At 38.5% G+C, this 138,376-nt stretch overlaps 4 protein-coding genes and 2 long non-coding RNA genes across 10 annotated transcripts; 4 read left to right on the forward strand and 2 right to left on the reverse strand.

Moving 5' to 3' along the window:
- Positions 1-19,127: 19,127 nt before the first annotated feature.
- LOC107767310 (putative CCR4-associated factor 1 homolog 7) lies at positions 19,128-20,531 on the forward strand. Its single transcript, XM_016586275.2, has 2 exons — positions 19,128-19,353; positions 19,471-20,531. Exon 2 carries the CDS (start codon positions 19,547-19,549, stop codon positions 20,372-20,374), a length of 828 nt encoding a protein of 275 aa, XP_016441761.1. The 5' UTR covers positions 19,128-19,353; positions 19,471-19,546; the 3' UTR covers positions 20,375-20,531.
- Positions 20,532-23,404: 2,873 nt separating this feature from the next.
- LOC107767309 (large ribosomal subunit protein uL30y-like) lies at positions 23,405-27,341 on the reverse strand. Its single transcript, XM_016586274.2, has 6 exons — positions 27,201-27,341; positions 26,220-26,425; positions 25,009-25,109; positions 24,785-24,922; positions 23,895-23,997; positions 23,405-23,775 (listed from the first exon to the last, which is right to left on the reverse strand). The coding sequence occupies exons 2-6, from the start codon at positions 26,400-26,402 to the stop codon at positions 23,560-23,562; spliced, it is 741 nt and encodes a 246-aa protein (XP_016441760.1). The 5' UTR covers positions 26,403-26,425; positions 27,201-27,341; the 3' UTR covers positions 23,405-23,559.
- Positions 27,342-28,574: 1,233 nt separating this feature from the next.
- LOC107767313 (uncharacterized) lies at positions 28,575-29,680 on the forward strand. 2 transcript variants are annotated; one of them, XR_001643886.2, is made up of 4 exons: positions 28,575-28,783; positions 28,901-29,022; positions 29,110-29,182; positions 29,271-29,680. It is a non-coding gene; the product is annotated as an uncharacterized LOC107767313 (long non-coding RNA). The 2 variants fall into 2 exon arrangements; XR_001643887.2 differs by having other exon boundaries at positions 29,274-29,680.
- A 15,689-nt stretch (positions 29,681-45,369) lies between these two features.
- Positions 45,370-48,473, forward strand: LOC107827822 (deSI-like protein At4g17486). Of its 2 annotated transcripts, none has more exons than XM_075244131.1 (3): positions 45,370-45,847; positions 46,356-46,647; positions 48,025-48,473. In XM_075244131.1, the coding sequence occupies exons 1-3, from the start codon at positions 45,797-45,799 to the stop codon at positions 48,366-48,368; spliced, it is 687 nt and encodes a 228-aa protein (XP_075100232.1). In that variant the 5' UTR covers positions 45,370-45,796; the 3' UTR covers positions 48,369-48,473. The 2 variants fall into 2 exon arrangements, with proteins under 2 accessions (XP_075100232.1, XP_016510516.2); XM_016655030.2 differs by having other exon boundaries at positions 45,372-45,847; positions 46,360-46,647.
- On the reverse strand, positions 47,396-57,641 carry LOC107827823 (uncharacterized). 3 transcript variants are annotated; one of them, XR_012705032.1, is made up of 6 exons: positions 57,403-57,638; positions 50,436-50,466; positions 50,268-50,343; positions 49,947-50,061; positions 49,616-49,743; positions 47,396-48,537 (listed from the first exon to the last, which is right to left on the reverse strand). It is a non-coding gene; the product is annotated as an uncharacterized LOC107827823 (long non-coding RNA). The 3 variants fall into 3 exon arrangements; XR_012705030.1 differs by adding an exon at positions 51,506-51,899 and having other exon boundaries at positions 49,616-50,343; positions 57,403-57,641; XR_012705031.1 differs by having other exon boundaries at positions 49,947-50,343; positions 57,403-57,637.
- A 76,390-nt stretch (positions 57,642-134,031) lies between these two features.
- LOC107800993 (ethylene-responsive transcription factor ERF003) lies at positions 134,032-135,014 on the forward strand. Its single transcript, XM_016624257.2, has 2 exons — positions 134,032-134,285; positions 134,401-135,014. Exons 1-2 carry the CDS (start codon positions 134,203-134,205, stop codon positions 134,855-134,857), a joined length of 540 nt encoding a protein of 179 aa, XP_016479743.1. The 5' UTR covers positions 134,032-134,202; the 3' UTR covers positions 134,858-135,014.
- Positions 135,015-138,376: the final 3,362 nt, after the last annotated feature.

Here is a 138,376-nt window from a genome sequence, read left to right on the forward strand (position 1 = left end):
CCTAGCTAAGGTATTCTTTCGTTGTAGGTTGCTCGTTTCGGCTCCAAATCACCAAATCTTCAACTTTCCAAAAATCTTAAATCGAGGTATTCCAACTTAGTTTTTGTTAAAACTCGTATAAAAAAAGCATATTAGTTATTTTTAATGTGTTCTATGTTGTTTTGTGATTGTTTTGCGATTTAACTAATTTGTTATTTTTATTCGGATAATGATATTAGTGTGCTAAAAAATAGTAAAAATAGAGAAATTATTATTAGTTGTTAAAAAAATATTAATTAGTTACTTTTTACTGTGGTATATGTATTTTCGTGTATGTTTTGTGATTAAATTTATTTATTATTTTTATCCGATTTTGATTATTTATTTGCTTAAAGACTAGTAAAATAGATAAATTGTTATTTTAGTTCCCTCTAGTGGTATCTTGTGGCCTAATGTAGTACATGTATTTGTAATATAGTGCCCTTTAGCGTAGTAAAATGTAGTGACCTTTAGCGTAGTATCCTTGTAGTTATTGAAATTAATCATTTAAGTATCTATTATACCCAAAAATACGTCAAAATAGCTGATAGTTCAAACACAAACTCTGTCCAATTCTAGTCAACGATCGTAAGAAAATAACATGAGAAAACAACAATATTTTCCGGATAACTTGGTGCTACTAGGCCTCAAATATCGAGCCCGGAACCCATATGTAAATATTTAATAATTAAATCTTGTATAATTATGAAAATTAATTATTTAATTTTATTATAGTCAAAAATAAGTGAGTCATAAACAAAAATATAGAATAATAAAACTAACATATAAATTAATAAAACTAACATATAAATAATAAACTAACATTTAAAATAACAGACATATTGAGTGATAAATCGAGAAAAAAATTTCATCATGAACACAAGAATTCAGGATACCTTGGTGCTACTGGGCCTCAAATATAGAGCCCGAAATCCATATGTGAATATTTAATAGTTAAATCTTGTATAATTATGAAAATTAATTATTTAATTTTATTATAGTCAAAAATAAGTGAGTCATAACAAAAATATATAATAATAAAACTAACATATAAATTAATAAAACTAACATATACAATATTAAACTAACATATAAATTAATAAAACTAACATATACAATATTAAACTAACATATAAATAATAAACTAATATTTAAAATAACAGACATGTTGAGTGATAAATCAAAAAACTTTTCTCATCATGAACACAAGAATTTAGGATATCTTGGTGCTACTGGGCCTCAAATATCGAGCCCGGAACCTATATGTGAATATTTAATAATTAAATCTTGTATAATTATGAAAATTAATTATTTAATTTACAAACAAACATATAAAATAATAAAACTAACATGTAAAATAATAAACTAACATATTAAAGTAAAATAATGTAATTAATCTTGTTTAATTTACAGTAGACGACATGGAGGTTCCGCCTTTGCATCCCGGACCTGCCAGCCTGGAGCTACTGTTGTTACAGGGCGATCATAGGTCGTCCCACATATGGGAGGGAGAGTTACTGGCCCAGACTTTTCGCGTTAGGAGAGTAGACGATATGTGGGGCTTTCTCAAGGACCGCGCTCTCCATCCCCATATAGTCAGACGCCTCTAGGATACAGGTTTTTTTTATAGGATTGTGGAGATCGGCCGGCTGCAGCTCAATTGGTCGTTGATCACGGCCCTGATAGAGCGGTGGCGACTGAAGACGCACACATTCCATTTGCCCATTGGCGAGGCCACCATCTCGCTGCAGGATGTGGAGGTCATATATGGGTTGCCCGTTGATGGACACCATGTTGCTCTGCCGCATGCCATGAGAGAGCAGACAAGTTTGCAGTACCTGGACATACTGCAGCGGCTCACCGATTTACAGCCACTGGAGGAGACTGCACTGGTTAGGGATAGTCGTCTGCAATTGACGACTGTCCGACAACATTTCGGAGGCGTTGCACCCTGACATCACAGACGATACACCGGAGCTTCATATTCACCGGTACACGAGGTTGCTGCTACTCCTTATGTTTGGAGGGGTTTTGTTCCCGAACACTTCGGGGAACCTAGTCAATTTAAGATTTCTTCATCATCTTGAGCGGCTAGATGATTTACCCCAGTACAGCTGGGGTGTTGGTGTTCTCGGCTATTTGTACAGGCAGATGTGCCGGGCGAGCATGAGCACCCAGCGTGACGTTGCTGGATTTTTGCCGCTGCTATAGGTGAAAACATATTCGAATACTCTATTCATTATAACATACCCAGTAAAAATATACCTTAAATTTTACGTTCACTTTGTATGTTAGGTTTGGGACTGGGAGCTGTTCCTGCAGTTGCAGCCACCTCTACCACCATTAGCTCCGAGTGCACCACCTCCGTTTATCCCTCTAGCTAGGAGGTGGGTTGATAGGCGGGGATATGGACGAGAGTACAAGGCTCGACACAATCTCCCCTTGTGCAGGGATTTCTTGGATTTGCTGGAGGGCGCACAGGTAAATGTATACCTAAGTTTACTTGGCCTGGCTTCATATGTGTTGCGTATACTCACGTTTTCTGTTGTTACTTAATAGTTCATTTGGAGGCCATAGAGCGACGAGCTAATAGCCGGTTTGCCCGATTATTGCTCGGCTGACCGAATTATGTTGAGCTCTTCCGTCCCGTTGATGTGCCTTGATATTGTGGAGCATCATGCCACCGAGCGAGTACTTCGCTAGTTTGGCCGCCCGCAGCTTGTACCGCTACCGCCCGCCTGGCATATTACACATTACTAGTAGGATGATCGTTCCAGGGTGGACCGGACATATATGGCATGGCTAGAGGCACAGATCGATACTTGGGACCAGCGACATAACCTGATTCCCCCTCCCCCCCCTCCTCCACCTGACCAGGCGGAGAATGAGCATGATTATATGGGCTGGTACCGCAGCGTTACCCGACTTTTCGTCGGGAATCCCATTTATCGCGCTGGCGGTCGGTACGTTCCATGCTCCGGGAGGCACGAGGCACTGGTATGTTATTTGGTATACTTACTTATAACGTTAACCTAGCGTTCCATAATTTATATTTTACATGTTGTGCAGGCTATTGGCATGCATCTATTCCACCAGTTGGGACTGCAGATGAGCAGCATACCGGTGAGGGAGCAGTTGTTTTGCACGAGTATGGCCGGCAGGTTACCGATCTGGATTCCCGGACATTGAGGCGAGCCCGAGATGATGAGCGATTAGGATACGAGGCTGAGTATGTGGCACCAGAGCAGTACCATCATGGGCCACCAGTGGGGCCGGAACGTAGTCGATGTGGCAGGCATGTCCCACGAGGTAGGGTATCCCACGAGGTCGTGGGAGTGGGCGTGGAGGTGGTCCCCAGTAAGGGGGCGTTGAGGCACCTATTGAGGATGTTGGAGTTGATCAGCCGGGTGACCTCCATGAGCCAGACCACTCTCACAGTAGCATACCGTTATTCAGCCTTCAGCTTCAGCTCACTCCAAGGACTTCACAGGTGACCCCGTCAGCTCCATTGTTGATCACGGGCATTACGCGAGAGGATTGGGATCAGTATTTTTGTTGATCTTCCAGGCCCATCGACCATTGCTGATGATCGGCCGACACGAGATATGGATAGTGGGCGCAGGTTGAGTTATGACTCATCATCGAGGGATGTTGGGGATCTTTCACAGGCGCAGGTATGTTTGTATTACTATTACATTTAAATTTATTTTTATCTCATTGATCAGCCATAAATATCTTTATGTTTTTTTTTTATTAAGGATTCATCCTCGCCCGTCACGGAGGCCACTTTGTGCGATACTGAGCTGGCTGCGCCGGATGATTATATTCAGGAGCCCGACGAGACCATGGTAAGACAATTTAAATTTTTGTGACTTAACACGTACATTACAAATATATATTTTCATATACTGAAATATCTTATTATTATGTAGGTTACTGCTGGACAGACAACCCCTTCTACCAAGCCTGACAGCCCTACTGACGATCATGCAACGCATCCTCCGATAAAGAGGCGACGTCATGAGGATGATCCTGATAGCGTAGCCGGGCGGGATGGGATGTGCCTCAGGCCAACAACTGCATTAAAGCATACAATGTGGGACACATTGATTTTTTATATTTTATGTACATATGACATTCAGTAAATAATTGCAACAATTTTTATTGTTTACATTATATGCGCATTATGTTTTTATTTCTCCGATTCTTCGTTATTTTAATACTACAATACAAACACAAATATATTAACTTAACATAATTTAAATTCAGTATAACTAATAAAAATACATGACACGGAAAATATAAAGATAAAATACTATACTCAACACATACATGTGTTTGTTTAGTCACTACCACCTATTATTCTCTGCTCCAACCACTTAAATTTATCTTTCATTTTATTTTTTTCTTCTTCCGCCTCTTTTAGTTTCTCCTGTAATGCCGCATTTCTCGTTGCATTTTAGAGATCTGGTGTTAGTATTCGCTGTTCATATTTCAAACATACTGCAAATATGATTTATAGTATTCCTGGTTAATGGGTTCATCATACCATTCCTCAAACATACAATAATTTCCGTCATTGCGTTAAAACCTGTATAGATACATCTAGTATCTGCGCCCAACATTACTATCGGACCAACATGCCTTCATAATTGCACGTTTGCCACAATAGCACCTTGGTTGGTCATTGCGTCCAGACATTTGTTAATGCAAGAAATATGAAAAATGTACGAAAAGTTTTGCTATTTGTTTTGGTTAAGCGCAGATAATAACTAAAATGCGCTAGTTATTTATAGGCAAGACAACCCACATAACGTAGTATTTCACCGCGCTATACTTCGCGTGTTAAAGATTCTTTCGGGTACAATACAGCTTTTCTAGAAGATAGCTTTTGCAGGCAAGCAACTTTTCAGGTCGACAAGACAACACACATAACGTAGTATTTAACCGTGCTATGTTTTGCGTGTTAAAGATTCTTTCAGGTACAATATAGCTTTTCCAGAAGATAATTTTGTAGGCGAGCAACTTTTCAGATCGACAAGACAACATACATAACGTAGTATTTAACCGCGATATGCTTCGCGTGTTAAAGATTCTTTCGGGTACAATACAACTTTTCCAGAAGATAGCTTTTGCAGGCGAGCAACTTTTTCATGTCGACAAGACAATTATTTTATTAAAAAAATGGGTTTATGTTAGATTGTTGTACTGAAGTATTAATGTTAAATATCAATAAGATTTAACAGCAATAGAAACATAAGTTTATTTCGTGCACTCTGCAAGATAAACAAGTACATACACTTATTACAATCACATTACGGAAACAAAATACTATGTGTATCCTTGATAGTTGGGAACATTAGATGAACTTCCACCAGGAGCTGGATTACCACCGCCACTCAAACCAGCTGAAGGACATTTACAATGGTCGTATCCTGTTTGCGAGCATATGTCACGTTTGCGTGCATAAACGGTATCACCAACATCCATTTGGTTCAGTATACACGTTCTTTTTTGCACTTTTCGCTGACGCAAAAACTCCTTGTTACACACCATTTTAAATAGTTCTGGCGGCCAATAATACTCAGAACCCACTGCTGCATCTGCCCACTATAGGTGTTTAAGTATGCAGCAACACTATATTTTTTTATCAACGTAGTTGGTTGGCCCTAAACCTATATGTTGAAAGCACTTGATGGAATGTGAGCACGGCATGTGGTATATGGACCATTTTCCACAGAGCATAACCTTCTGGATTCATTTACGGTATGTGTAATATTCCCCCGGTTGTGATGGATAGCGGTGCGAACTTCAAAAATATTTCGCTCGTTACGGTACTGCAAAAATGAATGCCAATGTACTTGCTTCCTGTATTTCTCAAATTGTTTCATTGGTATTGGCATAAATTCAACACCCATTTCCATCAATGACGATGCACATGTAGCCCTTTCAACAAACCTCTCCGCCATCAGCTAGAATGACATCCGCACCATGGCAGTGACATGCAATCCTCGTGCAGACTTCAATAACCCGTTAAAAGACTCTGACACATTTGTAGTCAGAATTTCCCATCTTCTACCACCATCCGCATGCAAAGTCAACTTGTCAAGCTCATGTCGCATCAACCAACGATAGGCTCCCTCATATTCCTGCCCGATAGATTTCATGCGCCTCCTGAATTTACACTCTTGGTGATTTGTTACAGCCATCCAAATTAAATCATGCAAATCCTTGTTGGGATATGCCTTCTGAAAATTGGCCTTCAGGTGCCTCACACAGTAACGGTAGTAGGCATACGGTTCCTGCCATGCACGTAAATCCTTGTTTTCGCAATCTCATTATTGCGAACGTCTTCAGCCTTGACGTACATTTCCAACATTTTTATCAAAACAATTCCCAGTATTCATCTAGAGTCCTCAAAAAATCACTTAGAGTTTCATCATCCTCGATGTTAAACTCAGTATAACAAGCAACCCCATGCGGAGTGACAAAATACGGACATCTTCCGGTTACTTTAAGGTTCACCGAACGTTTGCTCACACTCATTTTTTTACATAACAATGATACCAAACTATCATACTCCATTGTAAGTGGCAACTTAACATGACATTGTGGAGATAAATTATAGCTTACTGAGTTATTCGCCACCACACCCCCTCCCAATATAATGAAACCTTAATTCTTCGCTCATCAGACATTATGACAAAATACAAAACAACTTAACGAAGAAAAATTTAACAAGACTTGAGAATTTTTCTGAATGAATTTTTACAAAAATCCTTAACGTCTTTAAACAAGGCAATGCCCAATCCGGGGGGTCGAATTTTTTGAGGTATAGCGCCTTAAATAAGGGCGCTACATCCATTTGAATTATTGTTATGTCAGTTAAGCGCATAATAATTATTGGTGGACCCACAAAATATGTATAGCACCTTAATAAACGACGCTATAACTGGTCGTCTTTTCATATTCAAATATAGCACCATTTAAAAGGGCGCTATATGTATTTTGGTCACTAACTTTTTTTTCACCTATTTTTATGTCTTGAGTCTAAAAATGCATTATTTTGGTTCCGGACTCGTGTTATCATGGTTGTGGGAGTAGGTCTAATATTGGAAAAGTAACCACTATCTGGTCAATGTACTGGCGCGCCTGATAAAACCTCTTCAAAATTTCTCCTTTGGGCTTTTAGGCCCGTTTGGCCTTAGATTTTGCCAAAATATATTTGGGTTTTTCCGGCAAATACATGTTTGTTCTTTTTTTGTTCTTATACACTATTTGAAATCTTATTACGAAAAATGTCTAAATTTTTGTATTTACCCGACCTAAACACGTTTTAGCTACAAAATATATACAATTCACCTTAAAAGGCTCCCAATCCATTATTAGTGCATTCAATCAATGGATTTAGTTATACCCTTTTCCTTTTTTCTCTCCTCTCTCCTCTCTGGATCGAACTTATATTTAGGGATTTAGAGAGGAGAAGTATTCAGCAAGCTAATCTAATCCATCAGATCTCGAGTACCCTCACCCTCTCTTTCTCCCCATATGTCATCTTCTATCTCTCTTCTCTTTCTCTTACCTCCATTTTTACACGGGTCCTTTTACCATGTGAATGCACTCGAGACATGTCCGAACTGGAAATTTACGCCGACCTGCTATTTTTTCCGTTGACATAGGACTAGCTAAAAAATTTAATGGAATTTATAGGTTATTGAGAGCTTGTTGAGAAGAGATCTAGGATGCGGTTGAGAAAAGATGTGAAGAAAGAGTGACAAAGTTAAAGAAGTTACATTTTGCCTTTTTTTTTTGGACTATAGGTGCCACTGCCAGTTATCGGCTAAATGAATATTAATTGCTCCTTAGAGTTGCATATTGTTGTCATTCTCCGTTAAAATATAATGACTAAAATCAAGGAGTGATATAAATATAATTTCCACTAAAGAGATACCTATTACTACAATTTTATAAAGCAATTGTGAGACAAGTAAATTTCTTTTGTATATTTTTTATTTGATTTATACATAGTAATTATATGTTTATAACTTATCTACGACTTTCATACATTATTTCTACCCAGTTAAATACAACTACAATATCATACAACTTAAATGTAATTTTTATACAAATTTTATACAATATGTCTTTTGTATATTTTGTATCTAATTTATACATAGTAAAAATAAATTTCATACAACTAATTATATATTATACAACTTATTTACAACTTATCTACAACTTTCATACATTATTTCTACCCAGCTATATACAACTACAATATCATACAACTTGAATATAATTTTTATACAAAGTTTATACAATATGTCTTTGTATATATTTTGTATCTGATTTGTATATATTTTGTTTGTGGTGTGTGCTTCTTCCTCTCAAAAATTCCAATCAAAACTTACTCTCTTAATATAATTTCGATACATATCAATAACTTTATGTAAAAAGGTTATATTGATAACTTAAATACAAATTTTATACAACGATTCATACATTATACAACTATTGTTCAACTTTCATACAACATTCAAATAAAATAAATATATAACTACAACAAAATACAATTACATATAATTATACTACAACTTTACTATAATTTCGTAAGTATATTGTATGTCAAGTCTAATCTTCATCAAACACCCTCAAAATTGAGGTATAAACTCCAAGCAATATTTCCAATTATTTGCAACAACACCCAATCCAAACAAATAATAATTTTTGAAAACCCAAATTCGAATTCAAAGCTTCAAAACTTTTTAATGGCTGTCAATGGTGGAGAGTCAAACACCTTCAAAACACCATTTGAGTACTCTTTATTCTTTGTCCAATTTCTGACTTCTTACCAACTCGCAAACAATTGTGAGGTTGAATGAAGAATGAATTTATATATCTGTGCACAGAAATTGCTGGCCGATGGACATAATATAAACTTTTTTTTTCTTTCAAGAATGAAGAACATGAGATCAAAACTTATATTATTCAAACGGTGCTTTGCAACAGAGCCAGGGAGATTGACACGTTCCAAAACAAGGAACAAGCCAACAACAGTAATTATGAGAGTTTTCAGAACAGGCACTAATGCCACGACGAACAAGCAACTACTATTTTCATAGGATTTAGAGCGAGAATTCAGAAAAATTAAGAGAGATTATAAAAGATTTTTGAAGAAAAGTGGAAGAGGGCGTTAATGGAGGGAGAAAATAAATTTGAGATTTATTTGACAAATATATATTTGGTCATAGATTTTGTCTATATTTTAGCAAAATTCCAAATCTCAAGTCCCAAAACCAAGTCAATAGTTGGTTTTGGGCTAAAATATCACTATTATATTTTTTAAAAATTACCCCAAACTTTTGTATTTTATAAAAGAGTCCATCATTTATTATTTTGTAACAATGTTGTTTCGTCTTCTCGGTCATCTGATAGTGTATCATATAGTTCATTATAAAAATGATAATTTTGTATCAAATTTATTTATGTTCAGGACTATGATTTGCGATAATATAATGAATGTTTGGTATAAGACATGTTTCATGTTTTTTCAAAAAAAAAAAAAAGTAAAATATGTTTTGAAAACTTATGTCCAAACACATTTTCATCTTCAAACCAAACTTCACCCAAATCAGATTTTTCAAAATAAATTTGGGAATCTATGGTCAAACGCTAGCTAAGTAATTTCTTTTCCTGAAATAGAAAAAGTATATTTTTTCTAACAAAAGTAAGTACTTTCTTTTCTTGATGTAGAAAAAATTATATATTTTTTCGGCTACCGAATATAAATAGTTTTTGGCGCGAGCTAAAAGCGAAAAAAGCCTATAAAAGTTTAACAACAGCGTAGATTTTGGCTTTATAGCCTGTTTGGCCAAGTTTCTCCAAAGGCAAAAGTATTTTTTTCAAAAAAAAAAGTATTTATTTTTCAAAGTTGAAGTGTTTAGCCAAGCTTTTAGAAGAAGAAAAATGTATTTTTAAGTAGGAGCACAAGTAGTTTTGGAGAAGCAGAAAAAAGTAGTTTCTCTCCTAAAACACTTTTTTGAAAAATATTTTTTAGAAAAATACACTTAGAAGCAGTTTTTAAAAGCTTGGCCAAACATTAATTGCTGCTCAGAAGTGCTTTTCAAATTAATTAGTCAAACATAAATTGCTTCTCACCAAAAGTACTTTTGAGAAAATCACTTTACAAAATAAGCTGGTTTTTGCAGCTTAGCCAAATAGACTATTAATTAAAAATAATATAGTAACGTTACTTTTATAAATCAGAAGCTATTGCGAAAATCTTCTGACAATTAAATAGATTTCTTTCCTTGAGCCGAAAATCTATCGGAAACAGCTTTTCGACCTTAAATGTAGGGGTAAGGCTGTATACACACTACCTTTCTCAAACTTCACTTGTGAGATTACATTGAATTTGTTGTTGTTATTATTGTTGTAAATTGATATGTATAAATCACGGGAACACCTAACACTCCACTCGATTTAACCCTCCTCTTGTAAATGTGTTAGAACTCATTAATATTAATGACCACATATATTATAGGTAGATATAACAATAACCACACTTTATCAAATAAATTGAGATAAGCGATATGAATCTGGACTAATAGTGTTTCTTTATTTTAGTACATTGATAGGTATTTAAAATTGACGCATTGTGCTGGGTGAGTTGGAGCACTCCGAGAGTCGGCGAGATTTTGGGTACTGTAGGCGGATTACGGTAGAGGAGGTGGAAAGGGCGATGCGTAAGATGTGCAGGGGCAGAGCGACAGGGCCAGACGAAATTCCGGTGGAATTCTGGAAGAGCGCGGGGCGAGCAGGTTTGGAGTGGCTCACCGGGCTGTTTAATGTTATTTTTAAGACGAAGAAGATGCCCGAAGAATGAAGGTGGAGTACGATGGTTCCGCTTTACACGAACAAGGGTGATATCCAAAATTGCAATAATTATATGGGTATCAAGTTGTTGAGTCACACTATAAAGGTTTAGGAGAGGGTGGTGGAGGCTACGGTGAGGAGGTGCATGTCTATTTCCGAGAATCAGTTTGGATTCATGCCGGGGTATTCGACTACGGAAGCGATTCATCTAGTAAGGAGATTAGTGGAGCAGTACAGGGAGGGGAAGAAGGATTTGCATATGGTGTTTATTGACCTTGAGAAAGCGTACGATAAAGTCCCAAGGGAGGTCCTGTGGAGATGTTTGGAGGTTAGCGACGTTCCAGTAGCATACATTAGGGTGATTAAGGATATGTATGATGATGCTAAGACTCGGGTGAGGACTGTGGGTGGTGACTCGGAGCATTTCCCTGTGGTGATGGGGTTGCACCAGGTATCGGCTCTTAGCCTATTTTTATTTGCCTTGGTGATGGATGTACTGTCGTGACACATCCAAGGGGAGGTGCCTTGGTGCATGCTATTTGCCGATGATATAGTGTTGATTTACGAGACGCGTAGCGGAGTTAACGCGAGGTTGGAGTTTTGGAGACAAACCTTGGAGTCTAAAGGTTTCAAATTGAGTAGAACCAAGACAGAATACTTGGAGTGCAAATTCAGTGACAGGTCTATTATCCAGGGTAACAGAGAGATTGACGAAGATGTGGCACATCGCATCGGAGCGGGATGGATGAAGTGGAGGCTCGCTTCCGGTGTTTTATGTGATAAGAATGTGCCGCCAAGACTTAAGGATAAGTTTTATCGAGTGGTGGTTCGACCGGCTATGCTGTATGGGGCTGAGTGTTAGCCAGTCAAGAACTCTCAGGTGCAGAAGATGAAAGTAACGGAGATGAGGATGTTGAGATAGATGTGTGGGTGTACCAGGAGTGATAGGATTAAGAATAAAGTTATCCGGGACAAAGTGAGAGTAGCCTCCGTGGAGGACAGGATGCGAGAGTCGAGGCTAAGATGGTTCGGACATGTTAAGAGAAGGAGCATTGATGCTCCTGTCAGGAGGTGTGAGAGGTTGGCCATGGAGAGTTTGATAAGAGGTCGAGGTAGGCCTAAGAAGTACTAGGGAGAGGTGATTAGACAGGACATGGCACTGCTTCAGCTCACTGAGGACATGACCCTTGATAGGAGGGTGTGGAGGTCGAGGATTAAGGTAGAAGGTTAGTGGGTAGTTTTTAGTTGTTCACCGATAGTCTTAGTAGGATGCATGTCCCTTCATATTCTTAGATTTTTATTACGTTATGTGGTTTTGTCGCCCCAGGTATTGTATTCCCTGTTGCTATTATTTGGTACTAGTTATCCTTTATCTATCCCTTTTTCATTTCTCTTCCTTCTTTCTTCCTTCCTTGCTTTCCTCTTCTTCTTCTTCTTACCCTTCCTGAGTCGAGGGTCTATTGGAAACAACTTTTCTACCTGCATTAGGTAGGGGTAAGGTCTGCGTACAGACTACCCTCCCCAGACCTCATCTGTTGGGATCATACTGGGTTTGTTGTTGTTGTTGTTGTTAATAGGTATTTAAAATCATAAAATTAATAATATTCAAAAAAATCTGACTCTTTTCATGTTTATATCTTACCTATTCAATATTTTTAGCCATCTAAACTTGTTCTTTACAAACATGGTAATGTTATGAAAATAATTATATTGTGGATGTCCATTTATTACTCTGCTATAGATAATATTCCTAAAAAAGATTATCCGTTTAGTACTCTGTTGAAGTTTATCTACAAGCAGCTGATGCAGGCAGGTTGCAAGCAGCTCAATGAAATAACTTGCAGCAGCTTCTTATTAAACAGGCAGGTTGCAAGCAGCTCATGCAGATAGCTTACAAGCAGCTAAAGAAAAGCCTTGCAGCCTGAAAAGCCGCATCTGCTTCCTTTCTTCTATAAATAGAGGAGTTTTTAGTTCATTATGTACATAAATTTGAAGTTTGAATAATATATCAATCTCTCTCTATACTTGTCTTCAGTTTATTTATTTTTTATTTTTTATTTTATAACACGTTATCAGCACGAGACTCTGCCATCTCGAGTAAATACTTTGAAAGTATCACAGGTACGAACTTTCTTTTTCTAAATAATGTCAAATCTCTCTAAACTTGAATTTGTAGCCCTGGATATATCGGGTAAAAGCTACATGTCTTGGGTGCTTGATGTCGAAATTCATCTTGATGCGATGGGTCTGGCAGACACCATCAAGGACAAAAATCAGGTATCAAACCAAGACCGTGCCAAAGCAATAATATTCCTACGCCATCACCTTGATGAGGGCCTGAAAATAGAATATCTTACTGTTAAAGATCCAGTCATACTGTGAAATAATTTGAAAGATAGATATGACCACCTGAAGATGGTCGTTCTTCCACAGGCACGTTATGATTGGACTCATTTAAGGCTACAAGATTTTAAATCTATCAGTGAGTATAATTCTGCTACATTCAGAATTATTTTCCAATTGAAATTATGTGGTAATAATATTACTGATCATGATATGTTGGAGAAAACTTTCACTACTTTTCATGCCTCGAACATGCTTTTGCAGCTGCAATATCGAGAGATGGGATTCAAAAAGTATTCTAAACTTATCTCACATCTTCTTGTAGCCGAGCAATATAATGGGCTATTAATGAAAAATCATGAAAGCTGACCTACTGGTTCTTGTCCATTCCCTGAAGTGAATGAGACGAACTTCCACCAAGCTAAGCATAGAAGGTGACGTGGCCCCAGTCGTGGTCATGGCCGTGGTCGGGGAAGAAACACTAATTATAGTAATAATAATGTACCAAAGAACCCTCCTCACCACAAGCAGTGGAAAATAAAGGAACAAAAGCATGAAGCGGTGCAACCAGCAAACGCATGTTATAGATATGGAGGAAAAGGGCACTGGTCACATACATGTCGTATGCCAAAGCACATGGTTGAGCTGTATCAAGCCTCCCTGAAGAAGACTGAGAAAAATGCTGAAGCAAATTTTATTTCTGAAGATAATTTAGACTTCATGCATTTGGATGTAGCTGATTACTTTGCACTTCCATAAGGAGAAACAAGTCATGTGATCGGTAGTGAATCTGTAGAAATGTAAATATTTTAATTTTGGTTGTTTGTAGTAGATAGTATGATTATGTAATTGGTGTACACAAATAAAAGTTATGCTTTGATAATGATGTTTACTACAATATATTTTATTTATGCATTTTGAAGAATATGGATAATCCTCAAATTATGTTTGGATCAAAGACCAACCATGAAGATATTTGTGTAATTGATAGTGGAACAACTCATGCCATATTCAAGGATCATAAATACTTTTCTTATTTGCATAAGGAAAAAGCAAATGTTTCAACAATTTCTGGTAATATAAGTTTGATTGAAGGCTCCAGAAGAGCCATTATATTTCTGTCTAAGGGAACAAAACTTATTATCGATAATGCATTATTCTCCTCTAAGTCCCGAAGAAACTTGTTGAGTTTTATAGATATCCGCCGAAATGGGTATCATGTTGAGACAATAGATGAAATGAACGTGGAATATCTTTGTATTACAAAGAATATTTCTGGCCAGAAATGCATTGTAGAAAAGTTACCAACTTTATCTTCTGGCTTATACTATTTAAAAATTAGTACAATTGAAGCACACTCTATCATAAATCAGAAGTTTGCGAATTCAAATACTTTTGTGCTTTGGCATGGCCATTTGGGCCATTCTGGATCAATAATGATGAGACGAATTACTGAAAATTCGAGTGGGCATCCATTAAAGAACCTGAAGATTGTTACAAATGATGAATTTTCTTGTGATGCTTGTTATCAAGGCAAAATGATTACTAGACCATCACCAATGAATGTTGGCATTGAGTCCCCTGCCTTTTTAGAGCGTATACATGGGGATATATGTGGACCTATTTACCCATCAAGTGAGTTGTTCAGATATTTTATGGTCCTAATAGATGCATCTTCAAGATGGTCTCATGTGTGCCTACTATCATCTCGCAACCTGGCGTTTGCAAAGTTATTAGCCCAAATAATTCGATTAAGGGCACAATTCCTAGATTATCCTATAAAGGCTATTCGCCTTGATAATGCTGGAGAATTCTCATCTCAAGCTTTTGATGATTATTGTCTATCAGTTGGGATAAAAGTTGAACATTCTGTAGCTTATGTTCATACTCAAAATGGCCTTGCGAAGTCATTTATTAAACACCTGTAATTGATAGCAAGACCACTACTTATGAAAATAAAATTACCCATTACTGTTTGGGGCCATGCTATCTTGCACACAACATCACTTATCCGTCTCAGACCGACACATTATAATAAATATTTTTCGTCACAATTAGTTTTTGGTCATGAACCAAATATTGCCCATCTATGAATTTTTGGATGTGTTGTATATGTGCCAGTAGCACCACCACAACGCAGTAAGATGGGCCCGCAGAGAAGGTTAGGAATATATGTTGGGTTTGAATCACCCTCTATTATTCGCTATCTTGAACCATTAATGGGAGATTTATTTACTGCTCGATTTGCAGATTGTCGATTTGATGAAATAAATTTTCCACAATTAGGGGGAGAGAAAAAGGAAATCAAAAGAGAAATTATGTAAAAAGTTTTATCATTATCTCACTTTGATCCACGTACCCCTATATGTAATCAGGAGGTCCAGAAGATCATCCATTTATAGAACATAGCAAATCAAATTCCAGACGTATTTACTGATTTAAAAAGGATAACTAAGTCACATATCCTTGCAGAGAATGTGCCTATCCGAATTGATGTCCCAGCAGGACCGTCTACTAGCATGCGAACTAGTGAACCTAAAGCACGCCTGAAGCGTGGTAGGCCTTTGGGTTCTAAGAATCGAAATCCTAGAAAAAGAAAATCAACAAATGATCAAAATGATATTATGAAGGGATCTCCTAAAGAGACCCAAGATCTGATTAGTTCTGAGATTCTTGAAGAAATCAATGAACCCGAGACTCAAGTGAGTGAGGAACTTTTAATAAGTTCTACTAGTGATGGGATTAATTTAAATCGATCTGAAATAGTGGTGGATAATATTTTTGCATATAATGTTGCACTTAACATTATGTAAGATAGTAAGAATCTTGAACCCTGATCTGTCAAAGAATGTCGACAAAGATCTGATTGGCCAAAATGGCAAGAGTCAATTCAATCAGAATTGAAGTCACTTGCTAAAAGAGAGGTCTTTGGACCAGTAGTCCAAACACCTGCTGGTATAAAGCCAGTTAGTCATAAATGGGTTTCTGTGCGAAAAAGGAATGATAAAAATAAAGTTGAAAGATACAAGGCTCGCCTTGTTGCACAAGGATTCTCACAACGACCTGAAGTCGATTATGAAGAAATATATTCACCCGTTATGGATGCCATAATATTTCGATATCTCATCAGTTTAGCATTACGTGACAGGCTTGAAATACATCTAATGGATGTGGTTACAACTTATCTATACGGGTTACTTGATAATGAAATTTACATGAAAATCCCTGAAGGATTTAAAATGCTTGAAGCATTTTCAAAATGTCGGGAAATGTACTCAATCAGATTACAAAGATCTTTGTACGGTTTAAAGCAATCTGGGCATATGTGGTATAATCGCCTCAGTGAATATTTGCTGAAAGAGGATTACATAAATGATGTTATTTGTCCATGTATTTTTATAAAGAAAATGGCTTCAAAATTTGTTATACTTGTTGTTTATGTTGATTAAATAAATCTTTTTGGAACTCCAGAAGAGCTCCAAAAGATAATTGAATATCTTAAGAAAGAATTTGAGATGAAAGATCTTGGAAAGACAAAACTTTGTCTTGGTCTGCAAATTGAACATTTAACAGACGTGATCTTTATCCATTAATCTGCCTATACAGAAAGGGTCTTAAAACGCTTTTACATGGACAAAGCGCACCCATTGAGTACACCAATGGTTGTTCGATCACTTGAAATGAATAAGGATTTGTTCCGACCTCCAAAAGAGGATAAGGAACTCCTTGATCCCGAAGTACCCTATCTTAGTGCAATTGGTGCACTAATGTATCTTGCTAATGCTACAAGGTCTGACATAGCATTTTCTGTTAATTTACTAGCAAGATATAATTATTCTCCTACACGGAGACATTGGAACGGGACTAAGCATATATTACGATATTTAAAGGGAACTCTTGATATGGGTTTGTTTTATGCTAACAAAAATAGTGCTGATCTTGTTGGTTATGCAGATGCATGTTATTTATCTGATCCCCATAAAGCTATATCTCAAACCGGGTACGTATTTACATGTGGAGGTACTATCATATCATGGCGCTCCACAAAGCAATCTATTGTTGTTACTTCTTCAAATCATGCTGAAATAACAGCTATTCATGAAGCAAGTAGGGAATGCGTATGGTTGAAATCAATAATTTATTTTATTCGAGAAAAATGTGGTTTGGAATGTGAGAAAAGACCCACAATTTTATACGAAGACAATGCTGCATGCATAGCCCAATTGAAGGAAAGATTTATAAAAGGAGATAGAATGAAGCACATTTTACCAAAATTATTCTACACACATGATCTTTAGAAAAATGGTGACATTGATGTGCAACAAATCCGTTCAAGTGATAATCCGGCAGATTTATTCACTAAATCTTTGCCAACTTCAACTTTTGAGAAGATGGTATACAAGATTGGAATGCGGAGACTCAAATATTTGAAACAAGGTTTTCATCAGGGGAGTAAAATACGCGATGCACTCTTTTTTCCTTACTAAGATTTTTTCCATGGGATTTTCCTTATAAGGTTTTTAATGAGGCAGCTAGAAATGCGTATTACTAAATATGTGTACTCTTTTTCCTTCACTAGAATTTTTTCCACTGGGGTTTTCCTAGTAAGGTTTTAACGAGGCACAATACCTTTTAATGAACATCCAAGGGGGAGTGTTATGAAAATAATTATATTGTGGATGTCCATTTATTACTCCGCTATAGATAATCTTCCTGAAGAAGATTATCCATTTAGTAATCTGTTGAAATTTATCTACAAGCAGCTGATGCAGGCAGGTTGCAAGCAGCTAAATGAAATGATTTGCAGCAGCTTCTTATTAAACAGGCAGGTTGCAAGCAGCTCATGCAGACAACTTACAAGCAGCTAAAAAAAACCTTGCAGCTGCTTCCTGAAAAGCCTCGCACCTGCTTTCTTTCTTCTATAAATAGAGGAGTTTTCAGTTCATTATGTACATAAGTTTGAAATTTGAATAATATATCAATCTCTCTCTATACTTGTCTTCAGTTTATTTACTTTACAGTTTTATTTTATAACAGACAAAAGTTTTTTTGGTCAATGATTTATGAGATTTTAAGATCGACGATTATATGTCGCTAAAGATGTATTATATTCAATAATAAATACTCCTGCCGTTCTCTTTATTTGTCTATATTGATTTTGCACACCTCTTAAGAAATAATAAATAAAGTGTATAATTTTTCATGATATTCATATTAATTAGTGTATAGTAATTAATGTTAAGGATAAAATATAAAAAATAAATTATTTTTCTCTAAATATTGATAAATAAAAATAAAAATTTATTTTTTAGAATACTTGACAATTAAAAGAGAACGGAGCGAGATCGATGATTATAGCTTAAGACTAAATAGCTGTAAAAGCTCTCACAGACTCGCACTATATTTAAAGGTCTGTCTATTTTGCGGTTATTAGGATGTGCCTTTATTTTTAGTAAAACCCACATTTCAATCATTTTGCCCACTTTCTCCTATATAAACCATTTTTTCACATTCATCAACAAAAACAAAACAAAAAAAATAGAAAAAGTAACCAAAAAAGAAAAACAAAACTACTCCAGCCCGAAAAGAAACGAAAGAAGAAAAAGAAAAATCTCTCATTTGAGAAAACCCCACTTTTTCATTAAACACCACCCAACAAAAAAGGTGGTCCCCCATTATTATTATTATACTAACCAGTCCTCAATTTCTAATTTTTGTATTAATCAATAACCACTCCAAAATCCAAATATTTGAGAAAAACCAGATATTTGCAATTTAAAAGGGATTTACTTCGTCGTCTTCTGCATCAGCTTTTGTTTTTGCAGGAAAAAAAATGGAAAAGAAAACAAAACCAATGAACATTATAAAAAGCTCTAATTTTATAATAATCAGAGATTTGGAGCTGTGAAGGAGGTGGACAGCCAGCCCTACCCCACTCCACCCCCACCCCCACCTCACGTACCCCATCTTCTCTCTTTCTCCCTCTAGAAGAACCTTATTCCTCCCAAAAAAAGAATATTAAAAAATCTCGGATTCTTATCCCTATTCAGTATTCACCGCCACACATCATTTCCCTTCATATATTGTTACAAAGTTCAAATCTTTATGTATTACAAGGTAAGATTCGACATCAATTGTTTTAGTTTCTGTTTTATTTTTTGTGGAAATTTTATTTTCACTTAGATTTAGAGCTTTTGGTTGGTAAAGTTTGTAACTTTTCCAATTTTTTTGCAGATCTGATTTTGTATTTGAGGATTTCGAAGAGACCCTTTTTGGTTTTTTGTTATTTGGGAACTTAATTTTCTGGGAAATGTCGCTTTTACCCAAAAGCGATTCGATTCACATTCGAGAAGTATGGAGTGACAATCTGGAACAAGAGTTCGATTTAATCCGAGAAATCGTCGATGAGTATCCGTACATTGCAATGGATACGGAGTTTCCAGGAGTTGTTCTCCGACCTGTCGGGAATTTCAAGAACAGCAACGATTATCATTACCAAACCCTAAAGGATAACGTGGATTTGTTGAAGTTAATTCAGTTGGGGTTAACATTCTCTGATGAAAATGGGAATTTACCAAAGTGTGGTACTGATAAATACTACATTTGGCAGTTTAATTTCTGTGATTTTAATCCAAATGAGGATGTTTATGCTAATGACTCAATTGAGTTGTTGAGGCAGAGTGGCATTGATTTCAAGAAGAATATCGAAAAGGGTATCGATGCGAAGCGATTTGGTGAGCTTTTAATGTCTTCAGGGATTGTGCTAAATGATACTGTATATTGGGTTACATTTCATAGTGGTTATGATTTTGGCTACTTGTTGAAAATCTTGACTTGTCAGGATTTGCCTGATACTCAAGCAGGCTTCTTTAACTTAATCAACATGTATTTTCCTGTGGTTTTCGATATTAAGCATTTGATGAAGTTCTGTAATAGTCTTCATGGTGGATTGAACAAGCTTGCTGAGCTTTTGGAGGTTGAGAGAGTTGGTGTTTGCCATCAGGCCGGTTCGGATAGCTTGCTTACAGCTTGTACTTTTAGGAAGTTGAAAGAAAACTTCTTTAGTGGATCAATGGAGAAGTATGCCGGTGTCTTGTATGGTCTAGGTGTTGTTGAGAATGGACAGAATGTCCATTGAAGAAAAAAAAAAAGAAAAATAAATTGTGAAAAAATCTTAAAAAGAAACGAGAGATGTTTAGTGTATTTGTGTGTGCTTATTGATGCCACACTACTCTGTAAACTTTTAATGAGAAAGTTTGCTCTTCATTTATGATATCACCCTTCTTTTGGCTCAATTCAAGTCACTTTATTTCTGGGATATTACATTTGTGTGCTTCTTGTTTCAGTTGCTGCTCCCATTAAAGCTTTTACTGTATGGTTAAGTCATTCATTTTCTCTAGGATTTAGTCTATACTGCTGTGCAATGGTTTCATCTGTGGGATGTACATTAGATAATCTATCCTGATATCATGGTAATCCTAGACTAAACAAGGCTGAAGGAACATATTTGTTGTATTGCATATAACCTGGATAAATAGTTCTGTCTAGGTAATTGTTTGGAGCACATTTTCAGATTTCCCCTAATACTAAAAGAAAAAATGAATGGATGAAGAAATTCAATCTAGAGAATCTCTTACCTTTCCCAAACGTGGTAAACTACATGTATTGCCCTTGTGCCTTGCTGTTAGCCAGTCTTGCTCTTACATGTTTCAGCATCTTGTACTTAATGCGGTTGCATTTTAGCTTTGGTTTGTGTATCTATATAGTAATAGCATCATTTGGCATGTTGCATCTTGAGAACCAGGTTTCCTCTTATGGCCGCTTGAGTTATGCTTGAGAATTTTGTGTCCTTGCTTTTCTTGCTTGAACTACTCTTTTTGTTCCAGGAAGACTTGCTGTTTGGCATTTATTTGTCGGATAATTACTTTAGACCTCTAATCCACGAGTCTTAGGTCCTATCTTCTATGATGTTTGAAGCAGGATATACAAACTCCAACGCAGGTGCTGCTGGTTTATGTTTGATGACAGATCATGTGATTAGGAGAATTTAAAAATAAAAATAAAATAAAGGAAAAGATCAAATGGATAGCAGACTGAGACAATAGAAAAAAAAGAAAAAAAAAGAAGAGGAAAAGATCAGGTGATTAGGAGATAGTAGTATAATTCTGTTATATGAGGTGCAAATGATATGCCTCCCCTTTGAGTTCTGCCGTAGTGTAAAACTAAAGAACTCTTAACATGTTTATTTCTGTTTTAAGTTGACGATGGTAGGTTTTTTCATCATTTTAGCAGATGGTCAGAGGTTTGTTACTGTTCATTTTTGTTGTAAGTAATGTTCTGACTAGGTTTGGCAGCTGATCAGGAGTTGAATTTTACTTTGGAAATTGTTATGACCTTACTTTGCTCTCAGACTTGGAAGGTGAAACATGTCTCTCTCATGGCTTCTTACAAGTAAAATTGTATATGTCAAAATCTAACCTAGAATATTTAGGGGAAGATAACACTAAGTGGGCGTTTGGACATAAGAATTGTAAAATTCTAAAATAGAGGGGAAAAAATTTCAAGTGAAAATGGTATTTGAAATTTAGAGTTGTGTTTGTACATGAATATAATTTTAATTTTGAAGTTTTGTGAGTGATTTGAGTGAAATTTTTGAAAAACAGCTTTTTTGAGTTTTTCAAATTTTCGAAAATTTCCAAAATGCATCTTCAAGTAAAAAATTGGAAATTTTATGAACAAAAGTTGATTTCGAAAAAAAGTGAATTTTTTTTGGAAAAAAGGAAAAAATTTCTTATGTCCAAACGGGCTCTAAGTAAAGGGTTAGTCGAGGTTGACCAGGAAGCAGCGAGATTCGTGGTCGAGATGCCAACAATGGTCGAGGTCGAGTACCGTTAACAGAGCTGTAACGACTAGTTTTCAAAATAGGATATTAAAGAGAATATTCTAGTGGATATTCTCTACACTTGTACTATTAGGGTTTGTTGGGATATGTCTCATATATATAGGAAAAGAAACAATGATGCAGGGCATGTGATTTTCATTTGTAAGAACACACTTTGATAAAAAGATTCTCGCTATCTTAACAAGAGACAAACAACACCCTTTTTATCAATATTCTTGCCCACATTATTCCATACTTCCTACCAGATCCGAGATTAATTCGAATATCCAAGGATTTGTCTACCATTCATCATTGTCAGGAGGAATAATATCTAGTCTCTCATTTATTGGGTGAATCATTTCTTTATTTACCCAAATGTCATTTATTATTGTTCATTACTATTCAATGCTTATTTATTACTCACGTTATTTGGAATGATTGTCACACATCATTGTTATTTTTCTACTAGATATGTTCAACATTAATCACGCTTTCATAACTCGCATCTAGAAATATTATTGTTAATTAAGTTTAACCCCTTAATACATAGATTTAATTATACCACACTTTTTGGTCAAACAAAAATATCCTGATATTCCCTTAACCAGTGAAAACATCTGACGGTTCTCATCTCAAGGCCTTGACGGGAAAGTTAGTTTGAACTTTCTGAGGAATAAGGCTGATATAGTTACCTGCCTTTAACATAGTTAAATCTTTGTTTTACTTCAAGACTAAGATCTGCATCTCTTTCGTATATGAAAAATTAGCTGGTAGCTATTGTCAGGCGTGCGATCAGGAGTTGCTATTAATGCGTAGCCTATCTTCTATGATAATGTGACATTCAAATTCCAATACTGCTGGCTTGTGCTGTTCAAAGATAAGGTTAGGAAACCTTTTGTAATCTGTGGGTAGCAGTTTATGGCCTCTTTGATTTTTACCCCAAGTGTGAGACCAATATGTTCTTGAACTTGCTTATTTCTGGTTTATTAATCTGATACTGATAGGTCCTTTCAATTGATGTCTATTGGGCTGTGCTAAGTGAAGTTTTTCTTTTGGTTGCCTTTGATTTTCTCCATCTTCTCCCCGATGATTAGCAATGCAGTAAAGCCTTCAATGATTTGTAAATTTTTCTTTTTCCTTTAATGATAGTGCAGTTTTGTTTATTTTACAAGCTCCATTTGCTCGTACAGTCCAGAACATTTTTAGCGGCCGTCCAGAAATGAAAAGCAGATCAGATTCTTTTAATGGCTTCGAGGCACAAATAAAGCAACAAACAACTATACGAGATAAAGAATCTCACCTAACATTTCATTTCATTTCATTTCTTCAGCTGTTATGCCATGTTGGCAGCGATTTAGGTGCTCCATCTTACAATAACCCACACCAAAACCGCAATGATAACACTCAACAAAATTTGATCCGGAAACTAGGACCTGACTATGCTAATTCATTTTAGAGATCAATTCATTGATGTGATCTTCACGATTTCCTGAATCGCCGCCATCCTTGTATCGCCTCTTCTTCCCCTGTAAAGCTTTCTCTGGCTTGGTGAGAGCAAAGGGGCATAGAAAGCTAGTGACCTCCTTGAAGTGTGGACCAACATTAGCAATCTCGCTCACGACATCTTCTAAGCATATGATGCCATGCTGACCTAGTTTCTGCCAGAATAAGTAGTTGAGTTACCACATGATACCAATGCAGGGATGCCCATAAAACGTAGAGTGACAAGATCAACTGCTATGGTAGTTATGAGAAGAAGAAAAGGAAACAAAGGCACCTGTTCCACAATGTCATTGCTAGTTAAAGGCACCCTTTCCTGCTCAATTTTTCCAGTACCTTTCTTGTAAATCAGATCCTTCACGCTCTTCAGATTGGGGTATCTTCAAAGCAAAAAAATGAAGAAGCACATTGATTGTTGTTTTGATAAGATAGAAGCACATCAACTGTTAATAAGGTTATGCACATGGATTAGTATTTCCTCCTTCTAATTCCTCTATTCAGTGTTGAATATACTCACCAAATAAGAAATTAACTGAAGAATAAAATAGTTCCATGTGTCTGTAAAGGAGGATGAATGTTATTCCTGGTGTCACCTAATACATGATAGAATTCCTGTTTGTCTCATTGCTTTCGAGAAGCAGGAAAGGAAGATGAACATTGAATCAGAAATGAGCAAGAAGTAAATTACCAACCTCCAAATGAGGTGTTTCTCAATTAGAAATGCCAAAGGTCAAAGAGACAAAATTAAATCTGATTTTCCCTTTGGAGAACTTTGACTGTCAAAGAGAGAAACTGAAGATAGAACTTTGACCTTTTAATACAGAAAACTGCTATAGCAAAATGATAAATAGGGTATAAACAGCTATATGAAAGCTGAATAATTAGTCAGTAAAATCCAAACAAGGCTCCTTTGGCTGCTCTAATTTGAGTAGAAGCGGGAACTAGATAGAGGAAGATATTTGTGGAATTAGATTTGACTTAGTAATTTGTCCATACTTGGTCACTGCAGGCAGATCATCAAGTGGTAAATGTTACTAAGGTAAGGAAAATATATTTAAAACGTCAACCCTCCGAACAAGCATAAGATCTGGAAATAAGGATATCCGGTAGAGAGATGAACTGAGTGAATGCTAGTGCAACAATAAGAATGTAAATAACTATACATACCCATATGTGACATAAGGTTCCACCTTTTGCAGAATTTCCATTATTCTTGCATTTGCCTTTACAAACACCCCACTGAAGATTTTTCGCAGCCTTAAAGAGTATAAAAGCTTCCTTGTTCTCGGATGCATATCACTTTTTCTGAGGTAAATCAGAGATATTAGGACCCAAAGGCAGGCTACACCAGCCAAAAGAGTATAATTGCGATAACAACAGTAAGAACCTACCCTCCAACACGTATGACGAATAGAAGCTTAGAATCTGGCATGATCAAGCCTTGCTTGATTCTTCTCTTTCCCCTTTGTTTCATTTGGACAAGGTCCATCTCCTGAATGAAACAAAGCAGATAAGAAGATCTTAGACAATATACAGAGGAGTGATGTACAATATACAACAGCTAAAAGTTAATAGTTCAGAAAGCAATCTACCAGGTTGATCTTATACACTTGCAGGAAGCAATAGGTGATTTAGGATCGAAAATGCAACAATATAATGTTGGTGTCATTTTGGATGTCCTATTTTGTTTAGCCAGAGTCAAATTGATTAGATATAAACTATGACTGTACCTTTGTCGTCCTTTGAAAAATAAAATTTAGACACCACACGCAAATTTTGTGTTCAACATATTGTAACATTATCATTAAAAACAAATTGGTTGAAAATATGTTTGACTGACAGCAACAACAGTTCTACTCGTTTTTACCAGTATCTGGCAAAAGTTTTTTGGAAGGTTCTGTTTGTAGCCCATAAAAAGGTTCTTTCACTCAAGCTCCTCAATATTTAAACACTTGAAATACTGTTATGTTTTGCTTATAGCATCTTACTCTGTACTCCAAGAAGGTTTTCAGTTTTGCTTCCGTCATTTAATAACTAACCAAGGACAATATTCTCCTTTCTAGGACCATAGATAGTTGTGTCTTATTGATTTTGGAGGCCATACAATGTTACTGTCGCGTTTTTTCCTGCAAAGACTCGTATTAACTTGCTGAAGAGTTGCAGTCCAGTAGAGAGGCAAATCGAGATTAATCTTCGCAACAGCCACCAAATTATGGATAGGTTAACCCAAAGTATATATCATACCTACTACATGTATCCAGATAACTTACCAATGACATTCAACTATAGCACCATGGCAGAAAAGGGAGCCAAATGGTGAAAGGAGAAACAAAGAAAATATATACTCACTGAAAAGAGACAGCAAATGCTGAAGCCAATTGGAAAAAAAAAAGTTGAAGAAGATACCAGCAACGGATAGCAACTTACCAACTTTTCTAAGAAACATTAATCAATGAGCTGTTTGAAGATATAAATGAGTGTCCATCAAAAGGAATAGGACTTGTAGTAGTTTAATATTAGTTACTATAATGTGAAGAAATTCATATATTCCAAAGAATTAACCAACATATGCATTTAAACTATATATTCAGATATAAAATACCTTATCTCTATACTCTCGAATAAACTGCTCGGGCTTCTTTATAACAAAGCTATCAGATTTGAGCTTTCTGACTTTCTGTTCCAGCTGGAGTTTCCTTCTAATTGCCCATTCTTCATTATTTTTCCTCTTCTTTAGAATAACTTCTGGTATATAATTCAGAGGCTGTGGCACCTCATCTGCCATAATCAGCTATTATATCTCTGACTCTGTGAGAAGCATTGGTAAAGTTAGATATAAATGTGTTATCTATTAAAGCATTTAAGACACTCCCATTAACTCAATTACACGGTGTGTTTCAATCAATATATCTCATGAATACAGGTTTTGGGGGTTGGAGAGATGAAGATGTTAAAGGACTCCCTTCCCGAAAAAGTGGGCAGATATAACATCATTGTACATTATCCTCTAACTACGTAACAGATGAGTGAACTCAGGGATGGATGTACAATATAAGCCAAGGGTTCAGCCGAAACCAATAGCTTTAGCTCAGACCCATAAATGTGTTAAGAAATCTACTAAATATGTATTTCGAACCATAAAGCTCAAATCTTGAAATTTCAGCCTCTATCACATATCCTTCTACCATCCAATTTTTCCTTAATCTCAAACTTGTCTGGTTCGTCTATTTGAATCCTCTATATCCATACCACTGTGTCAGGTCCATTTAATTTGTGCTCTATGACATATTTAATCTTTTACGGCCTTATTTTGTTTTTTCAATTTGGTTGAAGCCATTATCATACAGGAAACAAATTAGTCTGCAGATTAACAGAAAATATTCACATACAATAACGAGAAATCAGAAGTTACGCTTTTTTTTTTGGGTAATATGACACAAAGAATTACAGCCAACTTATAATTCCTATTATAGCATTAAAAATCATAGTTGAAAAGTCGGGTTCCGGTCTCACGAAAGATATAAAATTCGGAGAGCGAGGGAAAGAGGCATAAAGGAATCTTGAAAGAACAAGGGGAGCTTACAAATAGATTACGCCGGAGAAACTGACGGCGAGGAGTCCACCGGAGAGATGCAGAGGAGGAAGAAGTGTAGCTGACGAAGGGTTTAATAGGGTTTTTGGATTTCAATTTGGGTCGATGGAGATAGATTTTGTTTGGGCTTTTGAAATGGGAGTCCATAAGGTTGAGCTATTGGGCCAAGTGCACATATAGCTATCCTCTTGGATACTATTTAGATATCAGACATTACTTATTTTGTCTTTAAATTTTATACTAAAAATCTTAACTCTAGGATATTCAGGACATTTTTTTCTGAAAAATTAAAATTCAGGACGCACCGATTAGTGGCACCTGAGAGACCCAAATATTTTCTCTACCAATACTCCTCTATTAAAGGGATAATTTCAGAAACTTATAGTGTATCAAAATAGATAATTTCAGAAACTTTCATCTACGCTAGGCTGACTTCATACCACTCATATTTTTTATAGTTTATTATGATATTACGCTTACCTCACTTCCTTTAGTTTCTTTGATTTACATTTATGCCCACTAAATTAATGTGTATGATGTCTACGTCATGTCAGCATAACTTACAACAACATATAAATGTCTATAGTTCTCTTTAATCCTAATTTGGCAACATAAAAATAAATAAAAAACATGTTACGGATGTAAGAATCATTTGGTTGTATATATAAGACATTACAATATTAGCATAACATCTTGCATTAGTAATACAATATTTGATTACCTTCTGATAATTGCATAAAATCAACAGTATGCAATTCCTAATCAACAAACATTCATAGCTAAAGGGAACAACATCATCGGCCCTTGGCGGCCATCAAAATGCACATAAAAGGGAGAGAACAATGGCGAAGAAAGGGCAGAGGAATGGGCCGTTCTCTGCCTCTGGAATAGGGGTATTATAACTTTTTGTCCGTTAATAAGAAGCCTCATGGAAATGTGAAATTATAGAGTTGACGGGTGCCGAAATGCATGCTTCACAAGATTTAGATTTTTAATGCGTGTCAAATGCGCAAATACACTGAATATCCGTACATACTGTTTGATGAATTATTAACTAGTAGGGGTGGGCATAATACCGGCCGAATCGAAAAAAATGACCGAATCGTGAATTTCGATTTTTCAGTTTCGGTTTAATCGGTTTTCGGTCGGTGCACGATTTTAAAATTATTAATTTTTGGTTTTTCGGTGCGGTTTATGGTTTTGGTGTTTCGGTTTTCAGTTTAACCGAAAAAAAGAAATTTTGGATATTAGTTATTACCCATTTTAGGCTGAAGCCCAATACCTATTTGAACTTTGAAGCCCAATTTAATTTATCCAAACTCAAACTTAATGATAGTCTGTCTAATACCCAAACCCATAGGTTACACTGACTAAATCACTAATACACTTAGTCACTTCCCAATTCCCATTTTTCATTTCCCAAACCTAAATAAAGAATTAGATTTAGGGTTCTTCGGTTCTTCCTTCTTCCTGTGCGATTGCTGCGAGCCTGCGACTGCTGCGACTTATCGTTGTGTTAATCAAAAGACAACATGCCAAATACCAAAGCATCTTATCATCGAGGAAACGTTTATGTAAGTTCTCTCATTTGATAAGCTTTACCTTTACTTTATACGAATATGTTTCTTTCGACTCTTTTCTGCAAAACTGACGAAGCTTATAAGGTTTAATATCTTAATTCCATCCTCAAGACTCTCTATAAAAATGGATGGCATTAAAAGCTTCACTTTCAGAGAAATGAATATTGCGTTATGTGAGGGTACTCCTATTAATGTTGAAGAAGATTTGGAGTTTCTTGAGCAAATTGAACTTGGTAAGATTTTTGCGTTATATGAGTATTTTAGTGAAAATTAGTTTACTTTGTAAGTTTAAATGACACGTTTTATCAAATTATATTTAGATATGGCAACGGAAGAGAAACTTGTATTGTTGAAAGAGATACTAGCATTGTTGATGCATAGTTTGAACGAGTGGTAAGTTTAAAGATTTGCTTGTTTTATGATATTCTTTTGTTATTTATAATTAAAAATATTTTATTAACTCATGAACTTTTTTTTTTAGTAGGTTCAACTATGCCTCGTAGTCCTGAAGCTAGATCGCCTATTTGGGAATATTTTGAGCTAGTTAAAGTAAATGAAGAAGCCCGCAAAGCAAAGTACCTTTATTGTGGTCGAGTTTATAATTGTCATCCAAAGTATTATGGCTGGCTTAGTGAAGCATATTAAGAAGTGTCTCATGCCTCATCCAGTGATTCGTATTTAAGACTTTAAATATCATTTTATAGACTTACTTTGTGGCATGTGGGTTGTGACTAGTTTGCCACTATTTTGTTGTTTGGTGATGGTATTTCTAGACTTATTTTGGACTTTGGTAGCTGCTAGATTTGCCATTGTGTTAAACTGTTTTGGACTAGTTTGCCACTGCTGAACTGTGCGATATTTTGCTACTTAGGTGTTCTGTTTGCACTGAAGGCCTCCCTGTTCTCTGTGTGCTTGTTCGCTATAGTCTATTCTTGGTTTTATTTATAGTGTAATTTCAAATTAGAGTGTTATTGTCAGCAAAACTTGTGTTAGACTGCCGTGTGCCACTGTCTTTCTCTGTTGCTGGGCTGGACGAACAACAACTAAATGACAATTTGCTGGGCTGTCTTTCTCAAAAGTCAGAATGACAATTTGCTGGGTTGGACGAACAACAAATAAATTTCAGCCTTGTTTATTGATGTTCCTACAAACCGTAAATACTTGTTGTTCCTATAACCGTTTAAAATCGAAAAAATAAACCGGAAATAACCGAACCGAACTTTGAAAAAATCGCTTCGAACCATAAATACTTTGGTTTGATTTGGTTATTAATATTACAAAATCGAAAATTGATAAATCGAACCGTACTTTCATAATAACCGACCGAACCGACCGACGCTCACCCCTATTAACTAGGGACCAATATAATTAATTAATCTTCCATATCTGTATGCAATTATGCATATGGTGGGCAAAGAATGTTCCCCTAAAGTCTCGTGAGATGCGGATCTAGTATTTAAACCCTTATCAGTTCAACTTTTAATGCTTTTAGCATTAAACTTTTTATATTTTTGAAATCATGGGTTCATATCTACTATTTTTATAATTTTAGTAATTTTTACACATAAATTATTTATACTCGGTGTCAAATAAAATACTACATACGCCCATGAGTCTTGTAGTTGAAGATAATAGTCAAATGGCACAAATAAATTCAAATTATCCACCCTGCAGTAGATGAAATAGATCATCTATTGAGAAGTCTTCATCAATAGGGTTACTGGAGTCATGTGGAAAGGAAATTTTGTAACGAGTAATGACGTTCCCTCAACAATATAATGATCCTCTCTCTGTTCATGTCACAACTCATAATCTTGTAAACTTGATTTGCATGATTTAAAAACAGAAATAGTCGTTCCCGGCCCCAACCCCCAATTGATGGGACCAATCAGCCTTATTTTCGTAGTACTACTACTAATCTAGCTCGAAACGATCAAACAAAGACAACTGGACTTCCACTGACTACAGAAGACTTGTTTGGGCAAAAGATGTGGGAGATTCAAATCTATTACTATATTAATTACCCCGAATAAAATCAACGTTTATCAAAATAAAAAATATCCATAAAGGCCAAAGGACATGCAAAATGATGTACAGAGAAACACATTATAAAGATTTCGAATTAAACGCTTTCAATTGTCATTGAAATATTATATGCAAAATAAGAGCTCTAATCAACTGCAACTTGGGTTTGCATTTCAAACTCAAAATTTGTCTTTGGAATTATTCAAAGGGAATTATAAGTATTTGGGCCTTATTGGTTCAAAATACATGACCCGGTCCATTGAGTGCATCCTATCTCCCCTTAGACTTAGACAAGGTGGTAATCCAATTTGAAGAGCAAAATAGCTACATGTAAATTGCTACAAGTCTCTAGATTTCTCACCAAAACAATGTTATCGTCTGATGCACCAAAATTTCTGTGTTACATTAGCAATAGTCCCATATATGTTTGAATATCTCAATTTCATGTCAAAATTGTAAGAATCGAGTTAAACTAGACGATCATCAATTAGTCATAGATTCACATTAACCAATTAGTCAAAGCAGGTACGTATCAAATACACAAATGAATTATTTATTTGGACATGAATTATTTAAAGGTAGTTATCCCGAAAAGCCACCCACGTTCTTTGTTTTTAACGTGTCTCCTGTCAAAGATGCTTAAACCAAAAGACTGAGAAATTATCCATTTTCAGTTTTTTTCTTGTAGTTTTTAGTTGTAAGTGGATAATAATCACCCTAATTTTTTTATTATTTAAAAGTGTATACGATCAAAATCGATTTCGACATTTGTATGATTAGTCAAGATTTGAATATAATTGACCGAATGTCATCTTCATAATATCGAGATAAAATCTGAAGCCAGGGTACCAAGCTCAAATTTCTGGGACCGATCGAATACCGAACTCGAAGTCATTACCGAGCTCGAGTCCAAATCGAACTATGATGTGAAGCGGTGTCATCGAGCTTAAGAGCCAGAGACCGACCAATATCGAGCTCGAGTCGATACCAAGCCTCGTGTTAATATCGAGCTCTAAATCTGGAAATCGACCAATACCAAATTCGATCAAGATCGAGTCAAGAGACAAAAGCTGTTACGGCCGCATTAAGGGAGAGAATATCAGCGGAAAATATGGAAAAACTAATCTATCATGGGATCCCCACTATGTATTTATAATTATATTTAAAGTAGGATCCCTCAACTATAAGAGGGATGGCTACTATTTCTGGAGGGGAGAGAAGATTAAGGCATTCATACATTCTCATATTTAGAGATTACTAATATTCTCAGAGATTATCCTTTTGTGAGCTTTATGCATTGATTCATCTTGCTTGTTTATAAATCATTCTCCATTCGATTAGGTTCGTATTTCATTCTTTATAATCAATATTCGACGTATTTCTACTTACCTTTACAATTTGTGTCAAATTATACCACGTATTCTTAGAACTATGTATAAATTCAATTATATCCGTTTTTAGGTAAATAGTATGGCGCCCACCGTGGGGCTAAGGATAACAGTGATTATTTGGTACGAATCTCTACAAAACACACCATTTTACGCTTGCTCTTGGAAGTATCTTTGATTTCAGGTTGAAAATGACGAATTCTCAACTAATGGCCCAACCTATCGACAACGAAGTTGGCCTTCAAGATGAGAACAATAACTTAATCCCCGGGGGGTGGAAGGACACTCGTCAATACCGTTGGAGCTCGGGTCGAAGAGCCAATAGACGTTAATTCACATGTGGCCATTGAGGCGAACCAACGTTCCTACCCTGAAAATAACATTCATGGTGGAACTCGGTGTGCAGCTCGAAATACCCAAAACGAGGAGAACAAAATCAGCTTGGGTATGATTTTCGAAATGTTGCAAGCTCAACAAGTAGCAATAGCCCAATTACATAGACAAACCCAGGCACCGACCAGACTCGGGCCCAGTCCACCCCAAGAAGTCATTCACAAAACGGGGTTAGCCATAGTAAGGTCAAATGAGCAAGAATCGGGGACTAATCCCGAGATCGTTAAGATGTTCGAAGAACTGACAAAACAAATAGAGTCAGGAGAAAGGAGGATCGAAACAAACGACAAAAAAATGGAAACGTATAACTCCAGGGTTGATAAGATCCCGGGGGCACCTCCGATATTGAAGGGCTTAGATTCTAAAAAAATTGTACAAAAGCCTTTTCCCCCGAGCGCGGCTCCTAAACCAATCCCAAAGAAGTTTCGCATGCCCGAAATTCCTAAGTATAATGGAACGACCGACTCCAACGAACATGTCACCTCTTACACATATTCCATTAAATGGAACAATCTAGAGGACGATGCGATCGGATCTGTATTATTGAAAAAATTCGGTGAAACCCTGTCAAAGGGAACAATGATATGGTATCATAATTTTCCGTCTAACTCTATCGATTCTTTTGCTATGCTTGCAGATTCTTTCGTAAAAGCACACGCCAGAGCCATAAAGGTCGAGACAAGGAAGTCGGGCCTTTTCAAGGTAAGACAGAAGGACAACGAAATGTTGAGAGAGTTCGTATCTCGTTTCCAAACGGAACGAATGGATCTACCATCGGTCACTGACAATTGGGTTGTACAAGCTGTCACTCAAGGACCGAACGAGCGGAGCTCGATGGCTTCACGACAGTTGAAGCAGAATTTGATCGAGTACTCGGCTATTACTTGGGCCAATGTACACAATCGATATCAATTGAATATCAGATTTAAAGACGACCAGTTGGGGTCTAGGTCCGTTATTAAAAGGGACATCGACCGAGAACCAAGGTCAAATAAGGATCGATATCGGCCATATAACGGAGATCGTAGGGGTAGCGAACCTTCACGCAACTTCGTACGAGGCGAAAGGAGAAGTGATCGAGGCCAAGGGTCTCGGGGGATGATGAACATAAATGGGGTCGACAAGCATACCGGACCTAAGTAAGCACCAAAGTTATCAGAGTATAACTTCAGCATTGATGCATCCGCCATTGTGTCGGCTATAGGATGCATCAAAGATACTAAATGGCCTCGACCTCTGCAGACCGATCCTGCCCCAGAGGAATTCTAATCAAATATGTGAATATCATGGCACTCATGGCCACATAACGGAAGATTGCAGGCAATTGAGAGAGGAGGTAGCCCGGTTATTCAATAAAGGGAACCTTCGAGAATTGTTAAGTGACAGGGCCAAAAACCATTTCAAAAACAGGAATTTCAGTAGACAAAACGAACAAGAAGAGCCAAAACACATCATCCACATGATCATTGGTGGGATCGATACCCCCAGGGACCAGTGCTTAAACGCACTAAGATGTCGATTGTAAGAGAAAAGTGATCTCGGACTTAGGATTACTCCCCTGAAGGAACCTTGCCCTTTAATAACGAAGACACAGAATGAATCATGCAACCACATAACGATGCACTGGTAATATTTGTACTTATAAATAAAACTCAAGTTAAACGTGTGTTAATTGATCCAGGTAGTTCGGCCAACATCATTCGATTGAGGGTCGTAGAGCAACTCGGTCTACAGGACCAGGTCGTGCCCGCAACCTAGGTACTAAACAGATTCAATATGGCATGTGAAACTACTAAGGGAGAAATAATCATGCTAGTTAACGTGGCTGGGACCATCCAAGAAACAAAGTTCCACATGATCGAAGGCGATATGAGATACATCGCCCTGTTCGGAAGAATATAGATACATAATATGAGGGTTGTACCCTCGACCTTCCACTAGGTTTTGAAGTTCCCAACATCGGAGGGAATCAAAAAGGTCTACGGGGAGCAACCGACCGCAAAAGACATGTTTGTTGTCGATGAAGTGATTCCGATATCATCGTTATCATCAGCAAAAGGATCGGATTCGAAGAAGGAACGGAATACCAAATAGCAATCACAAACGTCAGCTTCGACCAATTAGAGAATCAGAAGACTGACGAAGATGATGAACATGGGGTCCCTCGATCCTTCGTAGTTTTCGATGATTCTGACGCTACCCAATCAACGGTTGAAGAACTGGAGTAAGTCATACTAATCGAATATCTGTCCGAACGAATGGTATACTTGGGTATGGGGTTAGATCCCGAGCTTAGGAGAAAGCTTATTCAATTTCTTATAGCTAAAGTAGACTGTTTCGCTTGGTCCCATCTTGACATGACATGGATCCCACCGGGAATCACCACTCATAAGCTAAGCTTGGACCCAAATTTCCACCCGATAAAACAAAAAAGAAGGCCCCAGTCCGAGGTCAAACATGCCTTCATCAAAGACGAGGTAACTGAACTTCTTAAAATAGGGTCCATTCGGGAAGTAAGATATCCAGAATGGCTAGCAAATGTGGTTGTAGTCCCTAAAAAGGGTAACAAACTTAGAATGTGTATAGATTATAAAGACCTGAATAAAACATGTCGTAAGGATTTTTTTCCTTTGCCTAATATCGATCGTATGATCGATGCCATGACCGGCCACGAGACTCTCAGTTTTCTCGATGCCTACTCCGGGTACAACCAGATATAGATGAACCTGGAGGATCAGGAAAAGACCTTGTTTATCACTAAGTACGTGACTTACTGATATAATGTAATGTCATTCGGCCTAAAAAATGCTGGCGCAACTTTTCAACGCCTAGTAAACAGAATGTCCGAAAAGCAAAATAGGAAAATCAATAGAGGTTTATATTTATGACATGTTAGTTAAATCCCTGCGAGCAGAGGACCATTTAAAGCATTTGCAGAAAATTTTGACATACTAAGGAAGTACAATATGAAGCTCAATCCCGAAAAATATGCTTTCAAGGTTGGCTCGGGCAAGTTTCTCGGTTTCATGGTGTCCAATCGAGGAATCGAGATTAACCCCGATAAAATTAAAATAATCGAGGACATCATAGTGGTCGATAATGTAAAGGTCGTACAAAGGCTAACGAGATGGATAGCCACCCTTGGACGATTCATTTCGAGATCCTCGGATAGGAGCCACCGATTTTTCTCTCTTCTTAAAAAGAAAAGCATTTTTGCATGGACTCCGGAATGTCAGCAGGCTTTGGAAGAGCTAAAACGGTATTTATCGTGCCCTTCGTTGCTTCATACCCCGAAGGCAGACGAACAACTTTATCTGTATCTAGCTGTCTCGGAGATAGCGGTAAGTGGAGTCCTAATTCAAGAAGAACGAGGTACGTAATTCCCTATTTATTATGTTAGTCGAACTTTAGGTGAGGCCGAAACTAGATATCCACACTTAGAAAAATTAGCGCTTGCTTTAATAAGTGCCTCTAGAAAACTAAAACCATATTTCTAGTGCCATCTGATACATGTTGTAACAACTTATCCTCTACGAAATATTTTACACAAACATGAGCTTTCAGGTCGGTTGGCCAAATGGGCCACAGAGATCGACGGGTACGACATCGAGTATCGACCTCAAACCGCTATCAAATCTCAAGTCTTAGAGGACTTCGTGACTGACTTTAAGCCGACCTTCGTACCCGAGATTGAAAAAGAATTACTAATAAAATTGGGTACCTCTTCAGGAGTCTGGACCCTCTTTACGGATGATGCCTCGAACGCAAAGGGGTCTAGACTGGGCATCGTACTAAAATCACCCACAGGTAATGTAGTTAGGCAGTCTATTAAAGCTATAAAATTGACTAACAATGAGGTCGAGTATGAGGCCGTGATTGTAGGTCTCGAACTAGCTAGAAGTTTGGGAGCCGAGGTCGTAGAGGCTAAATGTGACTCCCTCCTCGTGGTAAATCAAGTCAACGGAACTTTTGAAGTCTGAGAAGATCGAATGCAGAGGTACTTGGATAAATTACAAGTGACTCTACATCTATTTAAGGAATGAACTTTGCAACATGTACTTCGAGAACAGAACAGTGAGCCCTACGCTCTTGCAAACTTAGGTTCGTAGGTCGAGGATGATGAACTCAACTCGGGGACTATCGTACAACTCATGAAATTGGTAATCGAAGAAGTTCATACCAAGATAAACTCCACAAGTCTAACCTGGTATTGGAGAAACAAATATATAGAGTACTTCAAGGATGGGAAACTTCCATCGGATCCAGAGGAATCGAGAGCTCTACGCATAAAAGTTACACGGTTCACCTTATCCAATGATGGAACGCTGTTTGGAAGAACGTTCAATGATCCACTAGTAATATGTTTGGGACCGGGAGATGCCGAGTACATCCTACGTGAGATTCATGAGGGTACTTGCGAAAATCATTCTGGTGCCGATTCATTGGTCCTCAAAATAATCAGAGCAGGGTATTATTGGACCAATATGGGCAAGGACGCAAGGGAGTTCGTTCGAAAATGTGACAAATGCCAAAGGCATGCTCCCATGATTCATCAACCCAGGGAGCTACTCCACGTGGTCCTATCTCCATGGCCTTTTATGAAATGAGGAATGGTCATCGCTGGCCCCCTCCCATCGGCTCCGGGTAAGGCTCAGTTTATTTTGTTTATGACCTATTATTTCTCTAGTAATAGGTTGAAGCACTGACTTTCGAGAAAGTCATAGAAAATGAAGTGATATACTTCATTTGGAACCACATCATATGTCAGTTCGGTATGCCATCCGAGATTGTATGTGATAATGAAAAGCAATTCATCGGAAGCAAAGTAACTAAATTTCTCGAAGACCATAAAATCAAAAGGATCATATCAACACCGTATCATCCCAGCAAGAACGGACAAGCCGAATCGACCAACAAAACCATCATCCAAAATCTTAAGAAGAGATTGACCGACGCCAAAGGAAAATGGAGAGAAATACTACCCGAAGTCCTATGGGCATACCGCACAAAATCAAAATCCAGTACCGGAGCAACATTATTCTCGTTGGTTTGTGGCACCGAAGCTCTGATCCCAGTTGAGGTCGGAGAACCTAGCATCAGGTTTTGATATGTAACAAATGAGTCGAATAACGAGACCATGAATACAAGCCTAGAATTGTTGGACGAAATACGAGAAGCCGTTCTCGTTCGATTGGCCGCCCAAAAACAACAGATCGAAAGGTATTATAATCGAAGAACCAATCTTTGATATTTTAAAATCGGCTACTTAGTGCTAAGGAAAGTCACCCTCAACACCCAAAATTCAAATGAAGGAAAACTGGGTCTGAATTAGGAAGGACCGTATCGGGTTCTCGAAATCGTCGGAAAAGTATCCTACAAGCTCGGTGTAATAAACAGCAAACAACTACCAAGCAGTTGGAACGTGTCGCACTTAAAGCGATACTACTGTTAAGGTACAACACTCCTATGTTTGTTTATATTTCGAAATTAACACTTACAGGTGTTCGACCAGAAATAGGGATGTATTATTCAACTCGAAGTTTTTAGGCCTCAAAGCACGAGTTGCACTCTTTTTCCCTTAGACCGATTTTGTTCCAAATGGATTTTTCGGCAAGATTTTTAATGGGGCAACCATTGATCGTGCTAATTTAGAACAATTCAATAGTATCCGAGACCTCTTTACAATTAACCTCGGATACTGGGGGAATTACCCTCGAATATATCAAATTTGACTATGAAGTTCGATGCAAGAAAGTTACTTCATGACAACAGGGTTTCGATAGGAAAAATTATAAGATCCAAATGGTCAAAACGAATCATGCTCGTGTAGTTTGCTCGATCCTTGGTACAAAACATGAACACATGTATAATGACATAAAGAGAAATTTTTTCTTTACCGATATCTCGTATCTCAGAATCCATCCTCTATTTTCGTGATCTATTATGCAAACATGCTTAAGGCCGACCATTAACCCATAAATCAGGGACTGCCTACCGAAAACTCAACGAAATCAATCCCCACATAAGCCTAAGGGCTACTCTTATTTCGAGTTCGAGAAGTCACTCACTCGACCATAAGGCCTAAGGGCCACTCTTACCTCGAGTTAGATCAAATACTCACTCGACCGAAAAGCCTAAGGGCCACTCTTACTTCGAGTTTGAGCAATCACTCACTCGACTATTATGTCTAAGGGCTACTCTTACTTCGAGTTCGAGCAATCACTCACTCGACTATTAAGCCTAAGGTCTACTCTTACTTCGAGTTCGAGCTAACACTCACTCGACTATTATGCCTAAGGGCTACTCTTACTTCGAGTTCGAGCTAACACTCACTCGACTATTAAGCCTAAGGTCCACTCTTACTTCGAGTTCGAGCTAACACTCACTAGACTATTATGCCTAAGGGCTACTCTTACTTCAAGTTCGAGCTAACACTCACTAGACTACTAAGCCTAAGGGCCACTCTTACTTCGAGTTCGAGCAATCACTCACTCGACTATTATGCCTGAGGGCTACTCTTACTTCGAGTTCGAGCAATCACTCACTCGACTATTATGCCTAAGGGCTACTCTTACTTCGAGTTCGAGCAATCACTCATTCGACTATTATTCCTAAGGGCTACTCTTACTTCGAGTTCGAGCTAACACTCACTCGACTATTATGCCCAAGGGCTACTCTTACTTCGAGTTCGAGCAATCACTCACTCGACTATTATGCCTAAGGGCTACTCTTACTTCGAGTTCGAGTTAACACTCACTCGACTATTAAGCCTAAGGGATACTCTTACTTCGAGTTGGAGCTAACACTCACTCGACTATTAAGCCTAAGGGCTACTCTTATTTCAAGTTCGAGCTAACACTCACTCAACTACTAAGCCTAAGGACTACTCTTACTTCGAGTTCGAGCAAATACTCACTCAACTATTAAGCCTAAGGGCTACTCTTACTTCGAACACGAGCAAACACTCACTTGGTTATAAAGACTACAAGGTCCGACTTCGATCAAATTGCCTAAAACCTCGAACTTATGAAAACTTTTATAAGGCATGAATGAAATAAAATCTTCACAAGACAGAGAATTAAACAAAGATAAGTCGGGAAAGAAAACGATCTTTATATATATATATATATATATATATATATATATATATATATATATATATATATATATATATATATAAAAGAGTATTTACAAGGTTCGATCAGGACCCTACACAAAAAATCAAAATGGAAAAAACCCTAAGTTTCCTGATTATCTCCAGGGGCAGTCTCTTCTCCATCGGGCTCTTCCCCACTCTCAGACCCACTCTCACTATCGTCATCATCGTCATCGGAAGCCAAGGCTCCGGCATCGGCTTCAAGTTCTTTAGCATTTAGTATCTCTTCGGTAAGGTCAAAACCTCAAGCATGGATCTCCTCAAGGATTTTCCTCCGAGATTGGCATTTGGCGAGTTCAGCAACCCAATATGCTAGAGTTTGAGCGGTCTCAACTGACTCTCTCGCTTTTACTTGAGCGGCTTCAGCATCGTCCCGATAGACGGCCACGATTGCATCCACATCGGCCTTTGCTTTATTGACCTTCGCAAATTTGGAAGCCAATCGAGTTTCGAGCAACTATATTTTTCTTGCTTGAGCCGAGCACTTCTCCTTCATGCCTTGAAGTTGACTTTCGACCGATGATAATTGAGCTCGAGCAATCTCTTTCTTTGCAGCAAGACGGTCCATACCTTATTTCCATCCCAAGGACTCCGCCTTTATCGTGTCGACCTCCTCACGAAATTGCTTGATCCTCTCGATCTTCTGTTGCAACTCTGAGATTGAAATGTTAGCCACCATTTTCGAGTTGAGCCCATGAGATTTTAAAATTTTCATTACCTGCTCGATCAGGTCTGTCTGATCTTGATGAGCCTTGGCCAACTCGGCTCGAAAATCTTTGATATATTCCTCTTTTTGCCCACTAAGAAGTTTGAGGGCATTTCTCTCCTCCGAAAGCCCTCGAAAGTCGGCTCACGTTGGCTCAGCTCTACCCAAGACTTGGAAAACTCCTCTTGATGAAGAGCTAAAGCCTATACGAAAAGGAGAACAAGTTAGGCAGAAAATGGAAAAATATGACATAAACAAAGGGAATCGAGACTTACCCAATTCAGGGTTCGTTGAACCTCGAAGAAAAGACCTGACGCGTTACTCGGGCCGGCAACATCCTCGATACCGGTAAACAAATCATGGAAGGGGTCCTCTCCCTCATGGGCCCCGTCTACCTCGAGGGTCCCCAAAGCTCGGGCTTCCCGAATCTCCCCTTCAGAAAAAGCAGGGAGAGTAGGCGAGTCTCCGATTACTATTGCCCCAAGCGAGTCGCTTGGGGCGTTCTCCTCAATTCGAAGAGCTTTAGATATATCTACCGTTTGTTGACTTCGATGGGAGGCATCCTCGATCTCCAATGACTCGGGGACTTTGCCCGATTCCTTCTCCGATATCCCCTTAGTTCGAGACGGAACCTTATCAACCGCCATCGACCCAACTGCCTTTGGGCATCGATGGTTTTCTTCACTCGGGCCACCAATATACACCCATCATTTTTTTTTCTTCTTCTTCTTCTTCTTCCCTTAGACGCCGAACTGATTCGTCGGTCAAAAGGATGGTATTCTTCCTCGGCTTACAAATCATCCTTGTCTTAATTTTTGGATCCTCGAAAGTAGATGGGGGCCTCATAACCGCATCTTTGCCCAAGCCTACACATAAGAAAATTGGTTAAGTATAAAAAAGATATTTTGTTCGAATCATCGAAGACATGGGAAAGAGGCTTACTATGAGTTTTAGCCTCCCATCGGCCCTTTGATAAGTCGCGCCACGAGCGCTCGTCGTATGTGGATGTCTAAGCCAAGTCCCGTACCCAGTTCTTAAGGTTAGGAATAACACCGGGCATCCAAGCAACCGCTACATCACGGAAAAGGATATCGGTGAGAAAGAAACGAAGGAGCTAACAGTAAAATTATACTTACGCTTCATGTTTCATTCCTGGAGAAATGGTATCTTCTCGGTCGAGATTAGGTCGAAAGTCTTCACTCGAACGAACCTGCCCATCCAGCCTCGGGACTTGTCCTTGTATATGCTCGAGAACAACACTTTATTAGCCTGGCGCTGGAGTTTTATTAACCCACCTCGATAAGCGGGGGTTGAACAATTTGATGAGATGGTCGAGGGTGAAAGGCATCCCCTCGATTTTGTTCACGAAGAAGCGGATCAGAATAACGATTTGCCAAAAGAATGATGGATTTGGCCCAGGGTTACTCGGTATTGGCAGCAAAAATCAATGACAACTGGGTCGAGGGGCCCCAACGTAAAAGGGTAAGTATAAACACTTAAAAACCCTTTCATATGAGTATTAATATCTTCTTCGGGAGCCGGGATTATCACTTATTTGTTCTCCCAGTTGCAATCGTTTCTTAATTGTTCAAGATGTCCCTCGGTTATCGAGCACATGTACCTCGATACTGGCTCGCATCGATCGGAAACTGGCGAAGCTTTGTCGATCTTAAAATTAGAAGTAAAAACACACACCTCGGGAACACACTCCTCAGATCGTGGCTCCACCGGTGTTTTGTCGCCGGCGGGCCGTGAAGATGAAGCTTTTTCTTTGTGAGGAACGGTTTTTGACGTTTTCGCCATTTGGATTTTGAAGATAGAGAAAGATGACAAGATTTGGTATTCTGAAGAGGGATTTTGCAGTGAAAATCGCAGTTTACAGATGAAGAACTCAGAAGATGCGAAAAAGAAAGAAGATTTGGAAATTGAAGATGTAAAAGTAAAAAATGGTAAAAAGATGAGCTATTTATAGGGTTGGCAATGACGGTTCAAAATCAACAAATGACCGACCATCGTCTGACACACATTTAATGCCTTGGTAACTGAACCGACGAGACATCTATCACGTACGTCATGGTCGGGCTCGATGCAAACATTAGTGTATATCTAGTCATACCGTTGGAAAATCATGTCATTTCTTTTCATATTCTTTCCGAGAAACGAGAGGACTATCTGTATACGGTCAAAACCGGTTTCGACCTTCGTATGATTAGTTAAGATTGGAACATAATGGACCGAATATCATCTTCATAATATCGAGATAAGATCTGAAGCCAGGGTACCGAGCTCAAATTTCTGGGACCGATCGAATACCGAGCTCGAAGTCATTACCGAGCTCGAGTCCAAATATGATATGAAGCGGTGTCATCGAGCTTAAGAGCCAGAGACCGACCAATATCGAGCTCGAGTCGATACCAATCCTCATGTTAATATTGAGCTCTAAATCTGAAAATCGACCAATACCAAATTCGATCAAGATCGAGCCAAGAGACAAAAGCCGTTACAGCCGCACTAAGGGAGAGAATCTCGGCGGGAATTAGGGAAAAACTAATCTATCATGGGATCCCCACTATGTATTTTTAATTACATCTAAAGTAGGATCCCTCAACTATAAGAGGTAGATGGCTACTATCTTTGGAAGGGAGAGAAGATTAAGGCATTCATACATTCACATATTCAGAGATTACTGATATTCTTAGAGATTATCCTTTTGTGAGTTTTATGCATTGATTCATCTTGCTTGTTCATAAATCATTCTCCATTCAATTCGGTTCGTATTTCATTCTTTACGATCAATATTCGACGTATTTCTACTTACCTTTACAATTTGTGTCAAATTATACCACGTATCCTTAGAACCACGTATAAATTCAACACTATTTATTTTTCGGGTAAACAAAAAGGTACGAGGAAGACATGTGAGACAAATTCTTCTCAAAATATGAATCTACCACATTCTTATTGGCAGATTGGTAATTAAGAGTATCCCAATATTATTTGTGCTATCTTGTCTACTCTAATTGAGAAACTAGTCTTAGGATACGCGATTTGCGCGTGCCCTATATCAATGCGAATAAACATTATAAATTATATAAATATTATTAAATAATTTATTTGATTTATAAAATAAAATTTTAAAACATATAAGTTCCTAAAATTGGTGATTCTTGACTCTATTTTGCTAACTCAACAAAAGAATAGGTTTTGTCTCACAATAGTTCTCAATCACCACAGTCAATATATTTAACATAAAATTTATTTCAGTTTTATAATTTTATTACTTTAATTCTACAAGTTATGCATCGTTTTTTTCAACAAGACCATATAACTTTGAAGATTTAGAATTATTTTATTTTTATTTAAAAAAAACTACATATTCTTATTGTCATTCTAAAAAGACATAAACATGACGTCATCTAACTCACATAAGACGTTAATACTATCTTAAAAGAAGTAAAAATATAAAATTCATGTAAAATTAGAATTATAGTTTATTCTTTCAATAAATTCTCACGGATTTAATGTGTTAGTTTACTTGTGTGTGTATAATCAGGCAAAGTTAGTCTAATTAGATTCAAAAAGAAAATCATGTTAATAATTTTTTTTCCGATCTATATAAGGTAACTTTTTAATTGATATAAGTCAAATTTTAGTTGGTTTCAAAATCCTAAATATTAGGAAAATAACCTAAATTACAATTCTATCCAATATAAAATATGTTTCTAAAGGATAAAAAGGAGAACGATATTTCGCTAAGGGTCTTCGTACTTTTAATATAGTATAGATAAATATAGATTATTGTGCTTCTTAAAAATAAGTGAATAAATAAATCAAATAACAAAAACATCTAAAGAATATTCATACGTATGCATGAATAAACAAAGGCTAAATGCCCTTTAGTTGCATTAAACTCAATATCCCCTTCAACTTTACACATTGCAATTAATACCCCCCTGATCAAATTGATATCTTTTAGGAAACTATTTTTTTTTATATAGATTGCAATTAGTACCACAAGAAAGATAGTCTCACCATTTAATGAAAAGGTATAAAAGTTACCTTGAAGTTCAATACTCTGCTTTCTTCTCTTTTAATTTATGCGTGATAAAGGATGGGGGGGGGGGGGGATAGAAAGAAAGAGTAAAAGAAGTTAACTAGGGACAAATATGCTGCATTCTCTTCTTAATTTTTTGGAAGAAAGCAATAGAGTTTAAACTAATTAATAATGCAGAAAATTATACTTTCTTTGTCCCATTTATATGGCATTAATATTATAGAGTGAATCAAAGAGATTTTTTAAGTACGTTGTTTTAGATATTAATTTTTACTTGTAAAAATGAGATTAAAGTACATTTTGTGGTTTTTCCCTAATATATAAAAATTTAGGCAATCCAAGTCTAAATTTACCTAGAAAATTAGACGTATAAACCATATGGGGTTGGAGAGAATACTAATTTATTCAAAGACTATGAAATAAATTATTGTAGAATTATGGAACTTTAAACAAGGGTTGCTCGTTTGTTTGACCAATACTTATTTGGACAAGTGTATGAGAACATTGACCCTGTAGTTTCTATAAATACTTTCTTAAGGACCAAAAAGAAAATATTGAATACTGAATTTCAACATTAGGGAGATATTAAAAATACTGGCTTTAAGTAAAAAATCTTCAATTTTTACAAATTTTAATTATTGAAATTCATATACAAAGTAACTTTCATTTTTATTTATTTATTTATTTTAGGTATCAAATACCTTTTTCCAACTGGAATTCAATTATTGTCCAAATGGCTAGCGAATAATTTTAATCGGGTAGACCGGTAGAGTCCCAAACTCCACAGTCCACAGGAAGGAAAGACAGAAACGTGTTTATAAAAATACAAAGAGAAATCACAGATCATCATTCCATAATACACTCAGCCACCTTTATAGTACACACTTCACTTTAGCTTAGCATTGTCAGCAAAGATTCCAAGCCTCCAACCAATCTCTACTTTTATTTATATTTATATGTAACTACCCTTCTCCTTCTTACACCAACCGGTACGGCACTATATCGCCGCCGGTAGTACCCCACCCCCACCCCCACCCCCAACCCCAAGTGAGCAAAAAGAAAAGAAAAAGTAAACCCACATTTCTCCTTCATTTACCTACCAAGTACCAACATATCTGAATTCAATTATCAAAATTAAGCATCTTTTTTGCTCTGCTATGTGGGTCACAGAGTAAAGTGGAGCTAAAATTTCCACTGTCCAAGATGCCGTGTTGCAAGAATTCAATCAAATGTGGCCGTGGATCGGTTCCAGTGTACTTAAATGTATACGATCTAACCTCAATCAATGGCTATGCTTATTGGCTTGGTCTTGGTGTTTACCATTCTGGTGTTCAAGGTCAGTAATTCCATACCCATTTTGTTTATTCTTGAATATTTTCATAATTTCCTACTGATTTAGCTATATTAGATCTGTGCTTCAAACCTGGGCCTTTCTGCTTTATATATTGTAGTAAAAATACAATCTTTTTACTTAAATCAGTTCAATTATTTGTCAGTAACATATGGTAAAAGATTTGATAATAGTGGGCTTATAACAAGAAAAGGTAGAAATGATATAAGGTAATCGCTCTAAAGGGCTGCTGTGCATCTTAATCTTAATTTTTCAATTCAATTTTTCGGGGCAAAAGTGTCTTGAATTGTCTGAAGTTACGATATTTAGTTTCAAATTTCAGGACAAAATAAGTACCGCCTAATCTCTAAATAGTATATGGCTATTTGTGCACTTGCCCTATGCTTTATGAACTAGTGATGATTAAAGTAGAAATATTTTTACTTAACTCAGCTTAATTATTTGTCAATAGCATATGGTAACTAAAGATTTGTTAATGGTGGATTATGGTTAGCTAGTTCACGGAGTTGAGTATGCATTTGGAGCTCATGAGTATCCAACTACTGGAATTTTTGAAGGGGAGCCAAAAAAGTGCGAGGGATTTATTTTTAGAAAGACCATTTTGATTGGATGGACAGAGAAAACACCTGGGGAAGTAAGAGGAGTAATGGAAGAGCTTGCTGATAAGTACAAAGGAATTGCTTACAACCTTATTACCAAGAACTGCAACCACTTTTGTAATGATGCTTGTATTAAACTCACCAGCAATCCAATTCCCAGTTGGGTTAATCGACTCGCTCGGATTGGTAAGATTTTCAGATTTTCTGTCTTTTTCAGTCGGATTTATTGCTTCACTTATTGTACACCATATTAGGAATCTTTTTAATTTAGTTAATAATTGTACGTTACTGTTAGGGTAAGCTTGAGAATTTATAAACTACTTCTAGTTTTAGAAGAATTTTTGAGTATTGGAATACAATGAATATAGCGGAACAGAGTTAAAGAATTCATATAGTTTAAATTGAAAAAATAGGACATCACTCTACCTTAATGCAAACATTAGTAACTGCTTCCACGATTCGAAATCATACCTACCAGAGATAACTTTATTGTTGCTCCAAGGCTCCCCTTCAAATTTAAATTGAAAACATAATTAATTGATATTAGGTCGAACTTGTTACTGTCGTTTTCTCAACATGTAGTTGAATCAGGAAGTTTCTTGCTAGTTTCATAGAAGTCTCAATATTTGTTCTTATTGTAATTAAGTTGAGGACCTACAGTAGGAGGATATAGGAAGTACTTGTCCAGGAACTTTCTTAGAAATAAATGTGTTTACCCTAAAATTCGAGTAATAATTAAACTTATTTAGTGGTTTTAAGGATACGTGATTTAATCCAATACCAATTGACAAACAAGGAATTGAATAGATAATCTAAATAAGAAAATAAATCAAACCAGTGTTCTAGCAGCGTTTTCGACCTTGATTCGAGATGGTCTCGAGGTTGAGCAGGAAGAACAGAGGATCAACAATGATGAACAGTAATGGAGAGTAAGTAAAATAAAGAACAATGTTTTTGTATATCTTTATCAGTGAATCAATGCTCCTTACAAATGAATGGGGTCCCTCTTTATATAGTAGAGGAATCTTAAACAAGGTACAATTCTAATAACGGAAACAAATCCCATGATTGGCGTTAATAACTGCTTGATTCGATCTGTTCAAGGATTTCTGCCGAGATCTTCGGTCGGTTGCTAATATCTCGTCATTCCGTTATTATGCCCTACTCGAAGTCAGTCATGCTCGGTCTCGATCTTCGGTGAGCACTTCGATCCTCATGCTCTGCCATTGAGCCCGAGCCTGGTCTATTACGAGCTCGTTCTCGAGGCAGCTCCTCGTACCTTCGAAATCCGACATACCCGATTTCGACCGTATACAAAATGCTTGCTTGATGTAATAAAGTTTGGTTATGGTGAGAAATGAGAATGACATTTCGCAGCCATTGCGGAAGATTCCCACCAAGTTCAATGGCTGCCCAAACTCAGGGGCATGATTTTGTGCAGCCATTGAACTAATATTCCGCATTTAATTATACGGGTTAATGGTTCTTAAGTTTGAAATTTTGTGTTCTCCAACTAGTTGATATGAGAAATTTATTTAATAAACTTAGTAATTGTTGGTGTAGGTTTCTTTTGCCATTGTATCATTCCAATGAGCTTAAAGTCTACTAAAGTTCGGCACCATCGGATGGAGGACAAGGCAAGTGAAGGGGACAGCAAGAAACCTCAGAGCAGCTCGAATAGACAGACTCCCACTTCAAATCCATTTCCAGCTTCTTCGCAATCTCCTCCAATTGCCAAATCCACAAGTAATAAAAGCAAAAGCCCGCTGCCTCCATCTTTGCCATTGATATCAGATTCAACGTCGTCGTCGTCGCAATCTCCTCCTATAGTTGCCAAATCCACAAGTAATAAAGTTACAAGACCGCAACCTCCATCTTCGTTGATATCAGAATCAAATTCATCTTAGAATTCTTGATGCAGAATGGCCGTGCTTTATTTGATTCACCAGTGATTCTTTTGCTCGATGCTACAAAATACTAGTAATTAACTACCACTCGAGAAGCCTTGCAAATTTTGTATACACGAATGCATTCAATGAACTGGGATCGACCTTCTTTGTGCAGTGAAACTGACTGCTGTTTAACAGATAGCTAACCCAATTTTAGAGTAAAGTGAAAATCTAAAATTATGCAGCAACAAAAAACTAGCATAATAACCTTATTATGATCATTGTAAAATTAGTTAAACTATGACATTGAACATGAATTGAGCAGAATAAATATAGCAACATATAGTGCCAATCCAACTAATTTAGAATTAAGACATTATTGATTGATTAACTACTCAACCATTTATGCACTTGATTATCTTGGGGAGAGTGCACGGCACGCTTGAAATGAAGGGGAGCTTTTGCAATGTGGTCACTGGTCACAAGGGTAGAGTAGGAAGTCACTGTTTATCTCTGAAAAGGGTTGGAGAAAAAAAAAAGTGTTATAGTATGAGATCGAAGCCTAGGAATATTATGTGCTTTTCCTTTTAGAGGGACATTATTTGCTATTCAGCAGCTTTGGACAAATCATACCACTTTTTTCTTTTGATTTTTTCCAAACCCGTCACATTTGTCTCCCAATCTTTATCGTGATGAACCAACTTTTAGTCCTAAAGGCTGATACTATACCTGAGAGGTGACCGTGAATTGACCAAAAGATATCACTAATCACTGTATTAAAAAATTCCAACCTTTCGTGTTCATGTTTCATTCGTACCCTCTTATCCTATATGTTCATTTTTTCTCGCATGATATAAGAATTTTATGACCAAAAAGAAAGAAGACAAAAGCTATTCATGGAAATGAATAAAGTCCAACAATAATGACTCTGCTTCTCCTTCCTATTGAGAAAGGATAAAGAAGCATCACAAGCTCTAAATTATTTACAAAGAAAGGATGCATAACAGTGTAAAAGCAACAAAAGTAAATGACTAGCACTCAAAGGGAAGAGCGTGGAGGGGGGAGTTTTCTAATTACAATAAACAGGCGATGATGAACCAGAAAACCCTGGAGAAGGTGACTAGATCAAGTCAAATTTTCATTAAATGTACAAGTGCAAAAGTTAGAATGGATGAAGCTTGATGAATATATAGGGAGCAATGACACTAGCACAGAAAGATGAAAATGTAAAAAGAGAGAGCATCCGCCAAATAGCATACACTGACCTGTTCAGGGACCGGTAACTTAAATAAGAACCCATAGCAGGTTAGCTGACTTAAATATGGTATCATACCAGCTTAGCTAAACCTCATTTTTTGACTCAAATATGGTATCGTATATTTGCAGGAGTCTCCTGCCAGTAAAAATATGCTTTATCAATTTCAATGAATAATTTCAAAGAGGTATCCAATTCACTTCTGCGCTATGCAAGAATATGAAGATATTCAAAACCCCAGGCGACAAGAAAAGTATTGATCAGCATTGTTGAGCAACCATACCGATAGGGGATCCAGCTAAACAGGCTTTGTTCCAAATATGATGGAAGATGTCACTTACCAGTATCCTGCCTTCCGATGGTACATTAACAACTTGATAACATTGACCTAGCAGTGCTGCTGGCTTCTATTTCCATTCAGTTTTTCTACCATCCAGTAACATGGGCTTCCCATATCTTAAGTCAGAAACACAAAAGAGCATTTGTACAAGGATGTATTCTACATTCTCAAAATATACTCTTCACATAAGTTGCTATGACATGGGTACGGATCATTTGAGATGTAAATTTTAAGATTCGGATCCTAGAACCGACACGGGTGCAGGGATCCGCCTAAAAATAAAAATATCTCTAAATTATAAGAAATTTTGTAGAATACTTACCTATAGCTTGTAAAGTGTGGATTTCTTTTTTATTCTAAGTTGTAGGCGTGATTTTTTGTTTTTCTTCCATATTCTCCTACAAGTTACACAAAGTATATTAAAAGATAATAGATATCACATAACTCTATAAGTAAAAGAGTTAGATATATAAAGATAAAGAAAACATACCTTTTAGGCTTTTACTGGTTTTGTCGAAGAACTTGACATGAACATAAAGAATAAAAGTCAGTAATTATCATTAAGCATTCCTCTCACAAGTCACAAATTATAAAGAATTAGCCATTCTCATTAAGTCAATCAAATAAGCATGAGCACCAAAAAGGAAAAAATAAACTACAATTGCAATCACCATTTCCTATACAAAGTTACATTTACATTGAACTACGTAAACTAATAAAAAGTAGGGAAGTATAACTATTAAGTTTTAGCATCATTCTTCCTCAATATTTTGACAATCAATTTCTTACACATCTTCAACCTCTTCTTCAAAGATGACTCCTTCTAGTTGAGGTCAGTGTTTTTGAGAGCAAGAAGCGCAAAAAAGCGACAGGGGCTCGCCTCGCTTTAAAAACGAAGCGCACGCTTCATTGAAGTGAAGCGCAATTCTTAAAAACCATAATGTAAACCTTGCAAAGACACAATATAAATAATCAAAAAGTTCAATTTATATATAAGAAAAAAACATAATCAAATAAACTGAAAATATAATATATATATATATATATATATATATATATATATATATATATATATATATATATATATATATATATATATATATATATATATATATATATATAATAATTAAATTTACAGTTTGTAAAGTTAATTTTATATATATATATATTATTTTCAGTTTATTTGATTAGTATTTTAGCCTTTATTTATTAATTTTTATGTGTATTTCAGTTTATAAAGTTAATTTTTATGTGATTTTGCTTGTCCTATGGTTTATGGAGGAATTGGTGGTAGTGGTACCTACTTTTATGTTTTTAAATTGAACTTTTTGATTATTTATATTGTGTCTTTGCAAGGTTTACATTATATTTTTTAAGAATTGCGCTTCAGTTCAATGAAGGAATTGGTGGTAGTGGTACCTACTTTTATACTAAATAAGAAGAACAAAAGGAAAAACAAAAATTGCGCCTGCCCTAGCTGTGAGCAGACGCCTGGACGGGAACAAGAAGAAGAAAGCAGAAAGAAAAAAAAGGAGAAGAAGAAGAAAGAAGAAAAATTACCTGGAGGATTGGAGGTCTCTGGCGACTTGAACCCTAGCAGCACTCAACAACAATTGATTTGGGAAGAAGAGAAAAATGGTCTTCACTTTGGTCTTAGGGGTCTGTTTTGTATAATAAAAAAACAGACCCAACTTTTTTTTTTTTAAAAAAACTGACCCCTCTGAACAGAAGCGAGCGATTCTGCGCTTCAAGGTCGCTTTGCTCTTTTTCGACTGAAGCGAGCGCTTCGTGTGGTCGATTCGCCTCAGGCATGGAAAAGCGAGCAGCCATTGCTTCGCGTCGCTTCTCGATTAAAGCAATTGCTCCGTCGCTTTTTAAAACACTGGTTGAGGTTCATCTATTGATAAGTCAACTAGATCACCGGTGGCTTCATCAACATCAAAACGATCTTTACCTAAAGCAAAATTAAAATATAAATGATTTAAAATATAAAATCAAGAAAACATAGATTATAGACATACCGACATCCCAATACTTGCTTAGGCCACTTATATATTTTTTCTTTTTGACGAGAAAGCAAGCGAAGATTGTAGTGCACAAAAACTAGATCTTCGACTCTTGAAGTCTCTAACTAGTTTCTTTTGATGCTATGGATCGACAAATAGGTTCTCCAATTCGTTTCGCAATAAGAAGAAGAAGCCGGTTGTGAGAGCAAAGCTTTGCAAAAGTGGAGCGTTTACACCATGGTTAGCCCACCAAGATAGAGACACCTCATACATCATAGCCTCAACCACATGAGGCTCACTAAAAAAATCACTCCCACTTGCGAATGCTCCATACTCCAAAGACGCTTGTTTTAGATCTATTTAAAGTATCTTTGGAAGCATTTAACCCTATTTAAGGAAATCTCTCTATCCTCATTGGGAGCAAGCCTTCGAACCCCATTGCCTTTTTTAAGCCATGATTCGTGGTAGTATTTGGGTACCAATGAATGTGTCATATAATGTAAAGGAATGTTACTCTTATTCCACCTAGCAAAAAGAATTTCTTGAATTGTATCAAAAAGGTCTGATTGCCCGATAATATGATCCTTCCCCTCTTGCTCAAAGATAATTGCCTTCACCTTTTCGATCATTGTATCCTACATATCATAAACAAGATGCAACGTTGGAGCATCAAGATCGGCACTTCTAAGCATAGACACAATTAGTTCCGTAAGCTTTAAAAAGTACGCAATCTTATCCCACCATCCGTCATTCATTACAAGGGATTTTATTTGGCGCGTTTTAGCTTCAATCACTTTATCTCCCTTATAATTTCTCCAATCATCATCCATCACCATTCTTTCCAATGATGCTTTCACTTGATGAACACGACTAGTGATGACAATATGAGATGCAAATCTCGTTTCGGTAACTTTCAACAAAGACAAAGTCGAATACTTTTGAAAAAGAGCATGAGCCATATCATTACTTGCACCAACCTCTTCAATTGATTTAATGTTGTTCAAGTAATCGATGCAAGTAATGTTGTTCAAGTTATCATCGATAATGCAAGTAATATGAAGCTTGCCGGTTCTGAGCAAACTTTTCCACATATATTTTGGACACCATGTGTTGTTCATTGTTTGAACCTTGCACTAAAAAGTATGTGCAAACTTCCAAAAAATCAACTCAATTTGTGAATTGCAAATGGATTTTAGATTTGATTATTGAAGTTAGTAGCTTGAAAATTTTTGTGTTGAATTATGATACGGCTCATGCTCTTTTTCAAAAGCATTCGGCGTTGTCTTTGTTGAAAGTTGCCGAAACGAGATTTGCATCTCATGTTGTCATGACTAGTCGTGTTCATCAAGTAAAAGCATCATTGGAAAGAATGGTGATGGATGATGATCGGAAAAATTATAAGGGAGATAAAGTGATTGAAGCTAAAATGCGTGAAATAAAATCCTTTGTAATGAATGACGGATGGTGGGATAAGATTGAATACTTTTTAAAGTTTACGTAATCAATTGTGTCTATGTTTAGAAGTGCCAATCTTAATGCTCTAAAGTTGCGTCTTGTTTATAATATGTGGGATATAATGATCGAAAATGTGAAGGCAATTATCTTTGAGAAGGAGAAGATCTTATTATCGGGCAATCAGACTTTTTTGATACAATTCAAGAAATTCTTGTTGCTAGGTGGAATAAGAGTAACACTCTTTTACATTGTATGACACATTCATTGGTACCAAAAATTACCACGAATCATGGCTTAAAAAAGGCAATGGGGTTCGAAAGCTTGCTCCCAATGAGGATAAAGAGATTTCTTTAAATAGGGTTAAATGCTTCCAAAGATACTTTAAATATTCAAATGATCTAAAACAAGCGTCTTTGGAGTACGGAGCATTCGCAAGTGGGAGTGGTTCTTTTAGTGAGCCTCATGTGGTTGAGGCTATGATGTATGAGGAGCATGTATCTTGGTGGGCTAACCATGGTGTAAACGCTCCACTTTTGCAAAGCTTGGCTTACAAATTGCTTTCACAATCGGCTTCTTCTTCTTGTTGCGAAAGGAATTGGAGCACCTATTTGTTGATCCATAACATCAAAAGAAACAAGTCAGAGACTTCAAGAGCCGAAGATCTAGTTTTTGTGCACTACAATTTTCGCTTGCTTTCTCGTCAAAAACAAAAAATATACAAGTGGCCCAAGCAAGTATTGGGATGTGGGTATGTCTATAATCTATGTTTTCTTGATTTTATATATTTTTTAATATTTTAAATCATTTTTATTTTAATTTTGCTTCAGGTGGAGATCGTTTTGATGTTGATGAAGCCACCGGTGATCTAGTTGACTTATCAATAGATGAGCCTCACTTAGAAGGAGTCATCTTTGAAGAAGAGGTTGAAGATGTGTAAGAAATTGATCTTGAAAATAGTGAGGAAGAATGCTAAATATTATTGTTCAAATGCTAAAACTTAATAGTTATACTTTCCTACTTTTTATTAGTTTATATAGTTCAATGTTAATGTAACTTTGTATGGGGAATGGTGATTGTAATTGTAGTTTATTTTGGCCTTTTTGGTGCTCATGCTTATTTGATTGACTTAATGAGAATGGCTAACTCTTTATAATTTGTGACTTGTGAGAGGAATGCTAAATGATAATTACGTCTTTTATTCTCTATGTTCATGTCAAGTTCTTCGACAAAACCAGTAAAAGCCTAAAAGGTATGTTTTCTTTATCTTTATATGTCTAACTCTTTTACTTATGTAGTTATGTGATATCTATTATGTTTTAATATACTTTGTGTAACTTGTAGGAGAATCCGAGAATGGAAGAAAATCAAGAAATCACGCCTACAACTTGAGAATAAAAAAGTAATCCACGCTTTACAAGTTATAAATAAGTATTCCACAAAATTTCTCATAATTTAGAGATATTTTTAAATTTTTATTTTTTTGAATTTTTTTTAGCCAGATCCCCGCACCCGTATCAATTCCAGGATCCGTATCCCCGAATCTTAAAATTTACATTTCAAAGGATCCGACCTCTAGATCCACACCTGTGTCAGAGCAACTTAGTTGGCAAAGTCCTCCAACTGACACCAGAATGTATGGGATGCCATTAGGGAGCCAACCAACTCTAAGTCTACCCATGAACAATGCTGCATTAATCACTAGAGTGGCTTCCACTTATAGGTATTTGTTGCTTGATATCCAGATTCCAGCTCAAAATCTTCAGCCTTTTCTTTTGTCTCCATAAGCAGACTTTTATTCTCTTGGTTCATCAAAATGGACCCGTGTGTGGCTAAGCCGAAACTACCATGTTCATATCCGATAAAAACTGAAGGAGTCTCTGTCTCGGGTGCTTATCGGGCGGATTGGACGGATTATTACGTTTAACGGTTCGGCTTATCGGATATCGGATTATAAATGTAGTAATCCGCTAACCATCCAATAAGACAACGAGCGGATTGGTATCAGATTAACGATTATCGCGCAGTTTATCAGCTAAATAAAATAGAAATTTTTTGAACCCTAGTTCTTTTGGTTGCATAGCTAAAAATATTTTCCTGTAAGTTGTCAGATTTCATTACTACTGCTATATTAAAAAGCACTAAAAGAAAGTGCCTTTTATCCCTTACTCTTCAAGACAACCGTACAATCAAGGAATATATATACCAACAACAGAAAAAGAAAGAAGAGATGCACGTAACTTCTTAACATACATCATTTGAGTACATGCTTTTCAATATACTGTAAACATAACATGTTTTGACTGCAAAAGAAAGGGGAAACAATAGTTGGGAATTCAAGAAAGAGTACTTTCAAGTTCCCAAGAGTACCTTAGGGTTTCAAAAATTACTTACTTTATATACATAGGGGTAAAAGTATAAATATAAAAAATTTTAACGGGTTAACGGTTTATCCGATAAGAAAATTGAGTAATCCACCCCCAAACCGTTAAGCCGTTAATTATAAAATCTTAATCCGTTCACCAACCGTTACCCCGATAAACCGATACCAATAAGCCAATAAGCCATTTTTTCGATTCGGTTAACGATTACGATTCGGTTTTGAACACCCTAAGTCTCTCTAATTAAGGGTGGTGAGGGTGGGAAGGGTTAGCTTTCTGCATTTTATGCTGCAAAAGTGCTCTTAAGGATTCTTTACCGAATTGTCCTTTTCTATCTAAAGGCATTCCATCATTCCTACTCCATTCTTCCGCCAGAAACATCAGCATTCTCATTTCTTTCATCTTGGCCAGATCAAGCCAAGGATGAGTTGATAGGAATGTTAAAATTCAGCTGACTTGACCAAGGAGGGTTCTTAGTCAGTATCAGAAAAGTCTACTCCGTCCATATCCACAGGATATTCAAATCCTAGAGACACAACATCTATTGAGATATCTTTTGCATCATCTTCATTCAAACCAAACGTGCTGAAATGCTGAAAGAATTTCGTTTTCTGTTTGATGAATCAAACAAGATAAACCCGCTGAACTTCGTGGAGTTAGGTGGTCCAAAGTATTTTAGGCAAAAGTACGAGCTTGCGTCAATCCTTTTGGTCCCGTGTTAACCGCATGAAGGAGATGATTCATTCTATTCCCTTGGCTATATTTGACTAAGACCCACAGAATATCTCAAAGTGGATATACGAGCATCATGCCGCTTATCTCTTTATTCTAAGGTTCAACTTCTTCACACATTTTTCTTGAAGACTGCTCGCTGCATTTTTTCTAGGTTCTATATTCCAACATCAAAGTTAGTTCAGCTTGTTTTTTCATCTTCATATACAGCCACTCATTAAACTTAATGAATTGATCTAATAATATAAACCCGGCTCTCTAAAGATTCTTCTGCAATGTCTAGCCATAATTTGGTCACGAGTTCTCAAATCAACTTCCATTCCCAATTTGAATCAAAAAGATTTGCTTCTCACACTTTTTAACTACTTTCGCACAAATGCCTTGTAACCATATTACAGGATAAATTATCACAAGCATATGTTCCACTTCGGAATTAAGGCTTGTTCTTCTTTCCAATATTTGTGAGTACTCTTTTAGCCCTTTTTTGTCTGGTCATAGACTTGTATGTCAGTATAGGCACAACTGCAATATCTAGAGATTCTCTAGTTTTAAACAATCTCTAATTTGTGTTAAAAGCAAATTATTTATTTTGATTGAAATCCGAGTATAAAAAACAGAATGAATATAGAGGACTTTAAACTAAAAAATATACTAGTAGTAGTTTTTGTTGAGCCCTTAATCTTTGAATGCTAGCTAAATAACCTGCAGTAAAACCTCGCTTAAACAATTTTATACATATGCGAGTAAACAGGTGTAATAAAGCGGGCCGAACGCAATAATGTGTAGTTTGTTGAATGCATATAGACTGGACGAAAAGAAGAAGCAAAATCCAAAGCTTAATGTACATTTCGCACAATTAAACAGGAAAAATGAGGAAGTAACTGACCTATCGAAGAAACCAATTGGGGCTTCTGAAATTTCCTTCTTTTTCATGAATTTCGCAGAGACTGAGGAGATAATAGTGATACGAGGCTTCTAACACTCATTTCATTGTATTTTCTCGTCTTCCATTCTCCCGCCGGGCAGTGGCGCCGGTGACGTCACATGTAGAGCACGTGACGCCTTAGAAAAAACGAAAAATACATAATCGTGCTTATGTGCCCTTTTTAAATTTTCTATGAAAAAGGAAGAAATTATGGCACATTGAGAAGCCACTTTACAAAATGGCATATTGGTAAATAATGTAGTAGTAAATTATTTTACATAAATTTTGTTTATAAATTATGTTAAAAATTTATTTTTATAGTATTATCAAGTATTTTATCAAGAGTTTAAGTTATACAGTAACATTGTAAAGAGATTTTTATACTATATACGAAAAAGGTCCAAATATGCCCTTTTACTATACGAAATTGAGCACGTTTGCTCTTCGTTAATACTTTAGCTCAAATATGCCCTTACCGTCACATAGTTGGTCCATATATGCCCTTTTCGAAACGGAATCCACCCAAACTAATTAGCTCTTTCGTTAATTGTATTAAAGTGTATTACAAACACTATTTTCTTTTTATTAGCACTCTTTTTCTTTACCTTTCTCCTTTTTTCTTCTTTTTTCTTTTCTTCTTTTTTTTTCCTTTTTCTTTTTCTCTTATCCGATTTCCTCTATTACTGATGCCTTCTCCATTTTTGTCACCAATTTCACTTGACAAAACTCATGAATTCCAATTACTAAGAAATTTCTCCCATAATAATTTTTTTATAGATTATATGTTTGTCAATTTTTTAATTTTTACTGAACATATATTTAGTTCTAAAATTTTTAACAAAGTAAGATTGAAATAATATTTATGTAACAAAGCCCCCGAACAATCCAACAAAATCGAACAATCCAAACCGATATAGCTGGTTTGGTTCGGTTTTGATAAAAACCGAACCAACTCGTTCCATGTACACCCCTAATTTACATAGTTAATAAAAAAAATAGAAAATGTCCAGCTGAAAAAAGATGAAAAAAGACTAACAACTCAAATTTATAACACTACAACTTGAACTCTAGGCTTTTAATCATTAAATTATCTTTCTGAAAATAATTTAAATATTTTGGTCTTTTGAGTATTGTTAAAAATTGAGATATTTTTATTATTTTAAAGTTTAAACTATAATTTTTGGAACAATTTAATTTCATTTATTTAGAGGGCCAGTGAAATTGAAACTTGATTACCTTATGGGAATATTTTCTTAGAATTTGAAATTCATGAATTTTGTCAAGTGAAATTGGTGACGAAAATGAAGAATATATCAGTAATGGAGGAAATGGATAAGGGAGAAAGAAAAAGAAAAAAAAAAGAGAAGAAAAGAAAAAAGAAGAAAGAAAAAAGAAAGGTAAAGAAAAAAATTACTAATAACAAGGAAATAGTGTTTGTAATATACTTTAATACAATTAACGAAAGAGCTAATTAGTTTGGGTGAATTCCGTTTCGAAAAGGGCATATATGGGCCAACTGTGTAACTCTAAGGGCATATATGGACCAACTATGTGATGATAAGGGCATATTTGAGCTAAAGTATTAACGAAGGGCAAATGTGCTCAATTTCGTATAGTACAAGGGCATATTTGGACCTTTGCCCTAGTTGAAAACGTTTTCTATATTTGTTACCTTATTAACAATATTTTCATTAGTACGCCACTAGTTAACGAAATATGTTTGTATGGGTAAAATCGGGGGCAATATATACCCTGATTCCCCGATGAGAGAACGAAGGGGGAGCACGGATTCGTGAGATTATAATTGAGGCCAGAGACCCCTCATATCGAGGTATAACCATCTAGTAGATTATACAAAACTTCAAATACTGTCTGAAATAAAAATAGACAGAATGAAACAAAATACAAGGAGAGACACTGGTAGCTGTAGAACGACTCAGAAAGGTAGCTCGCCACTATGCCCCTGGATAACATGGGTGTAAGACGGTAGGTCCCCACTAGTACTTGCCTCAAGTCCTGCACAAAAAGTACACCAAGTGTAGTATGAGTACGTAAACAACGTGTACCCAGTAAGTATCAAGCCTAATCTCGAAGTGGTAGAGACGAGATGGCCGACTTTGACACTCACTACGGGTCAATAATAATAATTGAAATAAAACTAGAATATATAATTCTGCATGATTCACAGAATATAACAATAATTTATTTAACCAGCAGAAATAATTAAATTCCTTCAAATGCAACAATTCTCAGTATACTAACTAAATTTCTTCAATTCCAATAAATTTCTAGTTCATCAATTAATCTCATTTACAGGAATAACAATAATTCCTTAGCTAACAGGGATAATAATCCTTAAATTCCAAAGATTTTTAAATTTATCAATTAGCTTCACAAGCTAATATAAACTATCAAAGTATCGTGTGATTATTATTATTAAGCACGATTTCTGCCGAGGTCGTTCGGCCCGATCCAGAATATTGTGTACACTGCCGAGGAACGTGCGGCACGATCTATAGATGCATCTATCCTGCCGAGACGTTCGGCCCGATCCACAAGAAAGGAGGACATTTTCTTATGTACCTACGGAATACGAGTATTTATTGTAAAATTTATTCGAGAGGATAACGATTTATTTCAACAATTAATTAATCTAAACAACAATTAAGCATATGAAAATTTTATTTTTTTCCCTACCTTTCATAACAATTCACAATATATACATCAAATATTTTAATTAATAAAGAATATACTTTATAAAGTAATTCATGCTTTGAGTCCTAAACTACCCGGACTTTAGCATTAATAGTAGCTACGTACGGACTTTCGTCACCTCATGCGTACGTAGCCCTTGCAATTAGCAATAATTATTTAATTTAATCACCTATGGGGTAAATTTCCCCCTCACAAAATTAGACAAGAGACTTACCTCAATTTGCTCCAATTTAATCCACTAGAAGGCCCTTTCCTCGATTATCCAACTTTGATTGGCTCGAATCTAACCATAAATAATTCGATACAATCACTAAAATTTATAGGAATCAATTCTATAAGAAATACTACATTTTCAATAAAAAATCTGAAATTAATTAAAATTCGTCCGTGGGGCCCAAATCTCGGAATCCGGCGAAAGTTATGAAATCCGACAACCCATTCAATTACGAGTTCAACCATACCGGTTTCGTCCGATTCCGAAATGATACCGAAATCTCGAAAATTCATTTCTATGAGATTTCTAAAAAATTTCAAATTTCAATCTCAAAACACTAATTAAATGGTGAAAACAATGATATATTTGTGTATATAGACCAAATCCGAGTTGGAATCACTTACTCCAAATATCTTTCCTTGAAAATCTGTCAAAAGTTGCCTCTGCTCAAGCTCAAGTTTGTCCAAAATGGCAAATGGGTTGAATGTCTCTGTTTTTATAACTTACAGATCTGTCCAGCTCGATCAGGGATCTCGATCAGGGAGTCCGATCAGGGAGCTCGATCTTGGGAGCTTGATTTTGGGCCTCGATTTTGGGCCTCGATCTTGGGCTCGATCACAGCCCAGAATTTCTCGCAGAAGAGAAAAATTGCAACAGTTGTTTAAGTCCAATTTTGACCCGTTAACCATTCGAAACTCACCCGCGACCCTCGGGACCTCAACCAAATATACCAACAAGTTCTAAAATATCATACGAACTTAGTCGAACCTCTATCACATCAAACAACGCGAAAATCACGAATCATACCCCAATTCAAGCTTAATAAAACTAAGGATTTTCAACTTCTACATTCGATGCCGGAACTTATCAAATCAAGTCCGATTGACCTCAAATTTTGCACACAAATCATAAATGACATAACGGAGCTGTGAAAATTTTCAGAACTGAATTCCGACCCCGGTATCAAAAAGTCAACTCCCGGTCAAACTTTCAAACTTTAAATTCCTATTTTAGCCATTTCAAGCCTAATTTCATTACAGACTTCCAAATAAAGATCCGATCACGCTTCTAAGTCCAAAATCATCATATAGAGCTGTTGGAATCATCAAAATTCTATTCCGGGGTTGTTTGCACATAATTCGACATCCAGTCACTATTTGAACTTAAACTTTTAATTTTTCTTCAAAATTCCATATCTCGGGCTAGGGACCTCAGAATTTGATTCCGGGCATACGCCCAAGTCCCAAATCACGATACGGACCTACCGGAACTATAAAACACTGATCTGAGTCTATTTTCTCAAAATGTTGACCAAAGTCAACTCTGTTGAGTTTTAAAGCTCTAATTCATATTTTAATCCATTTTTCACATAAAAACTTTTCGAAAAATTTTACGGACTGCGCACGCAAGTCGAGGAATGATAAATAGTACTTTTTGAGGTCTTAGAATACATAATTAATTATTAAATTTAAAGATGACATTTTGGGTCATCATATTCTCCACCTCTAAAACAAACGTTCGTCCTCGAACGGGTTTAGAATTATACCTGAAGTGCTGAATAAGTGTGGATATCTGCTCCGTATGTATTCCTCGGCCTCCCAAGTCGCTTCCTCGACTGGTTGGCCCCTCCACCAGACTTTAACTGCAGAAATCCTCTTGGACCTCAACTGGCGAACCTGTTTATCAATAATGGCAACTGGATCCTCTTCATAACCCAAGCTATTATCTAGCTGAACTGTGCTGAAGTCTAACACATGTGATAGGTCGACATGATACTTTCGGAGCATAGATACATGGAAATCGGATGAACTCCCGATAGGCTGGGAGGCAATGCATGCTTATAAGTAACCTCCCTAACTCGTTTCAACACCTCAAATGGGCCTATAAACCTTGGGCTCAATTTTCCCAAATCTCATGATTCCCTTCATCGGCGAAACTTTCAAGAGAACTTTTCACCCATCATAAAGGATAAATCACGCGCTTTCTTATCCGCGTAACTCTTCTGTCTGGATTGTGCTGTACGAAGTTGCTCCTGAATCAACTTTACCTTTTCCAAGGCATCTTTCACCAAATCAATACCATATAACTTAGATTCACCGGGCTCAAACCACGCGATGGGCGAACGATTTTGTCAACCATACAAAGCCTCAAATGGAGCCATCTCGATGCTGGATTGGTAACTGTTATTATAAGCAAACTCGGCCAAAGGCAAGAAACGATCCCACTGACCTCCAAAGTCAATCACACATGCTCTGAGCATATCCTCCAAAATATGAATTGTCCGCTCTGACTGCCCGTCGGTCTGCGGATGAAAAGTTGTGCTGAGCTCTACACGGGTCCCCAACTCACTCTGTACTGCTCTCTAGAAATATGAAGTAAACTGAGGACCTCTATCTGATATGATAGAAATTGGAACACCGTGCAACCGAACTATCTCCTGAATATAAATTTAGGCCAACCTCTCTGAAGTATACGTAGTCACAACCGGAATGAAATGTGATGACTTGGTCAAGCTGTCGACAATGACCCAAACTGCATCAAACTTCTGCAAGGTCCGCGGCAACCCAACTACAAAGTCCATAGTGATGTGTTCCCATTTCCACTCTGGTATAGTCATCTGCTGAAGTAGGCCACCTGGCCTCTGGTGCTCATATTTAACTTGCTGACAATTTAGACACCTAGATAAATGCTCAACAATGTCCTTTTTCATTCGTCGCCACCAATAATGCTGCCTCAGGTCACGATACATCTTCATAGCACCTGGATGAATAGAGTACTGAGAATTGTGTGCCTCATCTAGGATATTTTTCCTCAGTCCATCCACATTAGGAACACATAGACGACCCTGGAGTCGCAGAACACCATTCGCACCAATAGTAACTTCCTTGGCACCACCTCGTAGTACCATTTTAAGAAGAACCATCAAGTGTGGGTCATCATACTGGCGAGCCTTAATCTGCTCAAATAGTGAAGATTGGGCCACAACACATGCAAGAACTCGGCTGGGCTCTGAAATATCCAGCCTCACAAGTCTGTTAGCCAAGGACTGAATATTCGAGGCTAATGGCCTTTCCTCTGCTAAAATGAAAGCCAAACTACCCATACTCTCCGCCTTTCTGCTCAAGTCATCTGCAACCACATTTGCTTTGCCCGGATGATACAGGATAGTAATATCATAATCTTTTAGTAACTCCAGCCATTTGCGCTGCCTCAAATTTAGGTCCCTCTGCTTGAACAAATGCTGCAAACTGCGATGATCAGTGTAAACTTCACAAGACACCCCATAAAGATAATGGCTCCAAATCTTAAGAGAGTGAACAATCGCAGCTAACTCCAAATCATGTATCGGATAATTCCTTTTGTGGGGCTTCAACTGACGTGAAGCATATGCAATAACTTGCCCTTCCTGCATCAATACACAACCCAAGCCGACGCGTGAAGCGTCACAATACACTGTATACATCCCCGAACCGGAAGGCAACACTAACACTGGTGCCGTAGTCAATGCTGTCTTGAGCTTCTGAAAGCTCACCTCACAATCATCGGACCATCGGAACGGAGCACCCTTCTGGGTTAATTTGGTCAAAGGTGCTACAATAGATGAAAAACCTTCCATGAACCGACGATAATAACCTGCCAAACCCAGAAAACTCCTGATCTCAGTCGCCGAAGTAGGATAATGCCAATTCTGAACTGCCTCAATCTTTTTGGGATTAACTTTAATACCCTCGCCCGATACAATATGTTCCAAAAATGCTACAGAATCAAGTCAGAACTCATATTTAGAGAACTTAGCATATAGCTTTTGTTCCCGCAATGTCTGAAGCACTGCTTTCATATGCTGCTCATGCTCCTCCTTACTACGTGAGTAGATCAAGATGTCATCAATGAAGACGATGACAAATGAATCAATATATAGCCTGAATACCATATTCATCAAATCGATAAACGCTGTCGGGGCGTTAGTTAAACCGAAGAACATCACCAGAAACTCATAATGACCATATCTAGTCCGAAAATCAGTCTTCGAAACATCCGAATCCCGAATCTTCAACTGATGGTACCGCGACCTCAAGTCGATCTTAGAGAACACACTAGCACCCTGCAACTAGTCAAATAGATCATCAATACGCGAAAACAGGTACTTGTTCTTTATAGTGACTTTGTTTACTTGGCGATAATTAATACACATCCGCATTGTTCCATCATTCTTTTTCACAAATAATACCGGTGCACCCCAAGGCGATACACTCGGTCTGACGAAACCTTTGGCTAGTAACTCTTCAAGTTGTTCTTTTAATTCTTTCAATTCTTTCGGAGCCATGCGATACGGTGGGATAGATATAGGCTGGGTATCTGGAGCCAAGTCAATACAAAAATTAATATCACGATCAGGTGGCATACCTGGAAGATCTGAAGGAAATACATCAGAGAACTCCCGAACTACAGGCACTGAATCAATAGCCGGAGTCTCTACAGTAGTATCCCGAACATAGGCTAGATAAGCCAAACAACCCTTCTCAACCATGTGTTGAGCCTTTATAAAAGAAATAACTCGATTAAATGAACTAATAGACGAACCCTTCCACTCCAGCTTAGGCAATGCTGGAATAGCCAAGGTAACAGTCTTGGCATGGCAATCTAGAATAACATGATATGGAGATAACTAGTCCATGCCCAGAATAATTTCAAAATCGGTCATCTTAAGCAATAGGAGATCTGCTCTAGTTTCATAACCATAGAATGTAATAATACAGGATCGGTAGATCCGGTTCACAACAACAGAATCGCCCACATGAGTGGACACATAAACAAAAGTACTCAAGGACTCACAAGAAACACCCAGGAATGGAGCAAATAGAGATGACACATATGAATACGTAGATCCTGGATCAAATAATACCGAGGCATCTTTGCCGCAAACAGAAATAATACCTGTAATCACGGCATCTGAGGCCTCTGCATCTGGTCTGGCTGAAAAAGTATAGAACCGAGCTGGAGCGCCACCTGGCTGACCTCCACCTCTAGGACGACCTCTACCCACATGTCCTCTACCTCTAGGTGGTCGGATGACTGGTGGAGCAACTGGTCCGGTAATCATAAGTTGCTGACCCTGTTGTACTATTTTACCCTGATGCCTGGGGCAAAATCTCCGTATGTGACTAGGATCCCCGCACTCGTAACAACTCTACGGCGCAATAAGCCGCTGACTAGAAGTATGGCCTTGGGGACCTGAATACCCACTGGAAGAACCCTGAATAGCTGGTGGGCGATAAGAACTCTCTGGTATAGAACTGAAATAAGGTCATACTGGAGCACCCCGAGGAGGCGGTGGTGCTAGATATGGGGGCCTGCTGGACTGCCCTCTCATGAACTGACCTCTGCCCCCAGACGGAGCACCTCTGAACTTTCCAGAATACTTGAACCACTTATCTCTCACACTCTTCTCTTGGCTCCGCTGACGTACACCCTCAATCCTGCGGGCTATCTCCATGACTAGCTCATAAGAAGTACCCATCTCAACCTCTCGAGCCATAGTGGCCTGAATGCCAGTATGTAAACCCACAACAAACCTCCGCACTCTCTCCGCCTCAGTAGGGAGTATCGTAAGTGCATGGCGAGATAACTCAGAAAACCTCGCCTTATAATCGGTCACTGACATCTGACCTTGCTAGAGCTGCTCAAACTGAAACCTCAACTCTTCCCTCTGGGAGGGTGGAATATACCTGTCCAGGAAGATACGGGTGAACCTGTCCTAAGTTATGGGAGGAGAATCTGCTGGTCTGTCAAGAACATAAGACTGCCACCATCTACGGGCTCTGCCCTATAGCTGAAAAGTAGCAAAGTCTACCCCATGAGACTCCAATATCCTCATGTTGTACAGTCTATCCTTGCACCGATCAATGAAATCCTAGGGATCCTTGTGTCGCTCACCCCCAAAGACAGGAGGATGTAATCTAGTCCATCTGTCCAATAGTTTCTGAGGGTCAGCGGCTACAGCTGGCCTGGGCTCAGGTGTAGCTGCTGCCACTGGTTGGGCTCCACCCACAGGTAGTGCACCCTGGGTCTGATATACAACAACTGCATGTCCATAGGCCTGGATGTGGCTGGGTCTGCCGGAAATAAACCGGCCTGAGTCATATTGTCCATGAACCGCAGCATACGACCCATGACATCCTGAAATCCTGGTGCAGATGTGAAATCCACCGGAGCTGGCTCTGCCACAGGCACCTCACCCTATTCCTCAATAATGGGATTCTCTGCTGGACCCACTGGCGGCATAACTCGAACAGTCCTGGGACGTCCTCGCCTTCTACCACGGGCTGGAGCCCTCCCTCGGCCTCTAGCAACTGGGGGAGTAGCTCTTCCCTGGTCTGGAACCTCATTAGAGCGCGTTCTCACCATCTGTGAGAGAATAAGATAAGGATATTTAGTATTACATTAATTGCACGATGGAATATGAAGAAAGGTAGTTTCCTAACACCCTATAGCCTCTTGAAGATAAGTACAAACGTCTCCGATCCGCAAGACTCTATTAGGTCTGCTCATAACTTGTGAGACCTATGTGAACCTAGTACTCTTATACCATGTTGTCATTACCCAATTTCACCTATAGGTCATGATGGCGCCCAACACTCTAGGCAAGTCAACTAATAAATTAAATGTATATTGATTAAACTTTTAATCCAAGAAAATAATAAAATACCAAATTCTACCAATGTGTGCCAAGACTCGGTGTCACAAGTGTATGAGCATCTAGTAGATTATACAAAACCTCAAATACTATCTGAAATAAAAATAGACAGAATGAAACAAAATACAAGGAGAGACACTGGTAGCTGCAGAACGACTCAGAAAGGTAGCTCACCACTATGCCCCTGGATAACGTGGGTGTAAGATGGTAGGTCCTCCACTAGTACTTGCCTCAGGTCTTGCACAAAAAGTGCAGCAAGTGTAGTATGAGAACGTAAACAACGTGTACCCAGTAAATATCAAGCCTAATCTCGAAGTGGTAGAGACGAGATGGCCGACTTTGACACTCACTACGGGTCAATAATAATAATAAAAATAAAACTAGAATATATAATTCAGCATGATTCACAGAATATCACAATAATTTATTTAACCAGCGAAAATAATTAAATTCCTTCAAATGCAACAATTCTCAGTATATTAACTAAATTCCTTCAATTCCAATAAATTTTCAGTTCATCAATTAATCTCATTTACAGGAATAACAATAATTCCTTAGCTAACAGGGATAATAATCCTTAAATTCCAAATATTTTCAAATTTATCAATTAGCTTCACAAGCTATTATAAACTATCAAAGTATCGTGTAATTATTATTATTAAGCACGATTTCTGCCGAGGTCGTTCGGCCCGATCCAGAATATTGTGTACACTGCCGAGAGACGTGCGGCACGATCCATAGATGCATCTATCTTGCCGAGGCATTCGGCCCGATCCATAAGAAAGGAGGATATTTTCTTATGTACCTCCGGAATAAGAGCATTTATTGTAAAATTTATTCGAGAGGATAACGATTAATTTCAACAATTAATTAATCTAAACAAAAATTAAGCATATAAAAATTTCATATTTCTTTTCTACCTTTCATAACAATTCACAATATATACATCAAATATTTTAATTAATAAAGAATACAATTTACACAAGTAATTCATGCTTTGAGTCCTAAACTACCCAGACTTTAGCATTAATAGTAGCTACGTACGGACTCTCGTCACCTCGTGCGTACATAGCCCCCGCAATTAGCAATAATTATTTAATTTAATCACCTATGGGGTAAATTTCCCCCTCACAAGATTAGACAAGAGACTTACCTCAATTTGCTTCAATTTAATCCACTAGAAGGCCTTTTCCTCGATTATCCAACTTTGATTGGCTCAAATCTAACCATAAATAATTCGATACAATCACTAAAATTTATAGGAATCAATTATATAAGAAATACTATATTTTCAATAAAAATCACGAAATTAATTAAAAATTCGTCAGTAGGGCCCATATCTCGGAATCCAGCGAAAGTTATGAAATCCAACAACTCATTCAATTACGAGTCCAACCATACTAGTTTCACTCAAATCCGACTCCGAATCAATACCGAAATCTCGAAAATTCGTTTCTATGAGATTTCTAAAATTTTCCAAATTTCAATCTCAAAACACTAATTAAATGGTGAAAACAATGATATATTTGTGTATATAGACCAAATCCGAGTTGGAATCACTTACCCCAAATGTCTTTCCTTGAACATTTGTCAAAAGTCGCCTCTGCTTAAGCTCAAGTTTGTCAAAAAAGACAAATGGGTCGAATGCCTATGTTTTTATAACTTACAGATCTGTCCAGCTCGATCAGGTAGTTCGATCAGGGAGCTCGATCTTGGGAGCTTGATTTTGGGCCTCGATTTTGGGCCTCGATCTTGGGCTCGATCACAGCCCAGAATTTCCACCAGAAGAGAAAAATTGCAGCAACTGTTTAAGTCCAATTTTTGACCCGTTAACCATCTGAAACTCACCCAAGGCCCTCGGAACCTCAACCAAATATACCAACAAGTCCTAAAACATCATACGAACTTAGTCGAACCTCTAAATCACATCAAACAACGCTAAAACCACGAATCATACCCCAATTCAAGCTTAATGAAACTAAGAATTTTCAACTTCTACATTCGATGCCGGAACCTATCAAATCAAGTCCGATTGACCTCAAATTTTGAACACAAGTCATAAATGACATAATGGAGCTGTGAAAAATTTTAGAACTGGATTCTAACCCCGATATCAAAAAGTCAACTCCCTGGTCAAACTTTCAAACTTTAAATTCCTATTTTAGTCATTTCAAGCCTAATTTCACTACGGACTTCCAAATAAAATTCCGATCACGCTACTAAGTCCAAAATTATTATACGGAGCTGTTGGAATCATTAAAATTCTATTCCGGGGTCGTTTGCACATAATTCAACATCCGGTCACTATTTGAACTTAAAGTTTTAATTTTTCATCAAAATTCCATATCTCGGGCTAGGGACATCGAAATTTGATTCCGGGCATACGCCCAAGTCCCAAATCACGATACGGACCTACTGGAACTATTAAAACACTGATCCGAATCCGTTTGCTCAAAATGTTGACCAAAGTCAACTCGGTTGAGTTTTAAAACTCTAATTCATATTTTAATCTATTTTTCACATAAAAACTTTTCGAAAAATTTTACGGACTGCGCACGCAAGTCGAAGAATGATAAATAGTGCTTTTCAATGTCTTAGAATATAAAATTAATTATTAAATTTAAATATGATATTTTGGATCATCACACATAACGAAGCTATTCTAATTCCCGGAACCACAATCCGATTCCGATATCCATAAAGTCAACTCTCGGTCAAACTTATAAACTTTCCAATCCTTCAAATTTCTAATTTTCGCCAATTAGTTTCGAATCCTTCTAGAAATATCCAAATATAAATCTGGGCATATGCCCGAGTTCAAAATCACCATCTAGACCTAACAGAACCATCAAAACTTTATTCTGGGGGTCATATTCACAAAAGTCAAACTTAATCACCTCTTCCAACTTAAAGCTTCAATCATGAAATTCATTTTTCCAAATCGATTCTGAATAACCTGAAAACCAAAACCGATGATTCATCCAAGTCATAATACATCATACGGAGCTACTCATTCCCTCAAACTACCGAGCGAAGTGCAAATGCTAGAAACGACCGATCGGGTTGTTACATCCTCCCCCACTTAAACATACGTTCGGCCTCGAACGTGCCAAGAGTCGTCCCAAAGCCATCAAATCACCGTGTAACCTTACCACGCAGATACCCGGGTGTGATCCCACGTCACCCTATTCCATATAGGCCTGAAAACGTAACATAACTAAAGATCATTACTTCAACCTTAGCCCGTAAACCACATAATCCAATTTCCAACATCCGAAATTTCCTATAAGATCTGAATCTCGCATCTACACATTGTATAAGTCTGAACAAGATGTACCAAGCCATAACTACAACCCAAGATGCATTCGCATGACATACCACACGACTCGCATACTCGTAGCAAAATTTTTGATCACAATATCTGCTCGAAATAAACCCGACACAGGTAATAAACCTCATATCAAATAGAACCTCGTTCTAAAACCTTCGTACATTGCCAATGATGAAAGAAATAGCAGAAACTCATAACCACTTATCAGATCAACAAGTCATGGAGCTCTCTCTCCTTCGACAAGAACTATAGCCAATTTCTAAGCCGAACAACGACATTATCTTTCCAAATATACTACAAATAAATCCGATAGCACCCGTTCTAGGTTCGATGACCTCATCTCATCACGCAACCACTCTAGTGACATGCCACATCAATACAATGTAATACCACAACCCACGCAATCCGTGCACCAATAAGCAACAACCCAAATGTACTCAATCATGGAAAATGACTCAAACGAGAGAACCATCCCGCAATTTCAACAAGTACCACCACAACCGCAATGCTACAAATCCATCATACATAGTAGAACCAAGACACACAAATCTAAAATAAAGGATCATATCCCGAGATATCCCCCCATCCAAACATTGGTTCGTATGAAATACCTCCAGCTTCCATGCTCAAAATCAAAAACCACGCACAATTTGACATCAAGTACCCAAGGTGCATGACCGTAACCACAGAGAAGCAAATAACACAATATACCACAACCTAAAAAGGCCATAACCAAGGCGCAATCAACCATTCCACATCCCAATAAACATTTCACTCGAATTCCGCTACAAGACCCAAACAGAACCGCACTATGTGTGCGTATAACCAACAAATCAGTGCCCCTCGTGTTATAGAAGAGTAACTCATAGAACATATGAGATACAAATAAGATCAATTCTAACCGAATGGCACATCCCTCAACTATAGCAGTACGAAGTCAACCAATCCGACCCGGTGTAGAATATACATCCTCATTAGGCTTACCAAATGCGCCCCATATCAATCCTGGTCATCCACAAATAGATACATAACTCTCCGAAAGTACACACTGACTGAACCATAACACATACTATCATTTGGCTAGCTTCATCCACATCTTCATATTCCACAACCACGAAACAATCTGCTTCTGAGAACTCCAGTCTCCAAATTCATAGAACACATGAATCACCATATTTGCTCCCAACTCCACCGCCCGAATGTCTAACACATCTCTCATACACGATCATCCCACGAGGAATACTTTCATAATTCTTCCGTGCCACATAGCAAAATTTGAATATCAGCTGTCGATCAACCAGACGAGTACTGCAATACCAATGAAGCATATATAAATCAATGCTCAGTGCGCCTTCTGAAATGCGCACCCTTCTCAGGAATTACCAAGCAGTTATAACATTCATCTATATATCTGAAATTGTCCATGCTGTCCAATATTCATGACCTTCCCTCTAGATATGAACCGTGACCTTGCACATGCAAAACTCAACCCTACACAACACACCGCATCTATCATGCCATCATATGAAACATACGAAAATCTCATAATCAACTCTAAGTCACAAGCAGAATACATACCCGATCAGTCAGTCCATTTGATCTCATCCTAGAGAAAATCACAATACGCAACATGTTCTTCACGCCAGTAGGAAATATCCATCCCAAGCCATGATAGAAACCATCGAGAACTCTTCGAAACCCATTTGCCGATAACCAAACCATCATAACTGAGTCTCTCTAACTCAACCAAGCCATGCAGGTTGTCAAACCCAAGAGTATTGACAACAAAACACCTGTAGAGCCTCACCACATCATAAGTACCCAAAGAACCAATCATATCTATTATTGTGCTGATCCAACCTACTACCAAGCTGTCCCATTTCTCTGAGTTCCTTCCGAATTTCCCTTAAACTGAAACTTCTCCTTGTCAGAATACCAAGATCCTCGCTCAAAGCTCACCACAAGAGATCCTAGCATAAAACCACACCGCCCTAAGGCCCATAAGCCGTTGTATTCCCTCTTAAGCACTCCCAAACATACCGCAACTGAGATACCCACTATGAAGAAGAACTTTTGTGAATTTGAAGCCATTTCCTCCATCTTTCTGATACCGAAATGTAAAATACATAATGATATAGAAATACTGTGAGTCTCGACACCATCCAATGCAAATCTCATATCCTAGCCATATACAAATCCAGACAAATTCTCAATTGCTATATATAATTCTTAAATCCATTAAATCCTTCTCGAGAGTCATCCATTTTGCTCAAATCTCAATTGTGTCGCCCAAACGAGCCAAATGACCTATGCCCTATTAGCACAACAACACCCAAAGAAGTAATCCACACCTTTAAGCAACCGAGTAATTTCCTACTCCACGCGCACTACATCCTTCACGAATAATAACTCAATCATCCCTTGATTCACATATACCCATAAAGTGTAACATAACACGTATCCAGAAATTTCTTTACTCGAGTCATCCTCGATCTCAACCTCCGCAAGTCATAACTGATCCATAAGTATGCCTCAGACCAAAACTAATGCAACGTAACCATGCAATCAAATCGTCGATAGCAAACTCCCCCACTTAGCTCAATGCCATAGAATAGAACATCTGATAACTCACCGTACCCATACTCTATTACTGCCATAATATCTCAAGGAGATTTAACTAAATCCTTCATAAGTTCACATAACACAAACCATATAGTACCTCAAATCATCTACTAAGCCCGCATACATCCACATGACGATCAGGTCAACTTTCTCAACCAAATTCAAATTCAAATCTCAAAACATATACCCCGCTGGTAGAAAGGAAACTCTCCACACAATATTATAAGGATCACACCTCCGTAGATTACTCCGCATGAGATAACCCACCTACTTAGCCTCAAATTGACATCTTGCTATACCCTTTCGCAGCTGCGATTACTATGCCATCACTTAATTTTCCTGAGTCTGAAATCACCATAAGACATGAAAATCTACTTCGTTCCACAATTAAACAACATGAAAAATCTTTAAACACACCCAACTAGAGACTATACGTAACATCAAGACAACAATCTAGCACCCAATAGTCCTTTTTACATCTCAAGCAAACTCTCTTCATCACATTCAAACCATCTGAACACATCCCGCAGTCACATCATACTCATCATATAGCCATCCAATCACTCATCGAGTCACAAATTCCACTCATAGGGACGCTACCGGACATATAAGTCCAAAAGTACGTGCTCATTCAACCGAAATCCCCCTGCTCAAGCTACAGTCATAACCCGGCCTAAAGTCCTCAAGACTGACCCATCATCAGCACACAGAAATCACATCTCGTTCCCCATCCATGGAATCACAAGCCGGCTATGCACTGTTGATACCAAGTGCTCACATGCATACACGAATGCATGGAGGGAATTCAAAGAGTTATGTTTCAAGCTGAATCAATGCCGCACGATAAAGAAAGAAAGATGAGAATTTTATCCTAAATGCCCTGTAGCCTCTCGAAGAAAGGTATGGACGTCATCATACCAATCCGCAAGACTCTACTAGACACTTGCTCATGACTTGTAGAACTTATGAACCTAGAGCTCTGATACCAACATGTCACGACCCAAAATCTAAACCGTCGTGATGGCACCTAACCCGACCCGCTAGGTAAGCCAATTAACTATAAACCACAATATAATGACAATGATGTGAGTCAAAGATAAGATAACTGAATTTATACAACTCCCCAAGGACTATAGTACAAATCATAAGCTTCTAAGATATAGAGTTTACAAAGCTAGTTTAAAATAAAATACACCATCTGTTTGAAATATACATGAACAGATTAAAATTCTAAAGCTACCAAGATCAAGAGGCAGCTATGACCGGAACACAGGTACATCTTTAGATCTAGCTCCCATCGTACGCAGCTACATCAGCATCCAACATCTGCACGCAAGGTGCAGAAGTGTCGTATGAGTACCACCGACCTCATGTACTCAATAAGTAACAAACATAACCTTAGGTTGAAAGTAGTGACGAGATGGGACAAGGGTCAGAGTCCAACTCTAATAACCACCAGCAGTTCATAACAAAATAATAAAGATGGTACAAGAAATAGCTCAACTCATTCACAGTTACGGAAAATAGACATGCTTTTCAAGTATAACAGTAAATTTCAAATCTTTCACCGAAAACACCAAAAATATGTGTAAGTTTAAAAACTGTGATTTTTCACAAAAACTTTCAAAAACAGTTAAGAAGTCTCATTATCAGATGGCATGAGGAAAGTACATCTCTATGCCTGTATGTCAATGTGCATGTGAATGTCATAAATGTCACATAACCGTGTAACATGAGGGAATGCATCTCTATGCCTGTGTGCCAAGTATACATGTCAATGCAATGCACCACAGTGAAGAACTCATGTACCCATACTCTCAGAGTACTCCATCTCATTGTCTCACACTCCCACTCATCACGCTCAATCACTCAACACACTCGGTCACTCAGCACTGTACAGTACCTATTGCGGCGTGCAGCCCGATCCCATCATGAATCAATAGAACCTGGCTCACTGCGGGTGTGCAGCCTCCGGAAGGGCGGATCCTACCCAAGTGCTAATATAACTTGCTGCGACGTGCAACCCGATCCACATATAGCCCTAAGGCCTATTGTGGAGCGCAACCCGATCCACATATAGCCATAAGGCTTGTTACGACGTGCAACCCGATCTACACACATATATATAATACCTGTTTCGACGTGCAACCCGATCCTATCAATATCACTCACAATCCGGCCCTCAGGCCCCAACTCAGTCATCAATCTCTCCACTCTCTCGGGCTTAAGAATATCATGCCAATCAGCCCAAATAATGACAACAATATGATGTGACAACGAATGATAACATAGACTGAGATATGATATGTAAATGAATGAACATGACTAAGTATGTAGATGCAATTTAAGCAGATAGCTCAACAACAAAGATGACCTTAGTAGGTACTAACAGAATAAACATATAGCCTAAACATGATTTCTAATATGATTCACAACTCAATTTCTCTAACACGTGGAAATTTCATGGATAGAAACAAGATTAAGTAACTACACAGTATCACAGAATCAACCGAGTCATAATTCATGCGGTGCACGCCCACACGCCAGTCACCTAGCATGTGCGTTACCTTAACGCTAAGCACATAACATGAATATTCAGGGGTTCATACCCTCAACACCAAGTTTAGAAGTGTTACTTACCTCGAACAAGCCAAGTCCAATACCGAGCAAGCCAAGCGATGCTCCAAAAATGCCATCTTGCGTGTACCGACCTCCGAACGGATCGAAACTAGCCAAAAGCAACTCAAATACATCAATTAATGCCAAAGGAAACAAACCCAACGATAAAGGTCGAATTGTCCAACCCGGGCCCGCACCTCAGAACTCGACGAAACTTATAAAATCCGACGACCCATTCGACTACGAGTCCAACCATACTAGTTTCACACAAATCTGACTCCGAATCGATGCTCAAAACTCAAAAACTCACTCTATAAAACTTTAGGCTAAACCCCCAAATTTCTCTTTAAAATTCATAATCCAATTACCGAAAACAAAGATAGAATCACGAAATATAATCAAAACCGAGTATAAAACACTTATCCCAATCCTTGTGATGAAATTCCTCTCCAAAGTCGCCCAAAACCGAGCTCCAAGTCTCAAAATAAGAATAAAATGACCAACCCTCGAAAATATAGATTCTGCCCAGCAATTTTCGCTTTTGCGAACAAAGGGCCGCTTCTGCGGACAATCACTGGAATTCACCTATCGCACATGTGGAACAAATTCCGTTTCTGCACACACGCAAGTGCGACCACTGCTTTCGCTGCTGCGATGAATCACGTTTCTTCGACCTAACCCTCCGCTTCTGCGATGTCGTGGGTGCGGAACAAATCCCACTTCTGTGGCCTTCACGCCCAACTGCCCTTTTCGCTTCTGCGAAGGAAAACCCAGCATCTACGAAGTCGCTTCTGCGACCAATTGACCGCAGATGCGGCCACACCAAAACCAACAGCCTTAGCCAATTGCAACATGCAACGAAATGGTCCGAACATCGTCCGAAACACACCCGAGCCCCTCGGGACTCCGTCTGAATATACCAAAAAGTTCCATGACATAATACGGACCTACTCGAGGCCTGAAATCACGCATAACAACATCGAAATGATGAATCGCACCTCAAATCAAAAGTAATGAACTTAGAACTCTCAACTTCCAAAACTAGCTCTGAAACATATCCAATCAACTCGGAATGAACTCAAATTTTGCACACAAGTCCAAAATAACATAACGAAGCTATTCCAATTCCCGGAACCACAATCCGAATGTGATATCTACAAAGTCGGTCAAACTTATGAACTTTTCAATCCTTCAAATCTCCAATTTTAGCCAATTAGTGCCAAATCCTTCTACAAAATATCCAAATGTAAATCCGGGCATACCATCGAGTTTAAAAGCACTATCCGGACCTAACGGAACCATCAAAACTTTATTCCGGGGTCAAATTCACAAAAGTCAAACTTAATCACCTCTTCCAACTTAAAGCTTCAATCATGAAATTCATTCTTCCAAATCGATTCCGAATAATCTAAAAACCAAAATCGATGATTCACCCAAGTCATAATACATCATATGGAGCTACTCATGTCCTCAACATACCGAGCGAAGTGCAAATGCTCGAAATGACCGATCGGATCGTTACACAATGGCAGGCCGAGGATTTCTTAAAAAGGAGTGAACAAGGAAAGAAAGCTCGCTCATCCGAGAAAGGAGGCTCCTTGCATACTTGGGGTGCTATCAACATCGGGACAATAAGAAGAAGATTGGTAATTGCTTAAATTATTTTACTTTTCTAAGTATATCAATTCTATTTATTAACTAAATTAATTTATTTTTTTCAGGAAAAGAAGTATGGGCGTCCAATGAGCCATGATATGCTATTTAAGGAGACGCATATTTTAAAGAAGAATAAAGAGGGGGATGCAGATAGGTGGATCGAGGATCGGGCAGAGAGTGCATATGTAAGTTTTCAATTTTTTTAAGTGTTATAATTTATTTTTATAAGATTTTTTAAATACTAATTTAATTTAAAATAACGTAGGGTCGCTACCAAAGTAACATGGAGGAATTCATTCATTGTCATACAGCTGGTGTATCGGGCGAGCCAACCCAATCTTCGGACGAGGATGCTGAAAGAATATGGTTGGAGGCTGTTGGTGGTACAAAAAAGGGGAAGGTATATGGGCTTTCTAAGAAAAATTCCATCGCTATAGGTGTGGAATGCAAGGAATAGGGACTTCCTTACAGGGCGAGGCACTTAATAGGGAGAGCCTCTCAGCTATGTAGGAGACAGTGACAAGGCTTACATCCGAGCTAGAAGCGGCCAAGGAAACAGAAAGGCTTAGAGATGCTCAATTCCTTGGTATGAAAGCTCAGATCAGAATTCTCCTTTCTACTGGAGATTTTTCGTTGCCCCGGTCTCGTGAGTCATCACCAGAGGCTTGAGCTCCACGTGATCGTTCCTCCCGTCTTCCCCGTGATCGTTCCTCCCATCCTCCCCGTCCTCCACATGACCGTTCTCTATACCGTCTTGTAGATGAAAGTTCATCAGATGGTGATAATGTTATAGAAAATACCTCTTGACCAATACTTTGATATATTTTGAACTAGACTAATAGAACTAGTTTTGAATTAGATTAAACAATTTTGAACTTATTGTAATTACTTAATTTTTGCTTGGTTTTGGATTGTGATGTTTAATTGAACTTTGTTAGTTTTAAAGTATTAATTGAATGTTTGGTTGGATTTGTGGTGAATTAGGGGTTATATGTGGTGAATTAGGGGTATTGGTATGCTGTTTTTATTTGGCAAGTGGTGTAGCTATAAAAACAGGCATTTTCTGCCAAAATTAATCCCAGGAAACTAATAAGTGGAGATTTTTACTACTTATTAGCATCTTTTTGCTTTTGTTTTAGTCTAAAAGCGTTTAATTGTGTTCCCGAAAATTGATGAAATATGCTTAATTGGAGGAATAGTGGAAAATGAGCCCCAAAGATGAAATCCAACTTAAGAAGGAATGATTTGAACTCGAGGACGAAAACAGGAACAGAAGCTCAAAAGTGTGGACCGCAGATTATCATCTGCGACCGCAGATTGTAAAGCAAATCCCATCAGAGACAAGTGCAAAGTGCGGTCCGCACATGAAATGTGCGGCCGCAGAACCTGGGCAAGAGCAAAAGTTCAGAAAACCTGCATTCAAGTTCAACAGAAGTGCGGACCGCACAATTATTGTGCGGCCACAGAAGATCAGCTAAGCGACCTCAGTCATATTTGTGCAGTCCGTAGAAGAGCAATGTGCGGCCGCACTATGAAATGTGCGGACCGAAGAAAGAGTGAAGTGCGGCCGCAGTTCAAAATTATGTGGCCGCAGGTTTCCATTCCTGCCAGGCTGAAGCAAAGTGCAGACCGCACATGGAATTATGTGGCCGCAGAACCTCCGAAAGGGCATTTTTGCCCGAAAATTCCAGCACTGTATAAGTAGAAGAGATTCACTTTTTTTAGGTTAACTTTTGACATTAGCATCCACTCTAGACGTTTTACTTTGCTTCTTTTAGTAGTTTTTGCTATTTTGAGCTTTTTGAATATTACTTTTATCATCTTAATTATTATTATGGGTTTAATTATCACTTCTTCTTCTTTTTCTTCTGATTTAAGCATGAGTAGCTAGATTCTTACTAGGGTTGTAACCCAACCCTAGTGTGTTAACTTAATGGGTGTTTGATTTATTGCTTGTTTATGGTTGGATGTTAATTATCTAGCCTTGTTGTTGCTTTTATTTGAAGAATTAATAGTTGCAAACATTATTTCATGCCTTTTTGACTTGGTCTCTATTTGAGAAAGAGAGACTTAGTCTAGGAAAACTTGGCTAGCAAGAAATTGGGTCAATCGAAAGATTGATAAGCCCAATTAAAGGGTTGAACCTAGAGATAGTAAAACCCAACTTGAGCTTATTATCAACTGCTTTGATCAAATACACATTTGGGCTTGAGAAAGCCAAATTAGGCAAAATCACTCTCTGACCGAGAGGTATTGAGTGAGTACTTGAGTGTTGATAGCTATAATAAACCCCGATCAATAAAACAAGTTTTAAAGTTTACAATCCATTAAGCGAACATCTAGGTGAAGCTCTCTGACCGAGAGGTATTGAGTGGGTACTTGAGTGTTGATAGCTATAATACACCCCGACCAATAAAACAAGCTTTAAAGTTTACAACCGATTAAGCGAACATCTAGGTGAAGGTCATAGCCCTAGGTTTTTTTATCATTTGAAAAACAATCAAAAATAATTTCCTAGTTTCGTTCTTAAAATTGCAATAGTAGTTTAAGTTAGATTTGCAAACAAAACCCAATATTCCAGAAGTGCAAATCAAGATATACAGTTTCATGCACTAAGATATATACTACCGGCACCCATTCGCATAGCTCCCAGTGGAATTCGACCCCGACTCTATTGGGTATTATTATTGCATCGACCGTTTTCATATCCTCAAATAGAGGAGTAGAATTGGACGAGATCAATTTTTGGCGCCGTTGCCGGGGAGCTAAAAGGTGGTGTTAGCTATAAATTTAGGTGTATTTTTGGAATATCTTCTTTTCCTTCCTTGTTACTAACGTGTGAGTGTTGTAGGTGCAATCATGGCAAATAATGAGCTCGGAAACATAGCCGTAGAGGATGTGGACGTTGATGATGATACAATGGATGAGGTCCCTCTTGAACCTCAAGCCAATAGACGAGGCCGACCGCCTCAAGACAATGTTCCCGTTCTACCACCACCTCCACCACGAGCGGTTCCACACTAGGAGTTGATGAATGAAGGGTATGCAAGTGCTATAGTCCCCCCCCTCCCTATTAGGGTGGGCAAATTTCAAATAACCAACGTGATGCTCACTTTGCTCGAGCAACGAGGGTTATTCACTGGTGTACCAGGTCAAAATGCATATAAACATTTGAAAGGGCTCGTTGATACGTGTTGGGGAAGCAAACAAACAAATGTCTCCGATGATGCTTTGAGGCTAAGGCTTTTTCCCTTCTCTCTATGGGAAAAAGCTTTAGATTGGTTGGAACGTTTTCCAAATCATTCCATTCATACTTGGGATGAACTTGCGGAGTAATTTATTTCAAAGTACTTCTCTCCCGGGCACATGGCTATTCTTCGGGATAAAATTCTAGCAATCAAGCAAAAGCCTAATGAACCACTACACGGGATATGGGAAATATATAGGACAATGGTAAAAGAGTGCCCCAACAATGATATGACGGAGAACATGATTCAACAAACTTTCTATCGGGGCATCAATACCACCAACCAATGTGTAGTAAATCAACTTGCCGGTGGGAACTTCATGACTCCGCCTTATGCGGGGGCGTGTGATATTTTGGATGAGATGGCAGATACTTCATCGGCGTGGCAATCTAGAGCCAATATTCCACAAGGTGATCCAAATGTGATTCTTCTTCATAAAGAGTTACATGACCATGGGAAAGCCATAGCCGAGTTGAAAACCACCATGAACCAATTGGCAAAGGCTCAACTTCAACAAGTGCAAAACCCGAAGCAAGTCAATGCTATGGAAAGAGTCAACATGATGGTAAACAAGAGGAGAACAAGAAGTCCACAAGTGCAACAAAGAGTGGACAATTTCGTGCAAGATGATAGTGGGTTTGATCAAGGAGATTCTTACAATGATCAAGATGAAGATGTCCAATATGTGAACAACTTTCAAGGGTAAATAAACAACTACCAAGGCCCTAGTCAACAACAATGGAGACCTTCGAATAATCAAGGCAATTAGAATTCTAGCAACCAAGGTTATTGGAATGGTGGAAACAATCAAGGTAATGGTAGTGGAAGCAATAATCAAGGGAATTGGAAAAATAATAATAATCAAGGAAATTGGGGAGGAAACAACCAAGGCGGGTGGAACAACAACTAAGGAAATCGGGGGTCGGGTTTTCAAAGGCCCCCGATGTACCAACAACCAAGCAACCCACCTCCTTATCCTTCTCATGGTCCTAGTTCCTCCAACAATGAAATGGGTCATATTGAGAACATGTTCAAGCAAATGATGTAGAAGAATGACGATTCCGATGCCCAACTTGCTTCACACAACACATCAATCCGTAGCTTAGAAGTGAAAATGGGTCAAATCTCTGAAGATTTAAATTCTCATACTAAGGGGCACTAACAAGTGATACAGTGGTGAACCCGGGGGGTGGGAACACTACGGGGCATGCCATGGCCGTTACTACAAGAAGTGGAAAAGGTGGGAATGTTCCTACCTCAAGTCAAATACAACTTATGGATGATGAGAAAGTGGTAGAAGAAGAGGAGATCCCGAACAATGTTGTGCAAGTAAATGATGAAGTGCGATTGATATTGATGACACGGTGAAAGAGACTCAAGAGGATGTGAACCCGTCTAGGGATCATGTGACTGACATACCGGAACCGGTAGTTCAAAAAGCTAAGGCACCATTGCCTAAGCTACCTCCTCCCTATCCTCAAAGGCTTGCCAAGAAAAATGGTAAGAATTAATTCAAGAAGTTCATTGATATGATGAAGAGTCTCTCTATAAATGTGCCATTAGTTGAAGCTTTGGAGCAAATGCCCGGATATGCTAAGTTTATGAAGGACTTGGTGACAAAGAAGAGATCGATGAATTTTGAAACAATCAAAGTCACTCACCAAGTGAGTGCAATTGTGCATTCGATGGCTCCAAATTTGGAAGATCCCGGTGCTTTTACAATTCCTTGTACCATTGGAAGTGCCGAATTTGCAAAATCCTTCTGTGACCTTGGGGCGAGTATCAACTTGATTCCCTATTAGGTTTTCAAAATATTGGAAATTGGGCAACCAAGACCCACATCTATGAGATTACAAATGGCCAATCATACAATGCAAAGACCGTTGGGGGTGATTGAGGATGTATTGGTTCGAGTTGGCAAGTTCATTCTCCCAATGAATTTTGTGATTCTTGATTGTGAAGTGGACTATGAGGTGACGATTATTCTTGGTAGACCTTTCTTTGCTATGAGGAAGGCTCTTGTCGATGTGGAAGCCGGCGAACTCACTTTTCGGGTGGGTGATGAAAAGGTTGTGTTCCACGTGTGCAAATCTATGAGGCAACCGAATAGAAATGAAGTATGTTCGTTCGTGGACTTACCGATTATTCTTTCCTCTTGTTTGACTAACGTTCAGGTTGACTCTACTTTGGCGGTGCTCCACAAGAGGAAGAAAGCTATTGGGTGGAATTTGACAGATATTCGGGGAATAAGCACCGCATTTTGCATGCACAAGATTAATTTGGAGAAAGATGCCAAACCCTCCATTGAACATCAAATGAGACTCAATGAAGCAATGAAAGAGGTGGTCAAAAAGGAGATCATAAAGTGGTTGGATGCTGGAGTTGTCTACCCCATTTCTGACAGTTCGTGGACTTCTCCGATGCAATGTGTTCCAAAGAAGGGGGCATAACTGTGGTCACCAATGATAAGAACGAGTTGATTCCAATAAGAACGGTGACCGGATGGAGAGTGTGCATGGACTATCAGAAGCTAAACAAAGTCACAAGGAAAGACCATTTCCCACTACCTTTTCTTGACCAAATGCTTGATCGGTTGGCCGGCCAGATGCTCTATTGCTTTCTGGATGGATATTCGGGCTACAATCAAATCCTTATTGCCCCAGAAGATCAAGAGAAAACAACTTTCACTTGTCCCTATGGCACTTTCGCTTTCAAGCGGATGCCATTTGGCTTATGCAATGCACCGACAACTTTTCAACTGTGTATGATGGAGATCTTTATGGATATGGTAGAGGACTACCTTGAAGTCTTCATGGATGACTTTTCGGTAGTCGCAGATTCCTTTGATGATTGCTTGGCAAATTTGGATAAGGTATTGGTAAGGTGTGAAGAAACGAACTTGGTGTTGAATTTAGAGAAATGTCATTTCATGGTCGATGAGGGTATTATCCTTGGCCAAAAGATTTCAAAGAAGGGGATAGAGGTCTATAAGGCAAAAATAGAGGTAATTTCTAAACTTCCACCTCCAACATCCGTGAAGGGCGTGAGAAGTTTCTTGGGTCATGCGGGGTTCTACCGGTGTTTCATAAAAGATTTTTCCAAAGTGGTGAACCCCTTGTGCAAGCTTTTGGAGAAAGATGCTAAATTCCACTTCAATGATGATTGCATGAGAGCATTTGAAATGCTCAAGTTCAAGTTGACAACTACTCTCATTATCACCGCTCCGAATTGGAGCATTCCTTTTGAGCTCATGTGTGATGCTAGTGATGTAGTGGTTGGAGCAGTTTTGGGGCAACGTATCAACAAGATCTTTCATCTGGTCTACTATGCTAGTAAGACCATGAATGATGCCCAAGTCAATTACATTGTAACCGAAAAAGAGCTCCTTACCATTATGTTTGCTATTGAGAAGTTCTGCCCGTACTTGATGGGTACAAAAGTGATTGTCCACACAGATCATGCGGCACTTCGTTACCTTATGATCAAGAAATATTCCAAAGCTCGGTTGATGAGATGGGTGCTTTTGTTGCAAGAGTTCGATATAGATATCCAATATCGAAAAGGAAGTAAAAACCAAGTGGCGGACCACTTGTATCGTTTGGAGGAGGAGGGGAGGCCGCATGATGGCCTTGAAATCAATGACTCCTTCCCCGATGAGAAACTCTTAGCCATTTCAATGAAAGAGTTGCCATGGTTTGCGGATCTAGCAAATTTTCTTGTGAGTGGTATCATCCCGGGTGAGTTCTCTTCAAACCAAAGAAAGAAATTCAAACGAAAATGTCAAGACTATTATTGGGATGAACCGTACCTTTTCTAAATTTGTACGAATGGAGTGATTAGAAGATGTGTAATGGAGGAGGAACAAGTTAAAATTCTTGGGGCTTGTCATTCTTCACCGTATGGTGGTCACCATGGTGGAGCAAGAACTGTGGCCAAAGTGCTAAGTTGCAGTTTTTATTAGCCCACTCTCTACAAGGATGTAATTCATCTAGTCAAGCATTGTGATGAATGTCAAAGGGCCGGTGGAATCTCAAAGAAAAATAAAATGCCCCTCACCACCATTTTGGAGATTGATATTTTTGATGTGTGGGGTATTGACTTCATGGGACCTTATGTGAGTTCTTGTGAAAACACCTACATATTGGTCGCGGTTGATTATGTGTCTAAATGGGTTGAGGCCGTTGCTCTACCCAACAATGAAGCAAGAAGTGTGGTGACATTTTTTAAGAAGAACATCTTCACAAGATTTGGTACTCCGCGGGCTATCATAAGCGATGAGGGGTCGCATTTTTGCAACAAAGCTTTTGACACCTTGCTTAGAAAGTATGGTGTCACTCATAAAGTTACGACTCCCTATCACCCTCAAGCTAGAGGTCAAGTGGAAGTCTCCAACCAGGAGATAAAGAGTATTTTGTCCAAAACAGTGAATGCTAACTGGATAGTTGGTCAAAGAAGCTTGATGATGCACTATGGGCTTATCAGACTGCTTTCAAAACTCCTATCAGGATGTCTCCATACCGGTTAGTGTTTGGCAAAGCTTGTCATCTTCCGGTGGAATTTGAGCACAAGGCCATGTGGGCTTTGAAAAAGTTAAATCTTGATTGGGATGCAGCTGTTACCTTGCTTGTTGCACATTTGAATGAATTAGATAAATTCCGGTACCATGCATATGCAAGTTCGTCCTTGTACAAAGAAAGAATGAAGTACCTTCATGACAAATACATCCAAAATAGGGAATTCAAGGTGGGCAATCTTGTTTTGTTTTTCAATTCACGATTGAAGATGTTTCCCGGAATCCAAATGGAGTGGTCCCTTTGAAATTGTGGGTGTGACACCTTTTGGTGCATTGGACTTGAAGAACAAAAATGATGAGGTATTCCGAGTCAATGGTCACCGGGTGAATAATTATTTGGGACAAGCTGATGATGGCCACGTGGTGGCAGTGATTCATTTGAAGTGATGGTAATATGCGTCGTGTCGCGACGTTAAATCAGGCGCTTCTGGGGAGGCAACCCATGTTTCTTTTTTTTCTCTTTTTCTTTTCTTCTTTTGTTAGATGGGTCTTATTTTGTACTAACTGAATTTGAAGTGTGTTGCAGGAATGTGTGTGCTTTATAGGAACTAGGTTCAGAAAAATTAGCTAAGTATGAAAAAAAATGCGGACCGCACAATTCTTGATGCTGCAATAGAAGAAAAATGCGGCCGCACAATTCCTGTGCGGACCGTAGAACTTGATATGGAAATTTTCAAACTCTCTAAAGTTTGTTTGTCAGAGAAATAGCCAACGTGCGGCCGTACAGTGAATTCTGTGGTCCGCACTAAAATCTGCTGTCGCACACCTAAATCTACGGACCGCAGATCATCATGAGGAAATGGAACATCCAGTAACAGAGTGTAGACCGCAGAAGGAATTCTGTGGCCGTACTCGTCTCTTGAACCTTTAGCCAAAGCCGCTTTGTATAAATAGTAGCCCTAATGCTACTGTTGAAACTTTCCAATCTCTGAGCAATCAAAACAAAGGGTTAAAATCTTGCACACAACTGATTCAATCATCTACCATCTAATTAAGCATTTGTGATCATTCCTTGGCATCACTTCAATCATTGGTATGTTCAAATCATTTCTAGAATTTTTTAATTTTCTAAGCTAGTTTAGAAATTGTTAGTTATTTTAGACTAATTGTCAGTTTCATATCCATGTGGGGTGTCATTTGTGTTGGGTAAACTCCTACTTGTTATTTGGGGAATGTGTATCTTGTTTATCATATTTAATTGCTACTACCATGTCCAATTTGTGCATAAAATCGAAACCCTATAGGACTCTGCCCGATTGAATTTTGAAATATGTGGCCGCACAAGGAATTGTACGGTCCGCAGAAGTGTAGCTTAGGGCATTTGGTTAGGCAAGATTGTGCGAACCGCACTTGAAATTGTGCGGTCCGCAAAAATTCAATCGTGGCTGCAGAAAAGTGTGTGCGGCCGCAAATCAGGGCATTCTCTGTCTTCAGAGAGTTGCCATTTTCAGGTGCCCATTGTGCGGCCGCACTCAGAAAAGTGCGGACCGCACTTCAACTCTGCGGTCGCACTCAAAATTGTGCGGACCGCAGTTTCATCACTGCAGCCGCACTTCCAAATTGTGCGGTCCGCATAACCCAATCTGCGGCCGCACTTGCAATTGTGCGGACCACACTTCTCCACCCTGCATTCATGTTCTAAAATGTGTTATACTATATGTTTACAATTGAACTATAAATAAATTCTGTTGTTGCTTGTTACAGAAAATGGTCAGATTTCGAGGTTGTGGTGACACGTCAAAGGATAGGGGTGAGCCTTCCAGAGGCAGAGGCAAAAGCAATTTACCCCTCGCCCTCCAAGGGGTAATCAACAAGAAAGCCACAATAGGCCGAGGAAGTCGGCCCGAGCCCTCCGAATATAGTTCATATGCCCCATCTCAGGAAGCATCGGAGGGCGACCTAGTGCAAAAGCAACCTGCTGTTCAATCACCGCCACAACATCCACAGGGAAGATACTAACTTAGAGACGAGCCTTCCTCCTCTGAGAGCTCTTTCGAGGGTTCGAAAAGTGACAGTCAGGCTTCAGAGCCCTCATCCACACATTCCCCCGATACACCTACTACTATAGTGGATGTTGATGATATTTCGGATGATGGTTGAGGGGGTGATACCAGAGTTACCGGCCTTGAGAGGTCGAAGAAGAAAGAGATTTGGGAAGATATGTTTGTGAATCTGGCTGCTTTCACAAGCTTCCGAGAGTGGTGGCCAATGAGATCGCTCACTCTTGAGTGTCAGTTCATGATAAAATACCTTGACAAATACAACCCGGCAATGTTGAGACAGTTTCGGGAAGGGAAGAGGTGGATGTGGTTCACCAATAGTGTGGTAGATGCCAATGAATACCTGGTCCGATAATTTTACGCCAATGTGGCGCATATAAAGAAAGGGACCAAGGTAAAAAAAGTGAGAAATCTTAAGGTGCGATTCAATTAGATCACCCTGAACACTTATTAAAGTTTGAGGATGTGGAGCCTGTGCAATACCTGGAAAAGTTAGCACTGGGAGATGCAGTTCGACCATGGCTAGCTGAGATTCTTGCAGCTCCGGGGTTGCCTCCAGTTTGGATCACAGCAGGGGTTCCTATTAAGCGGAACACCCTAAGTTTTGAGGCAAAGGGATGGCAAACATTTGTATGTAGCAGACTAGATCCATGCCAAAATGAAACAAATCTTCCGATTCCGAGGGCAGTGCTAGTCGCTTCTATCATGGCTGGGTATCCAATCAATGTGGGTGCCGTGATGTCGGCAAACATGTTTGTGGTCGCCAGGAAAGGTGACACCTTATACCAGTATCCCAACACCATCACTGAGTACCTCACAGATGCGGGGGTAGAACCAAGGGATTTTGACACTAAGGTGCGGGCGAAGAAGCCTTTCTCATGGTATTCTTTGATGGATGGTGGAAACCCAAAGAAAAAGGGTCAGCCCTCTACTATTGCAGGCCAGTCTGATAAGCCTACCGAGGTAGCTGCTGAGAAAGTCGACATGCCATCTACTTCAGTAGATCCTTCTTATAGTGCAGCAACTATGCCTCCACCTCCTTCTTCAGGTCCTTCAGCATCAGTGCCATCCACATCGGTTTTGAAGCCGGTGCCCATGCCCACTCATCCACTATCTTCACTGCGAGTCTCCTAAACACTATCAAGCCTCAATAACTGGATGCAGACAACCACTACAAAGCTGTCTTACATATCCAGTGCTGTTGCAGCACAGTCATCCACTCCGGCACCCCCAATTCCTCTAACAGTCGAGGACACACTGAAGAAGATCTTGGAAAACCAAACCACCATCATGAACACCTTGGTAGCACATGGAGAAATGATTGAGGAGTTGGGGAAGTAGGTAAAGAAAATGAGGAAATCCTAGGCGTCCAAGAAATCAGTTGACGGGTTGAGGAGAGAGGTGACCAAGATAGCAGCAGCTGGTGATCTTTTATTCGATTTGCTAGTAGGGTCAGACCCACCTGCACCAGCAACTCCAGCAACACCATTTGTTCCAGTGGCACCAGCTGGCCAGTCTGAGGAGCCAGACCTGGCTGCCGACATTGCTGAGGCAATGCGCCAGATGTTCACCAACCCAGTTACTCCCAGAGACGATGATGATGAGATCCAGTTAGAGGAGACTGAGGGCAGTGACGCTGCTATGGATATAGAGATGTCCAAGGCCACATAGGGAGTCCTTTTTCACTCTTACCCTTCTTTATTCTTATTTTGTTAAGCATTGGGGACAATGCTTATTCTTATTCGAGGGGGTGGAGTTTATTTGATATTTGGATGACTTTTAGACATTTGGTTTGTAATAACTGACAATATTTTCTTCTTTCTCTTTATTCTGTATGTATATATTCTCTTTTTTCCTCTCTCATTATGTATATTTGTTATGCTTTCAGTAGTTTGATTTTTAGCTTCTTTATTCTGTTTTCTTACTAGTCTATGCTTAATCTAGTAACTTCTTTTAATTTTGTAACTTCGTTTTTTTATGTTTTTAGTGACCAATAAGCCTTTGGTTTTCTTATTACCATGGTTCTTTCCAAAGGTACTTTTTGTGTGAACCGGGTGACTCTTCTCAACGATGGATGGCGTGACAACCTTCTTAAGGGATTGAGTCCGTTTTTGGTATTTAAGTAAGAATAGTAGTAGTAATGAATAAAAAGACCTAATTGAGTCAAACTCGAAGAGTCAAACATGCTTCACTTGGTACCAACACGCTTAACTACGTGCTTATAGTTAAAAACAAGTTTTTTTTGGAAAGAAATAGCTCTAGTTAGTGACCTTGTGTTGACTTAGGCAATCATCGAGTGGTTTAGTCGAGCCATAGTGATTTTCAATCTTGAATATAGTCATTGTGGGCCCTCGCCTCTATCCTTTTTAACAATCAGGCTGCGTGAGAGGTGAGATATTTTTGTTGCAAGTCCAAGTACCCGTGAAAATGGTCTAGAACTTGCCCCGAATGTGTTTCTAGGTGAAATTTTAAGTTTTGCTTGGCTTGAGAAGTGATTGTAGGCTATCCTTGACCCGCTTGAAATTTTTCATGGCCCATCAATGTTGTTATCCCTAGTCAACCCATTTGAGCCTAAAACCTTTCTCATTTGATCACCATGTTACAGGCCTTTACTTGTTCTGTCGTGACACTCTCTTGGCACCCGAATTTTCCTTAACACTCTTGTAAAATAATTGGCTAAAAATGTAAGTTTGGGGGAGAGACGAGGAGTTTGAAAAAGGTATCAAGGCACAAAAAGAGAAAAGAAATGAAGAGAAGGAAAGGCAAGAAAAAGAAAGAAGAACAAAAAGAAAAATACAAAAAGAAAGTGAATAAGTTGAAGAGTTGAAGGGATTTCAAAGAATGGTAATGATGCAAAGCATGGAGAAAACAAAGAAGGAGAAAATGAATATCATGACCAAGAATGAGTGATGCTAAGTCTCTCTAATCCCCTTATGAAAAAAACAAAATGTTGGCAAAGCATGATCCGATAAGAAAAAAATGGAGTGCTTAAGGAAAGATGAACCCGTTCTATCATAGCATATCCAATCTTAGTCCAAAAGCCTTCATTGCATTCCGAAAAAGCCCTATGTGATTTAAAGCTGAGTGAGCTTGCATTAGTGATGATTTACATGAGGGGCAAGCCTATGGTACTTAAAGCCGTACTTGTGATATTCTTTTGAGAGAGATGAGCGAACCTTTCACAAATCTTTGAATTGAGTGCTACATTCGTAAATGAGGTATGCAAACGGAGAGTAGAAGATGGGGAGTTTGGGATCCACAATGACCTACATGAAAGAGCGAGCTTCCTTGATGAATTAAGTCAACTCTTGATGCTCAAGTGTTACATTAGAACTATTTGTGCTTAAAAGTTCAACCCATTACCTTATTAATAATTCATAAGTGTTGTGGGTAATTGTTGGTCCCAATTGATGTGTGATTGATACATTTTTGATTAGCTGGAATAGCTCTCAACTTGTGAAGGTGGGAATTACCTTATTTTCTTGAGGACAAGTAAAATCTTAAGTTTGGGGGAGTTGATAAGTGGAGATTTTGACTACTTATTAGCAATTTTTTTGCTTTCGTTTTAGTCCAAAAGCGTTTAATTGTGTTCCCGAAAATTGATAAAATATGCTTAATTACAGCAATGGTGGAAAATGAGCCCCAAAGATTAAATCCAACTCAAGAAGGAGTGATCTGAACTCAAGGACGAAAACATGTACAAAAGCTCAAAAGTGCGGACCACAGATTATCATCTGCGGCCGCAGATTGTGAAGCAAATACCATCAGAGACAAGTGCAAAGTGCGGTCCGCACATGAAATGTGCGGCCGCAAAACCTGGGCAAGAGCAAAAGTTCAGAAAACCTGCATTCAAGTTCAACAGAAGTGTGGACCGCACAATTATTGTGCAGCCGCGGACATATTTGTGCGGTCCGCAGAAGAGCAATGTGCGGCCGCACTATGAAATGTGCAGACCGTAGAAAGAGTGAAGTCCAACCGCAATTCAGAATTATACGGCCGCAGGTTTCCATTCCTGCCAGGCTGAAGCAAAGTGCGGACCGCACATGGAATTGTGCGGCCACAGAACCTCCGAAAGGGTATTTTTGTCCGAAAATTCTACCACTGTATAAATAGAAGAGATTCACTTTTTTAGGTTAACTTTTGACATCATCAGCCATTCTAGACGTTTTACTTTGCTTCTTTTAGTAGTTTTTGTTATTTTAAGCTTTTTGAATATTAATTTTATCATCTTAATTATTACTCCCTCCGTTCTAATTTATGTGAACCTGTTTGACTAGACACAGAGTTTAAAAAAAAATGAAGACTTTTGTAATTTGTGGTCCTAAACAAGTCAAAAAGAGGCCCAGAGTATTTGTGTGGTTATAAAAGTTTCTCATTAAGGATAGAATTATAAGTTTAAGCAAAATTATTTCTAAATTTAGAAAGGAGTCATTCTTTTTGGAACAGACCAAAAAGGAAATAGATTCACATAAACTAGAACAGAGGGAGTATTATTATGGGTTTAATTATCACTTCTTCTTCTTTTTCTTCTGATTTAGGCATGAGTAGCTAGATTCTTACTAGGGTTGTAACCCAACCCTAGTGTGTTAACTTAATGGGTGTTTGATTTATTGCTTGTTTATGGTTGGGTGTTGATTATCTAGCCTTGTTCTTGCTTTTATTTGAAGAATTAATGGTTGCAAACATTGTTTCATGCCTTTTTGACTTAGTCTCTACTTGAGAAAGAGAGACTTAGCCTAGAAAAACTTGGCTAGCAAGAAATTGGGTCAATCGAGAGATTGATAAGCCCAATTAAAGAGTTGAATCTAGAGATAGTAAAACCTGATTTGAGCTTATTATCAACTGCTTTGATCAAATACCCATTTGGGCTTGAGAAAGCCAAATTGGGTAAAATCACTATATGAACGAGAGGTATTGAGTGGGTAATTGAGTGTTGGTAGCTATAATAAATCTCGACCAATAAAATAAACTTTAAAGTTTACAACCCATTAAGCGAACACCTAGGTGAAGGTCATAGCCCTAGGTCTTTTTATCATTTGAAAAATAATCAAAAATAATTTCCTAGTTTCGTTCTTAAAATCGCAATAGTAGTTTAAGTTAGATTTGCAAACAAACTCCAATATTGCGGAAGTGCAAATCAAGATATACAATTTCACGTACTAAGATATATACCACTAGCACCCATTCACATAGCTCCCAGTGGAATTCGACCTCGACTCTGTTAGGTATTATTATTGTATCGACCGTTTTCATATCCTCAAATAGAGAAGTGAAATTGGACGAGATCAGAAACCGACCAACCTTGGTCGGTAACTAACAAAAAAAATTTAAATTGCAAAATACCGACCAATGTTGGTTGGTTAATGCACATTGAATTCCCAGAAATTCAACACCGACCAACTTTGGTCGGTAAGTTGGCTGCCTTGTCCAGATTACCGACCAACGTTGGTCTGTATTTATAAATTTTAATTATTTATAAAAAATATAAATTTTCCAGTACCGACCAAAGTTGGTCGGTAAGTAAAATTAATAAATTTAATACACCGACCAACACCGACCAACGTTGATCGGTAAAATTAAATTATTAAAATAACATTCCGACTATTATTGGTCGGTAAGTCAATTAAATTGTCAGATGGTCGTGTAAGGGATACCGACCAATGTTAGTCGGTAATTTCCGACCAACTTTGGTCGGTATGCTCTTCCGACCTTTAAAATACCGACCACACATAAGTGATCGCATTTTGGACGGTTATTGGTCATTACCGACCAATTTTGGTCGGTTTTTCACGACTTTCTAATAGTGTCGGTGAAAATTATAAAAATAATGGAAACATCACACTTGTATCATAACCCCATTATATTTGATTGCAAGTTATTGATGATTAGACTAGAAAACGCAGTCATCAACCATAACTATAGAGAGTTATATTTATCCTTACTTTCAAACAAAAAAATATTGTGACTAATTAATGCATACAATACAACATGTCTTTCCACATTTCACATTCTAAGTTGGCTCTTATCATCATGAATAATTGATACCAACAGAATTTGGGCGCGAGAGATGAAGGAATTATCTAGCTAGGATGAAATATCAAAATTTAGGAAAAATTCGATATGGAAATATTGATTATTCTAACTAGGGGTATACAAAACGAATCGAAAAATTGCACCAAACCGAAAAATCGCAAACCAAACCGATTAAAAAAACCCGATTAGATTTGGTATTGAGTAAAAAAAATCTCAACCAAACCGACATATAAATATATAATTTTTATATATACTTTTAAGACTTTTTATAAAATTTTCTTTAAAAAATATCTAGAAATATTTGCGATTCTCGTATGGGATGTAATATTTAGTTAAATATGAAGTGCTCTATTTTTTTTAATCAATTTTCAATAATGGGTTGTATGATCACTTTCTTATTAAGTGTTAATGAAATGCGTCAATCTTTTTGTTCTTCCATATCCATATGTCAAGATCTATTAAATTCTTATATCTTTTTAGAATGTAAAGTGGTATTTCGATAATTTAAAATTAAATAGAACATATCATTATATAGGTATCATATTGATTTTTTGTTTAATTATTAAATTCAGTTAACTTTAAAAGTGTATATCAACAAAAAATTATTGTCAGACGACTATAAAATAAGTATCGTATGTTACTAAGAAAATTCTCCCATAAGAATATGTTAATAGATCATATGTTTGTCAATTTTTTTAATTTTTACTAACTATATATTTACTTATCAAAAATTTAACAAAGTAAGATTGAAATAATATATATTCATGTAACCAACTAAAAAAAAAATCGAAAACTCCAAAAAATCCGACAAAACTGAACCAATCAAAACCGAACCAACCCGATCTATGTACACCACCCAATTCTAACCATGGTTAAGGCCCAATTTTAGTTCATTGATATCAAAATGAGACATGTGGCATCCATTCTAGTGAAAATTTGGGAAATAGGGACAATAAAAATGAAGAGGAGCCAAATCCAACAATTGTAGTCTAGTTAAATTCTTCCGGTCCACGTGCTAATTATTCTTAGCTGCAGAAGAAAAAAAGTTCAAATGGAGAATTCAAATGGAACTGAAAGAAAGTAGAGTGACACGTAAAATTGGTGTAGTTATGAAAAGATGGCTTTATTCTTCATATACTTTGAAACCGGTTATCCAACAATTCTTTTCACAGCGGAGGAATCCTGTATACTAGACATGAAAATATATATATATATATATATATATATATATATATATATTTAGTATATAGAAATGGGTACGAGTTTTACAAATTTATCAATAATTTTGAAGAGATAATTTCCATATAATGCTAGCATTCCTTGTGATAATTCAAAGTAACTTTATACCAAATTACAAGCGGCGAACTCTTTTTTAAAATTTTCATAAAAGAACAATTGATTAAGTCCTAATTATTTAGCTTGACCTTCATATTTTGTATACTCCTTTATAGTAGTTTCTTACAATGTAGTATAGGTTATAATATCATGAATGCAATCTAAGACATAATTGAGAGATTTCATAATAAGGGATAGCACAACTACGTAGACAAGTGCTGCTGTCTTTTGGAGATATTCGCCACGTCAGACAGATATATGTATATTATATGATAATCACTTAATAATCATTAATATACATTCTAGATTAGCATATCTTTGCTTTTATGTATATTTTGATTTTGATTTTGATTTTGACGAGGAGGAGCTACCCCTTCTTCTAAAGGGACACTTTAGATTGAGTAAATGTGAAGAAAGGAACACGATGGTATTTTTTTGATCTTATCTTTCTGATTTTCGAAGCACGCGCAATCTTCCCTTTTTCTCTATAGGCGTCGAATAATTCCATCTTAGGCTTTTCAGTCTTCCACCAACAACTCCTCAGCCCTATATATGTTGAGAAAATATGCAGATTCAAACTTTATTTTTTAATGTTAAACAGTACTGTCTCATAGTTTATTGTATCTGATACTCGGTTCAATTTTATTAATTCTTTTACCTTGAAACCCTGAAGTTATATTATTATTATTATTATTATTATTATTATTATTATTATTAGTATTATTATTTAAAAGAAGAGAAGTTATAATTACAATTAATCACTAACTAGAGTTTACTGCTAAATTCAAATTCGCGACTCCATAGCGTAACTAGTCATGAAATGCATGTCTTTTCATAGTTCCACCGGTTCTTATTTGTGATGACCCAAAATGTCATCTTTAAATTTAATAATTAATTTTATATTCTAAGACCTCGAAAAGCACTATCTATCATTCCTCGACTTGCGTGCGCAGTCCATAAAAATTTTCGAAAAGTTTTTATATGAAAAATGGATTAAAATGTGAATTAGAGCTTTAAAACTCAACTGAGTTAACTTTGGTCAATATTTTGAGAAAACGGACTCGGATCAGTGTTTTGACAATTTCGGTAGGTCCGTATCGTGATTTGGGACTTGGGCGTATGTCCGAAATCAAATTCCGAGGTCCCTAGTCCGAGATATGGAGTTTTGATAAAAAAATTAAAAGTTTAAGTTCAAATAGTGACCGGATGTCGAATTATGTGCAAACGACCCCGCAATAGAATTTTGATGATTCCAACAGCTCTGTATGGTAATTTTAGACTTATGAGCGTGATCGAAATTTTATTTGGAAGTCCGTAGTGAAATTAGGCTTGAAATGGCAAAAATAGGAATTTAAAGTTTGAAAATTTGACCGGGGAGTTGACTTTTTGATATCGGGGTCGGAATCCAGTTCCAAAAATTTTCATAGCTCCGTTATGTCATTTATGACTTATGTGCAAAATTTGAGATCAATCGAACTTGATTTGATAGGTTTCGACATCGAATGTAGAAGTTAGAAATTCTAAGTTTCATTAAGCTTGAATTGGAGCATGATTCGTGATTTTAACGTCGCTTTATGTGATTTGAGGTTTCAAATAAGTTTGTATGATGTTTTAGGACTTGTTAGTATATTTGGTTGAGGTCCCGAGGGCCTCGGGTGAGTTTCGGATGGTTAACGGATCAAAACTTTGACTTAAAAAGCTGTTGCAATCTTTTCTCTTCTGCTGGATATTGTGGGCTGTGATCGAGCCTAGATATCGAGCCCAGGGTCGACGGCCAGGGTCGAAGCCAGAGACGAGGCCCAACCTCGATGCCATGATCGAAGGCCCAGCCTCAATGCCATGATCGAGGCCATGATAGAAGGACCAAGCTCGAGGCCATGATCGAAGGACCAGGCTCGAGGCTATGATCGAAAGACCAGACTCGAGGCCATGATCGAAGGACCAAGCTCGAGGCCATGATCGAAGGACCAGGCTCGATGCCATAATCGATGCCATGACTGAGGTCCAGGCTCGAGCCTGTGATCGTAGCCACGATCGTGTGATGACCCAAAATATCATAATTAAATTTAATAAGTAATTCTGTGTTCTAAGACCTCGAAAAGCACCATTTATCATTCCTAGACTTGCGTGCGCAGTCCGTATAATTTTTCGAAAAGTTTTTATGTGAAAAATGGATTAAAATATGAAATAGAGCTTTAAAACTCAACTAAGTTGACTTTGGTTAATATTTTGAGCAAACGGACCCGAATCAGTATTTTGACAATTTCAGTAAGTCCGTATCGTGATTTGGGACTTGGGCGTATGCCCGAAATCGAATTCCGAGGTCCCTAGCCCGAGATATGGAATTTTGATAAAAAATTAAAAGCTTGAAAGCTTAATGATTTCTAAGAAATTACTGATGTTGGATTTATTGACCTCGGGTCCGTATTTTGGTTTTGAAATCCGGTATAGGTCCACTATAATATTTATGACTTGTCTGCCGAATTTGGTGGGAATCGGAGTTGATTTGACGTAATTCGGATGTCCGGTTGTAAAAATATAAGTTTTAATATTTTCTTGTAAACTTCCTTTGATTTTGTATTCGATTCGTAGTTCTAGGTGTTATATTGGCGATTTGATCGCGCGAGCAAGTTCGTATGATGTTTTAGGACTGTATGCATGTTTGGTTTGGAGTCCCGAGGGCTCGGGTGAGTTTCGGATAGGCTACGGGATGTTTTGGACTTTGAAAATCTGGTATTTTGCTGCAGCAGGTGTTCTGGCATGTTCTTCTTCGCGTTCGCGTAGGTACTCTCGCGAACGCGAAGAGTAAACTGGGCAGCTGAAGTTTTCTTGGTTGCGAACGTGAAGGCTTGGTCGCGAACGCGAAGCGATGGGGGCATTACCCTTCGCGAACGCGACAAGCTCATCACGAACGCGTAGTGTTAGGTACACCTGGGGGAGGGTTGATCATTCCTTCATCGCGAACGCGAGTAATGCCTCGCGAACGCGAAGGCCGGGGGGAGTAACCATCACTTCGCGAACGCGAAGGAGGACTCGCTAATGTGAAAGCCACGGGCTGATACTCATCGCGAACACGACAGGTCCTTCGCGAACGCGAAGAAGGCCTGACCCTTATGACTTAAAATAGAACCAAAACGGGATTTTTCTCATTTTTCACAAACCTTCAATTATAACTCAGTTTAGGGGCGATTTCAAAGGAGTTTTTCACGATTTCGAACTGGGTAAGTGTTCTTTATCATATAGTGATTGTATTTCATAAATCTAAGCCTATATTCATCATTTATTTCGGATTTAGATGGAAGAAATTGGAATTTTTGTAAAACTTTCCAAAAACGAAATATTAAGATTTGAAGGTCCATTTGACATCGGAATTGGACAAATTTTATATGGTTGAACTCGTATCAGAATGGGTATTCGAATTTCGCAAGTTTTTTCGGGATTTTAGACGTGGGTCCCACTGCCGAATATTTTAATGTATTTCGGATTTTTATCCGGAAAATTTATAAATTTATATGAAATTAATTCCTATGATTCGTATTGAATATATCAAATTGTTTGTGAATAGATTTGAAGCTTTCGGAGGTAAATTTAAAAGGAAAAGCTTTGGTCGAATAATTGATTGGAATTTGTAAAGCGAGGTAAGTGTCGGGGTTAACCTTGACTTGAGAGAATAGAACCCTTAAATTATTTGTTATGTGAATTGCATGTGAACGACGTATAGGCTAGGTGACAAGCGTCTATACGTCGTCAAATTAATTATTTGCCTGCTTACTTGAAAAATCATAAATTAGTTTTAATCATAAATTAATTATTATAATAATTATTTCTCTCTTATTCTTTGTCAAATATTAATTCTTAAATTCCTGCATTAATTGTTACATGCTATTTGAGTTATGTGTTTTAATTGTTATTTGACATTTAGCATATTAAATATTAAACTGCCTATTTTCTCCCTAATTTCTATAATAATTTGCTATTTATCATGGTTTGTTTTATAATTTAATCATAATTGTTGTATGCTTATTGTCTTATGATTTTATATTAATTGTTGCATTTATTGGGGAATTTCTTCTATAAGAATTGATTGAAATGGAAATATTGGAGGATCGGGTTGCACGCCGCAACAAACTTATTAAAAGTTAATATTGGAGGATCGGGTTGCACGCCGCAACAGACTTATTAAAAGTTAATATTGGAGGATCGGGTTGCACGCTGCAACAGACTTATTAAATGTCAATATTGGGGGATCGGATTGCACACCGCAATAGACTTAATGAAAAATCAATATTGGGGGATCGGATTGCACGCCGCAATAGACTTATTTAAAAGTCTATATATATACTTGATTGAAATAAATATACGACAGACTTGATTAAAATGAATATATTGGAGGTGCGGGTTGTACGCTACAATAGAATTGAAAGTGAATATATCGTGAGAGCGGGTTGCACGCTGCAACAGAATTGATAAAAATGATTATTGGTTATGACTCTTGAGTTGGCTTCAATTATTACAAATGAGTTACCTGATTTATTTCTATTATTGTTGCTGTTACTAATATTGCGTACAAGTAATGTAAGTGACCCGCCTTAGCCTCATCACTACTTCGTCGAGGTTAGGCTCAGCACTTATCAGGCTGATACTACACTCTGCACTTCTTGTGCAGATTTTGGAGTTGGTCCCAGCGGCGTACCATAGACTTGCTCGGATATCAGCTACCCGAGGAGACTTGAGGTATAACTGCATGGCGTCCGCAGTTCTGAAGTTCCTGTCTATTTACTTCAGCTGTGTGTTTATTTCCAGACAGCTTTATTTTATTTCAGACCTTTATTTGTATAATTCTAGAAGCTCGTGCAATTGTGACACCAATTCTGGGATGGTATTTAGACACCGTTATTTTTATGAATTATTTCACTATATTTTAAACTTTGCTTCCGCATTTTTTTCCTTGTTATTAATAAATTTAAAATTATTTTAAAAATAGATAATATTATTCTAACGTTGGTTTGCCTAGCAAGTGAAATGTTAGGCGCCATCACGGTCCGAAGGTGGGAATTTCGGGTCGTGACAGTTGGTATCAGAACACTAGGTTACATAGGTCTCACGAGTCATGAGCAAGCTTAGTCGAGTTTGAAGGATCGATACAGAGACGTCTGTACTTATCTCTCAGAGGCTATGAAGTTTAGGAACAATATCACTTCTTTCTTATTCTGTCATGCGATTTTATTCTATCATCGATGATTGAACCATTTTACTCTTATTCTCTCACAGATGGTGAGAACACGTAATACCTCTACCGATGAACAGGACCAGAACCCCCGGTGGTAACTATGGCCAGGGGTAGAGGTCGAGGTAGAGGCTGAGGTAGAGCTCAGTCCAGAGCTCGAGCAGCTGCACCTGTTGTAGAAACTCAGGTGGACCTTTCGGAAGAGGTTCTAGTTCAGGATGTACCAATTGGACCAGTTCAGGTCCCAGAAGGATTCATAGCCATTCCAGTACTTTAGGACGCTCTAGTCCATTTGGTAAGTCTTATGGAGGGCGTGGCCCAGAATGGTACATTTCTAGTGGCACCAGCCGTCTCACAGGCTGGGGGAGGAGCACAAACTCCCACTACTCCCGCTCTGGAGCAGATGGCTCCCCAGAATCAGGCTCCAACATAGTTCAACCGGTTGTTGCGGTACAGACCGGTGATAGGCCTGCCATGTCTTTTGAGGCCTTATTGAGACTGGATAAGTTCACTAAGATCTTTCCAGTTCACTTCGGTGGTACACCTTCTAAGGACCCACAAGATTATTTTGAACGCTGCCATGAGGTGCTGTGGAACATGGGTATAGTTGAGACCAATGGAGTTGATTTTTCTGTATTCCAGATGACGGGTTCTGTCAAGAGGTGGTGGAGAGATTATACATTGGCCCGACCAGTCGGATCACCTGCACTTACCTGGGAGCAGTTCTCTCAGCTATTTCTGGAGAAGTTCCTCCCTATCACACTGAGAGAGGAATTACGCAAGCAATTTGAGCGTCTACACCAGGGCAGTATGACTGTTACTCAGTATGAGTCCCATTTTGTGGATTTGGCCCGTCATGCTCTCCTTTTACTACCTACGGAGGGAGAGAGAGTGAGGAGGTTTATTGAGGGACTCACTCACCCTATCAAACTTCAGATAACCAAGGAAACCGGAAGTGAGATTTCTTTTCAGGCGGCTGCTAATGTCGCCAGGAGGATCGAGATGGTTCTTGCACAGGAGAGAGGGCAGAGGTCTGATAAGAGGCCTCGCCAGTTCAGTGGTTTCAGTGGTGCCTCGTCTAGAGGCAGGGGTAATTTTGGTAGGGGTCATCTTCCCAGACCGTTTCATTCAACACTTCATGCATCTCCCGGTGCTTCAGGGAGCCACGGTCCTATTATGCCTTACTCTGGGCAACCAGTATTCAGTGCACATTCAGCTCTTATCAGTGCACCACCACTCCAGAGTTACTAAAGCGGTTATCCGGTGTATTTGGGTCAGCTTCAGCAGCCACGGAATCAGGATGGGTGTTATGAGTGTGGAAACATTGGTCACATTAGGAGGTATTGCCCTAGATTGGCGAGTAACAGATCTCGGCAAGATTCTCGTGCCATCATACCGGCACCGGTTGCTTCACCACCTGCTCAGCCAGCTAGAGGTAGGGGTCAGGCAGCTAGAGGGGGAGGTCAGACCATTAGAGGTGGAGGACAGGCCATTAGAGGTGGAGGTCAGACCGTTAGAGGTGGAGGCCAGCCAGTTAGAGGCCGTCCTAGAGATGCAGTTCAGAGTGGTGGGGCCCATCCCCGATTTTATGCTTTTCCAGCTAGGCCTGAGGCCGAGTCATCTGATGCTGTGATCACAAGTATTATTCCAGTTTTCCATAGAGATGCTTCAGTTCTATTTGATCCAGGATCTACTTATTCCTATGTGTCCTCCTATTTTGCTTCATATTTGGTTGTGCCTTGTGATTCTCTGAGTGCTTCTGTATGTGTATCTACACCGGTGGGAGACTCTGTTGTAGTAGATCATGTCTATCATTCGTGTGTAGTCACTATTGGTAATCTTGAGACTAGTATGGATCTTCTACTTCTTGATGTAGTAGATTTTGATGTCATCTTGGATATGGATTGCCTGTCTCCTTATCATGCTATATTGGACTGTCATGCCAAGACAATGACTCTAGCTATGCCGGGGTTACCTCAGTTAGAGTGGAAAGGAACTCCTGGCCATTCTGCCAGCAGGGTTATTTCTTATATGAAAGCTCGGCGTATGGTAGAGAAAGGGTGTCTAGCCTATTTGGCTTATATTCGCGATCCCAGTACGGATGTCCCTTTTATGGACTCAGTACCAGTTGTTTGTGATTTTCAGAAGTATTTCTTACAGATCTGCCGGGGATGCCACCCGACAGAGATATTGACTTCTGTATTGATTTGGCTCAGGGCACTCAGCCCATTTCTATTCCACCATACCGTATGGCCCCGCCAGAGTTGAAAGAATTGAAAGAGCATTTACAAGACTTGATTGATCAGGGATTCATTAGACCCAGTGTCTCTCCCTGGGGTGCACCAGTATTATTTGTAAAGAAGAAAGATGGCTCGATGCAGATGTGTATAGACTATCAGCAGTTGAACAAGGCCACTATCAAAAACAAATATCCGTTGCCAAGAATTGATGACTTATTTGATCAGCTTCAGGGTGCCAAGGTGTTTTCGAAGATTGATTTGAGATCTGGTTACCATCAGTTGAAGATTAGGGCATCTGTTGTCCCTAAGACAACTTTTCAGACTCGGTATGGGCATTACGAGTTCCTAGTGATGTCATTTGGATTGACAAATGCTCAAGCAACATTATGGATTTGATGAATCGGGTGTTCAAGCCTTATTTGGATTCTTTTGTGGTTGTATTCATTGATGATATCTTGATTTACTCCAGTAGTCGAGAGGAGCATGAGCAACATCTTCGAAGTGTGCTTCATACCTTGAAAAATAATCAGTTATATGCCAAAATTTTAAAATGTGAGTTTTGGTTAGACTCAGTTGCCTTTTTGGGACATGTTGTATCGGCAGAAGGCATAAAGGTGGATCCTAAGAAGATTGAGGCTATTCAGAATTGGCCTAGACCTACTTCGGTTACATAAATCTGGAGTTTCTTGGGTTTGGCAGGTTATTATCGTCGGTTCATGGAAGGGTTTTCATCTATAGCAAGCACATTGACCAGACTAACCCAGAAGGGTGTCCCATTCAGATGATCAGACGAATGTGAGTTGAGCTTTCAGAAGTTCAAGACCGCTTTGACTACGACGCCAATGTTGGTATTACCCACAGGTTCAGGATCGTATACGGTATATTGTGACGTATCTCACATTGGGCTTGGTGCAGTATTAATGCAAGATGGCAAGGTAATTGCATATACGTCGCGGCAGTTGAAAGTTCTCGAGAAGAATTATCCTGTTCATGACTTAGAATTGGCAGCTATTGTTCATGCGTTGACGATTTTGAGGCATTACCTATATGGTGTCTCGTGTGAGGTATTTACTGATCATCGTAGCCTCCAGTATCTATTCAAACAAAAGGATCTTAATTTGAGGCAAAGAAGATGGATGGAGTTGTTGAAAGACTATGATATCACCATTTTGTATCACCCCGGAAAGGCCAATGTGGTGGCCGATGCCTTGAGTAGAAAAGTTGTGAGTATGGTCAGTCTTGCGTATATTCAGGTTGGTGAGAGGCCATTAGCTGCAGATGTTCAGACTTTGTCTAATCAGTTCATGAGGTTAGATGTTTCAGAACCCAATCAGATTCTAGCTTGCACAGTCGCTCAGTCTTCTTTATATGAGCGCATCAGAGAGAGGCAGTATGATGATCCTCACTTACTTGTCCTTAAGAACACGGTGTGGCACGATGATGCCAAACAGGTTGCTGTGGGGGAAGATGGGGTTCTGCGAATGCAGGGTCGTATTTGTGTGCCTAATGTGGATGGACTTCGTGAATTAATTCTTGAAGAAGCACACAGTTCCAGGTATTCTATTCATCCAGGTACCGCCAAAATGTATCAAGATTTGCGGCAACATTATTAGTGGAGGAGAATGAAAAAGGATATAGTTACACATGTAGCTCGGTGTCTGAATTGTCAGCAAGTTAAGTTCCTGAGTGGAAGTGGGAGCGTATCACTATGGATTTTGTTGTTGGGCTCCCACGGACTCAGAGAAAATTTGACGCAGTTTGGGTCATTGTGGAAAGGTTGACCAAGTCAGCCCATTTCATTCCAGTGGCAGTTACCTATTCTTCAGAGAGGTTAGCTAAAATTTATATTCGTGAGATTGTCCGCCTTCATGGTGTGCCCGTGTCTATTATTTCAGATCGATGTACGCAGTTTACCTCACATTTCTGGAGGGCTGTACATCGTGAGTTAGGCACGCGGGTGGAGTTGAGTACAACATTTCATCCACAGACAAACGGACAGTCAAAGCGCACTATTCAGATATTGGAAGATATGCTTCGCGCTAGTGTTATAGACTTTGGAGGTTCTTGGGATCATTTCTTACCACTTGTGGAGTTTGCTTATAATAATAGCTACCAGTCAAGCATTCAGATGGCTCCATATGAGGTATTATACGGAAGGCGATGCCGATCGCCAGTTGGTTGGTTTGAACTGGGAGAGGCTCGGTTGTTGGGTACCGATTTGGTACAGGATGCCTTGGATAAGGTCAAGATTATTCAGGATCGACTTCGCACAACTCAGTCTAGGCAAAAGAGTTATGCCGACCGTAAAGTTCGTGATATTGCATTCATGGTTGGAGAACGAATATTGCTCCGGGTTTCACCTATGAAATGTGTAATGAGGTTCGGAAAGAAGGGCAAGTTGAGCCCTAGGTATATCGGACCCTTTGAAATTCTTGAAAGGGTTGGTAAAGTAGCCTACAGGCTTGCATTACCACCTGGTTTATCAGCGGTTCATCCGGTGTTCCATGTGTCTATGCTCCAGAAATATCATGGTGATCCGTCCCATGTGTTAGATTTCAGCTCAGTTCAATTGGACAAAGATTTGACTTATGAGGAGGAGCCGGTGGCTATTCTAGCCCGGCAAGTCCGATAGTTGAGGTCAAAGAGTTATCCTTCAGTTAGGGTGCAATGGAGAGGTCAGCCGGTGAAGGCATCTACCTGGGAGTCCGAGTCGGACATGCGGAGTAAATATCCACACTTATTCACCAGCTCAGGTACTTTTTTTTCTAACTCCGTTCGAGGACGAACGGTTGTTTTAGAGGTGGAGAATGTGATGACCCAAAATGTCATCTTTAAATTTAATAAGTAATTCAATGTTCTAAGACCTCGAAAAGCACCATTTATTATTCCACGACTTCCATGCGCAGTCCATACAGTTTTTCGGAAAGTTTTTATGTGAAAAATGGATTAAAATGTGAAATAGAGTTTTAAAACTCAACTAAGTTGATTTTGGTCAATATTTTGAGCAAACGGACCCAGATTAGTGTTTTGACAATTACGATAGGTCCGTATCATGATTTGGGACTTGGGCGTATACCCGGAATAGAATTCCGAGATCCCTCGCCCGAGATATGAAATTTTGATGAAAAATTAAAAGCTTAATAATTTCTAAGAAATTACTGATGTTGGATTTATTGACCTCGGGTCCATATTTTGGTTCCGGAACCCGGTATAGATCCACTATAATATTTATGACTTGTCTGCCGAAATTGGTGGGAATCGGAGTTGATTTGACGTGATTCAGACGTCCGGTTGTAAAAATATAAGTTTTAATGTTTTCTTGAAAACTTCCTTTGATTTGGTGTTCGATTCGTAGTTCTAGGTGTTATATTGGCGATTTGATCGAGCGAACAAGTTTGTATGATGTTTTAGGACTTGTGTGCATGTTTGATTTGGAGCTCCGAGGGCTCGGGTGAGTTTCAGATAGGCTACGGGATGTTTTGGACTTTGAAAATCTGGTATTTTGCTGCAGCAGGTGTTCTGGCATGTTCTTCTTCGAGTTCGCGAAGGTACTCTCGCGAACGCGAAGAGTAAACTGGGCAGCTGAAGTTTTCTTCTTCGCGAACGCGAAGGCTTGGTTACAAACGCGAAGCGATGTGGGATTTACCCTTCGCAAACGCGATAAGCTCCTCGCGAACGCGTAGTGTAAGGCACACGTGGGGGAGGGTTGATCATTCCTTCATTGCGAACGCGAGCAATGTCTCGCGAATGCGAAGGCCGCGGGGAGGGGGGGGGGAGCCTTCGAGAATGCGAAGGAGGACTCATGTATGCGAAAGCCACTGGCTGCTACTCATCGCGAACGTGACAGGCCCTTCGTGAACGCGAAGAAGGCCTGACCCCTGTGACTTAAAACAGAACCAAAACGGGATTTTTTTCTCATTTTTCACAAACCTTCAATTATAACTCGGCTTAGGGGCGATTTCAACGACGTTTTTCACGATTTCGAACTGAGTAAGTGTTCTTTATCATATAGTGATTGTCTTTCATAAATCTAAGCCTATATTCATCATTTATTTTGGATTTAGATGGAAGAAATTAGAATTTTTGTAAAACTTTCCAAAAACAAAAAATTAAGATTTGAAGGTCCATTTGATATCGGAATTGGAAAATTTTTGTATGGATGAACTCGTATCGGAACGGGTGTTCGGATTTCGTGAGTTTTTTCGGGATTTGAGATGTGGGTCCCACTGCAGAATATTTTAATGAATTTCGGATTTTTATCCGGAAAATTTGTAAATTCATATGAAATTAATTCCTATGATTCGTATTGAATATATCAAATTGTTTGTGAATAGATTTGAAGCTTTCGGAGGCAAAATTTAAAAGGAAAAGTTATGGTTGAATAACTGATTAAAATTTGCAAAGCGAGGTAAGTATCGGGGTTAACCTTGACTTGAGGGAATAGAACCCTTAAATTATTTGTTATGTGAATTGCATGTGAACGACGTATAGGCGAGGTGACGAGTGTCTATACGTCGTCAAATTAATTGTTTGCCTGCTTACTTGAAAAATCATAAATTATTTTTAATCATAAATTAATTATTATAATAATTGTTTCTCTCTTATTCTTTGTCAAATATTAATTCTTGAATTCCTGCATTAATTGTTACATGCTATTTGAATTATGTGTTTTAATTGTTATTTGACATTTAGCATATTAAATATTAAACTGCCTATTTTCTCCCTGATTTCTATAATAATTTGCTATTTGTCATTGTTTGTTTTATAATTTAATCATAATTGTTGTATGTTTGTTGTCTTATGATTTTATATTAATTGTTGCATTTATTGGGAAATTTCTTCTATAAGAATTGATTGAAATGGAAATATTGGAGAATCGGGTTGTACGCCGCAATAAACTTATTGAAATGGATATATTAGAGGATCGGGTTGCACGTCGTAACAGACTTATTAAAAGTTAATATTGGAGGATCGGGTTGCACGCTGCAACAGACTTATTAAAAGTCAATATTGGGAGATCGGATTGCACGCCGCAACAGACTTATTAAAAAGTCAATATTGGGGATCGGATTGCACGCCGCAACAGACTTATTTAAAAGTCTAAATATATACTTGATTGAAATAAATATATGACAGACTTGATTAAAATGAATATATTGGAAGAGCGGGTTGCACGCTGCATCAGAATTGAAAGTGAATATATCGTGAGAGCGGGTTGGACTCTGCAACAGAATTGATGGAAATGATAATTGGTTATGACTGCTGAGTTGGCTTCAATTATTATAAATGAGTTACTTGATTTATTTTTATTATTGTTGTTGTTACTAATATTACGTACAGGTAATGTAAGTGACCCGCCTTAGCCTCGTCACTACTTCGTCGAGGTTAGGCTCAGCACTTACCAGTACATAGGGTCGGTTGTACTGATACTACACTCTGCACTTCTTGTGCAGATTTTGGAGTTGGTCCCAGCGGCGTACCATAGACTTGCTCGGATATCAGCTACCAGAGGAGACTTGAGGTATAACTGCATGGCGTCCGCAGTTCTGAAGTCCCCGTCTATTTACTTCAGCTGTGTGTTTATTTCCAGACAACTTTATTTTATTTCAGACCTTTATTTGTATAATTCTAGAAGCTCGTGCACTTGTGATACCAATTCTGGGATGGTATTTAGACACCGTTATTTTTATGGATTATTTCACTATATTTTAAACTTTGCTTCCGCATTTGTTTCCTTGTTATTAATAAATTTAAAATTATTTTAAAAATAAATAATATTATTCTAACATTGGCTTGCCTAGCAAGTGAAATGTTAGAAGCTATTACGGTCCGAAGGTGGGAATTTTGGGTAGTGACAGATTGAGGCCTAGGATCGAGGGCCATGATCGAGGCCCAGTTCCGAAGGCTGCCTGGGCAGATTTATAAAAGAGGGCATTCGTCCCATTCGCCATTTTTAACAAACTGGAGCTTGAGCAGAGGCGATTTTGATATATTTTCAAGGAAAGACATTGGGGTAAGTGATTCTAACTCGAATTTGGTCTATATACACAAATATATCATTTGTTTTTACCATTTAATTAGTGTTTTGAGATTTAAATTTAGGAAATTCTTGAAATCTCATAGAAATGAATTTTCGAGATTTCGATATTGATTCGGAGTCGGATTTGAGTGAAACTGGTATGGTTAGACTCGTAATTGAATGGGTTATCGGATTTTGTGAGTTTTTCCGGATTCAGAGATGTGGGCCCCACATGCAATTTTTGAGCTAATTTCGGATTTTATTAAAAAATATAGTATTTTCTTATGAAATTGATTCTTGTAATTTTTATTGACTGTATCGAATTAATTATGACTAGATACGAGTCGATCAGAGTCGAAAAATCGAGGAAAAAGCATATTACTTGGTTAAATTGGAGCAAGTCGAGATATGTGACTTGTGTAACTTTATGTGGGGGAAATTTTCCTTTGGTATTAATTGTAATGTGATGAAAGTCGTGTACACGAGGTGACGAGTATGTACACGGGTTTAATGCGAAGGGTTATGTTTTTAAATTGTATAGATCACTGTTGCATATTAATTAAATTATTAAATCTTGTTATATTCTCCATCAATGATTTGATTTATATACTTTAAATTTGCTTGCCCTTTTTCTTGCTAATTGTCTTACCTGTTTAGTTGGGACTTGGTTTCTTTTATTCTGCATATTATTTGAAGGTTGATTTTCTTTAAAATAAATATTATTAATATGAAGTATTTGACATTTTAAATTTGGTATTGAAGCAACGTATTAAAGATTTTGAAATATTATTTTGCTGAATTATTTATTTCTGAATATTTGTGTAAGATTTTCGTACTCATTGTGATGGAGCCGTGAGCTCTTTATTGTGGAAAAATATTATTGATGATTTATTTTGGCATGAGCTGTGAGCTCTTTATTGTGGAGAACATTGTTGTTGAATTATTTTAGCAAGTTAAATTATTTGAGTACTTGAGGTGCAAATTATGATATTGATATGCATGCAGTGGTATAAGGTCTGGGTATTGAAACGCAAGTGGTGAGATAAGGGTGGCTTGATACGCGTGGCTAGTAGGGAAAACTACTAGAAGTCATGCGGTGTGATAAGGATGGCTAAAACGCGAGATGCTATTTCGAAAAAAATATTTTCTTTAAAATAAATTGTGAAGGCTCCCGCGGTGAGATAAGGAAGTGAGATATTGTGAATATATTTATGATTTGGGACTACGAGGCGGTACCTCGGGAGTGCCCTTGTTGATATTGATCTATGGCCGCAGTTGCCTTTAATTATTTGTTGTGATTTTCTTAAAGTTGAAAGGAATTCTGTTTTGATTCCACGAGATATTATTTGCCATTATTTTGTGTAATTAAATGGTGACATGCTACTTGATTCATTTACATTGTCATTTTATTTTATTATATCGTTAAACATTTTACCATGCAATTATTATTTTCCAGTAGGGCCTGACCTGACCTCGTCACTACTTTACCGAGGTTAGGCTTGGAACTTACTGGGTACCGCTGTGGTGTACTCATACTACGCCTCTGCACATCTTTTTGTGTAGATTCAGGTACACTTTACCAGAACAGACATCAGTAAACTAGTTGTACGAGGAAACTTCGAGGTATATCTGCCAGCGTCTGCAGACTTCGGAGTCCCCTTCTATCTTACTATGTTGTCTTCCTTATTTGCTTTAGACTCTGATGTATAGAGACATAGAGAATAAATTCTTAGAAGCTTATGACTTATTTCTACTGGGTTTTGGGAGTTGTAATTATTTGAATTGTAGTTTATTTATTTAAGATATTTATGATTATTCCGCATTGATAGGCTTACCTAGTCTTAGAGACTAGGTGCCATCACTACCTCATACTGAGGGAATTTGGGGTCGTGACAAGTTGGTATCAGAGCACTAGGTTCATAGATGTTATGAGTCACAAGCAGGTTTAGTAGAGTTTTGCGAATTGGTACGGAGACGTCTGTACTTATCTTCGAGAGGCTATGGAACTGTTATGAAATATTCACTTCTTTGATTCCTTCTCGTGCGCCTTTGTTGATTTCGAAGTTCTAAATAATTGTCTTTCTACTCTCTCACAGATGGTGAGGACACGCACAACTGGATCTGATGATCAGACACCCGTTCCACCTGATGGAGCCGCAAGAGGCCGGGGTCGGGGTAGAGGACGAGCCGGAGGCCGAGGAAGACCACGTGGTGCAGCCAGAGCACCTGCACGAGCTGCTGCAGCAGAGCCACCAGTAGCTCCAGTTGGAGAGCAGGCACCTGAGACGCCTGTTACTACTCCTGCACTTCAGGAGACTCTTGCCCAATATTTTAGTATGTTTGGCACTCTAGCTGAGGCAGGGTTAATTCCACTTGCTCTTGCCACATCTCAGGCCGGGGGAGGAGCACAGACTCCCGCCGCCCGTACTCCAGAACCATGGGCCCAAGTTGACCATGCCCCAGAGGTTATACCAGTGCAACCAGTTATCCCAGTTCGGCTTGAGTTTAGGACAACAGTTTCAGAGGGGGAGCAGCTCAGGCTCGAGAGGTACAAGAAGTACCACCCTCCCACTTTCAGTGGTTTAGCTTCAGAGGATGCTCAGGGTTTTCTGGAGGAATGTTACCGTATCCTTCGTACTATGGGTATTGTGGATTCCAGTGGGGTTTCTTTCACGGCATTCCAGTTTAGAGGAGCAGCCTACCAGCGGTGGCGAGCATATGAGTTGGATAGTCTGGATGAGGCAGCTTTACTCACTTGGACTCAATTTTCAGATATGTTCTTAAGGGAGTATGTTCCTCAGAGTCTTAGATATGCATGGCGCGCGGAGTTTGAGCAGCTGCGCCAGGGTTCTATGACCGTGTCAGAGTATGCGGTCTGATTCAGTGATTTGGCTAGGCATGCACCAGCCTTAGTTGCTATCGTTTGAGAGCGGGTTCATAGATTTATTGAGGGTCTCCACCCTAGTATTAGATACAGTATGGCCAGGCGGTTAGAGATGGACATCACATACCAACAAGCGGTGTCAATTGCTAGGAGATTGGAAGGTATGCGGACTCGGGAGAGGGAAGAGAGGGAAGCTAAGAGACCCTAGGATTCTGGCACATATAATAATTCTCGTGCCCTAGTTGCAGCCCATCATGGTAGAGGTTATGTGAGCCGTCTTATTCATTCAGCACTTCCAGCTTCCAGTGGTGTTCCGGCTACTCCCAGACCTCAGGTTCCATATTATGCACCGCTAGTGTCTACTTTACCTCCTGTACGGGGTGCTTTCAGCGGACAGTCTAGTCGATCAGGCCCGATCCAATCCCAGCAGCCACGTCTTCCGAGGGCTTGTTTTGAGTGTGGTGACACTCGTCATATCATGAGGGATTGCCCCAGACTTAGGAGGGGTGCACCTCCATGGATTTCACAGGCCCCACCTATTCCACAGGGTCCTCAGGCTTCTCAGGCCATGATTACTGCACCAGTTACTACTCCACCTACACAGCCAGCCAGAGGTGGAGGTCGGACAAGTAGAGGTCACTCTAGAGGGGGAGGCTAGGCCAGATATTATGCCCTTCCTGCTAGGACAGATGCCGTTGCATCATTATCACAGGTATTATTCCGGTCTGTCATAGAGATGCATCAGTCTTATTTGATCCAGGCTCCACTTATTCTTATGTGTCATCTTACTTTGCCCCGTATTTGGGCGCACGTGATTCCTTGAGTTCTTTTGTTTATGTATCTACACTCGTGGGTGAACCTATTATTGTGGACCGTGTGTATCGGTCGTGTTTAGTTGTTATCAGTGGTTTTGAGACTAGGGCCTATTTATTATTGCTTAGTATGGTGGATTTCGATATTATTTTGGGCATGGACTGGTTGTTGCCCTATCATGCTATTCTTGGTTGTTACGCCAAGATGGTGACGTTGGCTATGCCAGGTCTACCATGGTTAGAGTGGAGAGGTACCTCAGATCATATTCCTAGAAGGGTCATTTCATTTCTTAAAGCTCAACGAATGGTTGAGAAGGGGTGTGATGCTTATCTGGCCTATGTAAGAGATGTTAGTATTGATACTCCTACCATGGAGTCAGTTCCTATAGTAAGGGATTTTCCTAATGTATTTCCAGCGGATCTTCCGGATATGCTACCCGATAGGGATATTGATTTTGGTATTGATTTGTTATCGGGCATTCAGCCCATTTCTATTCTACCATATCGTATGGCCCCATCAGAGTTGAAAGAATTAAAAGAACAATTACAGTAATTGCTGGATAAGGGCTTTATTCGGCCTAGTGTATCGCCTTAGGGTGCTCATGTATTATTTGTAAAGAAGAAGGATGGTTCTATGCAGATGTGTATTTATTACCGCCAGCTGAACAAGGTTACAGTGAAGAAGAGGTATCTATTGCCACGTATTGATGACCTATTTGATCAGTTTCAGGGTGCCAGAGTGTTCTCTAAGATCGAGTTGCGTTCAGGCTATCATCAGTTGAAGATTCAGGAGCCAGATATCCCGAAGACTGCTTTCAGGACTCAGTACGGTCATTATGAGTTCCTTGTGATGTCTTTTGGGCTGACCAACGCCCCAGTAATATTTATGCACTTAATGAATAGTGTATTTCAGCCCTATCTTGATTCTTTCGTCATTGTGTTTATTGACGACATTCTAGTATATTCCCAGAGTTGGGAAGATCATGAACAACACTTGAGGACTGTGCTTCAGACTTTGAGAGAAAAGAAGTTATATGCAAAATTTTCAAAGTGTGAATTCTGGCTTGATTCAGTGGGATTTTTGGGCCATATAGTTTCGTCTGAGGGGATAAAGGTAGATCCGAAGAAGATTGAAGCAGTGTAGAGTTAGTCCAGACCATCCTCAGTTACGGAAATCCGGAGTTTCCTTGGTTTGGCAGGGTATTATTGCCGATTTGTAAAGGGTTTCTCTTCTATTGCTGCATCTATGACCAAATTGATCCAGAAGGGTGCTCCATTCAGGTAGACCTAGGAATGTGAGGAGAGCTTCTAAAAGCTCAAGACAACTTTGACTACAGCCCCAGTATTGGTATTACCTACAGTACAAGGTCTTATACTATGTATTGTGACGCGTCGCGTATTGGTCTCGGCGCAGTGTTGATGCAAGAAGGTAGGGTGATTGCCAACGCGTCCAGACAGTTAAAGATACATGAGAAGAATTATCTTGTACATGACCTTGAGTTAGCAGCTATTGTTCATGCCTTGAAGATTTGGCGGCATTATTTGTACGGTGTCCATTGTGAGGTCTACACCGATCACCGGAGTCTACAACATCTGTTTAAACAGAAGGATCTTAATTTGCGGCAATGAAGATGGTTAGAGTTACTTAAGGATTATGTTATCACCATTATCTATCATCTTGGGAAGGCCAATGTAGTGGTCGATGCCTTGAGTCGTAAGGCGGAGAGTTTGGGCAGCTTAGCATATTTACCGGTAGCAGAGAGGCCTTTAGCCTTGGATGTTCAGGCTTTGGACAACCAGTTTGTTAGACTGGATATTTCCGAGCCGAGTTGAGTTTTGGCTTGTGTGGTTTCTCAGTCTTCTCTTTATGATCGTATCAGGGAACGTCAATATGATGACCCCCATCTGCTTGTCCTTAAGGACACAGTTCAGCACGGTGATGGCAAGGAAGTCGCAATTAGAGATGACGGTGTATTACGGATGCAAGGCAGGCTATGTGTGCCTAATGTAGATGGTTTGCGTGAGTTAATTCTCCAGGAGGCTCACGGCTGGCGATACTCCATTCATCCGGGTGCTGCAAAGATGTATAAGGACTTAAAACAACACTATTATTGGAGGCGGATGAAGAAAGACATAGTGGAATATGTAGCTCGGTACCTAAATTGCCAGCAAGTGAAGTATGAGCATCAATGACCGGGTGGATTACTTCAGAAGTTGGAAATTCTAGAATGGAAATGGGAACGGATCACTATGGATTTCGTTGTTGGACTCCCACGGACTCAGAGGAAATTTGATGCAGTTTGGGTGATTGCGGATAGATTGACCAAGTCAGCTTATTTCATTCATGTGATTACTACTTACTCTTCAAAGTAGCTGGCTCAGGTATATATTCGCGAGATTGTCAGACTTCACGGTGTACCGGTATCTATCATCTCTGACCGGGGTACACAATATACCTTACGGTTTTGGAGGGCTGTACAGTGAGAGTTGGGTATTCGTGTGGAGCTGAGTACAACATTTCACCCTTAGACGGACGGACAGTCCGAACACACTATTCAGATACTGGAGGATATGCTCCGTTCGTGTGTGATAGATTTTGGGGGTGCTTGGGATCAGTTCTTACCACCTGTGGAGTTTGCTTACAACAACAGTTACCAGTCAAACATTCAGATGGCTCCGTATGAGGCCTTGTATGGTAGGCGGTGCCGGTCTCCAGTGGGTTGGTTCGAACCGGGTGAGGCTAAACTATTGGGTACAGACTTGGTTTAGGATGCCCTGGAAAAAGTTAAGTTGATTCAGGATCGACTTCATACAGCCCAATCTAGACAGAAGAGTTATACGGATCGGAAGGTTCGTGATATTGCATTCATGGTTGTTGAGCGGGTTCTACTCCGGGTTTTACCTATGAATGGGGTGATGAAGTTCGGGAAGAAGGACAAGTTGAGCCCTAGGTATATTGGACCTTTTGAGATTCTTGAGAGAGTTGGAGAGGTGGCTTACAGACTTGCACTACCACCTAGCATCTCTGCAGTTCATCCGAGATTCCATGTTTCTATGCTTCGAAAATATCACGGCGATCCGTCTCATGTGTTAGACTTCAGTTCTGTTCAGTTGGACAAGGATCTATCTTATGTTGAGGAACCAATGACTATTTTAGATAGGCAGATTTGAAAGCTGAGGTCAAAGAACATTGCTTTCGTGAAGGTTCAGTGGAGGGGTCATCTAATCGAGGAGGCAACTTGGGAGACCGAGCATGATATGCGCTGCTGTTATCCACACTTATTCACCAGCTTAGGTACTTTTTCTAACTCCGTTCGAGGACGAACATTTGTTTTAGAGGTGGAGAATGTGATGACCCAAAATGTCATCTTTAAATTTAATAATTAATTCTGTGTTCTAAGACCTTGAAAAGCACTATCTATCATTCCTCGACTTGTGTGCGCAGTCCGTAAAATTTTTCGAAAAGTTTTTATGTGAAAAATGGATTAAAATATGAATTAGAGCTTTAAAACTCAACTGAGTTGACTTTGGTCAATATTTTGAGTAAACGGACTCGGATTAGTGTTTTGATAGTTCTGGAAGGTCCGTATCGTGATTTGGGACTTGGGCGTATGGCCGCAATCAAATTCCGAGGTCCCTAGTGCGAGATATGGAGTTTTGATAAAAAATTGAAAATTTAAGTTCAAATAGTGATCGGATATCGAATTATGTGCAAACAACCCCGGAATAGAATTTTGATGATTCCAACAGCTCCGTATGGTAATTTTGGACTTAGGAGCATGATCAAAATTTTATTTGGAAGTCCGTAGTGAAATTAGGCTTGAAATGACAAAAATAGGAATTTAAAGTTTGGAAGTTTGACCGGGGAGTTGACTTTTTGATATCTGGGTCGGAATCTAGTTCCAAAATTTTTCATAGCTCCGTTATATTATTTATGACTTGTATGCAAAATTTGAGATCAACCGGACTTGATTTGATAGGTTTCGACATCGAATGTAGAAGTTGGAAATTCTAAGTTTTATTAAGCTTGAATTGGAGCATGATTCTTGATTTTAGCGTCGTTTTATGTGATTTGAGGTTTCAAATAAGTTCGTATGATGTTTTAGGACTTGTTGGTATATTTAGTTGAGGTCCGAGGGCCTCGGGTGAGTTTCGGATAGTTAACGGATCAAAAATTGGACTTAAAAAGCTGCTGCAATCTTTTATCTTCTGCTAGATATTGTGGGCTGTGATCGAGCCCAAGATAGAGCCAGATATCCGGCCCAGGGTCGACGTCCAGGGTCGAAGCCAGAGACGAGGCCCAACCTCGATGCCGTGATCGAAGGCCCAGCCTCGATGCCATGATCGAGGCCATGATCGAAGGACCAAGCTCGAGGCCATGATCGTAGGACCAGGCTCGAGTCCATGATCGAAGGACCAGACTCGAGGCCATGATCGAAGGACCAATGAACGAGGCCATGATCGAAGTCCCAGGCTCAATGCCATAATCGATGCCATGACCGAAGGCCCCAGCTCGAGCCTGTGATCGAAGACACGATCGATGCCTAGACTCGAGGGCCATGATCGAAGCCATGATCGAGGCCCAGTTCCGAAGGCTGCCTGGGCAGATTTATAAAAGAGGGGATTTCGTCCATTTGCCATTTTTGACGAACTTGAGCTTGAGCAGAAGCGATTTTTGACAGATTTTCAAGGAACAATATTTGGGTAAGTGTTTCTAACTCGAATTTGGTCTATATACACGAAATATATTATTTATTTTCACCATTTAATTAGTGTTTTGAGATTTAAATTTGAGAAATCTTGAAATCTCATAGAAAAGAATTTTCGAGATTTCAGTATCGATTCAGAGTCGGATTTGAGTGAAACTGGTATGGTTGGACTCGTAATTGAATGGGTTATCGGGTTTTGTGAGTTTTGCCGGATTCCGAGATGTAGGCCCCATAGGCGATTTTTGAGCTAATTTCGGATTTTATTGAAAAATATAGTATTTTCTTATGAAATTGATTCCTATAATTTTTGTTGACTACATCGAATTAATTATGACTAGATACGAGTCGACCGGAGTCGGAAAATCGAGGAAAAAGCATACTACTTGGTTAAATTGGAGCAAGTCGAGGTAAGTGACTTGTCTAACCTTGTGTGAGGGAAATTTTCCCTAGGATTGGTATTAATTGTAATGTGATGAAAGTCATGTACACGAGGTGACGCGTGTGTACACGGGTTAAATGCAAAGGATTATATTTTTAAATTGTGTAGATCACTGTTGCATATTAATTAAATTATTAAATCTTGTTATATTCTCCATCATTGATTTGATTTATATACTTTAAATTTGCTGGGCCTTTTTTCTGCTAATTGTCTTACCTGTTTAGTTGAGACTTGGTTTCTTTTATTCTGTCATTATTTGAAGGTTGATTTTCTTTAAAATAAATATTATTAATATGAATTATTTGACATTTTAAATTTGGTATTGAAGCAACGTATTAAAGATTTTGAAATATTATTTTGCTGAATTATTTATTTCTGAATATTTTTGTATATTTTCGTACTCATTGTGATGGAGCCGTGAGTTCTTTGTTGTGGAAAAATATTATTGATGATTTATTTTGGCATGAGCCATGAACTCTTTATTGTGAAAAATATTGTTGTTGAATTATTTTGGCAAGTTAAATTATTTGAGTACTTGAGGTGCAAATTGTGATATATTATGATATTGATACGCATGCGGTGGTATAAGGTCTAGGTATTGAAACGCATGCGGTGAGATAAGGGTGGCTTGATACGCGTGGCTAGTAGGGAAAACTACTAGAAGTCATGCGGCGTGATAAGGATGACTAAAACGCGGGATGCTATTTCGGGAAAAATATTTTCTTTAAAATAAATTGTGAAGGCTCCCGCGGTGAGATAAGAAAATAAGATATTGTGAATTTATTTATGATTTGGGACTACGAGACGGTACCTCGGGAGTGCCCTTGTTGATATTGATCTATGGCCGCAGTTGCCTTTAATTATTTGTTGTGATTTTTTTCTTAAAGTTGAAAGGAATTCAGTTTTGATTCCACGAGATATTATTTGCCATTATTTTATGTAATTAAATGGTGACATGCTACTTGATTCATTTCTATTGTCATTTTATTTTATTATATAGTTAAACATTTTACCATGCAATTATTATTTTTCAGTAGGGCCTGACCTGGCCTCGTCACTACTCTACCGAGGTTAGGCTTGGCAATTACTGGGTACCGTTGTGGTGTACTCATACTACGCTTCTGCACATCCTTTTGTGCAGATTCAGGTACACCTTACCAGACCAGGCATCAGTAAACTAGCTGTATGAGGAGACTTCGAAGTATATCTGCCAGCGTCCGCAGACATCGGAGTCCCCTTCTATCTTACTATGTTTTCTTCCTTATTTGTTTTAGACTCTGATGTATAGAGACATAGAGAATAAATTCTTAGAAGCTTGTGACTTATTTCTACCGGGTTTTGGGAGTTGTAATTATTTGAATTGTAGTTTATTTATTTCAGATATTTATGATTATTCCTCATTGATATGCTTACCTAGTCTTAGAGACTGGGTGCCATCACGACCTCCTATGGAGGGAATTTGGGGTCGTGACATTATTTAAGCGAAAATTACTGTTTTCACTTTAAAAAAAAAAAAATTATAGAAAACAATCCTCTGCAAACTGGAGGGAGGGAGCCGAGGGTTACCCCAAGAGTAAGGTGGGGAGTTCTCTTGGAGGAAGGGAGCCGAGGGTATATCGGAAATAGCCTCTCTACCCCAGGGTAAGGGTAAGGTCTGCGTACACACTACCCTCCCCAGACCCCACTAGTGGGATTATACCGTGTTGTTGTTGTTGTTGTTGTTGTAATCCTCTGCAAGCTCAATAGGGTAAAAAAACAAGCGGAATTTGTCTATTGGGACAGAAGTAGGATAAATCATTATCATATGAAGATTTGGCAAATATTCTGGTGCTAAGGTTGGGACACACATTTGAGGCAAATAGACAAAAAAACATGAGGAAAGTTAGCACTAGCTGGAAAACCCATCATAGAATTTGTGCATGAGTCGCATCATTTTGCCTGAGTAAAATATCACAACACTCATCAATAAACTACTTTTTTCACACCCTTTACGATCTATGGCATTTTTCTTTGTGAAACTAGGTTATAAGTCAGTAGTTCTACAAGTTTTGGACTACGGTACGTAATTGCCCCCATAGTCATTGCACTCTTTGACAATATATTCATTCATTCTAGTGCTATTTGATACATCCAACAACGTTTACTTAATTGAAATGTATATTTTTGATTATTTTCAAGGGAAAATATGTTATATTTGTAACTGACCCTTCATAGGAAGGTGTGGAGATCGAGGATTTGGATAGTAAGTTAGAAAGTTGTCAGGCGTAATTCGTTTTCGTACATGTATTGCTTTTTTCTATACCTGTAGTACTAGTGTATTCTCGTATTCTCTATTCTTAGATTTCGGGCATATATTGCTTTTGCTTTTTTTTTTCCTGACTGGGATTATTGTTTATCTTTACATGGATTCTCTTTTGTCGTATTTCCTTATCTTAATTGCGGTGATTATTCGTTTCTTTAACTAAAGGTTTATCGAAAATAACCTTTCTACCTTCACAAGGTAGGAGCGAGGTCTGCGTACACACTACCATCCTTGTAAAATTTTATTAGGTGTGTTGCTGTTGATGTTGATGCTTCTAAAACACGAGCAACATAAAAAGACACGTAAGTAATTAACCATATGATTTAATAAAAAAATAATCCTGGTTCAGAGTGCTTCTCTTTTAATAGGTTTTATGCGACGTAAATTGAGATTAATTACTCGGACCCTGATATGGATACTAGGATTAAAAAAAAGGGAACCACATGATTTAAAGTCAACAGCTTGTTAAAACATAAAAGGATTCCGAAAATGAAGACCAAAGGTGCATATTTCAAGTTTCAAATAAATGAAGGTAAAAGTATTTATTAGACCATGAGTATAATAACGAAATAAAAGCTTTCTTATTTCACCCTTGGGATTGTAAAAGTAAATTAGATTAAGAAATGAGAACATATGATTAGAAATGAAGGCCTCAGCCCCTTTTGTTGAATGTGAAGTTGCTCGTGGTAGATTAATCATATGAAAGAAAGTTGGGCTCCCATTCCAACCAGGTTAGTTTTGGATGCTACTCCATTTTAGTTGAAACTGGGAGCATGAGTACCCCATCTTTGCTAACTTTTGCATTTTCGTAAAGTGGCAATAGACACAAATCATTTGAGTCCCACTGAACTGATCATCAATGATTAGCTTCAAAACATGCATTAGCCCTTAAGAGCAGACATCCACTAAATGATGTTTTGTTTATAATGGTGATCTCGGAATTTTAGGGGACGTAATGCCAGTTGTTCCAATGAAATGTTCCTACATCTACTTTCTTAAAGATTGAAGGTCAATTTTTTTCTTTAATTTGCATGGAAGGATCGATGGGATTTAAACAAATTATAAATTACTCCCTCCTATCCGAAATAAGTAAAGTTTAAGAAATCACACCCGTTAAGAAAATTATTAATATTAATTATAAAGTTATTTAACTAAATTACCCTATTATCTCTGCTCTAGTTAACCCTTCATCTCTCCTCAGACTTTAGATCATTTATTGGAGCAAAGGTAGATTTGCAAAAAAATAAAATAAAAACAATTAGTGCCTTATTCATTTCTAAAGCGAAAATATAATTTGGACAATATTAGTTTGGCTAAAACGACATTATAATTTTCGATGTAAGAGAGTATGAATTTAATTTCTATACATTGAATTTTTACACTATCTATGGTTAAAATTAGTTATCAGAGAACCGCATAGAGGAGCGTAAAAAGCTTTTAGAAATTGATCTTATAGCCTTCTTAATGCCCTTTGCAATAGTTAGAAGTGCTAGGACCGAAAAAAGCAGGTGTCATGCGAAAGTTAATAAAACAAACTTTGAATAATGATAAATCAGACAATAAAAGAGAAATACACCAAAAGAGATACAAATATATAACGTGGTTCGGTCAATTGACCTATGTCCACGGCGGAGATGAGCAATCCACTATTATTTATCCGTAAAATGGTACAGTTAAATTTATACGTGGTTTCTAGACAAGTGAACTAATTTGATCCTGAAATAAGATAATAATCGAAGAAATACGTAGTACTTAGCCTTGAAATGTAGATGAAATAGCAAAGATAGTAATTGCGTGAACATAGTTTCCGAACACAGAAATGATGGGATCAAAAAGCAAGAGAGTGAAATTGTATAAAGTTTTGTATAGAATATAATATATGTTCTTGCCAGAAATTTCGTCTCCCTTACAATGATAACTCAGCTCACTATTTATAGCTATGTCTAGGGAAGAAGGTCCTAGGATTGTGCATTTCTTTAATGTCAATTATGAGGATCATTGACGAAGATGTAACGTTGAGCGTAAATGCCAAATTCTTTGTAATGGACCGTCGCTCTTAATGCTATAGAATATTCCTTAGTAAATGCTACCGGGCGCAGAGCATTTAATACACTTTTTGAACGTTATCCGTTCCGGTGACAAGCACAGTGGCTGCGTTCGGTCCTCAGCCATTCCATCTTGAATTCCACGTGTTCTCCTTTTAGTCAGCCATACGTCATATCATATTTTACCCCATACAGATAGTCTACCTGCTTTCCGGTGACATAACTTTGTGTTACCGAAAAGTTGGTACAAATACTTTTTTTGCGGAAATTACTATAATTCCCTCTGAAGGTCTCTCACAATTGATTAGACTCACGTCTCTCCGTATTTAATACCCCGAACACGCGTCATCCCATGATTCAGCACAGTTTTAGCCGGTTATCGAGATAATCATGGCCATGAATTTAGCCGCCAAAATTTTACTTATATGCAACTTTCTTTTCCTTTGCGTTTCACAATTTCTTGAGCCTCTAATTTGCATCCTTATTTTTCATCCTTTTTCTAATTTTCTTCAAACACAAACTCTTTACTTTCTTTCTTTCCAATGGCTTCTTCCTCCAAATGTGGTGGTTCTACGAAGAATAAGAACAAAATCGAGGATTCCGTTCCTCCAACAGTGGATTCCATCATCCCAAGAAGGCTTAGTACTTCGAAGAATTTTGAAGAAAAATTTCCTACTGCTAACCCTCGTACATGAGCTGTTAGTAGGTACCCTTCTTCCATTCGTCCTTCCAGTATTCCTGCTGTGAAGGAGGATTACCACTGCAATGAGTTGGAAATCATCGCTCATGATCTATCAGAGCGAGTGACCCTTCCCAAGGAAGGTTTTACATACTTTTTCACCTATCCCTTCACGTTGGGTGAGTTTTCTTTGAGCAGAGAGCTTGATTCCGTGATTACGGAGTTTTGCCTTCGCTACTAGGTACATTTGGCACAGGTAAGTCCTTCAGTGTGGAGGACGATCTCCTGCCTCCGACGCTTGTGCCAAGAAACTGGAGAGGAGCTAACCCTAGCTCATATGATGAATCTCTATTCTCCCAAAATCTTCCGTGGGGGAATGATAAACCTTTGCAAGCGTGGCCATCATGCTTTATTGTCTAGCATGGATGACGACAATGATCGTGTGGGTGGATGGAGCGGTTCGTTGCAGCTGCCACCAACGACATCATTCTGACAACGGCTTCATCCTTTCCGGTTGCTTAGAACCACACTCGTAAGTTCTTTGTATAATATTCCTCTTACTAGATATTCTTCTATGGCCGTATCATCTCTTCACACTTCACATTTTTCAGCAACTCGATGGCTCCCACCGGTGGTGGAAGGTTTGAACCGGTGGGTTCCAAAGATTTTGGAAGTCACAACGCCCAAAACTCATTCGTGGAAAGAACTAGCCCTTAAATACGAGTGGAAGGCCAAACATTATGGTAACTCTAGTTTACCTTGCTTCCATTTTTGTATATGAAGAACTTGGTTGAACCATTCTAACTTTGTTCATGGAATTAGGTCTACCTGCAGACTCTGTTGTTGTCCTTGAGGAGGACGTTCTGGCTGATCTTGCTGATGCAATGAGACTGCTTCAGGAAGAACTTACTCGAACAGGTATCTCCGGGCTTGTTTCGGGTGCAAATATTTCTTTACGGAGTCCCCAGCCGGAGGATAAACAAACAAAGAGAAGACGCTCCTCCGCGGCCGGGGAAAAGAATAAAAGGGCAAAGGTTGATGCCCCCGAATCATATCTGGTGGCAATGATGACTGGTCCTCCTTCTGGGATGGTCGTAGACACCGTGATGATTGATGATGATGAAGAAGCTATTGATGAGGGAGCTTATTTACACAGAAGGCAACGATCCTCATCATCTCAACGGGATGCTCGACCTGTTGAGATAGCTACACCAACTGAAGATGATGTTTCGGCACTTTGGGGAGAGTCTAATTTGGTAGAATATGCCAACTCCCGTTTTCGGGCCCCAATTGCTGCAATCGGTGCTGCGGGGCTAAGTACCAAGTCCTTGCCATCTTTGGTTGGAGAGCATCAAATAACTAGAATTGCATTTGATGCAGCTGCTTCTCACTCTTCAACTCCATCAGCTTCATCTCCACCTTCACCAACACCAACAATTGCTACATCATTTCAATCTTCGTCTACTCTTCCACTAATGGTTGCTACACCATCTCCATCGGCCGTACTTGACCATGAAGAAGGTGTTCCTCTTCCACAATCCCCAGTTCATGGGAACTTGGGGCAAAATTATGATGCTCCTTCTGAAGATCCACAAAGGAGGAGGAATATTAGTCTTTCGATCTCTATCCGGTGCAATCTGCTATCACGACCAGTGGAGCTTGCTAATTATCTGAAGCCTTTGTCTTTATAAAAATATTGGGAAAAGATTCAGACACTCTCGGGCGAGTGTTTGTTGAACAATGCTATGCATAACGCCGCGACAATACGTTCCTTCTTTCCTCTGTTATTTCTTCGACTTTTGAACGAATGTATTCTAAGTTTTTCCTCTTCTTATTTTATAGGCCAACTTTCTTGCCTTTGAGGGCCTTCAAAGGTTGATTCATGAGAAGGAAGAACTTACTTCTGAATGGGATCAACTTTTGACAGAACGAGACCAGACTGTTCTACGCGTCTCAAAACTGGAAACCAGAGCTATTGAGGCCGCTGTTTTGGAGGCTCGTTTGCAGCAACGCGAGCAAGAAGTGATAACTCTCAGCCAAGAAATTGGGCCAATGAGGGTTAATTTTGATGAGGACAATGCCAAATGGACAGAAGTCCAAAACGCCGTTCTTGTTCAACCGACCGTGAGGCTGCCTCCGCTGAAAGAGTGATTAACTTGGAGGCAGCCGTGAACTCCAAAGGTGAAGAGCTTGCTGCTGTGGAGTCAAAACATGCCCAGTTAGAAGAGAAGTACAGGAAAACTATCGAGCATAATAGGCTCTTTAGTTCAACTGTCCGCGAGCTTGAATTCAGACTCAAATTTGCTAGATCCGCCCGGGAAAACCTTTCTACCGAGGTTATTCAACTAAAATAAGAACTTAAGCGCCGAGCGGTTTACCTCATTGTTGAAAAATCTTATTCCATGTATAGCATGAGGAGGAAAACCTTGAAATAGGCCAAAGCTAGTATCATTGATGTTGATGTCAAAATTGCTAACGCTCGAGAGCTGGAGTTGGCTGCAAAAAATGGACACCCGACGCAGTCTGATGCTCCAGGAACTTTTGATTCCGGTTCCCAGTTTTCAAAAACTGAAGAAGGATCGGAAGGCGGGCCGAAGACCAAACCTGGGAAAGCGTTGATCCATCGGTGGAACCACCGACTCTTCCCAGCAATACAGATACTTTTCTTCCTCTTGGTTCCGGAGGCGCTGCAGTTTAGCTTTTTCTTTCCCATTTTGCAATTGTAACGTTTTGGCTCGTTCTTATAAATAAAGACATATTTTTTTCTTTTTGTTCAAGTGCCGTTTGACTCTTACTTTCATTTAAATATCCATGCGAGCCTTTAACTTTTGCATTTGCTCAAGTATTTTGCGCAATGTTGTTCAATTCGCACTTTACTATGTGTAGTCTCGGATGCCTTTTCTTCGAAGCATTTTGGTTCCAAGTATTATCCCTTTTACGTGAGGGTTTTTATGAATATTTGCGCAAGTTTCCCTTTTACATGAGGGGCTTTATGAATATTTGCGCAAATTTTCCTTTTACATAAGGGTTTCTATGAATATTTGCGCAAATTTGCTTTTTGCGTCCTTTTCATATGCGGCTTCGGGTGTATTTTTCTCCAATGGCATTTTGGATTCCCGGCATTGATTCTTCCGGAACCAATCCTTTAACGTGAGTATTTTTATAAGAGAGGGCCTTTTGATGTTTACAGTGCTCTTGAAGAGGACGTCTCTTGTTCATTACGGCACTAATATTTGAAGTACTTATTTAACTTTCAAATGACAAAATCAGCTCATCGCTTAGAAAAGAAACAAGATAAAAGCAAAAGGATTTCATTTTATTCCTTCTATTTTCAGAAATTACATAAGCATTTTGATATGCAGAAAAAAATTGCCATTACTTGTGGCTATCTTGTATAACTTATTTCTACGGGGCTGGCTGCACAGTCCCCGATCCCGATAATGTATTTTGTTTCCGAATTTTCGTTCCCAGTTGACGTGGCAGTCATTGTTGTTATATCCTCATATCGTCCCCCCCAGTGTTTGAATGCGAAGAATGCGAAGAATGCGAATTGGAATACTGGAAGTCTTGTATCTTCGAAGGTCCTACCAATGAATTGCTAGGTAATCCTTCACTCGGTAACATATCTTGTTTCCCCTTAGGAATCCATGCTATCGACCGAAAGAATACCTAACAATCCTCTGGCGGTTTGTGCTCGTGAACGGTCGGGTAACCTCTGTTCGGTAGCAAAAATAACTTCCCGATGGAAATTTGCTATCGAACCAAAGATTACCTAATCGTCCCCCAGTGGAAGTTTGTTCATTTGCCTTGCTATCAAAGGTCTTATTGCTGTTATCTTCGTAGTATGCTTTCCGTCGCTACTTCATTAAAAACCTTGCCAGAAAAATCCTATTGGGACAAAAACTGAACGAAGGGAAAAAGAGTGTAGAACATACTTTCTGTTTGAGTGTTGTTCATCAGCATTAATATTTTTTGAAGTGTGTCATGTTCCAGTTCCTGGGCAACTTGTCTCTATTCTGGTTCTCCAACTCGTATGAACCTTTCCCAATGACAAGTGAAATCCAGTAAGGGCCTTCTCACGTTAGACCTAACTTTCCCGTGTTAAGCTCCCGGGTATTTGTGTTCCTTTTCTTATAACCAAGTTTCCTACTTTGAAAAATGAAAGTTGGCTCTCCGATTGTAATATCGCTCCATCCTCTGCTTTTGATTTGCCTTTCTTCAAGTCCCTACATCCCTCGAGCAGTTGCAAGTTGATTAGCATTGCTTCGTCATTTGATTCTTCGTTTGTTTGAGAATATCTCAAAGTGGGTTCGCCCACTTCAACCGGGATTAGGGCTTCAGCACCGTACACGAGGGAAAAAAAGAGTTTCTCCTGTACTTGATTTGGCCGTTGTTCGGTAGGCCCATAGGACTCCGGGCAACTCTTCCGGCCATTTTCCTTTTACTGCTTCCAACCTTTTCTTGAGATTTTGAATGATCACTTTGTTTGTTGACTCCGCTTGACCGTTTGCACTCGGATGATAAGGCGAGGATGTGATTCTCTTTATTTTCAGGTTTTCGAAGAACTTTGTAACTTTTGCACCGATAAACTGTGGCCCATTGTTGCATGCTATCTCTTTTGATATTTCGAACCTGCAAATTATATTTTCCCACAGGAAATCGACCACTTCGCGTTCTCTGATTTTCTGATAAGAACCTGCTTCTACCCATTTAGAAAAATAATCATTCAAAATTAAAAGAAACCTTACCTTTCCGGGAGCTGGTGGCAGCGGTCTGACGATATCCATCCCCCATTTCATGAATGGCCATGGGGACAAAACCGAATGTAAGAGTTCTGCCGGTTGATGTACTAGTGATGCGTAGCGTTGCCACTTATCATATTTTCGTACGAAATATTTGGCATCTTGTTCCATGCGAGGCCAGTAATATCCTGCCCGTACTAGTTTCAGCACTAAAGACTCTGCGCCAGAGTGATTGCCGCATATCCTTTCGTGGATTTCCCTCATAACATAGTCATCTTCTGACGCTCCTAAACACCGGGCCAGTGGGCCTTGGAAAGATTTTCTATACAATTGGCCTTTCCTGAAGCTATAACGTGCAACTTTGGTATGTAACGCCCGTGATGTGTCGGGCAACTTTTCCTGCTTGAGGTAGTTGATTATTTCATTCCTCCACTCCCAGACTAGACTAGCCGAATTCAACTCGTAGTAACCATCCGTATCAAGGACTGAGCTCATCAGTTGTACCACCGTTCCGGACTCCGATTCTTTTATTTCTGTCGATGAACCTAAGTTTGCTAATGCATCCGCTTCTGCATTATTCTCTCTCGGGATATGAGTTATTGACCACTCACAGAATCATGCCAAAAGAGCATGGACCTTTACCATGTATTGTTGCATATGTTCTACTTTGGTATCAAAGATCCCGTAAACCTGATTTACTACCAGCTGTGAGTCGCATTTGATTTCTATAACCTCGGAATCAAGTCCCCGGGCCAATTCGAGCCCTGCAATCAAAGTTTCATACTCGGACCTTTCCCCCGAAGGCGTGATTAAAACTACTTTGAGTCCCGACCCTTTTACGTTCGATGCTTCGTCCGTAAATAAGGTCCAAACCCCTGATGCCGATTCTGACACCATTACTGTCTCCTTGGTTTCCAGAGGCAACAGTCCTGGACTAAAATCGGCCACGAAGTCAGCCAAGACTTGTGATAAATTACAGTCCTCGGTTTATATTCTATATCGAATTCACTCATTTTGACGGCCCATTTGGCTAATCTGCCTGAGAGATCGGGTTCATGAAGGATGTTCCGCAAAGGGAAAGTACTCACCATAGCTATTGGGTGGCGTTGAAAATAAGGCCTCAGCTTCCGAGCGGTGACTACAAGAGCTAAAGCAGTTTTTCCAAATGTGGGTAGCGAGTTTCTGCTCCCGTTAAAATTTTACTAACCTAATAAATAGGAAACTGCATACCTTCGTCCTCCCGGACTAAAACCGCACTTACTGCAACTTCTGAAACCGCGAAGTAGACTAACAATGTTTCGCCTTCTTTCGGTTTCGAGAGTAATGGAGGACTTGATAAGTACTTCTTCAGGTCCCTCAAAGCCTGCTGGCACTCCGACATCCATTCGAAATTGTTCTTCTTTTTGAGCAATGTAAAGAAGCGATGACATTTTTCTGACGACCGGAAATGAATCTGCTCAAAGCTGCTAACCTTCCTGTGAGTCTTTAGAATTCCTTCACGTTTGATAATTGATCCGGGATATCGTCTATGGCCTTGATTTGTCGGGGTTTACTTCAATTCCCATTTGTTAGACTAGAAACCCCAGGAACTTACCGGAGCTGACCCCAAATATGTACTTCTCGGGGTTAAGTTTCATGTTATACTTCCTCAAGATATTAAATATTTCTTGCAAATGCTTAAGGTGGTCACCTCCATTCAAATACTTAACGAGCATATTGTCTATATAAACTTCCATGTTTTTTCCTATTTTCTTTTTCGAATATCTTATTCACGAGCCGTTGATAAGTGGCACCGGCATTTTTCAACCCGAAAGGCATTACATAGTAACAATATGTACCAATTTTTTTTTATAAATGAAGTCCTTTTCTGATCTTCCAAGTTCATCTTAATTTGGTTGTACCCGGAATAAGCATCAAGGAAACTCATCAGTTCGTGCCCGGCCATGGCATCAATTATTTGATCCATATTTGACAGTGAAAACGAATCTTTCAGGCATGCCTTATTAAGATATTTATAGTCTACACACACATGAAATTTATTGTTCTTCTTAGGAACTAATACTACATTGGCTAGCCAGTCTGAATATCTTACCTCTCTGACCAAACCGATTTTAAGCAAGCGGGTTGCCTCTTCTTTGACGAATTTATTCCTGGCCTCGGCAATAAGACGCTTCTTCTGTCGTACCGGTGGTACGTTGAAATCCAAACTCAGCTTGTGCATGGCTATTACCGTTGGATACCTGTCATATCCTCGTGCGACCATGCAAAACAATCAACGTTAATTTTAAGGAATTCAATAAAATCGGACCTGAGCTCGGGATGTAGTCCTGTCCCCAAGTGAAATTTTCTTTCTAAGAATTCTTCAAACAATGCCACTTGCTGTAGTTCCTCTGCCGTGGATTTCGTTGCATCCGTTTCTTCCTGAACTTGGAAATATCTCGGCACCTGATATTGTTCTGATGATTTTGCCCATGGAATAACCTCTTCTAACTCGAGAGTAGGCGTCGATTCCTGTAATTTCTATGCCGTGCTCTCCTTCCCTTTGCTACTGGAAACTGAGATTGCATTCATCTCCCTCGTTGCCGGTTGGTCACCTCTTATCTGCTTGATTCCTTCGGGCGTCGGAAACTTCAGCAATTGGTGATACGTCGAAGGTACATCTTTCATCTCGTGTAACCATGGCCTTCCTAAGATGATGTTGTATCCCATATCACCATCTACTACTTCGAAGAAAGTTGTTTTTATTACTCCTTCAGCATTCATGAGCAGGAAGATTTCTCCCCGGGTCGTCATGCTCGCAAGGTTGAATCCAACGATGAGTTTTGTCGCCGGAATAATGCTTCCGGTGAGTTTAGCTTGTTCCAATACTCTCCATTGTATGATATTAGCTGAACTTCCCGAGTCTACTAAAACACACTTAATTTTAAAATCTAAGACATTTAAAGAGATTACCAGTGCGTCGTTGTGTGGTAACAATAATTTGTATGCGTCTTCTTCTATGAAAATGATATCATCCTCCCGGAGTCTTTTGCTGTGAGTTATCGATACTTTAGTCTTCTTTGCCGCCGAAAAGGTGACACCGTTAATATCGTTCCCCCCAAAGATCATGTTGATCATTTGGCGTGGGGGTTCTTCACATGCTTTCCAGGATTCCGTGTTGTCTCTGTTGAGACCGTAATTGTTCTTAGATCGTTCACTCAAGAATTCTCGGAGATGACCATTCTTCAATAGTGTTGCCACCTCTTCCCGAAGAAGTCAACAGTCCCATGTCTGGTGACCATTCGTCTTGTGATATTCGCACCATAAATTAGGATCCCTCTAGCTGGAATCGAACCTCATAAGTCTCGGGAATCGTGCTTCTTTAATGTTTCTTATGGCTGACACCAGTTCCACTATGCTGATGTTGAAGTTATATTCTGATAACCTGGGGAAAGAAAGATCTCGAGACCCCGACGTTTGTTTATCTTGAAGTGATCTATTACTTCGACCACTATCAGTCCCTCCGTCAACGGTGAACTTGTTTACTGCTCGAAAATTTCTGCCACGGCATTCGTTATGCTCCTAGGGTAAACACAGACCCCTCGAAGTCCGTGTATCCGCGTTGTAGTCATCCTTTGGTTTTTCTTTGTTCTTTTCCCCTCCTTTGGCCGATGATGTAGAACCGACCTTGTCATATTCGATCCTTATCTTTGAATTGTACCGGTTGTGAACATCTGCTCAGGTGGTTTCTTAAAACTCAAGAAGGCTCTTCTTCAACTTCCGGGAAGCGTCTGAACCTCTTGGATTCAATCCTTTGGTGAATACTTCAGCTGCTCATTCATATGTGACGGCCGGGAGAAACATTCTTTTTTTCTGGAATCGTGTAACAAATTTTCGTGATAATTTTGATTCTCCTTGTGCGATTCTGAATATGTCGGCTTTTCGGGTTTGCACCTTTCTGGCCCCGGCATGAGCTTTAATGAAAGAATCCACGAGCATCTCAAAGGATCTATGGAATGCTCGAGCAGTAACGAATACCTCGTTATGGCTCTCCTCGTGAGGGTTTCGCCGAATTTCTATAGCAACTGAGATTCAATTTCGTGAGGAGTTAGATCATTTCCTTTCACCGCCGTTGTGTAGGTGGTAATATGTTCCTATGGGTCTGAAGTTCCATCATACTTTGGAACTTCAGGCATTTTGAAATGCTTTGGGATTAGTACTGGTTCCGCACTTGGCTTGTATGGTAATTGAACATACTTCTTTGAGTTCGGGCCTTTCAATACTGGTGGTGCGCCCGGGATTTGATCCACGCGGGCGTTTACCTCTCTCATGAACCGTAAAAGCTCATCTTTGAATGAATCGTTCTCGTTGTTAAGACCTGATCTGCTCCCCCAGCCTTATCGGAGCCGACTTTACCCCTGGGAGTGCTGTTGTCGACTCTCTGCGTTGTTTGGTCTGCGGGAACAACGGGAGGAATTGGATCTCATCTATTTGCATTATTTGAAGCACCTGATAGCGCCTGCTTCAGTTTCGTCATAACCTGATCCTCCCGCGTGAGATGGCCTAGGATGATTGCTTGTTGCTCTTGCAGGATCCTCACAACATCCGCTACTTGCTCCTCGTCAGCATAATCGGGAGTTGTCTCCCGAACCTGTCAAGGGTATCGCCTATCATGCACCGGTGTGGCGTCATTCCCCTCATTGCGGGTGTCACTGATTGAATCCTCGAAATGAGACTGATCCCCTCAAATTTCAGGGTTGCGTGCATCGTTAACAGTGTTATTTGTCATTTTTTGTGTTTTTTTCTAAGATAAAAATAATCAAAACACGTTAGTAAAAAAGGCAAGGATCAATTTAATTGCACGGCTGTCTAGGCCCCACGTTGGGTGCCAAACTGTTTACCCGTAAAATGGTACAATTGAATTTATACGTGAATCCTTGACAAGTGAACTAATTTGATCCTGAAATAATATAATAATCGAAGAAATACGCAGTACTTAGCCTTGGAATGTAGATAAAATAGCAAAGATAATGATTATGTGAACACGGTTTCCGAACACATCAATGATGGGATCAAAAAGCAAGATAGTAAAATTGTATAAAGCTTTGTATAGAATATAATATATGTTCTTGCCAGAAATTTCGTCTCCCTTATAATGATAACTCAACTCACTATTTATAGCTATGTCTAGGGAAGAAGGTCCTAGGATCATGCCTTCCTTTAATGTCAATTATGAGAATCATTGATGAAGATGTAACGTTGAGCGTAAATGTCAGATTCTTTATAACGGACCGTCGCTCTTAATATTGTAGAATATTCCTTAGTAAATGCTACCGGGCGCAGGGCATTTAATATATTTTTATGAACGTTATCCGTTCCGGTGACAAGCGTAATGGCTGCGTTCAGTCCTCAGCCATTCCATCTTGGATTCCACGTGTCCTCCTTTTAGTCAGTCACATGTCATATCATATTTTACTCTATACAACTATATAAAAGAGAGTACAAAAATATTAAGAGAACAACCTCACGAAGAGGCAAACACAAGTGACACACTAACACTTATCCCGTAAAATTCTCCCCATAAACACGACTCTCATACCCCATATGGCTACATTGTGGATGCTGCTAAATGAGAAAGAAAGACCCTCAATTTATAAAAATTTAAAATATTTTCCTATAAGAAAATGACTAGCCAAACATGGAAGAATTATATTTTTTTTTTTGTAAAAGGACAAATCAATTATGATAAATATGTTGTCCTTCCTTCAAGAAATAAGAAAACCTAATATGATAAAGAAAATAAATACAACACGTAACGAGAAGTCGGCTCTTTAAGAAACGCAAGTCCAAAATCAACCCAACTTGCTATTAGCAGCCAAAGAAACATGATGTAGCATGTCAATGTCATCTTTCTCGCCTTAAATCTGTTTTATTTCTTTTTTTTTCTCTCTCTTCCAAACCTTGATAGAACAGCTCCGGTTGATAGTTTCCTTTTTAAGCAGTGAGTATATATAGCCAAGAGGCTTATCCGGATAAATAATTATGAGTTCAATTGAATCCATAGTTACCGTTATGTATTTTTTTCTTAAAAAATTATTAAATATATATAAATAATAAATGTGTTGATCCCATTAAATTAGATAAAATATGGTAAAATTGCAAATCTGAACTCAATAAATTAAAGTCCCGGATCCCTCTGCATATGGCTGCATCGTGCATGTGGAGATGACCTAACCCTGAATAGCTTGGAGGAAACAGATTTCCCTAACATGCATGTCAACATCATCCTTGTTTTACTCTTTGTATTGCGTTATCTAGCATGGCAATTTGAGAAATGACGGTCAAAAATTGCAGCTGCAGACCTACACACTTGCGAGAGAGAGAGAAAAAAAAATATATAGATTATTTGGAGAAATCACGCAGTCCAGTACGTAGTTTGTGCCCATGAAAATCTTGACCTTACGACGAGCGATAAGGACAGATTTCCTATGTTTAGTAAATGTGATGTGGCCATGTAATCCTGTCCCCAATCCAATAGTATATAATATCATATCTTCTACTAGTATTCATGTGTGTTGTGGTATAAGCCTATATTCCCAATATTCCTTTGATGTTAGGAAACTTTAATCTCAAGAAAGGTACCTCCACCTATCCTTTGAAATCATTGTTATTCATGAGAGTAGCTCTATTTACACATTGATTACTCTTTACATAATTTAGCAATAACCAAAAGCTGACTAATAAAACAAACAATAATTCACGTAAAAATTGTAAAAGATTTTACTTGTATAAATTATCAGAGTAATTTATACCGCCAATCATGCACACACATGCATATATATAATTGTCAAAACATGTTAGGCTTGTAATTACTAGTATCTACTATTCACATTTCTTTCTTCTCTTTTTTTAGACATTCTGGCACTATCCTTCACCAACAAAATATGCCCACAGTTGGCAGTACCATCTATCTTATCCCCTTTCTCTCTTCTGTTTTCCCCCTCTCCCCTCTCGATTTTTGTTTTCAAAATTTTAGTTCGAGCTTAGTTTCTATACATTAATAGTGTAGTTTTATGCTATCAGGTTAAGATGACATACATGTAATTGCGATCTATAGTAATCTTAATTTTGTAACCCAAAAGTATAATATGTTGTTATAATCGATTAAAATATATCGATAGTTTAAAATCATTGCACACAAATTAAAACTTTAAAATTCTATGTACTAATGATGTAAAAAATATTTTTATACTATCATGTTACTTATAAGGTAATTAAAGATTAAATCTCACAAATATTAACTAACTAATTAGTAACTTGATAAGATAGTATTATTGTACACCAATAACATAAAAAAATTTATACCGTCAATTATATAACTTAAATAGTTAAATCCATAAATTAAATCCTTTTTGGTTTTTCTATTGGGAAGGAACGGAAGAAAGGTATAGAAAACTTTGTGGGCCACATCCTACATTGATTGCCAGCTGAAGGCCGAAAAGAGCGCTTACAAATACCCCTTAAAGCTTTCAGCTCCATCCCCTTGTATCTATCATATCACCTCTGCTCTGCTAAAACTACTTTTCTTCTCCTAGGCATTTTCACAAACACTTTTATCAAACGTCTGTTGCTGCCAAATTCTCCATGTCTAGACCACAGCAACGATATCGTGGAGTCCGTCAACGACATTGGGGTTCTTGGGTTTCTGAAATTCGACATCCTTTATTGTAATTTCCTACTCTTACTCTCTTTAGTATAAAGCTTTATAATCATCTTCTTTTTTGAATATCGTAAATGAAACCGGAAAAAAGTGAACTTATATTGATTGATTGTGTAAAACAGGAAAACAAGAATATGGCTAGGCACATTCGAAACAGCAGAAGATGCGGCACGAGCATATGATGAAGCAGCAAGGCTCATGTGTGGACCAAGAGCGCGCACAAATTTCCCTTACAATGATAATGATTCTCAATCATTATCGACAAAGTATCTGTCTTCTGCTTTAATAGCTAAACTACAAAAATGCCAAATGAAGTCTCTTAATATGGGAAAAAGACCTGGAACGGCAAAATTAGAAGTTCAAGACAATCAGTTATATACACCTGTGAACAGGGGAGATAATGGGATTGGCAGAAGAAATGGGCAAATGAGTGTTGATATGACAACGAATCGGGTAGGTTATGAAGCAGATAGTAGTACACAAGAATTCAAGACACTGGAAGATCATCATATAGAGCAGATGATTGAGGAGTTGTTAGACTATGGATCAGTTGAGCTGTGTTCTGTTCTTCAAAATTAGGCCATGGCCCATGAAATGCAAATGTACCACTGCTCAATTACCTGTAATGAAATCCTTTCCTATTTCTCCTCTCTAATTCTTCACTCACTACCAAGTCTCGAATGTATAGTTGGTAGCTTAATTTCATTAGCACGATAATACTCGAGCTATTTCAGTATCCATAAGATTAGTTGGATTCTTTGTTCTTGCTTATGTGTTTGAGCATGATCATACTCCAACTTAATGAAGTCCGAATTCCTAATTGGCCGTAAAGCGAACAGAGTCGTATTCAGAATTAAACTTTTTGAGTTCAAGTTCAGAATTATACCACATTATGTCTAATTTACGGGGTTAAAAGCTTCTTTTTTTTCTTGTGCACTTATTTAGCTGAATGTTTAACACATATACAAGGATTAAGCCAAAGTTGTAACTTCTTTATTGTCTCCTTGGTCAGAGTTGGAGCGGCGTGATTTCTGCAAGGGTATTAACGTAATGAGTTTGTTAGTTAAAACAATTTTAACTAATTGTTCGTAATAATTTAAGTTAATAAGCTAAAAATGAGGCAAACATACTGCAATAAGTGATATTACACTGTGTATAAAAGCTACTTGCACGGTCAAGTATTATAAGTAAATCATTTTCTCACTTGGTTTGGAGTTTGGACTATACATAGCAGAACACAATAACGTCTTTTACAAGAATCCAGACTTGGTTAGATCTATGACACAAATTTCTTGGAAAGCTGCTTACTTTTTGACTATCTGACGCTTAATGATTAACAGCAATTTTTGGTTTTTTCTTACTTCGACTACCTGGTATTAATATGTTGAATCAAGAACCAAAGGTTCCAAGGAAACGTTTCCTGCTTTTGTAGAAATTTGTTATAGTAGAAACCATACGCTACATGAGGTTTAATTTGGTTTTGTAGAAATTGGTGGTAGCAAGTATATAGAAACACGGGCGGAGCTAGAGTGCCGGAAGTTTTGATTCGAACCCTGTATTTGTCTTAAAGATACATTGAATATATATAATTATTAATTTAGAACCTAGTAAATTAAAATGATAAGAAACCCGAACCCATAAACTTGAAATACTGGCTGCATAAGAAATATTGATACTTCATTAAAGAACATAGTATCTCCAAACTATCCTTTATCACATTTATAAATATTTTATTTAGTTAACACTCAACGATAAATTGGAATAGGTAAGGGTGATTTGAAAAGAAAAAAAAGCCACAAATACACCTTTTTTTTTCTAAACGTCAAATAAGTTTAAAAATTAGTTTTTCGGAACTAGAGTAGAGAGAGTAACTTATAAAGAAAGGACAAGTAAAATATTACTACCTCCGTTCCAATTTATGTGAACATATTTTTTTTTTGGTCCGTTCAAAAAAAAATGACCCCTTTCTAAATTTGGAAACAATTTTGCTTAAACTTACAATTCTACCGTTAATGAGAAACTTTTATAACCACACAAATACTCTGTGCCCTTTTTGAATTATTTAGGACCACAAATTCAAAAAAAATTCATTTTTTCTTAAACTCTGTGGTCAGTCAAACAGGTTCACATAAATTAAAACGGAGGGAGTACTAGAATAGAATAGTATATACTGGAACTACAGATCTAAATACTTGGAACTATCGGTCCTTCGCTTTTTTTGGTTGACAGAATCAGGCAAAAGAAATCTTAGCAAGGACTTAAGGGAATAAGGGATAAGTTTGTTAAAGAAATATTGTATGGTAATTAGTTGGAAACGTGGCCAAACAATAGTAGAAAGGTTTAAAGTAAAGTATTTAATAGACAGATTATATATGCTCTAGTTCTACCTCTTTCTTAATGTTAAAATTCCAAGATCATAGTCATGTGCTTTTCTATTTCTGATTCATATATTCCTAGTCGTTGTTTCTTGAAGATATGAATCAAAATGTGGACGGTTCATCGGATAAATTCCCCCCTTAAAGTATAAAAGCAATATATAAGTTTTTAAATTATTTTTCCGACTCATTTTAGGATACAATAAGTTGATATGGATTCTTTGCGGTAGGCTACTTTTTTTTTTTTTAATTATCAAAGGAACTGAGTGAAATGCATGAGAAGCAAAATAGTACCAAATATAAGTACTTCTTCTTAAATGGGTATCATAGACTAGTAGTAGTATCTTTTTCTTCTTCTTTAGTATCAAGGGATTACTATAACTCATATCATGTCATTTCGATTCAAGTTGCGACTGCTTAACTTGGAATTTCATTGCTTTCATCTAAGAGTATCAAATTCAATAAATTAACTGTTATTCAACTAGCACCAAATTATATAGTACAGGGAAATCTATTATGGGTAAACAGAAGTGGAGATAAGAAAAATAAATAACTCTTGCAGTCTGTAAATTGGAAAGGAAAAAATAAAAATAGTCACATCAATGTTTTCTTTATATATTCTTGAATATCATTTCTTAATATTGATGAGAGTCTATCAAAAACAATCTCTACTTTCACAAGGCAGAGGTAAGTTTCTCTGCGTGCACATTACCCTCCCGAGACCCCACTTAAGAACCTTCAAAGAATTATGAGCTATTTAACAGAAATAAAATGATACTATTCTTTGCCAAGTTGGTTGAAAATTAAAATTCATTTTTTGTATGGTAAAAAAATCGAGTCTAAACAATTTCTAGATCTGGTTAGGTGGAGTAATCACTATTGACTGATGAACAGTGTATATTGGGTAAGTGTTGTCCGCTCCCAAGTCCCATCTCGTCACATGTTTGTGATCTAAACTCCAAAAGAGGTTGCAACCCTTACCCAATACTTCAAGTAATCCCCTGCACATGGTATTCGCCTAGTTTTCTCTGTAGTAGACATTATACTCTTCAAACGGGGTTGTTTTATTGTTTCCCGTTGCATGTGGCTTTGTTGTTTTCTCATTCATTGAATTTTAATGACATGACAAGCAACGAGGAAATGTCTTAGCTATGGATTGAAGAACAGGACAAAGGCATGTTTTCATTAAAGGGAATTGTAATTTAAGGGGAAAATGAGAGACAAATTAATTAGAGTACTAAGCTAATCGGATTGCCTTAAAAGAGAAGTACCTTTTGGAAGCAAGAAGGAATAAAAAAGAAACTAAAAACTCTAATATACAATTATTAAATAATTGTAATAACACAATTCTCAAAATGTTCAGCCATTAGCCAAAGGTTCCATCCCTGCACGTGGGATTAGGTGAGCCAAGTAGAAGGTCAGCAAGGAATAAATAGCTTAGTAGAGGACCAGAGGACCGTTAATAAATAGTAAGGACAATTTATGTTATCAAAGTATAGGGTAAGAATTTTCTTCTGAGAAAGTATAACAGACGATAAAAGTTGAACAATAGTTAATAGTTCAGAGACAATTTCCGGTTAGTTATACATGCTCCGGAGATGAACACCCTCCGAATGATTTCCTTTACCTAGTCTCCTCCAAATAATTTGTAACGGTCTGACTTATCGTTTTGTGAATTGGCCTCCTGTTTAACGGTTTAAGGCACCGAGCAACATCGTAATAT

Source organism: Nicotiana tabacum, chromosome 22, assembly GCF_000715075.1.
Source record: "Nicotiana tabacum cultivar K326 chromosome 22, ASM71507v2, whole genome shotgun sequence".
Lineage (NCBI taxonomy): Eukaryota > Viridiplantae > Streptophyta > Magnoliopsida > Solanales > Solanaceae > Nicotiana > Nicotiana tabacum.

Excerpts from the sequence above, each read along its gene's own strand:
- LOC107767310 (XM_016586275.2), top strand. The coding sequence starts at position 19,547 with ATGTCGCTTTTACCCAAAAGCGATTCGATTCACATTCGAGAAGTATGG.
- LOC107767309 (XM_016586274.2), bottom strand. The coding sequence starts at position 26,402 with ATGGCAGATGAGGTGCCACAGCCTCTGAATTATATACCAGAAGTTATT. Across the intron at positions 24,923-25,008 it reads TTCGTCATACGTGTTGGAGG|AAAAAGTGATATGCATCCGA; the intron begins GTAGGTTCTTAC and ends GATTTACCTCAG. Across the intron at positions 23,998-24,784 it reads GAACCTTATGTCACATATGG|ATACCCCAATCTGAAGAGCG; the intron begins GTATGTATAGTT and ends TTTGCTTTGAAG.
- LOC107827822 (XM_016655030.2), top strand. The coding sequence starts at position 45,715 with ATGCCGTGTTGCAAGAATTCAATCAAATGTGGCCGTGGATCGGTTCCA. Across the intron at positions 45,848-46,359 it reads TTACCATTCTGGTGTTCAAG|TTCACGGAGTTGAGTATGCA; the intron begins GTCAGTAATTCC and ends ATGGTTAGCTAG. Across the intron at positions 46,648-48,024 it reads TAATCGACTCGCTCGGATTG|GTTTCTTTTGCCATTGTATC; the intron begins GTAAGATTTTCA and ends TTGTTGGTGTAG.
- LOC107800993 (XM_016624257.2), top strand. The coding sequence starts at position 134,203 with ATGTCTAGACCACAGCAACGATATCGTGGAGTCCGTCAACGACATTGG. Across the intron at positions 134,286-134,400 it reads GAAATTCGACATCCTTTATT|GAAAACAAGAATATGGCTAG; the intron begins GTAATTTCCTAC and ends TGTGTAAAACAG.